General features: G+C 33.3%; 17 protein-coding genes and 1 long non-coding RNA gene across 32 annotated transcripts in view; 12 read left to right on the top strand and 6 right to left on the bottom strand.

The window, feature by feature from the left end:
* Nucleotides 1-197, top strand: part of LOC128036228 (uncharacterized) — a 567-nt gene extending 370 nt beyond the window's left edge. Inside the window, exon 1 of the mRNA XM_052627154.1 lies at nucleotides 1-197. This exon is cut by the window's left edge and continues 370 nt beyond it. Within this exon, the coding sequence (XP_052483114.1) occupies nucleotides 1-197 (197 nt within the window).
* A 17,918-nt stretch (nucleotides 198-18,115) lies between these two features.
* On the top strand, nucleotides 18,116-21,375 carry LOC105784477 (IQ domain-containing protein IQM1). 7 transcript variants are annotated; one of them, XM_012610363.2, is made up of 9 exons: nucleotides 18,477-18,619; nucleotides 19,048-19,112; nucleotides 19,194-19,687; nucleotides 19,769-19,834; nucleotides 20,007-20,095; nucleotides 20,204-20,291; nucleotides 20,386-20,616; nucleotides 20,715-20,816; nucleotides 20,903-21,375. In XM_012610363.2, exons 3-9 carry the CDS (start codon nucleotides 19,241-19,243, stop codon nucleotides 21,248-21,250), a joined length of 1,371 nt encoding a protein of 456 aa, XP_012465817.1. In that variant the 5' UTR covers nucleotides 18,477-18,619; nucleotides 19,048-19,112; nucleotides 19,194-19,240; the 3' UTR covers nucleotides 21,251-21,375. The 7 variants fall into 7 exon arrangements, with proteins under 7 accessions (XP_012465824.1, XP_012465822.1, XP_052482229.1 ...); XM_012610370.2 differs by lacking the exons at nucleotides 18,477-18,619; nucleotides 19,048-19,112 and adding an exon at nucleotides 18,116-18,264; XM_012610368.2 differs by lacking the exons at nucleotides 18,477-18,619; nucleotides 19,048-19,112 and adding an exon at nucleotides 18,312-18,458.
* Nucleotides 21,376-25,069: 3,694 nt separating this feature from the next.
* Nucleotides 25,070-30,995, top strand: LOC105783248 (casein kinase 1-like protein 1). Its single transcript, XM_012608587.2, has 14 exons — nucleotides 25,070-25,666; nucleotides 25,750-25,790; nucleotides 27,207-27,276; nucleotides 27,425-27,573; nucleotides 27,659-27,754; nucleotides 27,864-27,931; nucleotides 28,695-28,756; nucleotides 28,851-28,914; nucleotides 29,003-29,087; nucleotides 29,225-29,351; nucleotides 29,458-29,540; nucleotides 29,619-29,682; nucleotides 29,927-30,066; nucleotides 30,274-30,995. The coding sequence occupies exons 1-14, from the start codon at nucleotides 25,591-25,593 to the stop codon at nucleotides 30,544-30,546; spliced, it is 1,398 nt and encodes a 465-aa protein (XP_012464041.1). The 5' UTR covers nucleotides 25,070-25,590; the 3' UTR covers nucleotides 30,547-30,995.
* A 1,344-nt stretch (nucleotides 30,996-32,339) lies between these two features.
* Nucleotides 32,340-34,249, top strand: LOC105783809 (glycylpeptide N-tetradecanoyltransferase 1). Of its 2 annotated transcripts, none has more exons than XM_052626769.1 (2): nucleotides 32,340-32,587; nucleotides 32,834-34,249. In XM_052626769.1, the coding sequence occupies exon 2, from the start codon at nucleotides 32,946-32,948 to the stop codon at nucleotides 34,125-34,127; it is 1,182 nt and encodes a 393-aa protein (XP_052482729.1). In that variant the 5' UTR covers nucleotides 32,340-32,587; nucleotides 32,834-32,945; the 3' UTR covers nucleotides 34,128-34,249. The 2 variants fall into 2 exon arrangements, with proteins under 2 accessions (XP_052482729.1, XP_012464918.1); XM_012609464.2 differs by having other exon boundaries at nucleotides 32,781-34,249.
* Nucleotides 34,250-36,755: 2,506 nt separating this feature from the next.
* LOC105783345 (protein ALP1-like) lies at nucleotides 36,756-38,408 on the top strand. The gene has a single exon (XM_012608751.2). It carries the CDS (start codon nucleotides 36,825-36,827, stop codon nucleotides 38,298-38,300), a length of 1,476 nt encoding a protein of 491 aa, XP_012464205.1. The 5' UTR covers nucleotides 36,756-36,824; the 3' UTR covers nucleotides 38,301-38,408.
* A 10,380-nt stretch (nucleotides 38,409-48,788) lies between these two features.
* On the top strand, nucleotides 48,789-49,433 carry LOC128036083 (uncharacterized). Its single transcript, XR_008192946.1, has 2 exons — nucleotides 48,789-49,031; nucleotides 49,147-49,433. It is a non-coding gene; the product is annotated as an uncharacterized LOC128036083 (long non-coding RNA).
* Nucleotides 49,434-58,965: 9,532 nt separating this feature from the next.
* LOC105781720 (protein MAINTENANCE OF MERISTEMS-like) lies at nucleotides 58,966-59,970 on the bottom strand. Its single transcript, XM_012606231.2, has 3 exons — nucleotides 59,946-59,970; nucleotides 59,720-59,781; nucleotides 58,966-59,613 (listed from the first exon to the last, which is right to left on the bottom strand). Exons 1-3 carry the CDS (start codon nucleotides 59,968-59,970, stop codon nucleotides 58,966-58,968), a joined length of 735 nt encoding a protein of 244 aa, XP_012461685.2.
* A 2,616-nt stretch (nucleotides 59,971-62,586) lies between these two features.
* Nucleotides 62,587-76,269, top strand: LOC105783509 (myosin-17). Its single transcript, XM_012609009.2, has 39 exons — nucleotides 62,587-62,863; nucleotides 64,191-64,319; nucleotides 64,677-64,820; nucleotides 64,953-65,098; nucleotides 65,171-65,327; nucleotides 65,447-65,505; nucleotides 65,777-65,936; nucleotides 66,059-66,208; nucleotides 66,287-66,423; nucleotides 66,529-66,675; nucleotides 66,753-66,854; nucleotides 66,939-66,996; nucleotides 67,087-67,188; nucleotides 67,351-67,388; nucleotides 67,594-67,720; nucleotides 67,809-67,979; nucleotides 68,802-68,933; nucleotides 69,043-69,152; nucleotides 69,826-69,886; nucleotides 70,698-70,875; nucleotides 71,046-71,251; nucleotides 71,404-71,523; nucleotides 71,621-71,719; nucleotides 71,843-72,064; nucleotides 72,278-72,417; nucleotides 72,724-72,841; nucleotides 72,938-72,988; nucleotides 73,088-73,168; nucleotides 73,306-73,476; nucleotides 73,637-73,792; nucleotides 73,893-74,099; nucleotides 74,180-74,317; nucleotides 74,403-74,473; nucleotides 74,599-74,698; nucleotides 74,786-74,842; nucleotides 74,937-74,993; nucleotides 75,091-75,171; nucleotides 75,277-75,359; nucleotides 75,442-76,269. The coding sequence occupies exons 1-39, from the start codon at nucleotides 62,861-62,863 to the stop codon at nucleotides 75,563-75,565; spliced, it is 4,593 nt and encodes a 1,530-aa protein (XP_012464463.1). The 5' UTR covers nucleotides 62,587-62,860; the 3' UTR covers nucleotides 75,566-76,269.
* Nucleotides 76,270-76,815: 546 nt separating this feature from the next.
* Nucleotides 76,816-79,818, bottom strand: LOC105783740 (glycerophosphocholine acyltransferase 1). The gene is made up of 8 exons (XM_012609363.2): nucleotides 79,635-79,818; nucleotides 79,397-79,516; nucleotides 79,124-79,181; nucleotides 78,908-79,008; nucleotides 78,709-78,804; nucleotides 78,524-78,617; nucleotides 77,452-77,689; nucleotides 76,816-77,372 (listed from the first exon to the last, which is right to left on the bottom strand). Exons 1-8 carry the CDS (start codon nucleotides 79,722-79,724, stop codon nucleotides 77,006-77,008), a joined length of 1,164 nt encoding a protein of 387 aa, XP_012464817.1. The 5' UTR covers nucleotides 79,725-79,818; the 3' UTR covers nucleotides 76,816-77,005.
* Nucleotides 79,819-91,369: 11,551 nt separating this feature from the next.
* On the top strand, nucleotides 91,370-95,806 carry LOC105782745 (protein PLASTID MOVEMENT IMPAIRED 1-RELATED 1). The gene is made up of 4 exons (XM_012607696.2): nucleotides 91,370-91,510; nucleotides 91,647-91,714; nucleotides 91,851-94,372; nucleotides 94,475-95,806. The coding sequence occupies exons 3-4, from the start codon at nucleotides 91,851-91,853 to the stop codon at nucleotides 95,622-95,624; spliced, it is 3,672 nt and encodes a 1,223-aa protein (XP_012463150.1). The 5' UTR covers nucleotides 91,370-91,510; nucleotides 91,647-91,714; the 3' UTR covers nucleotides 95,625-95,806.
* Nucleotides 95,807-96,765: 959 nt separating this feature from the next.
* Nucleotides 96,766-99,552, bottom strand: LOC105783807 (PHD finger protein ALFIN-LIKE 4). Its single transcript, XM_012609463.2, has 5 exons — nucleotides 99,255-99,552; nucleotides 99,086-99,118; nucleotides 98,278-98,506; nucleotides 97,696-97,831; nucleotides 96,766-97,213 (listed from the first exon to the last, which is right to left on the bottom strand). Exons 1-5 carry the CDS (start codon nucleotides 99,349-99,351, stop codon nucleotides 96,950-96,952), a joined length of 759 nt encoding a protein of 252 aa, XP_012464917.1. The 5' UTR covers nucleotides 99,352-99,552; the 3' UTR covers nucleotides 96,766-96,949.
* Nucleotides 99,553-101,157: 1,605 nt separating this feature from the next.
* On the bottom strand, nucleotides 101,158-105,554 carry LOC105783417 (alpha/beta hydrolase domain-containing protein WAV2). Its single transcript, XM_012608858.2, has 8 exons — nucleotides 105,205-105,554; nucleotides 104,375-104,410; nucleotides 104,166-104,244; nucleotides 103,979-104,033; nucleotides 103,767-103,883; nucleotides 102,863-103,027; nucleotides 102,257-102,482; nucleotides 101,158-101,698 (listed from the first exon to the last, which is right to left on the bottom strand). Exons 1-8 carry the CDS (start codon nucleotides 105,440-105,442, stop codon nucleotides 101,676-101,678), a joined length of 939 nt encoding a protein of 312 aa, XP_012464312.1. The 5' UTR covers nucleotides 105,443-105,554; the 3' UTR covers nucleotides 101,158-101,675.
* A 4,202-nt stretch (nucleotides 105,555-109,756) lies between these two features.
* Nucleotides 109,757-113,279, bottom strand: LOC105783980 (nuclear transcription factor Y subunit A-4). 7 transcript variants are annotated; one of them, XM_012609709.2, is made up of 6 exons: nucleotides 113,136-113,279; nucleotides 111,710-112,030; nucleotides 111,365-111,477; nucleotides 111,217-111,288; nucleotides 110,571-110,738; nucleotides 109,757-110,355 (listed from the first exon to the last, which is right to left on the bottom strand). In XM_012609709.2, the coding sequence occupies exons 2-6, from the start codon at nucleotides 112,011-112,013 to the stop codon at nucleotides 110,044-110,046; spliced, it is 969 nt and encodes a 322-aa protein (XP_012465163.1). In that variant the 5' UTR covers nucleotides 112,014-112,030; nucleotides 113,136-113,279; the 3' UTR covers nucleotides 109,757-110,043. The 7 variants fall into 7 exon arrangements, with proteins under 7 accessions (XP_012465163.1, XP_012465162.1, XP_052481929.1 ...); XM_012609708.2 differs by having other exon boundaries at nucleotides 111,710-112,025; nucleotides 113,136-113,271; XM_052625969.1 differs by lacking the exon at nucleotides 113,136-113,279 and adding an exon at nucleotides 112,865-113,018 and having other exon boundaries at nucleotides 111,710-112,025.
* A 6,784-nt stretch (nucleotides 113,280-120,063) lies between these two features.
* LOC105783715 (protein Brevis radix-like 4) lies at nucleotides 120,064-126,374 on the top strand. Of its 2 annotated transcripts, none has more exons than XM_012609317.2 (6): nucleotides 120,064-120,190; nucleotides 120,266-120,453; nucleotides 120,565-120,944; nucleotides 123,716-123,851; nucleotides 124,106-124,503; nucleotides 125,852-126,374. In XM_012609317.2, exons 2-6 carry the CDS (start codon nucleotides 120,328-120,330, stop codon nucleotides 125,928-125,930), a joined length of 1,119 nt encoding a protein of 372 aa, XP_012464771.1. In that variant the 5' UTR covers nucleotides 120,064-120,190; nucleotides 120,266-120,327; the 3' UTR covers nucleotides 125,931-126,374. The 2 variants fall into 2 exon arrangements, with proteins under 2 accessions (XP_012464771.1, XP_012464772.1); XM_012609318.2 differs by having other exon boundaries at nucleotides 120,084-120,190; nucleotides 120,274-120,453.
* Nucleotides 126,375-126,770: 396 nt separating this feature from the next.
* On the top strand, nucleotides 126,771-127,319 carry LOC105783716 (uncharacterized). Its single transcript, XM_012609320.2, has one exon. The coding sequence runs from the start codon at nucleotides 126,840-126,842 to the stop codon at nucleotides 127,212-127,214; it is 375 nt and encodes a 124-aa protein (XP_012464774.1). The 5' UTR covers nucleotides 126,771-126,839; the 3' UTR covers nucleotides 127,215-127,319.
* Nucleotides 127,320-131,096: 3,777 nt separating this feature from the next.
* On the top strand, nucleotides 131,097-131,805 carry LOC105784113 (uncharacterized). Its single transcript, XM_012609909.2, has one exon. It carries the CDS (start codon nucleotides 131,203-131,205, stop codon nucleotides 131,575-131,577), a length of 375 nt encoding a protein of 124 aa, XP_012465363.1. The 5' UTR covers nucleotides 131,097-131,202; the 3' UTR covers nucleotides 131,578-131,805.
* Nucleotides 131,806-134,694: 2,889 nt separating this feature from the next.
* On the top strand, nucleotides 134,695-135,262 carry LOC105783039 (uncharacterized). Its single transcript, XM_012608208.2, has one exon. It carries the CDS (start codon nucleotides 134,792-134,794, stop codon nucleotides 135,164-135,166), a length of 375 nt encoding a protein of 124 aa, XP_012463662.1. The 5' UTR covers nucleotides 134,695-134,791; the 3' UTR covers nucleotides 135,167-135,262.
* An 886-nt stretch (nucleotides 135,263-136,148) lies between these two features.
* LOC105783038 (replication protein A 70 kDa DNA-binding subunit A) lies at nucleotides 136,149-139,264 on the bottom strand. The gene is made up of 2 exons (XM_012608205.2): nucleotides 138,671-139,264; nucleotides 136,149-138,083 (listed from the first exon to the last, which is right to left on the bottom strand). The coding sequence occupies exons 1-2, from the start codon at nucleotides 138,928-138,930 to the stop codon at nucleotides 136,454-136,456; spliced, it is 1,890 nt and encodes a 629-aa protein (XP_012463659.1). The 5' UTR covers nucleotides 138,931-139,264; the 3' UTR covers nucleotides 136,149-136,453.
* Nucleotides 139,265-141,026: the final 1,762 nt, after the last annotated feature.

The raw sequence follows: 141,026 nt of genomic DNA, 5'->3' as shown, positions 1-141,026 counted from the left end.
TGGGACTCCGTGCAGCTATTATGAGGAAAATTGAAATTTTACAGGTACATGGGGACTCAGCATTAGTCATTTATCAAATTCGTGGAGATTGGGAAGTGAGAGATCCAAAATTAGTTAGGTATCACGATCTCGTGGCGAAATTGGTCAAAGAATTCAAAGAAGTGACTTTTAAGTACTTTCCACGAGAGGAGAACTAATTGGCTGCTGCCCTAGCCACCTTGGCTTCGATGTTCAAAGCAAACAGAGAAATTGAGATAATGCCTATCCAAATGAGTATATGTGAGACCCCCGTACACTATTTTAGTATTGAGAAGGAATCAGATGGACGACCATGGTTCCATGATATCTTGGAGTATATCAAGATCAAAGGTACCCCGAGCAGGCAAACGAGAATGACAAAAGAACAATCAGAAGAATGGTTATTGGATTTGTTCTTGACGGGGATATTCTATACAAAAGGGGAAAAGATCAAGTGCTCCTGAGGTGCGTGGACGCTGTTGAAGCTAGAAAGATACTTGAGGAGGTTCATGAAGGAATTTGTGGAGCACATGATAGTGGTTTCACCATGGCCAGGCAGATTATGAGACTTGGTTATTATTGGCTGATGATGGAAAGGGATTGCATTGGCTATGCACGAAAGTGCTACAAATGTCAAATTTATGGCGATAAAATTCATGCAGCTCCGTCGCCCCTTCATGTCATGACTTCTCCGTGGCCTTTTTCTATGTGGGGCATGGATGTTATAGGGCCAATTTTCCCGAAAGCTTCCAATGGACATCGATTCATCTTTGTGGTTATAGACTACTTCACAAAATGGGTAGAAGTCACTTCGTTTGCTACTGTAACAAAGGCTGCAGTCTGTAGGTTCTTAAAAAAAGGAGATCATATGTCGATATGGTCTGCCTGAAAGAATAATTTCAAATAATGCTTTAAATTTGAACAACAAGATGATGAAAGAAGTATGTGAGCAATTTTAGATAAAGCATCATAATTCTTCGCCCTATCGCCCGAAGATGAACGGAGCAGTAGAAGCGGCTAATGAGAACAGTAAGAGGATTATTGGGAAGATGACTGAGATATATAAAGATTGGTACGAGAAGCTACCATTCGCTTTGTACGCATATCGCACCTCTGTACGGACGTCTACGGGGGCAACTCATTTTTCTCTGGTTTACAGGATGGAAGCCGTTCTGCCTATCGAAGTAGAGATCTCATCCATGCGCGTCTTGATGGAGACAGAGTTAGAAGAATCAGAGTGGGTTCGAGCTCGACATGATCAGCTAAACCTTATTGAAGGGAAACGATTGAAGGCAATTTGTCATGGACAGATGTACCAGAAGAGAATGATCACGGCCCATAATAAAAAAGTGCGGCCAAGAGAATTTCACGAAGGGGAGCTCGTTTTAAGAAAGATCCTTCCGATACAAAAAGACTTTCGAGGAAAATGGTCACCAAATTGGGAAGGGCCATACGTTGTAAAAAAGATATTCTCAGTAGGGGCTCTGATTCTCACTGAGATGGACGGGAAAGAATTACCTAATCCAGTGAACTCAGATGCTGTGAAGAAATATTATGTCTAAAAAAATAGACAAAAAAACAAAAAAAGACAAAAACAAAACAAAAACAAAAAAAACAAAGAAAAGAAAAAGAAAAATCAAGATGAAAACCCGAAAAGGGCGTCTTGATAAACAAAAAGGATTAGGATGAAAACCCAAAAGGGCGTCCTAATAAGGTGGGCTCGGGCTTAAAGGAGCAAAGTGACTTGAATGGGGAGTTGAATGACGAAGTCGCAATATTTGAAGCATTCTCAGAAGCTCGAAATCTTCTACACAAGAAGCCGTGCTCGAAAAGATCTAGGATGAAGAAATGCAGAGAAGCTCATGCATTGGATATCTAGAGCATTTCTGGCCATTGAATTCGCTTTCTTTTCTTTATGACGATTCATTTGTTGAACTTTCCTTGTCAATTTTTTGTTTGTTGCTTTTGAACAAAAATGATGAATGTGAGGTCTTTCTTTCATGCCTACTTTGCCATTTTTCATTCATCTCGTGTTTGATTCATTTAAATAATAAATAGTAAGATGACATACTCTAAACAAAATGAATGTTGAGCATTACCTAGATGAGAATTTGATAAATACAAGGACTCTGAAGCAAGAACAAAGTTCAACAATGGGGCAGGAAGGTGGTATACGAAAATGTGGGTTACTCACAGAACTTGAGGATGAGTACAAAACTGGAGAGAAAAGTCAAGAATTGAGGAAATGAATGCGGACCCTCATGAAAATAAAAAAATGTGGCACGTGACAAACAACCCAGAGTGCATGGCATGATCATGTAGGCATAAAAGCATTTAGGACAAACACGTGCATATCATGATAACATCATACATGACATATACAAGTATCCCAATAGAGCAAGGAATTTTGGGAGAAAACTGCACAGAATCAATGAAAATGAGGTTTTTAGTTTTACCTGATGTTTCTTTGAAACCCTGTTTCCTTCAGGAATTATTTTTCAAATTCTATTTTTGCAAAAATCAACTCATTGCGAGAGGTGAGTTGAGCCTCGGGACACATGCCGAGGTATTTCTTTTAAATTTCTGTTTTTCAAAAATCAACTCATATTGCGAGAGGTGAGTTAAGCCTCGGGTCACACGCCGAGGTATTTTTTTAAATTTCTATTTTTCAAAAATCAACTCATATTGCGAGAGGTGAGTTGAGCCTCGGACACATGTCGAGGTATTTCTTTTAAATTTTTGTTTTTCAAAAAAATCAACTATATTGCGAGAGGTGAGTTGAGCCTCGGGTCATGCTGAGGTATTTTTCAATTTTTGTTTTTCAAAAATCAACTCATATTGCGAGAGGTGAGTTGAGCCTCGGCTCACATGCCGAGGTACTTTTCAATTTCTGTTTTTTTCAAAAATCAACTCATATTGCGAGAGATGAGTTGAGCCTCGGGTCACATACCGAGGTATTTTTTTTTAAATTCCTATTTTTCAAAATCAACTCATATTGCGAGAGGTGAGTTGAGCCTCAGACCACATCCCGAGGTACTTTTAAATTTCCGTTTTTTTTTTAAAATCAACTCATATTGCGAGAGGTGAGTTGAGCCTCGGACACATGTCGAGGTATTTCTTTTAAATTTCTGTTTTTTAAAATCAACTCATAATACGAGAGGTGAGTTGAGCCTCGGGTCACGCTGAGGTATTTTCAATTTCTGTTTTTTTTTAAAATCAACTCATATTACAAGAGGTGAGTTGAGCCTCGGACATATGCCGAGGTATTTCTTTTTAATTTCTGTTTTTTCAAAAATTAACTCATATTGCGAGAGGTGAGTTGAGCCTCGGACACATGCCGAGGTATTTCTTTTAAATTTCTGTTTTTTAGAAATCAACTCATATTGCGAGAAGTGAGTTTAGCCTCGGGCCACACGCCGAGGTATTTTTTAATTTCTATTTTTTTCAACTCATATTGCGATAGGTGAGTTGAGCCTCAGGTCACACGCCGAAGTATTTTTTTCAAAAAAATTAACTTATATTGCGAGAGGTGAGTTGAGCCTCGGGTCACGCTGAGGTATTTTCAATTTCTGTTTTTTTAAAATCAACTCATATTGCGAGAGGTGAGTTGAGCCTCGGACACATGCCGAGGTATTTCTTTTTAATTTCTGTTTTTTTTTTAAATCAGCTCATGTTGCGAGAGGTTAGTTGAGCCTCCGACACATGCCGAAGTATTTCTTTTAAATTTCTGTTTTTCAAAAATCAACTCATTACGAGAGGTGAGTTGAGCCTCGGGTCGCATGTTGAGGTATTTTAAATTCCTATTTTTGCAAAAATCAACTCATATTGCAAGAGGTGAGCTGAGCCTCGAGTCAAGTCGAGGTATTTTTCAATTTTACTTCTCAAAAAAAAATCAAATCAACTCATATTGCGAGAGGTGAGTTGAGCCTCAGGTCACACGCCGAGGTATTTATTTTAAATTTCTATTTTTTAAAATCAACTCATAATGCGAGAGGTGAGTTGAGCCTCGGGTCACTCTGAGGTATTTTCAATTTCTGTTTTTTTTTAAATCAACTCATATTGCGAGAAGTGAGTTGAGCCTTGGACACATGCCGAGGTATTTCTTTTATATTTCTGTTTTTCAAAAAAAAATCAACTCTTAATGCTAGAGGTGAGTTGAGCCTCGGGCCACACGGCGAGGTATTTTCAATTTCTGTTTTTTAAATAAAAAGAAAAATTTTAGATAGTCGAACAAAATTCAGTGCTTTTAAGTCTTTGCTCTATCCCTGTTTCACAGCGATGATCAAAGAGGGGCAGCTGTAATCACTGAATTTTGTCCGGCTCAATTTTTTTAAATTATATTTTTACCCCTAAACTTTTTGAAATTACATTTTAATCCCTAAAATTTTTTAAAATCATATTTTTACCCCTAAACTTTTTGAAATTACATTTTGACCCCTAAACTTTCTCAAAATTACATTTTGACCCCTAAAATTTATCAAAATTATGTTTCAGCCCCAAGACTTTTGCTACGTCTACATTTTGGTCCTTCTGGCAGCAACTTGCACACCTACCCCGTGATTTTCGGCCACTGGCCTAAGGCATGGCCTCCCTCTCCCCTAGCCACCTAATCCCTATAAAAAGGACAAGAAAATTAGCTATAAATTGGGCTTAAAACCCTAAAAATTGGAACCCCCAATCATCAAAAAAATTTCAAAAAAAAAGAGAGAAAAAGAGAGCTTTGAAAAAGAAAAAATAAAAAAAAGAGAGCTTTTTTTTTCAAAAAAGAGGAGGAGAAGAGGAGAGCTTCATCGTCCGACGCTGTCAACCACCGCACTAGGCCGGGGGAAGCGCCGTCGGGGGCTGAACGAAGGAGAAGAAAAAGAGAGAAAGAAAGAAGAAAGAAAGAAGAAAAGGGGAAAAAAGAAGAAAAGAATTTTTTTTTAACAGTGGGGTCGAACCGACCCGTGACACGACCCGACAACACCAGCAGGCCACAGCAGCAGCCCAGCAACTTAGCAGGCCAGAGAGCAGCCCAAAAACAAAACAAAAAAAAAGAAAAAGAAACAAAAACAAGGCCCAAAGCGAAAAAGGGCCCAACGCAAAAAAAAGGGCAGCCAACAATGAGACAAATTGACAAGCCAAAGAGCCCGCCAAGACGCGACCAAATTTCAAAGAGTAGCCCAACTGGTGCCCAAAGAGAAAAAAAAGAAGAAAAAAGAGAAGGAAAAAAGAAAAAAGGGGTTCAATTTGTGTAAACCGTTCGGCCAAGCTCGTGTTTTGGAAAAAAGGAAAAAGCGTGCGTTTAACGAGATACCAATTTTGGGCGTCGCGAGGGTGCTAATACCTTCTTCGCGCGTAACCGACTCCCGAACTCTAATTTTCTCTGGATTTTCACGTATACCTAAAATTACCTCTTTTTTAGAAAAATTTAAAAATAAATTTTTCTTCAAAAAAAGAGAATTTATTAGGTGTCCGATCACACCTAGAAAAAAGATCGGTGGCGACTCCTTTTTTTTCAAATAAAATCGAGACACTGTTTTCAAATTTTCAATAATTACTTCGACTAGCGCCCGTGCCCAAATTTTTAGGTCGCTACATTTGAATCTAACATATGAGCATTTTTCATAACACATTATTTGTTTTTTCCTTTTTAAAGAGCGCCGTATATCAATTTTGACTCGAATTCTCATATAATTTCTACTTTCTTTTCCCAAGCTTGAACCATCGTATTCCATGAATTCTCCTATAAAATTCCCCAATTGGGACATCATGTACTTGGACCCACAAAGGTGAATAGATTAAAGGGATCTGCAACGGATTCTCCCCCTTCTCAACTTATGGAGGATTAATAAGTGATTATTAAAAGTCCAAGGTGAACCTTTTATAACCCTTTCAAGATCCATTAAATGAAAGAATTGGAATAAATACCTTTTTTCCCCAGATCTGTAATTTGAACTCCCCGTGCAGGATGCCACAAGTTTGCCATTGTACTTCTCATTGCTGGAAAATGGACTATACTTGCAGTTAAAAAACATCCCACCAATTGTAAAAACTCCCCATCACCATTCGTTCTCTCTTTAGTTTGGATCTGAAGAAATTCATCTTCTTCCTCCTCCTGCTAGATCTGCCTCCATGCAAACTTCAAAACCGTAATAAAAGTAAAAAAAATAAATTGAATTGGTAGATGCCGTCACTATTTTATCAAAAACAAAGCCAAAACCTAAAACTGCTAGAAAAGCAGATAGAGACGTGCTAACCTAGCAGACTCATGGTATAATGGTTAAACAATATAATTTTACTTGATCGAGATTTTTTTGGGCTTAATGCAATATTTTTTTGGTTTTAGTGTAAAATGCCTTTATTTTTTTAAAAAAAAGTAATTAAATTATTTTTTGTACATACTTGAAATTTTTAAATACATCAAAAAAGCCTTTAATTTTAAAAAATAATTAAATATCTGTTTTTTCAAAATACATGTGGCAAAAAATGATAAAAATAAATAAAAATTATAAAAAATTCTTTTAGTAATATGATTTTTATAATTTTTTACTGATTTTATAATTCTTTACTTTTTTTATAATTTTCTTACGACTTTATAAAATTTTATAATTTTTCTATTTTTATTAATATTTAATAATTTTTATAATTTTATAAATTTTATTTTTATCATATGTCACACCGTGATTGTGACATGTGGTGGTTTTAACTAAAAAAAAGTAGGGGTGTTAGATACTACACTAATTCAGTTGAACAAAGAAATAATTGTAGGCTCGACTGCCCACCTGAAATATGGGAGGGTTTGGGTGAAAATATAGGCCCGAAATATGGGTTTGGGCAAAAAAACAAGGCCCGTTTAGAAAACGGGCCAGGCCTCGGGCACCACTTTTTTGTCTCGTGCCCGGCCCGAATATAATAAATATATATTTTTTATTTTTATTTTTTAATTTTTAATTTTTAATTTTAAAATATTTTTAAAATACTTTTTGTATTTTTTTATTTTTAAAATACTTTTTTTGGTGTTTATTAAAAAAATGGGTCGGGCCGGGCCAGGCTCGGGCTTAGATTTTTTTCCCGGGCCAGGCCTGGACAAAATTTTAGGCTCATATTTCGGGCCGAGCCGGGCCCGGCCTAAGAGGTGGGCCGAAATTTTTTCTGGGCCCAGCCCATGGACAAAAGTAAACTTCACCAACAATAAGCTGGTTTAGTGAGAATATTTGTTTGAATATTTGTGAGACGGACAAAAGTAGAGACAGACAATGGTTTAGTGAGAATATTTGTGACCTGGTCATAGGCTGGCACTTCACCAACAATAAGGGAGCCACCAGCTACCTTCTCACAAACAAAAAATAAGTCAAGTTCGACATGTTTGAATTTGGAGTGTAAGATCGGATTAGCTGCAACAACAACTGCGTTGGAATTGTCACACCAAACAATAGGAGGAGCAGCAGAACTAATATTTAATTCTGTTAGCAGAGAATTTAACCAAGCAATATCACTGGTAGCTGCAGTTAAGCTCCGATATTCAGCCTCTGTCGTGGAACGAGAAACAACTTGTTGTTTCTTGGAACACCATGAGACAAGTGTATGACCAAAGTAGACACAATAGTCTGTCGTAGAACAGCGGTCATCAAAATCGAGACTCCAGTTGGCATCAGCATAACCAACTAAAGATAGTTTGTCAGAGCGATGTAAAATCAGCCCATGATTAATAGTGCCATGTAAATACCTCAAGATACGTTTTAATGCTACCAGATGGACTGTAGTAGGGGCATGCATGAACTGACACACACGATTTACCGCATACGCAATATCCGACCGAGTTAATACCACATATTGAAGAGCACCAGCAAGACTCATGTATTCAGTAGGATCAGTAAGCCGATCGCCCTCATCTTTATACAAAGTAGATGAACTAACCATCGGCGTATGAACACTCTTTGCATTAGCCAGAGAACACCTGCCAAGGAGGTCTCGAATGTACTTGCGTTGCCATAAGTGGAGACTTCCAGTAGATGACCAACTGACTTCAATACCTAAAAAATAATGGAGGTCGTCCATATCCTTTAGAGAAAATTCGTTATGTAGCTACTGAACAAAATAGTTTATTTCGTCAGTCGAACTTTCAGTGATAATAATATCATCCATATAGACCAAAACATAGACGATGAACTTGGTTGTAACTTTAACAAACAAGGAAGCATCATATTTTGATAAGACAAAACCAGTAGAAACAAGGAACTGTTTTAATTGTCAAACTAGGCACGAGGAGCTTGCCGTAATCCGTACAATGCCATTGTCAGGCGACATACCAAAGGCTCACCATTTGCTTCATATTGAACATAGCTTGGAGGTTGCTTCATAAACATTTCATCAGTAAGATCTCTATTTAAGAAGGCATTGTTGACATCGACTTGACGGAGTTTCCACTCATTTGATACAACAGCAGATAATATGGTTCGGATAGTAGCAGGTTTGACCACCGGATAAAAGTTTTTTTTGAAGTCACATCCAGGTACCTGTGAACATCCTTTTGCTACCAATTGTGCCTTTTGTCGATCAACCGACCCATCAGGATTCTTTTTTATTTTGAAAAGCCATTTGCACCCAATTACTTTTCAACCAGGAGGTAGAAGAACAAGTTCCCAGGTAAAGTTAGCCATTAAAGCATCAAATTTAGTTTGAACTGCTAATTTCCACTCATTATGAGCAAGAGCTTCCTCAACAGAGCGTAGCTCAAAATCTACAACTTCTATTGACAAAGCCTTGGGTTTAAAATTTCCTGCATTAGACCGAGTAACCATAGTGTGAGTATTTTCCGGAGGAAGAAAATGAATATTTGAAGACACACAGGTTTAACCGAACGGACTAGCTTCTGCAGAAGGAATTGGAAAATGATGCTCCCTATGATCAGGTCTTAATTTAGCTGACGAACCAATTGAAACGGGTTGTCTTGGAATACACGTGGCTGGTAACCCAATCGAAATAGACTGCACAGGATTGCAACTTGAAGCAGGAGGTAAAGGGACAGCAGGTGGCGAGATAGTGGCCAGAGTAGGCAAAGGAAACAAGAATCAACGTTCATCAAAAACAACATGGAGAGAAACAATAACCTTACCGTCTGGTGTGAGACAACGATAGCACTTATGTTGAAAGCTATATTCCAGAAATGTACATACCTGTGAAATAAAATCTAGCCTGTGTTGCATAAAAGGACACAAATACAGAAAGCAACAACAACTAAACACCCTTAAGTGATTATATTTAGGTTTACGACTATGAAGAGTCTGATACGGAGACTGACCTTTCAAGATAAGAGTGGACAGATGATTGATAAGGTGAAGAGCACTGCAGAATGCATATCCCCAGTAATCTATAGGTAAATTAGCCTAGGCCAAAAGTATAAGGTCGATTTCCACAATGTGCCTGTGTTTACGCTCAACAACCCCATTCTGTTCTAAAGTATATAGGGAGGAAAGACAATGAAGAATCCATGACTGGTCAGAACCGATGTAAAAGCTTGAAACTCACCGCCCCAATCACATTGAAATTTTTAAATATTCTTCCCAAACTGAGTGACGACCATCTTCTAAAACTGAAGAAAACATTCATCTGCTTGAGATTTACGTTTAAGCAGATAAACCTAAGTAAACCAACTACACATGTTTACAAACGAAACATAATACATATTACCCTCACAGGCAACAGGAGCCGATTCCTACAAATAAAAAACAACCAATTCAAACAATTCCATATATTCAGTAATAGAATGTAAAAAGGGCAATTTATGTTATTTCTCTTTCTGACAGGCAATATAAACATTATCAAGACATTTTTTATTGGAAACAATTCGACACTTATTAAGAACAAGTTTAACAACTGCAGTAGAAGTGTGACCAAGTCTTTTATGCCACAACGTAAAAACATCATCATCTGAAGGGAAATCTTAGATCCCGGTGTTATGAATAGAAGGGACTGCATCAGATAGAACAGTCAGACAGACCAAAAATTGATAGAGACCATCACGAACTTAGCCCTGTAGCAAAATTTCCTGTGTCTAGATGTCCTTAATAACACAATAAGATTGGTGAAATTCAAAAAATACATTATTGTCATTAGCAAATTAAAAGACAGACATAAGATTTTTCGGATGCTCGGCACGCACAAGACATTAGAGAGATGTAATAACTTCTTCTGTGCAGGTAGAATAGCGTTTCCAATAGACTAAATTTTAGTAGGGGGTCTATTCCCCATTAAAAGAGAAAAAAATACCTGAGTATAGAGTGGACTTGTTTAAACCAGAAGCATTCTGGTAGACATGATGAGTAGCTCTGGAATCTGGATACCATAACGTGGTCCCTACTGGCACAGGAACATACGAATCAGTATTATCAAAGTTGGACCCGTACTGAGTGGCAGTCGAAAAATCAGACACATGAAAATTAAGGATTCAGGATAATCCAACACACTATGAGAAGTCAAAGTTAAACACACGTACTTGTGGTTTAGTTCACCACGGGACTTCGGGAACATTATTTTGCATAGAGCCTTCAAGGTCAACATAATTAGCATTAGGCCTAAGGAAATTTAGTCTAAATTTTGGGCTAGCATTGGTCTTCTCTCTAGGACCATTCGGCCCAAGGTATTGGCCTACAGCATTCGGCCTATAACAGATAGCCCAACACGACGCTGGCCCAAATTGCGCCCCAATTCATGCCCCAAGTCACACCCTATGTGTGGTCTATCATATGGACCATAAGACACATGCGGGCCTCTAGCAAACCTAGACAAAGTATCAAATGGTCCACCAACAAGCCCAACCCCGTGACCAACTTCATTAGGGGTAATATATGCAAAGGGATTAACCCTAAATTGTGACAGATGATACCCAATTGGTAGTGTAGCCATCCTCCCCACGAAGTACCACCAGAAAAATACTTTAGAATAGTGTCTGCATGCAGCCCGAAACCATCGAGACTGGCAGATCAGTTAAAGAAGTCACCATCATGCACCCTTGTCCATCATGAGCAGAGAAAAATTACACTGTGGTTGGAACGTTCGGGCTGTCGTAGTCGCGATTGACACGGTAGAAGTAGCTCTATGCCAAATAACCGTATTGGCCACAAATCTGACACTGTGTTCGAGGATAAAAACTACACCCACGCAAACCAATCGTGGAACGCTCACCACGTACATCACGCAAATCGGATTCGGTCACCGCTGTAACCAAAGGGGTTTTAACCATGTGGGTATGCATCGGGACATCTCCACACGCCGCTCGTGTCTGACGACTTTCAAACTCCATTAGAATGTCGACTAGTTTTTGAAAAAGAAGAGTCACCGACGAGAACGAAGCCAAAGTCAACATCGCGTCAAAGTCTGACGAGAGACCAGTAAGAATGACCTCCATCTTTTTGGCCTCAAAAACAGCAGATCCAGAATCCACAAGTAATGCACATATGTTCTATATTTTGGCAATATATTCTTTTATAGTTAATTCACTTTTTTTGATATCTTGGCACTAGTGGAAGCAGCGAAAAGATGATTCGCAGTGCTCTAGACTTCGCATGCAGATTTAGCAGTTGTAAAACAAGATAACAAAGCTGTACTAATCGTAGAAATGAACCAAGAGGCCAATAACTTATCTTGTTGAGTGAATAAAGATGCATCTGGATTCGAAGTAAGAACACCATCTGAAGACGCTACAAATTTAGGCGAAGCAAGTAACGTGCCTTCCAAAAACCCTTGCAACTCATATCCTTCCGTGATTAAATGAATATGTTACTGCCATTGGACAAAATTACTTTCATCTAATTTTATTGTGTCATGACGAAGGAATGACTGAATCAAACGAGAGTTGAAAAACGAGAGATTAATATGATCAGCCGAAGTAGAATCTGTGGAATTAGCCATGGCTCGGTAGCGGAAGCAAGCACCAAGAACTAGGCAACTGACACCATGTTAGATACTACACTAATTCACTTGAACAGAGAATAAATTGAGGTAGAAAAAATTGAGAGAGATGAATTTACTGAGAAAATTGCTTAGTATCTTTATCTGCTTGAATTAATACACTGTTAATATTTATATACTTGTATGTGAGTAACTGCTCCTAACCAACTACATACTAGACTAATTAACTGAATGATAACAGACTAAAAGTCTCAATCTCTATACTCTATCAATGGGCAATTAACTTTAAAGGTCAACTGTTAAAGTTAACAGTCAAAGGGTCTTTTTGATGCATTTTGGCAGTTCAAGTACCTAATTGAGTAAAAAAAAAGGTAATAGCTTAATTGCATTTTCTAAAAAAGTTTGAAGACTTTTTACATCTTAAGCCTATTTTTTTTAGTGTAATGGTAAGGAAAGTTGTATTCTTAAAAAGAGATCTCATATTCAAACTCTGAAAATAATAATATTTTCTGATACAACCATGAACCGTAAAAGAATTAATCTTGAATAATATTTTGATAAAAAAATACTTTAAAGTTTACCTTTTTTTATTGAAAGGGAGAGCAACAAAGTATTACAGCAGGGATCTTTGAAAAGCAGCACACTCGGCTGCATATACATCAGTAACAGAAAAAGGAGCAAGATCAAAAGATTGTCTCTCTGGTGGAAGCTTCACTGTTAATCTTTCCATGCCATCCGCTACTAAATTCCGACTCCTCGCAACATGCGACACCTTAACCTCCCATTCTCTTTGGATTTTACTTTTCAGTACTAATCAAATTAGTCTTGGAACCTCCTAATTTAACAAGGCAATGATTCAAATATTTAATGTTAGATAACTTTAATGGTGAAATTGAAAAACTTTTAAAGTTAATTACTAAAATAAAAATAAGTTAATACTTGGGTGACCAATGATGTAATTCACCCTAAAGTAATAATATTTTTTTACCAAAAATAGATGACTTAATTGAGGAAATTGATGTTTGACCAATATTATTTTTTTGGGTGGAAAAGTAGAATATAAAATTCTAATTACATAAGTTAGATCAGTCCCTCCAATGAGGAGGTCTCAAACAAGCAGAAATGTTTAGATCCATGCTGGACCAGTTTGACCAAATGATCAGCTTCTTGATTTTTCTCTATAGAAATGTGTTTAATGCACCACTATTTGAAATGCGACAACATCTGAGGAATTCTTCTAACCAAAGCAGAATTGGATATTTCTAGAGACCTCTCCTGAATAGCTATAACCGCCTTAAGGCAATCCGATCGAATTAACACACTATCATATCCCCTATTAGATAAAATAATCAACCAATCCAAAATACCCTACGACTCAGTATAGAAAATAGATCAATCTCCCAAATGTATATTAAAACCAATAATCCATGCTCTGTCTCGATCACGCACTATTCCCCCTGCCGCCGCAAAACCGACTTCTTTCTGGACAGACCCATTTGTACTCAAAATGACTGAATCGTTAGATAAACATGAAGATGAAAACTTACCTCGTATCTCAGTCATTTTGCCCTTAGTAGAAGAGACGAATTGCTTTGCCCAACTGTAAGACACCTTAATAGATTAATTAACACCCCAATAATCACATTGAAAAATGAGAAGATTACGATTCTTCCAAATACGTCATGCGGTGATCCCAAATATACAACGCAGTCTACATCTCCTAAACACCAGTTATGCTAATTTTGCAAGTTTAACATAAGTAGTCATACAAATTTACTGCATAAAACCTAGTATGCCATTCAGTTGGAATTAAATGATCCCAGACATTCCTCATTGCAGAACAATCCCTAATTGCATGAAGTGCATCCTCAAAACCATGACCACAAACCCCACATGTTGAATCATGACCTAGTCTTCGCCTTGCTAGTTCCACCTTGGTAAGCAGACGCTGATTGAAAGCCAACCAAATAAAATACCTTGTAACAGTCCAATTTTCAGTAGTGTCAGAATAGTGATTTGAGATCACTAAATCTGATGAAAACGTTAGAAAAATTTATTAATTAATAATTATAAGTTCAGTGTGATTTTAGAAATATTTTTAAATTAGTGAATTTTGTGATTTAAAAGAAATTATTAGGCAAATTGGGTCAAAAACGAGGTATCGAGACCTCGATACTATAAACTGAGTTGTAAATATTTTTATAAATATTTACGGAGTGTCATTAGGGTAGTATTAAAGTTTCGTTAAGTATTTTAATGTTCCGATGGTTAATTGATTAAAAAGGACTAAATTGCAACAAGGGTAAAAGTTTAATTATAGATTAAAGAAAAGTTAAAAGGACTAAATAGGTAAATATGCCAAGTCCCATAAATGAGGCGGCATATGCATGATAAAATCTGAGATTTTTTTTGAAGTATATTATTATTTATTATATTGTAAATTATATTAATTATATTATATTATTATATTTCAAATAAATAAAATTGTTGACAAATGCATGGTGTATATGATGACATGTGGAAGAATGAAATACATACATATTAGTAATGATTACGTATTTACTTATTATTTAAATAAGAAATATTATATTATTATTTTATTGTTATTATATTAAACTAATTTAATAAAAGAAATAAAAGATAGAAAAAAGAGAAATGGAAACAGAACAGGCAAACGAAAACAGGGGAAGAAAAAGGGAAAGAAAATAAAAAGGGGAAATTGAGATTTTAAAGCTTCAAGTTAATTGGTAAGCTAAATTTAGCCCTTTTCTCTTCATTTTGATGTTTTAGAAGCTTTAAAACAAAGTTTTGTTAAAGTTAAGTGGAGGTTATGGAAGTTCATAGGTTTTTGAACATGATTCATTTTGAACAAGTTGTTAAATTAGGGGTGTAGTTGATAAAATTTCTAGTTAGAATAGATAAAAGAATGATTTGTAAACTAAGTTGTAAGTTTTACATAGTTGGGATTAAGTTACAAAAAGCCTTAAATTAGGGTTTATGTTGAATAAATGATGGAATTGAGGGTTTATTTGAAAGAGTTTCTAGTTAGAGTTGATACAAGGATTAAATTGTGAAGTAAGCTACAAGTTTTAAATTTTAGGGATTAAATTGGGGAAAATTCGAAATTAGTGAAAATGCTGAAAAATTTGTAGATAAAATTTAGTTTAGAAGAAATTTGAATAGAAATAGAGTGTGAATTAAATTAGAAAAGTAGATAAATTTAGTTAGGATTAAATTGGAATCAAAGTATAAATTAGATAGAAATTTTATTATTATTAATTTATGTTGTAATTAATGGTGTAAATTATTATTATTTTCGTAGCTAACAAGGAACTCAAGCATCGGCACACAAAGGAAAGGAGAAGGTTATTGAGGAATAATCGAGTAAATTGTGTTTGTATTACTATAATTCAAATTATTTAATATTAAATGTTAAATTTTAATTAATGTGTTTAGTAAATGAAATGTGAGGTAAGTATTAATATTAGTATTAGTATTAGTATTATCATTATTATTATTATTATTATTATTATTATTATTATGAGTGGGAATTAAATTGAATAGTTGATGTGAATTAATATTTGAATTGTTTGTTTATTGAAAGCGGGAAATGAATTTGAATCGAATTGTGAATGGTATTAAATTGTATGGAAATGTATTGAGTTGTGAAAATGTGTGAAATTGTGGATTAATTATTGATTGAATGGTGGAAAAATGATTGAATTGAAAATGTGAGAAATTGTGATTGAATTGAGATTATATGTGATTTAAATACCCTATTAACTAGTCGGGCTGAGTCGGATATAGTTGGCATGCCATAGGATTGGAAGAGTTCAGGGATACTTCGACCTCGAGTCGATGAGACACTGGGTGTCACTATATTTCTTCGGATAGTTTCGATGAGGTATCTGGTACCAACTTTCTTGGCTTGGCCGATGAGACACTGGGTGTCAACTATTGCTTCGAACTATCCGATGAGGCACTGGGTGCCATATTGGTGTGTTTGGTTGGATCCGTGTATCCACTAAAGTCCGAGTTTTGTTAATAGGGTAATTAATGAAATGATAAACCGAATGAGTTGATCGAACGAGCTCTTGAAATGAAATGAAAAAGTTGAATTGTGAATTGAAATGTGATATGAGATTGAGAAATGAACCTAAGGTTCATGATATGTTCAAATTCAAATTGTGAATATATAATATTGAATGATGGATTGCTATTGTTGAGATATTGAATTTAAATTGTATATACGATTTATGCATTACATGTTTATTATTATTATAATTTGAATTATGGTAATACCACTTGAGTATGAAATACTCAACAGTCAGATTGTTTCGTCTGCAGCAGTCGATAGAAGTCAAAGGTCCCGTTCAAAGATCCGATCAATCCCGACTTCAAATAATTTTGGTGATGTATATTTCTTTTGGTAATGTGGCATGTACATAGGATGTGTATAAAGATTGTTATGTTTTAATATAAATGGTAAAAAAAATGTTAGTATTAAAAGTTTATGAATTATTATGAAAGAAGTTTATCTATTTTGATTTATTTATTATCTTGTTAAATTTTAAATTAAGATTATGTTGATTGAGTTTGATTAGAAGTAATTAGAATAGAAAATGTGAATGTGGAATGAATTGGTTGATTTGGTTATATTTGGAAAAGATATGGTTTTAATTGCAGGGGGTTCTATGTAAAAATAAGCAGAAATGCTGCCGAAATTTTTATAAAATTTATAATAATAATAAAAAGAGAGAGATGAAGTCAATTGGTAAACAAACATATGAATTTATGATTTTATTTCAATATGTTTGTTAGTTATTTAAGAATTTTTGTAAACTGTCTGATATGTCCGGTAATGCCTCATAACCCTGTTCTGGCGATGGTTCGGGGTTAGGGGGTGTTACATACCTAGCCTGTTGGGGTCTTTGGAATTTTCAAGGGATTCGCCAAATCTGTTCTTTCAGATTCCACGACCCTTCCTGAAGCTTCTTATAAGCATTTTTAAGGGAAAAGGAACCTGTCAAGGTACCTCCCCAAATGATCCTGTCAGACCTGACAATGCTTTCATTTTTGTAGGGTAAACTATCTAGTTGCTCACTCAACTTTTTCAATGCTTTCATTTTTGTCACCTCTATTAGAGAAATTTTTTCATTTTAGCCACCCAATTTTGACTTTTTTTTTACTGTGATGGAGGGTAAAAAATAGTAAAAAATGATGACATAACATGCACAACAAACCACCATTAGGGATTTAACGTTTGGCTGACTAAAATAAAAAATTTCTCGAATAACAATGACCAAATTACAAGTAATTTTATTTGGGTGATCGAAATAAAAACATCTAAAAAATTGGGTCAACAACTAGTTACTTTATTCAAAGAAAAATTCAAGTTTCCAATTTTGACTCATTACAAATTATTTACAAATTACAAGTTTCCAATTGGGTCTTAAATTATAAATTATTTACCGTATACTTTTGAAGGAAATTAGAAACTAATTTTGAGTGACGTGAGATGTAAAGAAAATTGGGTTTTTTTATTATTATAAAAATGACTTTAAAATTTTGATTAATTATGAAAATGACCTACTTTTTTTATTATATACGTAAATGACTTGAAATGAACCGTAAAAGTTGGTGGAGCCAAAGAGAATGACACCACCAAAACGCCACGTCAGCCACCTAAATAAAAAATTATTTTTTATGGTGCACAACCTATATAAATATTAAGAAAATGCTATTATTTCTCAATAATTAGGGACTTTAAAGAAATTTATTTTTTGGTAGAGCTATTAAGAATGGCGCCACCATCTTTTTATGTGTCAAAGGATATTTTCTTTTTCTTTTTAATTTTTAAAATTTTAAAAAATATATATTATTTTATTGAATTTTTTATTCATGTATTGACGTATTATGTTGGTGGCGCCATTCGCTTAATCTCCACCAACTTTTACAATTAATTCCGGTTATTTATATATATAATTAGAAAATTAAGTCATTTTCGTAATTAATCAAAATTTTAAATTATTTTATAAAAAAAAAGCCAGAAAAGTCGTAGGAAAAAGATTTGAATGCAGGATGATAGCGGCAACAATGGACAACAAGAACAGAACAAAATCCTAACAGTAATTTTCAAGAAAAAAGGTTTTATAAAAATGGCATTTGCATGATCAATCCCATGACCGAACACTCGTCGACTGTTAAAAATAATTACACGACAACAACATCCCAGTGTCTGAAAGATTTTTAAAGCATTTTCTTGCGTTTATTTCCATGGAAGCTCTGTTTAAAAAGCTTACGTTCTTTGAAAAAATTCAAGGTTCCAAGAAAGGAAGGGGTTGACCCAAAAATGTAAGCCCTTCAAAGTTTTCCATTAAGAAATCCCAATATTTCAAGCTTTGAATTCATCAAACCGCTCGTGGTCTCCAACCACGAGGCTCGAAAACTGTTGAATTTGACCCATATTTTTAATCCCATTTTTATCAGTCAAAGCCCTATGTGGTGTTAGGTACACGATTTCAATGACTTTCCATTGCCTGTTTTTGGTAGGTTTGGTGTATACATATTTTTAAGGCTTAGTGGATTCCATAGCTTTTTTTTTTTGCTTGTATTATATAAGAGAGAGCGAGTTGTCAGATTCTGAAACAACGTTTTGATCGATTCGAAGAGGATTTTCATAGAGAATGTATTCAGTATATATATTCAGGTAGATATATGTACGGCAGTCAATATTCTTTGCCAAAACTTGGTTTGATTTTGCATGTAGCATCCTAGATGAAAAGGGTTTAATCCTTTACATAGAGTCTGTCTGTTTGTATTGAATTCATAACTTGATTCTTCTTATATGAACATTATGATATGGGACAATCTGTAAAGTATCTGATATAATCTTCAGTATATATACGAGTAGATATGCCAAAAAGTTGTTTGCGTTTGCATATAAGGTGCTTGATGAAATGGGTTTAATCCTTTACATGGAATCTGTGTGTTGATATTGAATTCATGTTGCTCTGATTAGAATTTAGTGTCTGAAATGATTTGATTTGATTCTTCTTATATATGAACTTTATGATATAGAATAATTTGTATCCTGTAATATATCGTATATATCTTATGCATTCAGTATATATGCAGGTAGATATGCCAATTGAATTCAGTATATATGAACTTGAAGAAAAGGGTTTAATCTTTTACATAGAGTGAGTGTGTTGGTATATTGAATTCATATTGGTTCTGGTTTTCGATTCGGCTTACAACGTCAGTCTTTGTTCGAATGACAGAAGTGATACCGAGGGTAAATAGTTTGAAGGGAACAGATTCAGAATCCATGACTAACTCGGTTGAATCAGATGAATTTCAAAGAAAAGATTCAAGAACATTGAGAGATGGCACACATGATCATGAAGTGGTACTCGAGAAAACTTTTTCTTTCAAGGATCTAGTTATAGATAAAGGGAAGTTTGGTTTGAATGTATCGAATTCAAATGGACTCTTGCACGAGCCGATTCCCGCGCTTTCTCTACCAGAACCGACAATTTTGTTTTCACCAAGACCAGTTAGTGAGCTCGATGCGGCTGCTGTTAAGCTTCAGAAGGTGTACAAGGGCTACCGGACTCGAAGAAACCTTGCCGATTGTGCAGTGGTAGTTGAGGAGCTATGGTGGAAAGTATTAGACCTTGCAGAGCTCAAGCTAAGTTCTGTGTCGTTCTTCGATGTCGAAAAACCAGAATCCATGGTTTCGCGATGGGCAAGAGCGAAAACAAGAGCAGCAAAGGTATGAATCCTTACAGCTAGCACATTCAAATACTTCTCCATTTAACTATATTAATGGTGTTTTTTCCTTATTAAATTGCAGGTAGGAAAGGGATTGTCCAAAGATGAAAAAGCTCAAAAACTAGCCCTTCAACACTGGCTTGAAGCCGTAAGTAACTTTGAAACATTAACAATTAGCTGCAACTCCATGTCCCAAATCATCGGAGGCTAGTACTCAAGACGGGGACTTTTCCCTCTTTGTAGATTATACACACACATATATATACATGTATACATAATCTTAACTGTATGGCTTTGCCATTACATCATCTTCATTGCAGATTGATCCACGACATAGATATGGACATAACTTAAACCTGTACTATTATGTTTGGTTCTCAAGTGAAAGCACTCAGCCATTCTTCTACTGGTACAAAACAGTAACAAATCAGCCCTTCATCACATCCCTATAAACTCAAAATAAATCATCTCATAACATAGTAAAGACATTGTCTTGTCTTTTGATGTTTTGAAACAGGTTGGATATTGGAGATGGGAAAGAAGTAAATCTCGGCAAATGTCCAAGGAAAAAACTACTGCAGCAATGCATCACATATCTTGGACCAGTATGTTCTAAAGCAAGATTAGCTTGAAAATGTATATGATTCAACAATGGCTGCCTCAATTTAATAAATCATTTTTCAATGACTATATTTGCAGAAAGAAAGGGAAGAATATGAGGTAATAATTGAGAATGGGAGACTTGTTTTTAAGCAAAGTGGGTTACAGGTGGATACAACAGGGGGATTCAAATGGATATTTGTTCTTAGCACAACTAGAGCCTTGTATGTCGGTCGAAAAGAAAAGGGTAAATTTCAACATTCTAGTTTTCTAGCCGGTGGTGCCACCACCGCTGCCGGAAGATTAGTTGCTCGTGATGGAGTTCTTGAGGTACATTTCACTTTCGTCCAGCCTTCACCGCTCGACTTAACCGTATTGGTGTAATTTATGTGCTTAACTCTTTGTCACTTTTTGACATTGCTTTTTAGGCTATATGGCCATACAGTGGTCACTATCATCCCACAGAAGAGCATTTCATGGAATTCATCAACTTCCTTGGGGAAAACCATGTAAATCTCACTAATGTTAAGGTAAAAAAATCTCTATTCAGCTCGACATCGTATATAATGATTTCGGAGATCGAATTCTAACATCTATGACCCTTTTTTGTTTACAGAGATGTGCCACTGATGATGACTATTACGGACAAGCCCCGGCTAATGAACCCAAACCAGAAGAACTAATGGAGGGTGCCGAGTTGGAACCACCAATGTTCAATCCGGGCAACAGATTGTCTTGTAAGTGGACCACAGGGGTCGGACCACGTATCAGTTGTGTCCGGGACTACCCAACTGAGCTCCAGTTCAAAGCCCTGGAACAAGTTAACCTGTCACCAAGGGTGGCTCCTGGTGTGGTGAACCATGGACCAATCCCCTCACCAAGGCCTAGTCCAAAGATCCATCTTTCCCCACGGATTGCAACCATGGGTCTGCCAAGTCCAAGATCCATATCAACATCTAACTAAAAGCCAGTTCAATAGCCGAAAATGTTAATTCATTAGTATTTTTTGTATTCATTGCTCATTTTGTTTTGTATGTAGTCAATCATTATTAAGTCAATCAAATTTTCTATAGCATTACAACGAAAGAATGGTTCCACTGTGGCCTAAATCCTAAAAGGGAGAAGAATACATACAGCACTAGAGACCTTAAGCTTAACCCCAGCTCGTAATGCCTAAAACCCATACAATGAACCTTAAGAGATCTAAGCTGGACTGGAAGTGAAGTTGTCGCATACCATCGTCGAAGAGAATGGCATGCAGCACCTGACCGAAGATCACGCCATATCGGAAACAACACTTGATCTTAAAAAACGAGAAAAAGAAGAAGAAAGAACACTAGTAAATTACAAACAAGTTGAAAGCAAACCCATCATTGGGCTTCAACCCCTGTAAGCACTATGAACTAGGGCATTGTTTTCGATGCTGATGTCTATAATGTTTTTAGTGGATCTCAGTGTAGCATACCTGGCACATCGGAGGCTTGTCTGAAAAGTAGAATGATTTGGGTAAAAATATAGGTTTGAAAAATAAATTTAGTAAAGAAATAAAGCTCGTATTAAAAAACATGTGGGTCTTGTGTAAAACTTTTTCGGCCTGAGCTCAATGAATTTGCAAAAAAAATATTTTTTGTTGTTATTTTCTCACTGTTATACTACAATTTCACTATTATGTTGCTACTATTTTATTGTTATTGCCTGAATATTGTATAACTCTTATTTTGTTGTTAATTTTCCTACTACTATAGAGGTATTTGCTTGTTAAGTTGTATATATTTTAGTATTATTTAAGTATAAAGAGTATTTTAAAATTTTATTTTTAATTTGTTGGGAAACATTTATTTTAATATTTTTTATATTTTTAATGCATTATATTTATTTTAAAAAATAATAATATGAAATTTTTATTACGGATTGGGCTCAGATTTTAGCATTTTTATTCAAGTTGAGCTTAGACAAATTTATGTCTATTTTTCGGATCAAGTTAGATTTGATCCTATCAAATGGCCTAAAATTTTGTCAAGATTCGGCCGAAACCGCCTGGCACACGGATAAATCTAGCATAGCCTCAATAAAAATAAAAATAAAAATAAAAAAGCTTTTCAGATCAATTGCAGAGAAAACACAAAGCAACAAACTCGAGAACGTGAGCCTCTAGTGGTTGGAGAAAAAACGACCTTCCAGGCTCGAGTCGTAAGAGGCTTAGCACAGGCCCCACAATGGAGAAGCCCACGAAAGATGTAAGTCGAAGCCATTATTTTGCTTAAAAATAGGAGATGAATGGGGCAGACGGTGAAGGAAATGAGGAGGTCAAAAGACAAAGGGAATGAGGTCATGCCGACAACGAAAGAAGGCAAGAAAGGTGGCAAAGGAGGGAAAAGGAATGAAAAGACGAGAGAGATGAGGTAAGGAGAGAAGGGAGGGGAAAAGGGTAGTAGCCAGCGATTGGCCATTAGCTTGAAACCTAATACCACTTCTGAAGGCTAAAAAAGGGAAGTACCATTCTCATTAAAGAAACCATGTATGAAATTGTCTTTGCACATGACATGATTAATGTAATTCATCAACCATTGAGTTCCATTATTTGCATTATCGCCTAAAAGAAATTTCATTTAAGTTGATCAAACGTTGTATTCATACTAAAGTTTAGGGTAAACTTTTCATTAGTATCATTCTCGCTTTCAACGTATAAATCAATTTATATATCACCATAATATTATTTGTATTTTGTCTCGATATAAATGCACTTTGATTTTCGCTAGTGTAGTATAGGAGAATCAACTTCAATTTGTTCATAACAAAGTAAGAAACAAATTTATGTATATTACACATGCTCATGGAGAGTCGAAAGTTTCCACATTTTGGCTTATATTCATGATTTTTGAATCGAGTTCAAGAGGTCGAGAGTTACAATACTAACAGTATGTGAAGAAATGAAGGCTAGAATCGAGCTCAAGAGGTCGAGAGCTACGATTTAAAGCCAAACAGAGGCCGAGCAATTTGTTATTAGGTGTCATTTAAAGTAAATTATGTAGAGAATAGATGGCAATTAGACCCTAGCCCATATTATATATTTGTTAAAAGAAGTAACAATAATTAACGGGTGGGTGATCAAAATGTTAGAACTTGATACTATGGGTGACTAATAGTAACTTTTAATCGTTTGATGGAAAAATAATTAATTACATTAGACATCTCTAAACTATGATTCTCATTCTAAGTGGTCTCTAAACTTTAATATATTCTAATTATATCCCTAAACAATCATTATTTTGTCAATTAAATCCTTTCATTACTAAAATTGTTAATTTAACTATTAAATGAGATGCCAAATAAGATTTGGCATGATTTAGAATGAAAATTTTAAATGTTATGTGACAACATTTACTTTTCTTTTTCGGTTTTACCTTATTTTTAGTTTTGACTTTTAAAAGTTATCTAACAACATTTCATTTTAATGAAGCCGCATAAGATATTATGGCTAGTTTAACGGTTAAATTAATGATTTTAACAAAAAAAACCTTATTGATATAACCTCAATAGTTTTAGAATGTAATTAGAATGTTTTCAAGTTTAGGGACTAATTTAGAATGATATAATAATTTGGGGATGCATGGGTAATTAAACAAAAACATAGTTTATTCACCGCATGTGGAATTTGTTATTAGTTTAGGGTAAACTCCTAGTTGGTCACCCAACTTTTAGGGCGCTTTCATTTTGGTCACCTAAAATGAAATCCTTGCAAATTGATCACCCAACTTTTAGGGCGCTACGCCAGTTAACTGGATACGCTACATCATGTTTACACTTTCATTTTAGTTACCCAACTTTTAGGTTACTTTCATTTTAGTCACTTAATTTTTTTTAACCATGATTGGGGTAAAAAAATCAAGGATTAAAGTGAAAAAACGATAAAAACTAAAACAATACACAAAATTGTCAAATTGTACTTGTTTATCCCATTTTCGAAATCCTAATTTTTTTAACATTAAAATTTTAAATTTCAAAACATCAAAATAAATGGAATAAATTGTTGAAGATTTTTATTCTTTGATAATTTCAACTAATTTCTTACTATGACATTAAAATTAATTAATTGTTTGTTATTCGTTTGGGGTAAAAAATGATGAAAATTATGAGTTTTTGTTGGGAATGGAAGATAAAATTAATTAATTGTAAGGATTTTTCATTGCTTTTAGTTTAGCACGCAAAATTCAAGATCATATAATAAAAAAAATTGGGTTTCATAGGTGAACTATTAAAGACAATTGTTTTCATTGATAAATTTTAAAATAATTTCAAAACATTAAATTAAATTAAATAAATTGTTGAAAATTTTGTATGGAGTGATAATGTCAATCGATTTGCTACTATATTTTAGAATCTTAATATTTAAAATTTTATATTTCAAAACCCAAATTTAGAATTTTCAACAGTAGGATAAACAAGTATAATTTGAAAATTTTTTGTGTATTATTTTAATTTCTACCTCTTTTTCACTTTAATCTTTGATTTTTTTATTCCAATCTATACTTAAAAAAGATATTTTTTTTGATGACTAAAATGAAAGCAGCCTAAAAATTAAATGACCAAAATGAAAGCGAAAACATGACGAGGCGCGCACAATTAACCGGAGATTTAACACTCCAAAATGAAAGTCTTCTAAACGTTATGTGACCAACTAGTAGTTTACCTTAATATTTTTACAGCTTAAAAACACATTGAAAATATTTAAACAATGGGGTCAATTTATTAGTACATAAGAAGGGGGGTTAAAAAAAAACCCAAATTAGTGAGGAGAAAATCATGTGAATCAGACATTTCCATTGTCGCATTGATCACTAAAATCCAATCCACGGAGCCCATCGAATTTCCCTATCAATTATCAAGCCACCCTTTTTGGAGATAGAAAATAATACTAATTATCTGTTTTTAGCGTTTCATAGAAACAGAATTATGATATCTTAGCTACTCTTCTTTTTCTTTTTTTTTCCCCTTACGATTAAGCTAGCTTAACCCTAGCTTTTCTGTTAATTTTAATTTGTTTTTTTGGCCTAAAACCAAGATGGGATTCTAGATCTTTTTCTTTTTATTTCCTTTTGATTTGTTTTAATTCTATTACGTGATCGAAAATTATGATGTATATGAATTGTTGGAGCGGTTGATTTGGTGTTCAGTGTCTCAAAATGATTTCCTCGTTTTTTTATTTGTTTTAAATTTGTGGGAGTTTTCTGAATTAGGGTTTCAGGTTATAGTTAGGGCTTCAATTATTTTTCTTCCTTTTTTTACTTCTTTTAAGTTGAATTGATGGAGCCTCGTGTCGGTAATAAGTTTCGACTTGGTCGTAAGATCGGTAGCGGCTCTTTTGGAGAGATCTATTTGGGTTTGTTGCATATTTTTATTTTTTTCCTTTTTTTTTTGGGTATGATTTTGAATATAGGTTGGTAATTTCTTTTCCTTTTGCAGGAACGAACATTCAGACAAACGAAGAGGTTGCCATTAAGCTTGTAAGTAGCCTTGCAAATAAGCTTGCCATTAAACGAAGAGGTTTAATTTTGTATGATTTTCTTGTCTGTAACTTTAGTTTATTGCGTACTGATCTATAAAATGGCAATGTTGTTGATATTCTGGTTAGGTTTTTATTAGAGCTAATGTTCATTTGATTTCTTGCTTTAACAAGATCGTTTATAACTTAGTGCTGTGCTTTAGTCGTAGGATATGCAGAAGCAATTAACTGTAGAAATATATAATTCTTTAGGTAATCAGATTCTAGCAAACGGGCATGGGAAGGAAAATAATTTGATTCTAATTTTTCAAGGTGGTTAAGATGCACCTTGCCTGATAGAATTGTAATGTTCTGGGAAAGCTTGACAACGATGCAGATGTTTGGAGCCCTTGACACATTGGTTTATGTTTATGATACGGTTGGAATTTGAAGAAAGAAAGTAACCAGAAAGGAGAAGGAAGAAGAGAGAAGAGAGCACAAGAGAAATGAGGAAGAGAGAGTGAGAAAACTGATTTCCAATTACATAACTGCCTCCCTTGCCTGATTGGTGGCTAAATAGAGAAATAACGGCTTGAATAGAGCTGTTAACTAAACAGCTTAATACGCACTGTTTCATTAAACGGTTCCTTAGTCCAAAACGCCCTGTTTTGGACAATACTCATTCCCCCCCTCCTCCCACCAAAACGCACCAGATCATTAAAATTAACCAATACACAACGTTTACAATTAAACAAAAGATTAACTGAAATAAACAGAAATTCAAATGAAGTGACCGTTGTTTGACTTTCCCGTTTGTTCCATAGTAGTTACAATTTTTACTTGGTGTTGTTTTTGTTATAGTTTTAGGGTTGCGTTAAATTAATGATAATCATAGTTCGTGGACTCCCTTGGCGATAAAGAGAGAGAAACAGAGAAGAAAACTATTAATCATGATTTAACTTGGTAGGAACATCACAATTATCAAAAGGAGGATTGAATTTGTTCATAAGTAAAAATTTCTTATTTTCTGATTGCTGGCTGGCATAGTAGACAAGAAGAATATACTTTGGGTGGTTATCACCTGAAATAAATAAGGTTAAATGGGATGACTTACTTTGTATGTTGATTACCAATTTACTGTTGTATATGCATTATTCTCATTATATTCTTGAGATTTGATTTGAAGTCTTTTAATTAATCAATGATACTTGATAAGCTTTTTAAGGCGCACTTTCAATTTGACTGACATTATTATTAAACTAATTTTCTGCTTGAATTATTAATTTGATTTGATCAGTTAAAGTTTTGACATTCTGTAAAACAATAGCTTGCTTATGTTAAATTTGATAATAATTTTCTCTTTTGTTGTTGTTGTTTTAACCATATTTAATTCTTTATGGTACATAAGGGAATTAATTACCTTTTCTTTAATGAACAGGAAAATGTGAAGACAAAGCATCCTCAGTTGTTATATGAATCAAAGTTATACAGGATCCTGCAGGGAGGAAGTAATGATACTTCTAGTTTCATTTTTTTTAAGAACATAAAGCTCTTGTTTCAACCTTTGGTTGTTTTTTCAAATTTCATATTTACTTATCCTTTTGTTTCTTATGCCTGCAAATATTGACTTTCCCTATCTTATCTTTTTCTTGTCAGCTGGGATTCCAAATGTTAGATGGTTTGGAGTTGAGGGAGACTATAATGTTATGGTTATGGATTTACTTGGACCTAGTCTTGAAGATCTATTTAATTTCTGCAGTAGGAAACTCTCATTGAAGTCAGTTCTCATGCTTGCTGATCAAATGGTAGCTTTTTAGAATTCCATAGATTGGTTACTTCAGTTCCTCTTCCTTTACTTTCTTTTCACTTAATTCTATTTTTTTTTCTCAGATCAATCGTGTCGAATTTGTTCATTCAAAATCATTTCTACATCGGGATATCAAGCCAGACAATTTTATTATGGGCTTGGGAAGGCGTGCAAATCAGGTTTCTGCTTTCTGCTCAAAATATTATTATGTTATATGTGTTCTTTTTCTTCCTTCTTTTATATGTTGCAGGAAAATCTAACGTGCCATTGCTTTTCATTTTCACATAGGTCTATATGATCGACTTTGGTCTTGCTAAGAAATATAGAGACAGTTCACATCAACACATTCCTTACAGGTGAGAGAGCTTCGCATAATGTGATGTATTGTATTATACGTGCAGGTTAAAAATCCTGGTTTGTTCCCAATCCCCCCCCCCCTTTTTAAAAATGAAAAGAAAAAACTAATACTGTTAGTGTAATCTGAGCTGAATCTACTTTGAGATTCCCATGATTTTTCATCATTGACTGGTTATTATAGTGAAGGTGCATCCTCATTTAGAAGATGTGATTTTGATGGATTCCATATTTCTTTTGTGATTTTGATAAATGGCATGTGCAACTTACTATAATGTTTTGACATGAAAATATTGATAGAGAAATGATATTAAACTCAATTAAGGGAGAGTTTTTGCTGATAAATTTAAATTTATCAAGCTTTTATCTGAGGCATTTACCTGATTTACTTTTCAATTTTGGTCCATATTCTGTCTCAAAATTAGTTGATACATGTCCTGTTCTCTGGTCTGTTTTGTCTTCTGAGTTATGAAATTTCCCCGGCTTGGTTAAAACATTTTAACTTATGGCTATAATCTTTTAGTATGGCTTGTATTGGAGTTTCCAAAATAAAGAATTTTGATGAATTGTCATGAGGGTAATTGTTATTACCTGTGGTGGCAATGTTGATGCATCATACATACATATATATATTTTACTTGGTCACGTCTATTTCAGGGAGAATAAGAGTCTATCTTTCAATTTTCATTTTACTGATTTATTTCTTCATAGTTTGTGGTGCACGTGTGAAACCATATATATATTACTTGGTCATGTCCATTTCAGGGAGAATAAGAATCTGACTGGAACTGCAAGATATGCAAGCATGAACACACACTTGGGCATCGGTATGTGTGGTCAAATTTTATTGTGATGTATTTTCTTTAATGTCTGGATCTTTCAAGCCTTCTCAGTTTTGATTATCTGTCCTATTCCATATAGAGCAAAGCCGTAGGGATGATTTGGAGTCTCTTGGATACGTGCTTATGTACTTCCTAAGAGGAAGGTGAATTCTTGTTACCTATATTACTTTCCTTTTTGTCTTGTGTGTATTTCATAATAGTTATCATTTTTGGTGTCTCCTCTTTTAACAGTCTTCCTTGGCAAGGTCTGAAAGCTGGAACAAAGAAACAGAAGTATGAGAAAATTAGTGAGAAGAAGGTTTCTACTTCAATTGAGGTAAGGATGTCTGTAAATCTTGCAGTTGCATTAGGTTTCTGTACAGGGAATGAGATATTCGAAAGATGTTCATGTGTCTTGGAGCTTCTGATTTTGTGTTAAAAAAAATTACGACTAAAGATAGATGCGCTTTTCAGGCCTTATGTCGAGGTTATCCAACAGAATTTGCATCATACTTCCATTATTGCCGTTCACTAAGATTTGATGATAAGCCAGACTATTCTTATCTCAAAAGAATCTTTCGTGATCTCTTTATTCGTGAAGGTTTGAATTTGCGTTTTTAACAATCCATACTGTCAACTTGTATTATTTCCATGGATCACAGTAGTGTCACATCTCTTCTTTGTTCTTCATGATCCTTACTAAACAGGCTTCCAGTTCGATTATGTCTTTGATTGGACCATTTTGAAGTATCAGCAATCACAGCTGACCACTCCGCCAGCTCGAGCCCTTGTGAGTACTTAGTAGGATGTTTTGCTCCTGTTATTAAACTGTATGGAATGTATCTTTTCTAATGCTTGTCTCTGGTAGGGCCCCGGTGCTGGAACAAGTGCTGCCATGCCCCCTGCTTTTGCCAATGCTGACCGACAAGCAGGTAACTGTTGTTCCTTTCATACAATTGAGTATTTTAAATAGCAGTGCTTACGATGTTTTGAATTTTATAACCTTAGTGTTTGTTTCTGACACCCTTCCGTATTCCAATTTTTAAAAACTTTATTTGATATTTAATACAAAAATGCATTTAGTGTGCAAGTATAAGACTTGTCTTGAACCATTTCTTTTAAGTTGAAATGTCAAGTTATGTTTTTAGTTATATCATTTGTATCTCTTGGCTGCAGCCGGTGATAACCTGCGAGCAGCTGGTTTGTCATCTATGAATTCATCTCGGCGGAAAACTTCAGGACCCTTGAATTCCGGAAGTCACGCAAAGCAGAAAGGTCCAGTTGCAAATGATCCTGCAATTACTAAAGACACTATGGTATTTTTATTTTATGATTATATGCACTTGTATTAGTAGTGTAGATTCTAGTTACTGTCTGTCTTGCTTTTCATTTAGGATGTATCTGCAGATACATGGGATGATCAAATATTAATCTAAAAGCTTATATATATGTAGGCATTTATATATGTATATTATATTTCATTCTTATCTTTTGCTGCTAATTTGAATTTTACTGGCAACAAGTATATGGGGCAATCCGGTGGATCCTCTTCAAGGCACATTGCTGGTAGCCGTGAAGCTTTTGCTGGTAGCGAGGCCGACCCCCAACGTTCTCGTACAACCGATGCTAGCCATGGAGGTTTGCACAGAAACTCAAGCCGACAAAGCCCTGTTGAATCTTCTGAACCTAAGCGGGCCTCGTCCATGAGAAACACCTCTCATGCCAAGAACTACGAAGCTGCCCTCAAAGGTATGGAGGGCCTGCAGTTTGAAAGCGACGAGAGAATCCATTATTAAACTGTTTTTGAACCCGGAAACGGAGTAGGTATCCTTGGGGGAGTTGAGTTTTCAAGAAACTTGTGACTTGGATCTCCTGATTTGGTTGGACATGGTGGCACCCAAAGCATTAAAATTTCTCCATTGATGAAAAAAAAGGGCCTGTGAAGAAGGGTAGAAGAGTTGTATGGCTTATTTTCCAAACTCGCTGTTTTCTTTTTCATCTTTTATAAGATTATGGTTTTCCCGGTCATCTGGTACACTTTTCTTGACGTTTTGAAACTTTTTATGGCATTGTAAATTGCTTTACTTACTGTATTCGTGTCACTTTGTTCATACTTTCCTTTTTTCTTTTTCATTTTTAGGAAATTTATATTCTTTTGTTTCACTTTCCCTTAAACAGTGTGAGCTATTTTATAGTATCTATTTTTAACTAATAAATTGTTGAGCTTAAGCTCCAACTTCTAGGATTCTAGCCCTTTTGTTTTTGAATTTTATATTATTTTATGTGAATTAAATATCTTAGTGCGTGTCAATTTTTAAATGTTTAAAATTTAATTAAAATATAAAATTACTAAATATTAAAAAGCATTTTAAGAAAATTTAAAATTCTAGATGAATTTAAATATATTTGGGTTAATTATTTATAAATAAGAGTGAATTTAAGAAAAATTTGAGATTTATTTTAGATGAACTTTTGTTACTTTGCCGTTAAGATTTGTCATCTTCTAAATAACAGTTCAACTGATAGTTAAAATAGGTTTTAAATATCAACGTGGATGTTTAATTAAGATGATAAAAGTTATCTTTTTTTTATGAAAATAAAATATAAAATTTTGTCAAGTTGAGTTTTTCTTTTGTTAAGAAGAGAAGAAAAGAATAAAACGATAAAGAAAATAAAAAGATCCAAATCATTCTCATTTTCTTGTACTCTCACAACAATTGAAAATAAATACACCCATAATCCCTAAACGTAACCTTAATTCAACCTCTAAACTCTACATACTCAATGCAATACAAGAAACACAACTATTACAACAATCTAAATCATTCTCTCCTTCCTTTTCGCCCTCTCCAAGTTTCTCACTTTCCTTCCTTAACAGTCCAACAAGCGCCACCTTTGCATGAGGTCATATAGGTGGATCAAATCAGTAGAAAAACGGCAACAATGCCTTCTTCCATTCCTAGAAAAATTTCCTACCTGGATTTTCATTCGATCATGAAGTTCTCAATATAGCTGGGCAACCACAATAGCAAGCAGTTATAGAGGTTGGTGTGTCCATTTTTTCTTCTTTTTCATTTTACTCTTCTCTTATCCGATAGTAAAAACAAAAAAAAAAACCCCTCAATTGGGTAAAATTTTATATTCTATTTTAATAAAAAATTAACTTTTCTCATCCCAATTAGACATCCGCGTTGACATTTAAAACTCATTTTAATTGCCACGTCGGACTGCCGTTTGGGAGGTAACAGATATTAACGGCAGAGTAATCATTTCGTAACAAAACGATAACGTAAGTAACTAAAATGTAACATTTCAAACATAAGTGAGTAAAATGTAACATGAGACAAATAAAAGTGACTATTTTAGTAATTTATCTAAATCTATTTTCAAGGAGAATATATATTTCACCGAGACATGATGAGGCAAAATAATGATTACTGTATCTATTATATTATATTTTTTTCTCGTATTTATATCGTTTTAATTTATTTCTTAACCACACCTGGAGCCCAAGATTCCTTTGGGCCGATTTGGGCTCACACCGGAGCTTTAAAAGAGAAAAGAGAAAGCCGTCATTTTGTTTGGATAACAAGAAAACAAATATACTGTTTTATTTCACTGTCACCATTTCACTAAAGACCAAAGTGAGTTTCGCTGTTTCGGCATCTTCAATGCCGCTCTCTTGAATAAAACCCTAGAAATCGTCTCCCTTTTACCTTAAATAAAACAACTCAACACAAATAAAGAGTCCATCGCTTCGGCTTCGAAGATCATCCCCCAAAATCTGTCTTAATAAATTAGTCAACATTCAGCAGAGTCCTGAATCTGCTAATCTCAGTAAGTTACTCTATTTCTACTAATATTTTCAGCTCAATCATGCAGATCCATTAGCTCATTAATCATCTAGTGGAAAAGAAAACGATGTCATTTTGATTTATTTGATAGGAGCTAAAATAAAATTTAGAGATTGTTATATTCTTGTTTTGATTTTTGAAGTGGATATAATATAATATGATTTCGATTGATTCAGGTTTATTTTGAGAAAATAGCTGAAATTAATTGATTGCTTGAAATGACTGATAGTAATCCACCACCCGGATCACCGAAAGAAAACCCGGATCCGAATCCTGAGGCAAACCCATTTTCCAATGATGATAGCTCATTAGAATCCATAGTTCGAAGGTTTCAGGATTCAATGTCCTCAGTAAAGAGACATAAGTTTTGGGAAACTCAGCCTGTTGGTCAATTTAAGGATGTGGGGGACACTAGTTTACCCGACGGATCTATCGAGCTGCCAACCCCTTTGTCCGAAGTCAAACAGGAACCTTATAACCTCCCGAGTCCGTATGAATGGACCACATGCGATATGGACTCGGAGGAGACTTGTACCGAGGTTTACATTCTTTTGAAGAACAACTATGTTGAGGATGATGAGAATTTGTTTAGGTTCAATTATTCCAAGGAGTTTCTTAGGTGGGCTTTACGTCCTCCTGGCTATTACAAGAGCTGGCACATTGGTGTCCGAGCTAAGGCTTCGAAGAAGCTTGTTGCTTTCATTACTGGTGTCCCTGCTAGGATAAGGGTGCGTAATGAGATTGTGAAGATGGCTGAGATCAATTTCTTATGTGTTCATAAGAAGCTGAGATCGAAGAGACTTGCACCGGTGATGATTAAGGAGGTTACTAGGAGAGTTCATTTGGAGAATATTTGGCAGGCAGCTTATACTGCTGGAGTTGTTCTTCCGACACCGATTACTACTTGCCAGTACTGGCATAGGTCATTGAACCCCAAGAAGCTGATTGAAGTTGGCTTTTCGAGGCTCGGGGCTCGGATGACTATGAGTCGAACTATTAAACTTTATAAGTTGCCTGATTCTCCTGTCACCCCTGGATTCAGAAAAATGGAGCTTCGTGATGTCTCGGCTGTAACTAGGTTGCTCAGAAACTACTTGAGTCAGTTCGTTGTTTCTCCAGATTTTGATGAGAATGATGTGCAACACTGGCTTCTTCCTACGGAAGATGTCGTGGACAGTTACTTAGTAGAGAGCCCAGAGACACATGACATAACTGACTTCTGCAGTTTCTACACACTTCCATCATCAATACTCGGCAACCAAAACTATTCGATTTTGAAAGCTGCCTACTCTTACTATAATGTCTCCACAAAGACTCCTCTGCTTCAGTTGATGAATGATGCACTTATCGTTGCTAAGCGAAAGGATTTTGACGTTTTCAACGCGCTGGATGTCATGCACAATGAATCTTTCCTCAAAGAACTAAAATTCGGACCAGGTGATGGGCAACTTCACTACTACTTGTATAATTATCGGATACGAAATGCTTTGAGACCATCGGAGCTCGGTCTTGTACTCCTATAGGTACGAATGTTTCAGCTTTTGATGCTGAGATTTTAATTGCTTAGTCAAAATACAATGTTACTGTTGACAATGCATATTGTTCTATGGACTCCATTAATGTTTAAGATTTTTCTTGTGGTTTACTTCGGTATGGATGTAGCTCTCTCGGTTTTTCATTGTTTAGAACACGACACATGATAATAACACAAACATGATACGGTTACATGAGCATATCAAAAGTTGTATGAATTTCTCTGGAAATCTAGGCTTTGATTGCTAGAGAATCTTAGGCCTTGTGTGAAATTCTAGTGCATTTGCATCGGGCTCTCGTGTAAAGATCGCTGGTCTCCCCGATTGACTGTGTAGGGAATACCTGCAATATGGAACAGTGTTGCAATAAGATAACATGCAAATAAACATACATTGAGATATTGCTTGGCAAAGATGCCCATGGAAATAGGGAGAAAAATAAGGAATTTACCAGCTCTTTCAAGGATTGCTTGCAGCTCAGATAGTTCCGGATTGCGATATGAGCATGATGGTCTTGGCCTCCTTGTTGCGGCCTTGGCCTCAGCCTCAGCCTCCATTGATTTGGAAGTTCTATCAAATGAATGGTCTCGGAACCCACACACAACCAAACATGAGTGGCTTTTGAACCGATTAGATGCGGAATCGGTATGGATGGGTTAAATTTAATTTTTAAATTAAAAAAAAACTTTTTAATTGGACCAACGATGAATCGATGACTTAATTGGTTCAATTTAAAAAACATTAAACCTTATTTCATTTATTTCAAGTGAATGAATTATAATAGTTTTAAAATATTTTTAATTATTTCGTTTAATTTTAATTATAGAAGTATGAAAAGATTTTAAACGTTAAAATAGGCTGTTGACTCACTTGATATAAACTAGACTTAGGACTTGTTGTAATTAGTGTAAAAATAGCAAGAGTCACAACATGATGTTATAAGCTAAAAGTATAATGGAGGTTTACATTTTGTCTCTTCTATTAAAAATAATAAATTAATACCTATACATTAGATTAAAGAGTAAATTGGTCTTTTTTATTAAAAATCTCATCCGTTTGTAAAGTTAAAAATTGACATGGTTGATGGAATAACTAAATAGTGACATGTGACGTGCAACATGTACCTTTTACTGACATATAGCTATAGGGATCAATTTTTAACAATAGAAATAGATTAAAACTTTCAACAGAAAGACCAATTTATCATTTTTGTAATGGAGAAGATAAAATGTGATTGAGCTTTAAACATATAGGCTTTCATAACATTTTTAATCATGTTATGAAAATGTCATGTGCCGAAATTTTAATTCTATTATACATAACTTTAAGCTTTCACGTAGAGCTTGATTTAAGGATGGTAACTGATAGATCAATTTCGGATATTTATTGATATTTAATTTTATTTTCTTAAATTTGGGTACGAGAGATTCAAATAATATTAGAACTATTATGTGCAACATATTTGGGAAGCATGCAAATATAAACTCTCATATAATTACTATTTGAATTTGCTTTCTATTTTATATGTCTATTATTTAAATTTGTTTTACTTTTTATTAATAATGGATAATGAATTATATCTGAATTTATTATCCATTTTATTTTAATATTTTTAGAATTTACGAATTTGAATGTTGGATGAATATATTTATCAATTTTTATTTGGAATAATAATATTAAATTTTGATAAATTTCACAACAATTGCAAATATTTAACTTATTGCAAAATAATAATAAAAATAAATTGTACTGATTTATATTTTGGTTACTCAATTTTAAAAGTTATAAAATGATCATTGAATTATTCAAAAGTTTTCATTTAAGTTATAAAGCGTTGTTGTATAGCTTTTTCTGTTTGCATTATTTGTACCAATTGAAAGCTCTCATCCCCTTTCTTTTATACAATTTTAATTTTTTTCTTTCATAAAACATATTTGAATGTTAGAAATTTAAAAACCAAAATCTAAACAACTTTATTTTTCAATATTTGACATTGACCATCAGATAAATTTGGATTTAAAATATGTTTTTCTACTAGTCGATGGGTACAAGTCATCGTGCTAATTATCGAATCGTCGCTTAAAACTCGCTAGCCAGGCTTTTAAAAAAAACTTATCATTCCAGTGACTTAAATAGAAATTTTTAAATAATTCAATGACCATATTTATAGCATTTTAAAGTTAAGTGATCAAAATATAAACATACCGATAATTTAGTGATAATAGGTCTAGATTATCCAATTAAAAAAATAAAACAAATACTAAAAGGGGAGGAAGGAATTAAAAAGAAAAGGAAGTAAACTCAAATACGTAATATTTTTTTTAACAATCTCATTATAATTTCTGATCATATCTGATTATTTTGACATATAAAGAGAATAATATTTATAAAACTCGAGTTTAAACTCAAATAACTGTAGCTGAAAACCGTTAACAAAAAAGGGCAATCCACGTAAAGAAGAAAAGTCAAAGTCACAATCAATGTGACACTCTCCCGCGTTTCACACCATCGTTCCCCACGCGCTTCCTTAGCGCCACCCTTATCCCTAACCGCGTAAAGCCATCGATACGTATATAAACAAAAACGAAACCTCCCACCGTTCCCACCTTCATATTTATATATATTTTCAACTCATCTTTGCTTTCACATTTCGTCAATCAAGCCATTTATTATAATATTTTTGTTTGAATGGAAATGGGTTCTTTCACATTCCTTTCTCAACAAGAATTTTCTTATAATAATAGCAGCTTCGATTTCTCTGAGGAAATGGAAAATGGGTTCAATGGGAACAACAAAAAAATGAGTAGAAAAGTTAGTGATGACTCTTTGGTCAATGAAGAAAACAATGGGTTTAAAGACTTATTGAGTTTGTTATTAGACGAGGGAGCAAAGCAAGAGCAAGAACAGCATCAATGGCTGACTGGCTTTGAAACTTTCTTTGAAGCTGAAGCAAAGATTGAAGAAATTAATGGTTTTGAAATGGAAGAAGAGTTGGGTAATTCCAGAAAGAAGCGAGCTCGTAAATCAGGTTCGATCGCCGGTACTTCTTCGACGGTTTCAGCTACTTCCGATAACGCCGGCGGTGGTTCGGGACATCAACGGAGGTTATGGGTGAAATCACGATCTAAAGATTGGTGGGAGAAGTGTAATCATCCGGATTTTCCCGATGAGAAATTCAAACGTGCGTTCCGAATGAGTAAACACACGTTCGATATGGTTTGCGAGGAGCTTGAACCGGCGGTGATGAAAAAAAACACCATGCTCCGTGACGCTATCCCGGTTCGTCAACGCGTTGCGGTTTGTATTTGGCGGTTGGCCACCGGTGAACCGCTTCGAATGGTGTCGAAACAGTTCGGGTTAGGGATCTCAACCTGCCATAAGCTTGTTCTGGAGGTTTGTGCCGCCATTAAAACGGTTCTAATGCCGAAATACATTCAATGGCCCGATGAAAACAAAATAAAACAACTCAAACACGAATTCGAGTCCATCGCCGGAATCCCAAACGTATGCGGTTCAATGTACACAACCCATATTCCGATCATCTCTCCGAAGACCAACGTCGCCGCCTATTTCAACAAGAAACACACCGAAAGATCCCAAAAAACATCGTATTCAATCACTCTCCAAGGCATCATCGATTCAACCGGCGTTTTCACGGACGTTTGCATCGGTTGGCCAGGTTCAATGTCCGATGAACAAGTCCTTTCCAATTCAGCGTTTCATCAAAGAGCCACGATGGGACAATTGAAAGATCTTTGGGTAGTTGGTGGCAAAATGTATCCATTAATGGATTGGGTTTTAGTTCCTTACACACATCAAAATCTAACTTGGGCTCAACACGCTTTCAATGAAAAGATTTATGAGATTGAAAAACTGGGAAAAGAAGCGTTTGGAAGATTGAAAGGGAGATGGGCGATTTTGCAGAAGAGAATGGATATTAAACTTCAAGAATTACCGGCGGTGCTCGGAGCTTGTTGCGTTTTGCATAATATTTGTGAGATGAGGCAGGAAGAAATGGAGGGGGAGTTGAAATTTGAGGTATTTGATGATGAAGTAATAGCTGAGAATAATTTGAGATCCATGGCTACTGCACAAGCTAGGGATAGTATTGCTCATAATTTGTTGCACCATGGTGTTGGTGGTGCTCCTGGTTTTTTATTATAGTATTATTACTGATTTTTTTTTGGGTAAGAAAATAGTGTATTATTCATTTAGATATTTTTTTGATCAATTCTTTTTTGCTATTGCAATAAAAGATCATTTTTAGATTTATTTATTTATTTATTATAATTAGTTTCACATCAGTTCATTAATATTAAATAAAATATATATTATTAAAAATTTATAAACATATTCAAACTGTTTTATCATTTTTTTATCTCCGCTATTCGAATGATTTAATAAAAATTGATTCAATCTTAATAAGATATATCGATCAATTTTAGTTAAATCGATTTAATTGATTAATCCAATTTGAACCCAATAATACATGTGGTATCTAAGTGGGAGGGACTGGTAGAACAAATGGGCTTCGAGTGCATTAAGGTTAAATTTTGTTTATTAGTCATTGTACTAAGTGTAAGGTACATATTTGAGTTATGTATTTTAATTTATATTTTTCAAGTTTTGAAAGTTTAGTCTTAACGAAATGGTATTCGTTAAATTAAGTTATGCTATTTTTAAAATTTTAATGGTAAACATGATTATATATGTTATATTAACTTGTTGTTTTCACGTAATACTCACAAAAAATCATGTTATTTTAGTTAATGGATTTAATGACTACCGTTTTAAGTTAGGACTGAAACTTCAAATTTGAAAAGTATAGGGATTAAAATAATCAAATTACAACTTATGCATATTGCAATACTTATAGCAAAGTTTGATATAACAAAATTAATTCGTTGAACTTGAATATTTAGAGAAAGAAGGGCTAAAGGTGTAAAAGGTAGAAAACAAATTAAATGTTAAAATATGTTCCAAGTCCCTATACCCTTCATATATTTGAAATTTAGTTCTCTAATTTATTTTTAGTAGATTAGTCTGTCTACTTTTGGGATTTAAAAATATAAGTTTTGTCGAAACCATTTTTTTGAAAACAAAAATTTTAGTTATCGACTTTAAAAAACATAAATTGGAGTCGCCACCGATCATTTATTGAGGTGTGATCGGCCCACCTTAAAAATTATTCTGGTCTACGAAATTTGAGAAAACGAGTTCGGGAGTCAGTTACATACGAAGAAGGGTTAGCACCCTCGTAACGCCCAAAAATCGGTACCAAATTGATTATTTAATGTCTTAGCCCAAAAAAGCCCAAAAGAAGAGACCCTTCATCACCCTTTTTAACCCGATTCTGGCGACGAAAGGGGGCTTCCGGCGCCGAGGCCGCGGGATCCTTTAGGTGAGTCCCTCTTCCTTTTTTATTCTATTATTTAGTATGTAAAAGAAAAAATGAAAATAAAATAGAAAAAAAATGAAAAAAGATTCAACACAAGAAAATAAAATCCTCTCAAATATGCTCTGTTTTTGTTTTTTTATTGAATGTTCGTAAAAAAAAGGGGCAAAACAAGGCTGAGATCCAGGCTTTTATAGCCAATTACAATACATTTTTTTTATTTTTTCTACTATTTTTGCCCTGTTTTTGCTTCTGCTTTTCTACTATTTGTGTTGTTGTTGCGTGTTTCATTTTATTTTGCAGGTGGAGCAGTGGTTAAGGCAGATGGCGACAGGACAAGGCGAATGGCGGTGGCAGGTGGTGGCAGAGTACGGCGCACATGGGAGCAACAAGGGATGGCTAGGGTTTGCTATGAATTTTTAGTTTGTGGGCTGTTGCTGTTGGGCTTAGGGTTTTTTTATTTTTACCATTGGGCCTAATTTGGGTAATGGGTTTGATTGTTAATTGATTTGGGTTGTAGTGTTTGGGTTTTGTAATTGGGCTAAATGGACTATTTTTATTTTTTGTATGGTTTGGTTCATTTGTTGCGGGCCCGGGCAAATTTGGGCTTCTACAGCTGCCCCTCTTTGTTCGTTGTCATGTAACGAGAACAGAACAAAGACTAAGAAAGACCAAATTTGCCCGGTCTTGCCGAGTCTTGACTTCTCTTGACGCTTCTCTTCAAGTAGCTTTATCCCAGTCCACTGTGTCTTGTTGCTTCAATCCACTCCACTGCACTTCAAAAAGATCTGACTTGTAGCTTCAATCTCCTTCGCAGCAACTTCAGAGGGACGATGTTTGTGGTTCTAGTCTGCTCCACTGCAATGTCAGGGAGATGTATGTATGTATGTATGTATGTATGTATGTATGTATGTATGTATGTATACGAAATTTATAAAATATAAAATATAAAAAAAATATAAGTAGGTATGTAATAGTATCGTATAAAAATATTATTGATTTTAAAAATGTAGAAGTATATATAAGTAAAATTTTTAAACAATGTATTTATAAAATAAAATCATTTAAAATATATAGACAATATTGAATTAGTATAAAAAACATAAACTAATATATTATGAAATTAGACATGATATATAATAAAAGAATTAAAATAATAATCCATAGTAAGATAAAATAATATGTAAAAAGGGTAAATAAATATACGAACTAATACAATAATAATCATAATAATAATAATAATAATAATAATAATAATAATAATAATAATAATAATAATAATAATAATAATAATAATAATAATAATAATAATCTAAGTTTTGATAGTACATAAAAAGAAAAATAACAATAAATAACAATAATAAGAGCGAAAACAATAATAATAAGACAAGCCAAATAATTAAGAAAAGAAAAACAAAGAGAACAAAGAAATTGAATAAATAAATAGCTAAACTGATTTAGGGACTTAATCGTGATTTAAATCAAAGTTAAATGACAAATTAAAATAAAGTAAACAAATAAAAGACCAAAATGAAAGACGCGACAACTAACGAGGACCAAATGAGAATAAAACCCAAATTCAGACACGTGTCCATCGTTTCAGCGCATCAGTGAGCCAGGGACGAGATAAAAAAACAAACAAAATTTCGGGGCTAAATTGAAAGGAAACAAAAATAAACAAAAATGAGTAGATTTAAAAGAAAATAAACGTGAAAGGACCAGAGTCTCAAATAGACCCCTGGTCCAAAAACATGCGGATCTTGGAGTACCAATGGGTCGGATCTCGGGTCGCTTCAAAACGACGCTTTTTTGGGGCGTTTGGGGCTTGGGTGAAACGACGTCATTTCACCGCTACTATTTAAGTTAAATTTTTTTAAAAAAATTTCATTTCTGCCTCATTCAAGGAAAAAAACTCTTCCCCTCTCTTTTTTTTTTTCTGTGAAGCACACCCTTGCTCTGGCCATGGATCCGGCCATCGTCCACCACACCGGCAGCCGATTGCTGGTGCCGGGGCCGTTGTGTACGGCGGTCGGTGAAACCAAAAAGCACCTTTTTTAAGCGCCTTTTCACGAGGAGTTCCGTTTTGGGGCTAGAAACGTTGAAATCTCGACAAATTGGTACGAAAGTGAGAAAAACCTTTCGGTTCTTTCTCTTTACCGCCACCAAAATAGGTAAAACATCCCCTCTTCGTATTTTTTATATTTTTGTTAAAAATATATGTAAAACATCAAAAATAAATAAATAAATAGAACGAAGAAAATGTAACAAATAGAATACCTTTCAAAAAATTTCTTTCTCTGTTTTTTTAAATTTTTCATCCCCCTTTAAAGATTTTTTGATGGCTTTTTATAGCCAAATAACAGGAAAATAACATTAAAAAAAATATTCTACTTTCCTATTATTTGCTATCATTGTTGCTGATATTTCGTTTTTTGCTGCTTGTTTCTTTTTTTGTGTTGTTTGCAAGTCAATTAGTGAAGACTCCGGCGGTAGCGGCGCAGGTGTGCGTGAGGAGTGCGAGGCGACCATGCAGCGCGCCCTAGGGTTCCTTCTTTTCTGCTCACAAAACTTTGTTGGACTAGGGTTAAGTTTAATTTGGGCTAGGGCTTTGGGCTTACTGATGTAATTTATTAATTGGGTTTGTAAAAGAACTAGACTTTTATTTTGGGTTATTTGTTTATTATGGGCCGGGTAAAAAATTGGGCATTACAGATACCTTCATCAAAACTTGAATTTTTGGAGTTCCAAAATGCTATTTTGGTATCGATTTTGTGGAGTGGCATAGATACCTTTTGTTTAAGTATCGATACTTTGCCCCTGTTTTGAGTAAAAACAAATTTTAAATCATTTCCAAACGCAAACAAACATCCATTAATAACCCCAGATGTTTATTTTAATAATTTTGGGGTTAAATAAGTTAATACATTATGTATGAATGATTGAATTATACAACGTCTAGCCAAAACCGCTTTGACACCAAATGTAATAGTCTTATACCGGACCCATACAGTAGGTCCGGGTATAGGGTTGTTACACTAAACATGAGATTAATATACTTTATGTTTGCCTAAGCTCAGCCCAACTCAAAATATGAACCTAAAATTTTGCTCAAACCTACCCATATTTGCAAAAGACTAACCCAAGCTCATTTTAGGCCTGCCCATATTATTTTTAATTTTTTTAAATATATATTTATATTATTTTAATTTAATATTAAATAATTCTATTTTTTATTTATTGAAATATTTATATAGTCATCTTAATATTATTTTAATATTTACATTAGAGTAGTGTTATATATTTAATATACGTTTATTTTTTTAGTGTAATTACTAATACTTTTATTAAAATAAAAAGAAACCCACCCAATCAATAACTGATGGCAGATAAACTGAGAAAACAACCTAGAAAAAGGCAAAAACAATGGATAGTTTCCAAAGAAAACCAACTATCAACAAAAGTTATTCTTTGGAGAAAAAGAAGAGGCCTTAAAGTACTAAGAATAACAAGCAGCAAAAGACCGTTCAATCCCACCAAAAGACGGCTACCGGAGTAACGTTCGCGTGAGGACCACCTAATCAAGTTTATTTTTTTAATATGTTATAAATTATATAAATTATAAATATAATATAATATAATATATTATAAACTTAAAAATGAATCTAGTCAGGCCGGGCCAAGTTCAGGTCTTAAATGTTTAAATTCGAGCTCGATCCATATTTTTAAACGAGCTTAATTTTTTTTGCTCAAGCTTATTTTTCGGGATTAATACTTCTACCCAAATCCTCTCAAATTTCGAGCAGATTTTTAAACTTGAACGGATAACTCGACCCATAAATAAATCTATTATATAATCCGTATTCATATAATAAAAGCATACGAAGGGCTTTAAACTTAAAATATGCATCAATAATAAGTAGCCAAATTTCTCTTTAATAACATAATAATAACATTCAACACATATCATTATAATTGATAAAGAACATCATCATGTTCATTGCTACACAAACATATATATAATATAGTCTTTGCAAAGCACATGCAAAAACTACATCACCATCATAAGCCCCGAAACCTTTATTCTATAATAATGTCTTTTGGGACGAAACTTAAACATATATAAAAAAAAACATATTAGATGATTAAAAGTGAAAAAGAAAAAGAAATTAAGCTTATAAATTAGCTAATCAAATTAATTGCCCGTAACCCTTATTGTAAGCATAGTTGATAAGGGCGTTAAGCTCGGTTTCATCCTTGACGTTAATGTTATAGGTTTTGCCGACGACACGGAGGGCTTCTTCGGCTTGATGGTACGACATGGCAGAACCTAGATGTAGAAAAGCTTCTTTCAGCCTTTCCTTGTCTAGCAGCCCATTAGCAGCATAGCTCTTGAACACTTCGGACAATTTGTCTTTACGGTCATCCTTTCGTTCCTTTGATTTATGTCCCATGAACCCAACTCTTGAAGCCATTCTTCAATTTGAAATTTTTTTGTTGTAAGCAAATGCCAGCGGAGAAATGGTTTGGCTTGGAGATGTTTTTTTTAAACTCTTTGTTGTGGTTTTTTGTTTTTGCAATTTAGTCTGTTTATATAAGACTAAAAAAAGCTCGAATAAGAATCTATTTTAAAAAAGTGTGTTCTGAGGGGGAAAACTTTTTTCTTGGGGGGGAAGTATTGATGATGGTCGGATTGGGAATAATACTTAAATTTGAGTTTGATCCCTCTAGGTTTTAAAATTTGGGATTTAATCCTTTAGTTATTCCCTCTACTTTTATAACGGGAGTACTTGGTTGAATGATCTCATTTTTACATGGATATTTTTGAATAACTTGATCGTAGGTTTAAATCTTGGAAATAATATTGTTAAGAGAGATAATCATAAACTTCGAACATAAATCGTAAAACAAACATAGAAGATAAAAAGAAAAGAAAAAACCGTTTCAACATTTACCCATCGTTAACACTGAAAAGATTAACCAAAGAATTGACACTATTTAAACCAATTAAGCACATTAACAAAATAGAAGGGCCACAAATTATAATAAAAGGATTAAATCACAAATTGGTGTAAAGTAAAGGGACCAAATCTAGATTTTGACCATTTTGATTGGCATTTTTCATCATCGCACGTCGTAGGATCTGTTCGATGAGAAAGGCAAAGCGTGTAAGGCGTTATCACTCAAATTGATGAAAACGCTTCCTGGCTTGCTTAGCTATGATTATTCCAAGAGGATTACTAAGAATAAGAAAATCAATGTTTATTTCTGATTTTTCTTTCGTTTACTTTCGGATATAAACCACATAGAACCGAATAAAAATTATGCTTTAATGATAGTAACTTCCTCTATCTCTTGCCCACTTGTTCATCTCCTCCACAATATTCTTTTTCGGTCCCTAATTTTAATCTACTTGCTTTGTGCAATTATTTTTTAAAATAACAGTCTTCAAATTTCAGCAAGGGTGAATATAAAAAAGGTGGGTAGGGCCCCCAAAAATGAAGATTTGTAATTTTGCCAATTATAAATTTATGTGACAAAATTGTATTTTGGTTTAGATTTGTTCATGGGCCGGGCCCTAACAAAATTCTAGGCTTGTTTCATAGGCTCAAGCTTGATCTGAAAAATGAGTCTAAATTTTTTACCAAGCCCAACCCGGATTATAGATGCTAAACCTGAGCTCAGCCCGTATAAAAAAATATTTTATTTTTTATATAAAAAATTAAAAAATTAATACATCAAAAATACTAAAAACATTAAAATAAATATTTCCGAACAAATTGAAAATAAATTTAAATTTTTTTATATTTAATTAACTAGGTGTAACTTAACAATTAAATGCCTCTAAAATAGTAGCAAAATTAACAATAAAATAAAAGTTATACAATATCCAAACAATAACAACAAAAATAGTAGCAATTTAATAGTGAAACGGCAGCAAAATAGTGGGAAAACGAATTTATTTTTTTGCAAATTTAGGTCGGGCCAGGCCCAGTCCAAAAAACTCTTACCTGAGGCCTAACCCATTTTCTAAACAGGCCTTATTTTTCTAATCTAGTCCTTTACTTATATAGTTCATTTTAGGCCCGTCCATATTATTTTTTATTTTAAAAAAACATTTATATTATATTATTTTAATATTTAATAATTTGATACATTTTTATTTATTGAAATTTCCTATATAGTATTGTGGTAATTACTCACATTATTATTTAATCATGTAATCGGAGTTTAATTCTTGCATATAAAACTGAAATACATTTTATAATTAATTGTTTAATTTTTCGAAACATAGGTGAATACTTTTGTTTCGAAAAAAAAGAAAGTTAACATTTTGTTCGTGAAATTTAACCACTATGTTCTGACTCACGTAGAATCAATAATAATAGTTGCGCGTAAGATATGCTATATAAAGTTTCAATTGATGGAATCTTCTTCTTTTTTGCTTTCCAATTTTTATTTTGCCCTTCATTTTTGGCTGCTTTGTTTCGATATTCCATTTATATGATGATTGACTTTTTTATTTTAAGGTTTATACACACGTAATCCCTCCCAATTGTTAAACAGGAGGATAAATACGTTTTAACGAATTCGAACTTATATCTTATTGAATTAATAATAATATCAATACCAACCGAACTAAAATACTTAATTGACAATCCTTATTATGAGAAGATTGAAAAACTGGGCTCAACATGCTTTCAATGAAAAGATTTATGAGATTGAAAAACTGGGAAAAGAAGCGTTTGGAAGATTGAAAGGGAGATGGGCGATTTTGCAGAAGAGAATGGATATTAAACTTCAAGAATTACCGGCGGTGCTCGGAGCTTCTTGCGTTTTGCATAATATTTGTGAGATGAGGCAGGAAGAAATGGAGGGGGAGTTGAAATTTGAGGTATTTGAGATCCATGGCTACTGCACAAGCTAGGGATAGTATTGCTCATAATTTGTTGCACCATGGTGTTGGTGGTGCTCCTGGTTTTTTATTATAGTATTATTACTGATTTTTTTTTGGGTAAGAAAATAGTGTATTATTCATTTAGATATTTTGTTGATCAATTATTTTTCGCTATTGCAATAAAAGATCATTTTTAGATTTATTTATTTATTTATCTATTTATTATAATTAGTTTCACATCAGTTCATGAATATTAAATAAAAATATATTATTAAAATTTATAAACATATTCAAACTGTTTAATCATTTTTTTATCTCCGCTATTCGAATGATTTAATAAAAATTGATTCAATCTTAATAAGATATATCGATCAATTTTTAGTTAAATCGGTTTAATTGATTAATCCAATTTGAACCCAATAATACATGTGGTATCTAAGTGGGAGGACTGGTAGAACAAATGGGCTTGAGTGGATTAAGGTTAAATTTTTTTGTTAGTCATTGTACTAAGTGTAAGGTACATATTTGAGTTATGTATTTTAATTTGTATTTTTCAAGTTTTGAAAGTTTAGTCTTAACGAAATGGTATTCGTTAAATTAAGTTATGCTATTTTTAAAATTTTAATGGTAAACATGATTATATATGTTATATTAACTTGTTATTTTTACGTAATACTCACAAAAATCATGTTATTTTAGTTAATGGATTTAATGACTACCGTTTTGAGTTAGGATTGAAACTTCAAATTTGAAAAAGTATAGGGATTAAAATAATCAAATTACAACTTATGCATATTGCAATACTAATAGCAAAGTTTGATATAACAAAATTAATTCATTGAACTTGAATATTTAGAGAAAGAAGGGCTAAAGGTAGAAAACAAATTAAATGTTAAAATATGTTCCAAGTCCCTATACCCTTCATATATTTGAAATTTAGTTCTCTAATTTATTTTAGTAGATTAGTCTGTCTACTTTTGGGATTTAAAATATAAGTTTAATTGTTAACATCGTTAAAATTATCCTATTAAATTTAAGTTTATTACAATTTTTTTGTGTGTTACATGACTACCAAGTGAACTTTATTTTTTTATTTCAAAATATCACACTAGTGACTTCAATGAATAATTTTAACGATGTTAAAATTGAATTTGAATTTTTAAATTTGAAAAGAAAAGAGACTAAATTTCAAATATACAAATAATATAATATTATAGATAAGTTGGTCATGAACTCAACCGACCTATAAATCTCTTGGTCTCGTAAGTATAGATTATCATATCAGGTTAGCAAATAAATGTGGCGTACAAGTGATAGATATTTTATTCATGTGGTCCTCATTATGTATGTTCTCAATATTGATGGCTGGTTAAGTCTTGACATCTTTAGTTTGCAAGGTGATTCGTGGTTTGTAGTACTATCTTACAAGATTAATAAGACATAAAGTAAACTCGCGAAACGCAATGATAATGAACATAAACATGCATACAACTCACAATATTTTAATTTAAGCAAATTATATAATTGACCTTTAACATCATATGCAATGGCAAAGACAAGGGAGCTGACAGGGGCCTCAACCCTTAAAATGGATTTTTTTTTTATTTAGGCTCATTTATAATTTATAAAATTTTAATTAGGAATAATAAAATTGCACTTTGACCCCCTAAAAACAATAAAAAAAATATAAAGATATAAGCTATTAAAATGGTGAAATTGCATTTTTACTATTGTAAAAATATACAATTTAATTCTGCCCCAATTTTTTTTAGCTTCGCTCTTGATCGTATAAGTAAATATATTAGCATAGGAACATATATATATATATGGTAGAAATTCTCATGGGCCAGGCCGAATCGGATTCTGGTCGGTCCTAAATGTAACGACCATATTTTGACTTGGAGTTAGGTACAGTGATGGATTGGGCCAGTAAATAATGGAGAATTTTTGAAACAGACTAAATAGGGATTTTTAGTATTAAAGTAGGAAGTATTTAGACTCGATAGGAGATTAAAAAATATTTCCGAGATAGAAAAGATTTAAATAGAAGCTTAGACTAAATTGAAAGAGTATAAAAATTGTTGTGGTAGAAGTAGGAATTTAGAAAGTTAGGAGATACATAGTGGTAGTAGAAAGAAAGGAAAGATTAAGAAGAAATTTAACCAAGGTGAAGTATGAGGCATCCTAGGAATTATAAAAGATGAGTTGGGATAAAATAGTAAACAACCAAGTAGATATTTTAAGGTGTAATGATATGGGTAAAGTGTAAATATGGATGGCTTGAGGACTTATTAACAAATTGACCATTTAATAAAAAAGTGAGTTATTTTTAGAGGAAATGTGTAGAAAAGTGGAGAAAATATGAAAGATCTCATCATTTTCCAAACACCAAATCATCAATCACCACCCCGCAAACCCATCAAACTTTTCTTTTATTTCCTTTCATGTCCTTCCTCCATTGTTGAACCATCCAAGCTTCAAACATTTCTTTCGTAAAAGCTAAAAAGAAGAATAGTGAGTAACTTTATTTCATGAGGAAACTTCCATAGATGGGTTAAAAGAGAGAAAGACAAGAGTTAGGGTTTTGGGTTTTCAAAGAGTTAAGGTAAGAATGATGGAAACTCTTATAACATACATGTTTATTTTTATAATCTAACATGGAAAAGTTATTTGATTTTAGTTTGAACTTATAAATGTTTTATGTTGTTATGAAATTGAAGAAAAAACAGAAGAAGTTTGAGGACAAAAGTGAAAGGAAAGGAAAAGAAGTGGCCAAGGAGTAGAAGAGAAGAAAAACTCATCATCCAAATTTTGGTTGTAAGTACCTCAAGTAGTAATTTTGTTTAAGTTATGTTAATTAAGTAGTTTAATTACTAAATTAATGATATCATAATAAGTATTTAGTATGGGTAAATAATGTAAATGTTATGAATTTTGACTTTGGTGTACCATTATATGGCGTATTACGGTGATAATGAAAAGGATTAAATTGAAAGAAATTAAAATATGTTATGATATTATGAAATGTGGAAAGTGAGTTTAAATGAAGTGATGTAAAAATTATAGTGTTGTATGTGGTAAAAGTGAAGAGAATTTACAAGTTTTAGTGTAATTATTGTGATAAGGACTAAATCGTGAAAAATACAAAGTTGTATTATTTTCTATCAAGTGAATGAATGAAAATATTTAATAATAAGAAAAGCTTTTGTAGACGAGTCCCAAACTATTGGGATATTGATGGCATGTCATTAAGGAAAATTAGTGCGCTTATCGTATTATTTTGCACTTTGGTGCTTATCGTTGTAAAAATTTGCACTTTGGTGCTTATCGTTATTATTTTGCACTTCGGTGGTTATTGTTATTTGCACTTTGTGTTTAGTGATATATGATATGCATTAACAATGCATTATCGATTTATTTCCGTATATCCTAAATGTACAGCTAGTCTACATTGGGCTATAGTGTCGTAAATCAACTATTATCAATTAATGGGTTACGGTAAGTAATGATAAGCACGATTTTAGAAAAATGTTGAACTCTAGGGGCTAATTTGATATGATTTATGTAACACCCCAAACCTAAATCCGTCACCAAAATAGGGTTACAGAGCATTACCAAAATTTACAAATTAATTTTCAGACATTTCATTTCATCTAGCATTCATATTTGAAACCAACAAAAATCAAAACATTAATGAGCCAACATTGGCTAAATTAACTTATACATGCCATTATAACTAGAATCAAATCATCCAAAATTACCGATAAAACCAATGGATAGTGTGATATATCTCCGACAAGTTTCCAACCCAATCGAGCTTCAGATAATCTGTAAGGTAAATAAAAAAACAAATACGTAAGCAATGAATGCTTAGAAAGCTCGTGTAGTTTTTAATCGTATTAGTTCTTTTAAAATATGAAATCTATACATATCGAGGATAACCCAATATTATACCACAATACCCATGAAGCTATATTCATCAACTAACAAGGTGAATAAATCCACAGTATCACTTAAACATATTATCCCAAGCTTAGTTAGATGAGAAAGGCAAAGCGTGTAAGGCGTTATCACTCAAATTGATGAAAACGCTTCCTGGCTTGCTTAGCTATGATTATTCCAAGAGGATTACTAAGAATAAGAAAATCAATGTTTATTTCTGATTTTTCTTTCGTTTACTTTCGGATATAAACCACATAGAACCGAATAAAAATTATGCTTTAATGATAGTAACTTCCTCTATCTCTTGCCCACTTGTTCATCTCCTCCACAATATTCTTTTTCGGTCCCTAATTTTAATCTACTTGCTTTGTGCAATTATTTTTTAAAATAACAGTCTTCAAATTTCAGCAAGGGTGAATATAAAAAAGGTGGGTAGGGCCCCCAAAAATGAAGATTTGTAATTTTGCCAATTATAAATTTATGTGACAAAATTGCATTTTGGTTTAGATTTGTTCATGGGCCGGGCCCTAACAAAATTCTAGGCTTGTTTCATAGGCTCAAGCTTGATCTGAAAAATGAGTCTAAATTTTTTACCAAGCCCAACCCGGATTATAGATGCTAAACCTGAGCTCAGCCCGTATAAAAATATTTTATTTTATTTTTTATATAAAAAAATTAAAAAATATAATACATCAAAAATACTAAAAATATTAAAATAAATATTTTCGAACAAATTAAAAATAAATTTAAAAAAGTTTTTTATATTTAATTAACTAGGTGTAACTTAATAATCAAATACCTCTAAAATAGTAGCAAAATTAACAATAAAATAAGAGTTATACAATATCCAAACAATAACAACAAAAATAGTAGCAATTTAATAGTGAAAACGGCTTTTTTTGTTGTTGCAAATTTAGGTCGAGCCAGGCCCAGTCCAAAAAACTCTTACTCGAGGCCTTATTTTTCTAATCTAGCCCTTTGCTTATATAGTCCATTTTAGGCCCATCCATATTATTTTTTATTTTAAAAAAATATTTATATTATATTATTTTAATATTTAATAATTTTATACATTTTTTATTTATTAAAATTTCTTATATAGTCCTCTTAACATTATTTTAATGTTTACATTAAAGTATTATTATATATTTAATATAGGTTTTTTTTAAATGTGTTGTAAATTACATAATATATAAAAAAAATAACATAATTAAAGTATTACAAACTTAAAAACGGGTAGGGCTCGGGCCTTAAATGTTCGAGCCTGACCCATATTTTATACGGACCTAATTTTCTTGTCCATGCCCATTTTTTGGGCTTAATATTTTTATCCAAACCCTTCCAAATTTCAGGCAAACCTTCGGATCTGGACGAATAGTTCGACCCACGAGCAGATCTGTTAAAAAAATCCACATTGCCCAGCACCATTCCGCTCCGCATTCATTTTTCAAAAAAGAAAAAAGTCTACTCTATTCAGAGCGGAACGGTTCAAACTTCCTTGGACTTAGGCTTTGCCATTCTTGTGTCTAATCAATGACAACATTTGTGTATAAGAGATGATGTTTACAAATCATAAAAAGTATTGTGATAATTACTCACATTATTATTTAATCATGTAATCAGAGTTTAATTCCTGCATATAAAACTGAAACACATTTTATAATTAATCGTTTAATTTTTCGAAACATAGGTGAATATTTTTATTTCAAAAAAAAAAAAAAGAAGTTAGCATTTTGTTCGTGAAATTTAACCATGATGTTCTAACAATAGTTGCGTGTAAGATATGCTATATAAAGTTTAAATTGATGGAATCTTCTTCTTTTTTGCTTTCCAATTTTGATTTTGGCTGCTGTGTTTCGATATTCCATTTATATGATGATTGACTTTTTTTTTTAAGGTTTATATACTCGTAATCCCTCCCAACCGTTAAGCAGAAGGATAAATACGTTTTAACAAATCCGAATTTATATCTTATTGAATTAATAATAATATCAATACCAACCGAACTAAAAGACTTAATTGACAATCCTTTCCTATTTCAATTGTTGGCTTTATATAATTTGCTACAAAATAGACCTTATTCATCATTACAAAATGGTTTGATGGTCCCTTATTAAAATTTTATTTCATAACATACATACATGATACGGTATTATTGTACAACACTTACGGATTACAACATGGATAGAAAAATTATGTAATAAATATATTTATTAAAAATTTGTTAAATGAATGTTTATATAAAATTAATTAAAATAGTAAATTTAAATATTTATAATTTATTGTATTGTGGTTTAAGAGATTTTATTGATTTTATAAAAGAATATTTTAATAAGCTTTTTCGTAAAAGATTTTACAAGCAAACAAATGGAACTTAAAATTCTTTTATAACAAATGTTTAGAGGCATTATACATGTAAAATTCTCTTCTCCTTCTTCTTTTTTTATTATAAAAGAATCTTAAAATGTATTAAAACAGTTGTTGCAATAATAATAATACCAAATGAATTAATTCTTAATCAATGCTTTTAATACATTTCTTAATAACATGTTTTTTAAAATATATTTATCGTATTTCCCGTGTCAATAAATATATTTTATTTGAATTTTTCTTCAATGTATTTGCATCAGATAAGTTCTCACTAGAAGGGTTCATGGGCTGAGCCGAGTTTGGGCTAGGCTCATATAAGATATCTAGATCAATTTTTTAAGTTCTGGCTCGGTTTAGCCTAAAAATAGATTTGTTGTTTGCCCAAGCCCAACCCAATTTAAGAAAGTAAGCATGGGCCCGGCATGCCTATATTTGTTTTTTAAATTAGTTTTAATTTAAAAATAATTTTGTTATATATAATACACTAAATCCACTAAAAACGCTAAAATAATAATTTTTAACACATTAAAAAGTATTTATATTAAAAAAAACTACCATAAATATAATAAATATTTTATTGTATTTAATATAAATTTTAAATTTTTTTATTTTGAATTGGGTTATTTAGTTAGTTAAGTTTTTTTTAGATTTTCGGTAATGAGTTTAATTATTTTTGGATTAGTGATTTAATATAAATATAAATATATAATTATTATTTAACATATATATTTAATATAATATTTTTTATAACATAATAGATTTGGGTCGGGCCAGGCTTGGGTAAAAACTTACCCAATGCCCAATCCATATAGAAAACATGTCTTAAATTTTACTCAAGCCCATTTTTCTAATATCGTATTTTTATCTAAATTCTCTCATCTTTCGAGCGAGCCTTCGGACCTGAACAGATAACTTGACCCATTAATAGATTTAATTTTCACTTCAAAAATCAAATAAAAAAAACAATATATATATATATTCTTAATTGTATTAAATATATAAATATAAATCCCAGCGTGGAGCACGAGTATCACACTCGTATATATAAAATCAGTATAAGCATATTTAAATTGAGGAACTGTTTGAACCGTGGATTAAAATGCTCTTATTCAAAGCAAATCCTTTTATTTTTCAAAGACGGAAAGTTGTTTTTCTAATCAAAACTGCTCGCGTTTTAAATAAATCATAGCAATGGCTTATCTTCTTTTTTTCCCTTTAAATATAGGGATAAGAAATGGTCTGTCAGGTTTCCTTCAAAGTTTTCGCCCACGATCCGATTTAAATCAAGACTAATTATTTTATTTTGTTTTTGAAAAACATTAGTTAAATATATATTAACTAAATCAATATTCAATATTTCGGATACAATTTAAAATAAACAAAGTATATCAACAAAAGTGTATAAATAAAATGAATTTAGATAACAAATAATATCAGAACCAACATAAAATATATTTAAATATTAAATATAAATATAGTTGGAGAAATTATTTTATGGATCTTTCCCACCACATCGTCCATGCTCTATTTTCAATTATTTAATGATATTTCAGTAATTTTTTCTATGTCACTGGCACATATATTTTGATAATTTACACTGAATCCCGAAACCAGGACCTTGAATCCTGACCATAATATTAAATCTTAAATCTCAAATCCTAAACTTGAACTTTTGTTTGAAGTCGTGTTACCCAAATTCCTGTTAAAAATAAAATACAAGTGACAAGATAGAGGGATCTACGAGAGCGAAGGCCGGTTAGAATAAGGTGTTTTAACCTTATTGCATTACTTCTATTTAACTTTGATTAGAATATAGTTTTACAAACCTATAAATAGATGTAGTCTATACTCCTCTTGTATCATTCAAATTCGACATGGTGAATTTTCTTCTCCTTTACCTGTAGTTTTTTCCCGAAAGGGTTATCACATAAAATTGTGTTTCTATTTTCTCTCTTTCTTTGCGATTCCTTGTCATTATTGACATTCAATTTTTACAACTTTGAATCTTGAATCTTGAAACTAGGGTTCAGGGTTCGGGTTTAAAAAATACTAAAATTATTTGTTAGTGATATGAAAAAATTGTTGAAATTTCATTAAATAATTAGAAATGGACCATAAATGATGTGATAGGAAGGATCCATAAAATAATTTCTCTTAAGGTTACTGACACATAATTTTGATAATTTACCCTAAACTCTGAAACCAAAACCTTATTGACCCTAAATTCTAAACTCTGAACCCAAACTCGAATCCCAAATTCTGAACTTAAACCTTGAACCTAGGGTTTGGGGTTCAACTGAGATTCGAGGATAAAAAAGTATCAACATTATTTGTTAATAACATGAAAAAATTATTGAAATGTCATTAAATAATTAAAAATGGATCATGGATGATGTGGTGTGAAGAATCATAAAATAATTTCTCATATAATTGATTCAATTAAATTTTCACTCAATTTTTCATTATTATTATTATTATTATTATTTTCGAAACTGTTTTAACTTAAAATATATAATTTAAATTTTTCTCCATAGTTTCAATAAAATGAATCATCACAAGTATTAAATTAAAAATAATTTAATTAAGATGAATAAATATGGTGGACTCTAGAATGTGGTTTAAATTGATAAAATATAGGTATAATAAGTAGAGTTTATTTTTAGTAGATTTTCATATTTTGATAATAATGTTGACCTTGAATTCAACTTCTACGTTAAACATTAGGGTTCTCATTTTTTAAAAGACAGCGCCTCCATTTTGGTAGGCAGCCGCCCAGTCTAGAAATCCATAGTCCATACCGTTTGGGCGGTTACTTTTGCCTACCAATACTTAAACAATAGCGCTGGTTTTTTTTTTTTTGCCTTGTGTTATTTAGCTTTGTTTAAAAATAAATAACGTGGAATCAAAGGAAAAAATATATATTTCTATTTTAATATAATCAAAATATTAATTTAATTACTGAAATTATTTTAAACCTAAATTGATTTCAAAATAATAAAATAAATTTTAAAACTGTTTAATATTTTTAATTTTATTAAATAACTAACCACTAAAAATAGTTTGCATAAATTCAAAAGAAAATTATTTCATACTTTTTAATGAAAACCTTTGAGACATAATTTGATAATTAGCAATGTAGCTAATAATTTTTATCATTTTTTGTCACTTTGGTCTTCAATTTTTTTCTTTTTTGGATTATGTTATTTTTAATATTTAAAATTTAATCAAATTAATTCTTTTAGATGAGGATGTTGTTTGACTGTTAAATTTCAACGTCACTAATATAGTAGTCCAAATGTACTTCATAGAAATTTTAAAAAAATTTAAAAAATTCAACAAAATTTTAGAAAAACAAAATTTTAAAATTCTCACATTTTTTAAGTATCCGCAGTCATAACTTTTGTGATCAAAATAATTTCTGTCGTGTGTGAATGTAGAAGGATGATTTGGTCATTTTCTAATGTACTTTGTCGGGTTCTTACAAGTTTTGGTTCATAACATTACCTTTTCCCAACATGTGCGGAACCTCTCTAATATTCTCTGTTGCCTGGGGCTCTTCTTTAACAAAATCCCATAAGACTTATTCAATCAGATGCAACTCAATCCACGCAGCTGTTACCACGTGTCATACTTTCGTTGGCTTTCTCCCACCCTGAAGTTGGGACCCACCGAAATCATCAACCATTCAACGTTATGTAATTAGATCGGGCGGCTGATAGTAAGCCATTCGTACCGTAAAATAATCTCAGTAATTCACGCAACAAATCTCATCCCCAAAAATCAAAATAATAGCTAAAATATGTAGGCGCCAGCGAATGGTGAGCGGATATCTTAGTGTAATGTTTCCCAATCCCGAAGCAGTTTTTATTTTCATTGGTGGGAAAGTGTTTTTTAACTTTTGCCTCTATGTTTTTACAAAATACCCTTTCCATTTTAGAACATATTATATATATGTGAAGGCATTAAAAACGAGTTTTTTACAAAAATAATATAAAAAAATAAAAAATTACCAAAATGTTATACATTTTTTTTATTTACCAAAATATATATAATTTTTTTATTTACCAAAATATATCAAAAAAAACAAAAAAAAAAACCTGGACTGATTTGACAGTTCCCTGGGTCAAGGGAACACTGTTGGCGGCACCAAACAAGGGAACCTTGTTGGCGGCACCAAACAAGGGAACCTTGTTGGCGGCACCAAACAAGGGAACCTTGTTGGCGGCACCAAACAAGGATTCCTTGTTGGCGGCACCAAACAAGGGTTCTCTGTTGGCGGCACCACTCGTGTTATAAACACGAACTCTGTCCAGCTGAAACAAGAAAAATCAGAAGAAAAAGAAAAGAAAGAAGAGGTGTCATGGAAAAAAAGAAAAGAGAGAAAGAGAAGAAAAAATCAGTATTTTTTAAAAATAATTGATTATGTTATTGTTATTGTTTTGTATAATTTATTTATTTTTGTTTTAGTTTAGTTATTAAGATTAAAATCAATAAAACTCAAATTAATAGTTTTAGTTAGGGTTTTATTATCAAAATATTACAAAAAAATAAAAATTTTATAGTATTATTATTATTATTATTATTATTATTATTATTATTATTATTAAGATGTTAGTTAGTATTATTGTTAGTAAAAATTAGTATTATTTTTGTAGTTAGTTATTAATAATTTTAGTTAGTATTATTTTGTATATAAAATTATTAATATTATTATTGTGTTAGTTATTAGGATTAGTGGTTAAATGGCTTTCATGTACAAAATTGAATATTGAAACATTAGTTTTTTATTTAAGTTATTTATTATCCATGCAAGATGTTTTACGAGATTTTGTTTATTTTTTGACAGATTAAATATTGAAGATGGATGCTAAGTTTTTTGTATGCGTTTATTTCGACGGAGTCATCTTAACAACAAGCATTAATATAATGCAACTTTAAAATAATTAAATTGGTAAAAAGAAATTGAACAATAACCACAATAACTGAAAGTAGAATAATTAAATTAGAATAATTAAATTGATACAAAAAAGTACAAACGTGTTAATGTACAAACATGTGCCATACACCCCTAAAATTGATGGTTCGATGGTGTAGTCCTAGGGGTATACCTATTCGGAGGTCGACGGTCACGTTTTGGGTGCCTGCAACGACCGACATTATCATTTGGCGCAGGTGGTGGTGTAGTAAAAACAGGTCCCTCGTTCGGCAGCGACGAACTTGATGCACCTGAGGGAGTCCCATAATGCTTTGCGGATATGGGCGGGCGAGTAGGATCCGAATAGTTCAAAGTCGTATGCATATTCGCCCCGAAGCTCGGCAAATTGTCGATGCTCGCAATTCGGATGATAGCTATCTGAACCGAACAAACCCAGTTGTTCGGATCTGGGGGGCTCTGCTCGCTCGGTGGTTCCGGAGAATAATATGCCATGGGATCGCATCACGCTCGGCATTGTGGGCGATCCCCATGTCGCCGCATGTGCGGGGATTACAACCGACCGCCTCCGTGATAAATATGGCTTCCCGCAACTAATGTACCATTGCATATACTCTTCTGATGGTTGCGAGTCGGTAGCCATAACCATCTGAGGTCTTCGATGAAATCTATCATTCCACAGCGCCACAAATTTCCGGTGCTTAATTCCCCAATCTATTACCGATTTTCCTCTCTTATTCTTGTCGTGCACTTCTCCCACCTCACACGGCGGATCCGGGATAGGTTGGATTACACCAAACTGCCGTAGCACTCGATCCCCGTTATACCACTCGACCATGTTAAAATTTATAATTGGTGCGTTAGTGCACCATATGTACGAATGCACGTACGCAGACGAGGGTACCACGGCGGTAATTTCTGGCGTTCGGTACGGCGTCCATATAAACTGCATGATTAATAACATGGTTATAATTACCCATAACGTGTGCGTAAGATATAGAAAGTAAGATGTCATGAATATGACTATAGCATGAATATTAGAATAGCATCTTACCCCATTCCGGGTATACTGTTCAATCATGAGGCGGTATAGCGGGACATTGTACGACTACCCGATACCCGGACGACCACTCCACCTACAAAAAACAAATATAGTGTTTAGAGTTGGTTGGTAACATTAGTCAATATATTATGACTACAAATAACGAGAAGTTATATTTTATCACCTGCTCAGCAGTGGATAAACATACGATTGGTGTCTAACCGATGCCAAAAATGGCATCCGATACAGCGCCTAGGACTGCAGCAGTGAGAGGCATCCGCCAATGTAGCGAACTTTCGGATCTGTCGCCCGACAAAGCTCTCGATACAAGACTGCTAGCACAGCTGAGCCCCAGCTATAGGAGCTAACACTGGACAAGTCAGCTAACAGGGGCAAGTACATCAAATGCACCTTGTCGTTGCTTGCATCAGGTATCAGTTCTCCCCCTATGATATGCATGATGTACGCTCGAGCAGCGCACATCAACTCGCCTTCAGTGGCTGTCGCTGATAATTGTCCATACTTGGCTTTCAGCCATGTAAATGATAGGCCCGAAAAATATGACTCACCGTCCCCTGGTGAGTCTCCTAGAAGCTGATAGCAAAGTGCATCCGGATCGGTAAATGTAGATATTCCCGTTACGGGACTCCCGTCAATTGGGAGCCCAAGCTGCAACGCTACATCTTCCAAGGTCACCGTGCACTCCCCGCACGGAAAATGAAAAGTGTGGGTCTCCGGGCGCCACCGCTCCACTAGCGCAAATATTAAATGAAAGCGCAATACGGTGTACTGGATCTGTGCTACGGACCCAAATCCGGCTAGCTCTAAGTATGGCATCAACCGTGCATCCGGAGTATTCTTCAAAACACTCACACGGCCCCTTAAAACTCGGTACGAGTCCTGATAGTGTTAAATTACAGAAAAATTTTTACGATAACATTATTTCTTTGTACGTCTATCCTTTTTAAATAAATAGAACCCGTGATTAATAAATAATAACTCATACCGCGTTATTAACCGCATCAGATATGTGGCTTTTTTTGCTAATCAATGAAGCCATTGCGATGCCTGCAAGTTGAAAAAAAAAGTTAGTAAAAAACTCTTACTTCGACCATTTGTTCGTATTTTTTCTCCGCATTTTATTACTTTAAAAAATATCTTCATTTCTAATTTTATAATTTTACATAATGTTTTAAATTTATTAATTTAGTGTGTTTTTAAAATTAATTTACTGTAAAAAAACCATATCCCTGCCATTTACTCGGGGTTTTTTACAAAAATATTATAAAAAAAAAATTTACCAAAATATTACAACTTTTTTTTATTTACCAAAATATTACAACTTTTTTTAGTGTATTTAGTGTAAAATTAATTTATAAATTTAGTGTTTTTTCCTTTTTTATTCTTTTTTGTTTTTACTTTTTTATTATATTTTGGTAAATAATAAAATTATATATATTTTGGTCAATAAAAAAGTTATAATATTTTGGTAATTTTTATTTTTTTATATTATTTTTTTATAAAACCCATAATAAAACATTACAAAATAATAAAATATTTAAAAATACCAAAATATTATATATATTTTTATTTACCAAAATAAAAAGTTACTAAAACCGGTTTTTATTTGGTGTAAGAAAAAATTCTTATCCCCGCCATTTGCTCAGTATTTTTTCCCGATTTTATTTTCAATAAAATATTTTTATTTTTATTTTATTACTTTATATTATTTCATTACATTTTTTAAAATATTTGTATTAACTATTTCTCAAATTTTTAAAAGTTAGTAATACACTATTATTTTGGCCATTTGTTCGTATTTTTCTCTCCGCATTTTATTATTTTAAAAAATCGTCATTTTAAATTTTATAATTTTATACTTTGTCGAGTGCATTATGTTTACAATTTATTAAAGATATAATTTTTTCGCATTTTCTTACTTTCGGTGAATATATAATTATCGTTTTTCTTTTCGTATTTTATGTTTTCTTAAATATATTTCTTTATCATTTTACTTTTAATGTTATTTTACTAACAAAACTAATTTCAACATCCTAAGTCAATTTCATAAAAAAATTCCTAATCAACATATAATGTACATATCATTAATTTTTTCATGCTAAATATATCTCAAAATTATATATCCTAAATAAATTAATAAAATACGTAAAATGTACTTAAAATTATTTTTAACACACAAATATTACAAAAATCTTAAATTAATAATAAAATTACCTTATTTTCTTTTTTTCCTTCCTTCCTTCCTTCCCTCTTCTTCTTCTTTCTTTTTTTTTTCTCTTCTCCTTTCCTTTTCTTTCCTTATTTTTCTTTCTTTCCTCCCCTTTCCTTTTCTTTCCTTCTTTTTCTTTCTTTCCTCTCCTTTCCTTTTCCTTCTTTTTCTTTCTTCCTTTCTTTCTTCTTCTTCCCCTCTCCTTTTTCCCCCCACCAACCGACCACCCTTAATATTTAAGGTGGTGCCGCCAACAAGGAATCCTTGTTTGGTGCCGCCAACAAGGTTCCCTTGTTTAGTGCCACCAACAGTGTTCCCTTGACCCAGGGAACTGTCAAATCGGTCCAGGTTTTTTTTTTGTTTTTTTGGTTTTTTTGATATATTTTGGTAAATAAAAAAAATATATATTTTGGTAAATAAAAAAATGTATAACATTTTGGTAATTTTTTATTTTTTATATTATTTTTGTAAAAAACCCCATTAAAAACATATTAAAATGTTTTATTTTATAAATACATTTAATGATAAATGGAAAAATATCATGTTATATTTTAATTAGCAAAACAAATTACCTAAATAATTTATAAGATGAATTTATTATTTAATGCATGAGAGATTTTTTAGTGTTTATTTTAAATTGTATTTATATTGATAAATATTTTATATTTAAAATTTTAATCTTATATATAATTTTTAAATATCAATAAATCTAAAAATAATATACTAAAACATAATTGTATTCATGCATACAATACCAATAGAAAATGATAATATCCTATTGTATTCATGCTTTCAAATATAAAATCTATAGAAGAGATATTCATGCATTCAAAATCGAAATTATTGAATTTCTCAAATTCACTTGTGCTAAGGTTGGGTTAATCTAAATAATTTAGTTTAATATTTTAAAGGGTGAGTATTCGTAAACCGATAATATTTTTTATTCCACAAGTAATTTTAAAATTTGTCATTCTTGACTCTGTTTGTAAAATCTAAAAATTCCGTTGACAATGTACTAAATATGTTCCATATTTTAAAGTAATAAAATATTCTAAAATTATTTTTATATTAATATTTTATATTTGTGTAATTAAATTTAAACACTATTATTTCTAATATTAAAATAATAACTCAGCCAAAATTAAATATGAACAAGCCAATTTAAACAGGGTGGATCATTAGACCGAAGCTTTGAATAAGTTTTAATTAATAGCATTGACAATTTTAATTTTTCGTTAATTATTATTTTATTGATTAATATTGCTATTATTATTATTCTGAAAATGACTAGCCACCTTTGATTGCTTAGTTGGACTTAACTTTATGGCAAATCCCGTAAATAAAAACAAATTGATGCCTTAAAACACCGACCAAAATCGAGAAAAACGCACGGTTTTAGTCTAAAAACTTCCACAAAACGTCGTCGGTTTTAGTTTTAGAGCACGAAAATTCCACTGTTTGTTGCCACCACCAAATGTCCAACTAGACCTTCTTCGTCACCCTCCCCTGCTTTTGGACCCCAGCTGACCAGAAACAATAATAAAAAAAAAATTTTAACGCACACAAGCACACACACACACAAAAAAAAAAACTTTTAAACTCTTCGCTTTTGTATATAAATCGCATTGCCATTTCCATTTTGCTTCCGTTTTTCTTTTTCATTTGATGAGTTAAATAAAAAAGGGAAAAATCGTCAGAAGAAAGCTTTGTTTTCTTATTGTTTATCGTGAATTCGGAATTCAACCGTCATAATTTTGTGTTTTTAGTTTCTTCAATTCAAAAGTTTTCTCGTTACAGCTATTGAGTTTCCAGTTCAGTTGTTTTTGGTTCCGATCTGACTCGTCGAGTCAGACTTTCATCGACTCGGTTGTGGCTCGGATGAGTTAGTACAGAGAAGATCGTTTGCATATACTCGTCATGGTAATCCATTGCTTTAACGGTTTTTAATTGCGGTTGAGTTGAATCGGTTGAACATGGCATCTTGTTTTTTGATTCTTTACTTTAATTTTCTTTGTTAGATATTTTATAGCTTTAGCAAGCTTAAATTATACAGGAAATTCTTTGATGGATTCGATGTGATCTGTTTTTTGTTTCAGTTTGTATTGAAAGATGATGAACGGTTTTTTTTTTTTTTTTTGAAAAATTTTATATGAAAAGCATTCAAGTATATCAGCTTTTAAGATTAGAAAATTTGAATGCTTATATTACTTGACTAAGAAATCGGAATGCAAATCCAGATGTAGAGCAACATTTGATCGGTGTTATAAACACTTTGTTTGTATCTTTACAAGCGGATTTCATGTAAATGAAGACAGAGTTAGGATTGATGTACGGATAAGTTTTAGGTGAAAGATACCAACCGATGACAATCATGACTTGGAATGACTGTTTTTTAATGCTATTTATAGTTTTTATTTGTTTAGGATAATAAGATTGTTTTCTTCCTGTAAAATTGTTAGCTCTTGCTGAATGTCTAACTATTAATAAAATAGTAGAGAAATTAGTTCAACTTAAAAATGGATTAGTTATTTTGTTCTTTCATGCCATATATATATCATCTGAAAATGAGTAACTCTCTAGTCCTGGGTTTTGGATGGTAAAGAATTCTTGGTAGTTATTAATACTATAATTAGACTTGCATGAAAGTTGAAATGAGGGTTAAGGATGCCATAGTGAGGCGACACTACTATGGTGGTGAGTAAGATGAGAGCCACTGGCTGACAATTTCTTATTTCCTTTGGATGCTCAACACATATGACATGCTGCAAAATTGTTTCTTGCCAATGATTTATTTTATGTTCTTATGAACAAAGTTCGGCTCTGATCTTTGATGCAGTTTTATGTCATTATCATGAAATTTAGGCAGAACCTAAGAACTATTTCTTTGTTTATGAGGCTACTTTGTTAGTGGCTTGGCAATGATCTTTTCTGGCTGTGTATTATTCAACCATATATTTGTACACTTTCTGTACTTTATTTACAAAAATAGCAGTATTTTACTCCTCGGTAAACACTTCAGTTCCATTCTTGTTCATCTTAAAACAGTATGCAACGTTAATGATGTGGACTGTCCACTAATTTGGCATATTACCCGTTACTTAAATGATTGGAATTGAAGAATTCATCCTAACAATCTTCTTTCCATGAAATATTCTTTTTTGCGTTCCTCTTCAGACAGTCTCGACTTTTTTCTGTTTACAAACTTTGTTTCTTTCTTTGGATGGCTAATAATTTCATATATTTGTAGGCTGCTCCTGTTAATATTATTGTAGGTTCTCATGTATGGGTTGAAGACCCCACACTTGCATGGATTGATGGTGAAGTTTTTAAAATCAGTGGTGAAGACGTTCATGTCCAAACAACAAATGGAAAAACTGTGAGTATGTTTTAGCCTTTTGTTGGTTTGTCTGTCTGTAACAAGCGCTACTTATTAATGTGAATAAAATTTTGTATTAGATGCCAACATGTTTGTGATTGACTAGTACAACTATTGCAATTCTACTTCATAATTTACAAGTACTAAGGCAGACAAGACCTTATCAAACAATTTCTAGCTTAGCAATTAGTACAATCTATCAGTATATAGCGTGAAGTGTGCATCCAAAGTTCATTTACCTATTTCAAATGGAAACTTGGATGTTTACTTTGACTAGATTCTCTGCTACTTATTTTCTAAGTTTTCGTGGAATAGATTTTATTCTAATATTCTTACTGACCAAAGAACTAATTGCAGGCTGTGGCAAATATCTCAAAGGTCTTTCCAAAAGATACTGAAGCACCTCCTGGAGGTGTTGATGACATGACAAAACTCTCGTATTTGCATGAACCTGGAGTTCTACATAACTTGGCTATGAGATATGAACTTAACGAAATCTATGTAAGATATTTTCTCTTCTCTCTTTCACTGTTCCCATGCTGAAGTAGGTGTTGAGCAAAGGACTTGTAGATTTCATTACAAAGACATCTTAATCTTGCAAGCTGAGGTGCTGTTCTTTGCTACTTTCCTCAGACATACACTGGAAACATACTGATTGCTATAAATCCATTCCAAAGGTTACCACACTTGTATGATACTCACATGATGGAGCAATATAAGGGGGCAGGATTTGGAGAGCTGAGTCCTCATGTTTTTGCAGTTGCAGATGTTGCCTATAGGTAAATAACCTCTGTTCTATTGGACATCAGATGTTTTCTAGAGATGCCGTTGCTGATTTATCATGTAAACAGGGCAATGATAAATGAGGGAAAAAGCAACTCCATTCTAGTTAGTGGAGAAAGTGGTGCTGGTAAAACGGAGACTACAAAGATGCTAATGCGATACCTTGCATACCTTGGTGGTCGATCTGGAGTTGAAGGGCGTACAGTTGAACAACAAGTTCTAGAAGTAAGATGAATCATATATAATCATATATAGTTTCTACATGGTTATCTTTGATCCGATAAATTGAAAAGAATCAGAGCATTTTCCTGATTTTGTACTTCTTAATGTTTGACTTCTTCCAGTCAAATCCAGTTCTTGAAGCCTTTGGTAATGCAAAAACTGTTAGGAACAATAATTCAAGGTGAGCATATTTTTGCTATTAGGATTTGAAAAATTACAACTTTCTTCATATTTGATAGCTTATTCCACTCCTGATATGTACTATCAAATGTTGGATTTAAAGACGTTTTGAAAAGATGGATCAAGGGTCAGTTCATGTTTCAGTCATTGCTGCTGGTCGGTCTAATTTAATGTAGAAACAATGGTTTCTCTAATCAATTGTTTGAATTTGTTATTTCCTTGAATTCGTTTATGTGTTTCTCTGAGTTTTCTTGCTTCTTGGTACTATATAGTCGTTTTGGTAAATTTGTTGAGCTCCAATTTGACAAGAATGGGAGGATATCTGGAGCGGCTGTTCGTACATATTTGCTGGAACGGTCTCGTGTTTGCCAAATTTCAAATCCTGAAAGAAATTATCACTGTTTTTACCTTCTTTGTGCAGCACCGCCCGAGGTATTAATGCTTTGATTTTATAATGGGATATTTCTTTTTTGAATCAATTTGCACGTGCATGTAGACTTGCCTATGCTGCTAGTAATAGGCAATGATTGATAATGTTCTCTGGAAATTTTCAGGTTAGGGAAAAGTTTAAGTTGGGAGATCCTAAATCTTTCCATTACCTCAATCAGTCAAGCTGCTATGCATTGGATGGGGTAGATGATGCTCAGGAGTACCTTGCAACTATAAGGGCCATGGATGTAGTTGGAATCAGTGAGGAAGAGCAGGTCAGTCTTCTCTTCCATTAATTTCAGAAAATAGTGTACTTATGATTTCATCGCTAACTTTCGTTATGATTGATTCAGGAGGCAATTTTTAGTGTTGTGGCTGCCATTTTACATCTTGGAAATATTGACTTTTCAAAGGGAGCTGAGGTTGACTCCTCCATTATCAAGGATGAGAAATCTAGGTTCCATCTTAATACGACCGCTGAACTGCTCCAGTATGATTTATTCATCCTTTCTTGAATATATTTTTGAGTTCTTGTCTTGCATGTATTCTTTCTTTAATCAATGTGTGATAAACTGATAAACCGTATATACAATAGGTGTGATGTTAAGAGCTTGGAAAACGCATTAATAAAGCGTGTAATGGTTACTCCAGAAGAAATTATTACAAGAGCTCTAGATCCTGTTGCTGCAGTTGGTAGCAGGGATGCATTAGCTAAAACCATCTATTCTCGCTTGTTCGATTGGTAAAAAAACTTTATCTCTATTTTGTATTCAACCACAGTGGATGAATTTCTAAAACATATTTCTTTGTTCCTATAAGGCTTGTGGATAAGATCAACATTTCAATTGGACAAGATCCAAACTCAAAGCAATTGATTGGAGTCCTTGATATTTATGGTTTTGAGAGCTTTAAGTTTAATAGGTAATACATTTCCCTTTAAATACAATAAATGGAATTTTTACTATTTTAGCTAATAAGATTTTGTCCATTCTCTTGTTTCTATAGTTTTGAGCAGTTTTGCATCAATTTTACAAATGAAAAACTGCAGCAACATTTCAATCAGGTTTGTAACTTTTACATAGCTCTTTTCTTCTACTTTAGATGCTATCTTGGCCACGCTTATTCTGAATATATGGCAATTTTGTCTTTGCAGCATGTTTTTAAAATGGAACAGGAGGAATACACAAAAGAAGAAATTAATTGGAGCTACATAGAATTTGTTGATAACCAGGATGTGTTGGATTTGATAGAGAAGGTTGAACATTGTTGCTTAACTTGTTTCTTGTTATTTCATATGAGCTAATCTTTCCAAGAATATAATATTTTTATTTATTTATTTATTAGTTTAAATATTCTTCAGTGTCCTTCTCATGCATCCTGTTTCATAATTACAATTACTTGCTCATTCTTTCTGCAGAAACCAGGAGGAATTATTGCACTTCTCGATGAAGCTTGGTATGTAGATTGTATCTTGCTGCATTGGATAGATTATTTTTTGAAGTTTTAGGGAACCTAAGTTACTATAATTGCCTCTACTAGTGCTACCATGCACGTGCATATGGTGCTCAACATATTTAATGAAGAAACTATATGCTGTGTCTGTCATTTCCTATTCTACATTGTTGCTTTTTGTTGATTTCATCTTTACTGCTTCATGCAGTATGTTTCCTAGGTCCACACACGAGACATTTGCTCAGAAGTTGTTTCAGACATTCAAAAACAACAAGCGCTTTATAAAGCCGAAGCTATCTCGTACTAGTTTTACTATTTCTCACTATGCTGGAGAGGTAGCTTGTTTTGCCTTGCATACATACAAACAAAGTTTCTCTAACTACGATGATTACACAACGGTATCTTTTGTTGTCTTCTCCCCAGGTGACTTATCTGGCTGATTTGTTCCTTGACAAGAACAAAGATTATGTAGTGGCTGAACATCAGGATCTGTTGACAGCCTCAAAGTGCCCCTTTGTAGCTTCTTTGTTTCCTCCTCCTGCTGAGGAATCTTCAAAATCATCCAAATTTTCATCCATCGGATCACGCTTTAAGGTATTAGTGATTCATTAATCAACCTGTTTATCAGATGAACTGTACTTCTCATCCGTGTTAGATATGAAACCCATTGATTGAGCATTGATCCCATTGCCAAGTGTTACAAAGTGCACACTAACGGTCATTGGGAAAGTGAAGCATTCAAAATGTTTCCAACCTACTTAAATAAAGGGGTTAAAAGCTATTTGACCTCTAATTCCAAACATGACCCTATAACTCAGGTATTGGGCATCATCATAGTGTATCTGTTCCTGTTCACAAAACAATTCAGAAATTACAGGGAAAAGGAAAATAGAACCTTGTGAAATAAAATGCTAAGTTCACAAGTACAGTTTATATCGAAGTTTTTTGACCTAGTGCTTCTTTTCTTTTCCCGCTTATGTCAAAACAGTAATTAATGGTTGCAATTTCTAACAAGATGGTAGTTTGTCTCTTATATTATCACGAAAAAGTTCATGATATATTCCATGTCATCAAAACCATGAAGGCTTTGTTTTCTATGAACTTAATTATAGCACGTGGAAGAAGGAAACTGCAATGGATCCAGAATTAAGTAGCCTGCTGTAGTTTAGCATACCCAAAATAAAATTAAGGAAGCTCATAAATATTACTGTGCTTATACAAACCATAAATCCTGCAATTCTGAAACCATAAATAATTGTGCACTAATTTCGGTACTGTGCATGAATGATTTTAGAGACGGGTAACATGGTTGATAGATCCTTTTCTTTCATTTGCAATTGAAACTACTGACTTCTTAACATTGGAATTTTTATATAATTTCTCTCTGATAAGCAAAAAATGTTTTAAAAATTGCAGCTGCAACTTCAATCTTTAATGGAGACATTGAATTCAACAGAACCTCACTATATCAGATGTGTGAAGCCAAACAATGTCCTCAAACCTGCAATTTTTGAGAATGCCAATATAATTCAGCAATTAAGATGTGGTGTGAGTATGATTTTGAAAAAAATGATAATCTCTATTTGTTTTGCTCCAATCTATTGAAACTGGTCCTTTTGATGGGTATGATGAAATTATGTACTTTTCTCTCTTATAGGGTGTTCTTGAGGCAATCAGGATCAGCTGTGCTGGATATCCGACGAGAAGAACTTTTTATGAGTTTATTCACCGTTTTGGTGTCCTTGCTCCAGAAATTTTGGAGGGGAAGTAAGTTGTGAATCCTATCATTTTGTAGTTGTAATAAGTTTAGGTGTAGAAATGGACATATTCATTCAATGGATGCTTACCTTGATAATGTATAAGTTCAAAAAGAAAAAAAAAAGCATCACGGTCTTTTGCTAATCTAAGGTTATAGTTAAGTAGTGTTATCCTATCTGCCTAGTCTTGAGTTTCACTCCGCCTACTAGTTACTAGTAATTTGTTTTAGGTTGTATGCTTAACATGGTATCAGAGTCAAAGTGTGTTATGTTCTTCCTACTTGCCACCCCTTGTGGAGCTACATGTGAGGGGAGTATTAAGTGATGTATCCTATATTTGTTAAATCTTGAGTTTATTGCAGACAAGTTGGGCCTCTCCGCTTACTACCAATTGATTTTTTGGTTGGATATTTAACATTATGAGATAGGTGATCCAAATAAGATCATTATTTTCAATATTTTATCATACATTGCCTGGTACAGAACATTAATGTTTCTGAGATTTTTTTAGCCAAAGACTTGAACTATTGCACTATGTAACTGCTTCTCACAGTATATTGGTTGATGCTGCAATTTATATAATCATCTTTTGTCACTTCCCTAGTTTTTTATTTTCGTTACTATTGCATATGACTTTGCTTAAGGATTTTATCATTTTCCGTTTTGTGTTTTTGTACGTGCAGTCATGATGACAAGGTTGCATGTCAAATGATCCTGGATAAGATGGGATTGAAAGGTTACCAGGTAATTGAAACACGACCTTAAAGTTTTTAATTTTGGTAATGGTATTTAGGAAGTACGATAGGATTAGAGGATTCAGGGGAGGTCCTCTGTATCATGGAAATATAATTTCACTTTCCTCTCCTAGCTCCATTCACAATGGCATGGTGTACTGAGATCTTAGCAAAACTGGTGAATAGCTGAAGGATTGCTTGATTTTTGAATATTTTATAACTCCTTGAGTGTATCACCAATTGATAAGCTAGACACTTTATGCCAGTAAGCATGGGCTATTAGCACTATTGGATTTATGGCAGTACGGGTAAGGAAGTGATTTATAATGAAAATTTCTGCTAATAGCTTTAAATCTTTAAAAAAAGAAAAACATGACAAGGGTTCGGTAATGACTGGTTTATTCCTTAACATGTTCAATGTAGAGCATGGTTAGGAAATGTGAAAACCATGACTAATAGCATTGTTATCCAAGTAGGATGACCACAAGAACAAACTTCATGGTAGACCTGATTCTTTTGGGGTTAAAGACCACCTTTACCAGTTGTTAGCCTGTCATATCTGTCACAGAAGTACCCAATTTGGTTGGACAGATAACTGTTTCTTTTCATTTCCCTGATTTACTTTAAATGTCCTTGATGAATCAATGTACCCTTGATGAGTTGATGTTAACTGCTATTTAGAAGTTATATCTATGTCAAAGGCGATACTGGAAATAGCCATCTGTTTCTAATATCCACCATGATTACAAATATTGTGTGATCATCTATACGCAGTAATCAACTTGTGTATTCCACTCTATTTAACATGACTGGCATTGCAGATAGGTAAGACCAAAGTTTTCCTTAGAGCTGGTCAGATGGCTGAGTTAGATGCCAGAAGGGCAGAAGTGCTTGGAAATGCAGCCAGGACCATTCAAAGACTAATCCGGACATATATTGCAAGGAAGGAGTTCATGGCACTACGTAAATCTGCAATCATGTTGCAATCTCATTGGCGAGGTATCTTTTTATTTTCATTAAAAGTTCAAAAGCAATTGTTTGAAGCTGATGATTTTCAGAAGTATTTTCTTGAACTGCAGTTGTAATTCTCTGATGCTTTTCGTTTTGCCTTTGAGCACACTAAAATTTATCCGGTTTATGACTGTCTCTTCCTTTTTCACTTGGATTAGGTTTATTAGCCTGCAAACTGTATGAGCAGTTGAGAAGGGAAGCAGCTGCATTGAAGATTCAAAAGAACTTTAGGCGGCACATTGCCAGGGAATCTTATTTAACAGTGAGGTTAGCCGCAATTACATTGCAGACTGGCCTAAGGGCAATGACTGCTCGGAATGAATTCAGATTCAAAAAGCAAACCAAGGCTGCAATTATCGTTCAGGTCCTACTACAACTACTTGATTATCTTCTCTTAATCTTTACAAAATTAATGTGATTTTGGATGAAAGACGCACATCATTACTGAAGCAATGAAGTTAATGAAATTCAGTACAGAGAACTGAATATTGAGTGAATACTTTTCTGAACATTCAGGCTGCTTTGCGTTGCCATCTTGCTTACTCTTATTATAAGAGTCTCCAGAAAGCAGCACTAACTACTCAATGTGGTTGGAGGGGAAGGGTTGCTAGGAGAGAGCTCAGAAAGCTGAAGATGGTTTGATCTTATTCTTTAGTGCAACTTTGCTTACAAGAGCTTTAATGCACTTTACATTTTAAACTCACGTTATAACCATTACTCTAAATCTTTTTAGGCCGCCCGAGAAACAGGGGCTCTGAAAGAAGCAAAAGACAAACTGGAAAAGCGCGTAGAGGAACTCACATGGCGTTTGCAGCTTGAGAAACGTTTGAGGGTAGCTTATGCCATTTTTTATTCTAACATATATAAATGTTTACTATTGCTGCAATCTTCTGTAAAACGTCATCATTATCTGTTTTGACCTGTAAAACCTTTACCCTTTAAATCAATACAACAGACTGATTTAGAAGGGGAAAAGGCGCAAGAACTTGCCAAGTTACAGGATGCTTTGCATGCTATGCAAGTACAAGTCGAGGAAGCAAATACTAGAGTCATAAAAGAGCAAGAGGCTGCTCGAAAAGCTATTGAGGAAGCTCCTCCAGTTATTAAGGAGACTCCTGTTATAGTTCAGGACACAGAAAAGGTTAACTCCTTAGCTGCTGAGGTAGAGAGTTTGAAGGTAATCATGTCTATTTCCCTCCTATGATTTTCTATCAAGTAATTTGATTTGGATACATTTTCCGTGTGTATCATCATCGGATGAATGATGTGGATCGACTTCCAATTGCAAGATATTGCAATTAGCTTGACGTTGTTGGCTTTTTATTAATTATCTTGGAGTCGGAAACTTCGATGATAACAACAGGGACTAAATGTTCATTTGTAACCGCAGGCATCATTGCTATCAGAAAGAAAAGCAGCTGAGGAGGCCCGTAATGCTTGTACAGGTGCGGAGGCCAGAAGTGCAGAGCTGCAAAAGAAACTCGAAGATTCAGAGAGAAAAGTGGATCAACTTCAGGAATCTATGCAGAGGTCTGTTTGGAAAAGATAGTTGTTTGAATACAAACTAGCAGTACTTCATAACAAAATATTGAAAGAGAGAGAAGAAAAAAGGGATTCATTCATCTCAAAGTTGATAAGTGACAAGATTAGTTCTCCCTTTTCCTATCCATTTTGGTTGTCAGTTGTCACTAAACTCAAGCATATCCAACACATGAATGCTTCACTTGATGCTTCTGTTTGCATGCACCCTTTCCTTGCTTTCCTTTTTCTTTATGCGGCTCTTTGTGCCCCATGTTTGATTGAAACTTTTTTATTTAATATCATTCTACGCTTCAGGTTGGAAGAGAAGCTTGCCAATTCAGAATCTGAGATTCAAGTACTTCGTCAGCAGGCACTAGCAATATCACCAACTGGAAAATCTTTGACTACAAGACAAAGAACTATGATTATTCCGGTATAAATTAGATATTATTAGTTCATTACACATCCTCATATTGTATAGTACAAGCTTAGAGAAATATAGACTGAGCATTTGTTAATTAATTTGCAGAGGACACCAGAGAATGGAAATGTTACAAACGGAGAAACAAAGGTTTCACCGGTAGGAACATCATTGATTGTGATAATGGAATCTAGAAGTTCATAAGATATGAGATTTTTTTTAGTGTATTATATTGCTCACTGCTCATTATCTTCTCAGGACACTACTCTTGCCATATCAAATGTACGTGAGCCCGAATCAGAGGAAAAACCTCAGAAATCCCTCAATGAAAAGCAGCAGGTTAGTGACCAATGGAATGCATTATACTTTTATGGAACTCATTCTGATATTCTATCTCATACTTTGAGTAGTAGATTCTTATTCATATGGATGTACAGTCCCGATTAATTGCTTCTAATCCATGTTTTGTGTTTCAGGAGAACCAGGACATATTGATCAAGTGTATTTCAGAAAATTTGGGATTCTCTGGGAGCAAACCAATTGCTGCTTGTGTCATATACAAATGTCTTCTTCAATGGAGGTCATTTGAAGTTGAACGAACAACTATCTTCGACCGCATCATTCAAACAATAGCTTCTTCCATTGAGGTAAGCGATAGTTTGGCTTTTTAACCATTATCTGCATCATTAGCCAATAAAAATCATCATCTCCCAAAAGCCTTTGCACATAGAGGCTAATAGAAGTAGATCAAGACTTTTCAGGATTAAAAAAATATCATTAATGTAAGCAATGTCTACCTTACTGAAGATCCAGGATAATAACGATGTCTTAGCCTATTGGTTATCGAATTCATCAACATTATTACTGCTGCTCCAACGCACACTTAAAGCAACTGGAGCTGGAAGTTTGACACCACAAAGGCGAAGAGCAACATCAGCTTCACTCTTTGGGAGGATGTCCCAAGTAAGAAGCTACTATTTATCTTAAGAAAAATTTTTTCCTGTCCTATCTATATATTTAAATTTCTTTTCCTGACCTTATTTTGTTCTGATATGATTTTTAGGGACTACGGGCCTCTCCACAAAGCGGTGGACTTTCGTTTCTTAATGGTCGTGGACTTAGTAGACTAGATGACTTACGGCAAGTTGAGGCCAAATATCCTGCATTACTGTTTAAGCAACAGCTTACTGCCTTCCTTGAGAAGATATATGGAACGATCAGAGACAATCTAAAGAAAGAGATCTCTCCACTGCTTGGATTGTGCATTCAGGTTATTGCTAAGTTATTTCTTTTTCCAAGCTATCTATTTTGTTCCTTTTCCAGTTCTGAAATATTTTCAATATAATGCAGGCTCCAAGGACATCACGTGCAAGTTTGGTGAAGGGACGTTCTCAAGCGAATGCTGCTGCTCAGCAAGCTTTAATTGCTCATTGGCAAAGCATTGTGAAAAGCTTGAACCGTTATTTGGATATAATGAAAGCAAATCATGTAAATTCTTAAACTTCGCTTGAAAACAAAAACATGTAACCTTTCTTTGAGGGATTTTATGGATCTCATTTTTCTGGTTATGCAGGTACCCCCATTCTTAGTCCGTAAAGTGTTCACTCAAATATTCTCATTCATCAACGTTCAGCTATTCAACAGGTATCAATTTGTGTGTCAGTATGTGAACTTTTATGCGCATTTATTACTTGATTCTATTACAAAAGTAGAAGGTTATGGTAGATTCCGTGATAACTGTGCGGCATTTGTCTAACTCATATATGTAGTCTTCTATTGCGACGAGAGTGTTGCTCATTCAGTAATGGAGAGTTCGTGAAAGCTGGTCTTGCTGAATTAGAACAGTGGTGCTACAACGCAACTGAGGAAGTAAGCTCTCTAAGCAATCATTTGCAACTGTTATATCCTGCCTTCCTTTTTTTCTGGTTCCTTTACCCAAATGCTTCGTGTCAACAGTACGCAGGCCCAGCATGGGAAGAACTGAAGCACATAAGACAGGCTGTAGGATTCCTGGTTAGATTCAACTTATAGCATTTCATGTTCAATAACGGTTTCTAATCAATGATCTCATATGACTCACTGATCGGTACGTTTCTCTGTAACTCAGGTTATTCATCAGAAACCAAAAAAGACCTTGAATGAGATAACTAAAGAACTTTGCCCGGTAAATACCTTTCACTTTCAAGCTTCATCGCCTCATAAAGTTTTATCTTTTTTTTTTAAGTCTTCATCTTATTTCTTTTTATTGCTTGCTTCTTCAGGTTCTCAGCATACAACAGTTATACAGAATTAGCACCATGTACTGGGATGACAAATACGGCACACATAGTGTGTCATCAGATGTAAGTTCGAAATCCAAATTACTTACCGTGAGAAAGCTATACCTGTTCGTTCCGGCACCTGGAATTTTGAAATACCTGTTTTTCTAAGATTGCAAATTTTTACAGGTCATTGCAAACATGAGAGTTATGATGACTGAGGATTCCAACAATGCTGTTAGTAGTTCTTTCCTGTTAGACGACGACTCAAGGTTAGTTTGTTCCGTCTTTTAGCTTCATTTCGAAAAGTACTTCACTCCATATTCTCAACATCTACAATTGATGTCGATGCAGTATTCCGTTCACGGTGGAGGACATCTCCAAGTCCCTGCAAAAAGTAGACATATCTGACGTCGATCCTCCATCAATAATTCGTGAAAATTCTGGTTTCGGGTTCTTACTTCCACGTTCGGACTAATTAAATCACGGTTGCAATCATCCAACTCACGTAAAAGAGTTTGATATTTCACGACTCATATGCCAATGCAGCATTCCATTTGTGGTGTACACATCTCCAAGTCTCTGCAACAAGTAGAGACATATCTGATGTTGATCCTCTATCCATGGTTTCAGGTTTTTACATCTGCACTCGGACTGATAATAGTGGTTGCAGCCTCGAGTACATATATCGGTACTCTTGAAGCACTGCACTAGGCATGTTCATATAGTTTTATAATCTCCAAACATCTCATGTGCATAATAACTTTTCTCTTTCTTTTCTTCATAATTTTCACATCCTCCCAGGCTGTTGGTTTTTAATGTCTGGGGTGGTTATATATGATTCTTTTCCCCATGTTCCAAGGAAAAGAAACATGGGAATGTTTCTCAAAAAGCCATATCACAAATTCACAAGCATTGATGTGATAATGTGCAATTGAGGTATAGGTTTTGGTCTTCACAGCCTACAACGGGCGTTTTATTCTTTCTTTTTTGTAATTTTTCTAAATTTCGTTTGGGAGCAAAGGGGCTCCTTTTGCAGGCTTTCCTCGATGATTTTTGGGTGTAAATTTAACTAAAAACAGATTGCATTTTATAGGGATCTTGATTTGTTGTTGTCTGAGTTCATTGTGTAAATCCCAATTTTTCCTTTAGTATTGAATGAGGAACAACAGTGTTATAGTATTCCTTATTTTATTTTCAATTCAGGTTAAATTGTGCATTGAATTGGACAGGCACTTAAATTGGGTTTTTGTCAAAATTTAAACTCGAGTAAATTCTACGGAGTAAACATCCCTGATCAAATGTCATTGACAGAAAGTCTTCAATTTAAACTTGAAAATTATTAGTGTTAATCTCTATATATTATGTGCAATACGAAAGTCCTTTTATGTTTTGTGAATCAATAATTGGTCATTACATAATTAGTAAAATTTTAAAAAACAAAAAGTTTCTTTAAAACAAGGTATTATGTTAATAAAATTATATGAATGAAAATAATTTATCCCCAAATCATGTATTAAGATAGAAAAGAAGAAGCATAAAACCATCAACATTAGTAGTTCTGCCCTTACCAATAAAGTACTAGAATTAGAAAAGGTTTTTTTTCTTTAGCTTCGTTTTATTGTCATGAAGACTTGCACCTCACTTTAAAAATACAACTACCCTTATTATTTAATGACAAATCGTATATATTTATGTGATATATCAGACCCTTTCATAGGCCCCGAGTTTGACAAAACGATTCTTACTATATTTACAATAGTTTTTAATTTAATTCTACAAGGTTTTAAGTTTTGAGGGTAAAAAGTTGATAAAATTATTACAGATTCACAATTAAAACTACATGTTAGGACTGTCATAAAAAAGCCAACCTGCAACACAACACACCCCATCCATGTTTTGCCCAAGGTTTTTACAACTATTCAGACTGGTGGGTCACGGAGGATCCATTCGCCTGCATTGCATTTTCGGTTAAATCTGAGTGCTGATCTTGTTGTTGGCACGGCACCTGATTCCCGGATTTCTTTTTCTCCTTCACAATCACTTGTCTCGGCATCACTTCCAACAGAAAGCTTCCTCCATTCCATACAGATGCAGAAACCTTGAGTATTTGGAAAATTGCATGGAATTCGTATGATAGGAAGATAGGGACCGTGAGTGCCATGGTCGCGACCGTAAAAGCGGCTTGAAGTAAAATGTACATCAACAAACGGTTTTGATCCCCGAGCAACCCACTTAAACGCCACCATATGTTGTTTGCTTTCTGTGCTTTTTTAGAAAGTTCCCTATTAAAAAAAGAAATCATCTGAATGAAAATATTCATGGTGAACTGACATAGAGATAATATAGAAAGAGAGAGCAAACCTGTAAGAAGTCATGACTTCGGGATCTCTTAGCAGCCTCTGGCGACGTAGCACGTTGACAATGAGGAAATAAAGAACTTGCCAAAGAGTATAAGCAGCTAAGGGAACCCCGAACAGCCAAGTCCATAGGTAAGATTTGTCTTCTACGTAAGGCCATGAAAATCTGTGAGTAGTACCTTCGGGATGCATGGCTTCAAAGGTTGCGGGATTCCACCATCGAATTGTGAAAAAAACGATCCCTGAAAGCAATTGAGAAACGTTTGGACATTTTAGAAATAAATTTAAGCTTGGCCTCTCCTTCAAAAGAGCCTTGACCACTAACTTCTATCGGTGTTCTTCTGCAACACCTACCTGCCATATACCAAATTCAAAGAATATACTACTCGCATAGTCATCTAAGGTACAAAGTTTCAACAATTTTCACAGGCAAGGAATAATAAGACAGTTACTCGGGTTTGTAGTTTCACAATCTAACATGAAACTAAACTCATGGAATGGCTTTCAAGCAGCTCCATTTTGTATGTGATTTTGTTTCAAAGTGTTTTATGTTTACATTTGTAGAGGACAGTAGTCTTAGCAAATTATCAAACGAGGCACAAGCAAAATACAAATTACAAAAAGCTGCTACATCCTTCACTCCTTGTTAAACAAAACATTACCAAAAATTTACCCACAGGGCATTTCTTACGAACGGGAAAATTTGGCTACTTGACATCTTGTCTTTCTTAAACCTTCTTTGAAGGCCGGCATATTGATGCCATAGAGGCAGTTCCCTCTATTTAGAATCAGAAGATCGAACTTATACATAAAAATAGGAACTTTCCATTGAGATCATACATGAACCCTATCAGATGGAAAGTTTAAGCAGCTTTTTATGAGCATGGTAAGTTTATATAACATGTCTGCAATAAACCATAGCTAATGGTATCTTCCACACACAATGTCGAAGGCACAAGTTCAGAAATCAGAACATTTAACAGCCTTGAAATTCAGTTCACCCCTCCCCCTTCCCTTTTGAAAATACCGAAAATTGCTTTATAAAGATTGCAAGTGCAAATAAGGATTGAACATACCCGGTAAAAGATGTATAAGGACGCTTATAATTTTGTCCACGGAACTAAAAACCAAGCTACAACGCCAAACAATGAGCGCCCACGCTAGCGGTCCCTAAAGTAGCATCCGGAAAGAACAAACAAGTTAAAACAATTCATTCACCAATCGAGATATATGTAAGAAACCGAGTACCCCGAATCTTTACCTCGGCAAATGAGAAACAAATCATGAAAAGTTTTTCATTCTTCGGATACAGAAGAAGGTCAACCAAGAAGATTGTGTTGGCATAATAGCAGAAATCCTAACATACACAGAAATGAATCTTTTTTTGATCAATTTTCGATGCTACCTTCCTATAAATTACTAGAAAAAAAAAGTCGAAACCGAACCGGCATAGAACTTACCAGAAGATAATAATGCCATTTCTTAAAACGGTAGTATATCCATCTAAGAGGAACAAAGGTAACATAGAACACACAATATACATAAGGAATATCTTGTGGTCCTGAATCAAAAAATCAAAATCAAAGACAGAAAAAAGAACAAAAAGTAATTAATGGATTCAAGAGCCAATACTTTCAGTAATCAATTTTCAAGAATTCAAGGCCGAGTAAACTCACTTGCTCCCAATAGAAAGCAAAACCCTCCAAATCCAAGAACCCCCAAAAGATGAGTCACCTAAGAATCAAAAACCCATGAACAAAACAAGAAAAAAACCCGAAAATTTATAACTTCAGATCCATTTTCTTAAATTATAAACATGAAACCCACAGTTTAAATACCTACAATAAACATGAATGTAAAGTAAATAAATTATAAACATGAAACCCACAGTTTAAATACCTACAATAAACATGAATGTAAAGTAAAAAAAAAAAAGTAGAAAAGATTACCTTATTGATAAAGCGCTCATGTTCTTCAGCTTGTTTAGCGATCTTAACAGCTTGTTTCGACAACATTTCCTTCGTTTGAACCGCTTGTTTGGACAAAATCTCCTTCGTTTTCGCCACTTGCTGCATCAAAAAACAAAAACCCAAATCGATCAACTTAAAAGTAAAACAAATAAAAGCAAATGATAAAACACAAATATTGATTAAAAAATGAATGATTTTGGGTTTGGAACAATCATACCTCGGCTCGATCTTTGAACCTCCGGTTCACCGTCCCATATGAATCCCCATTCCCATTCATGTCATCCATGAATTCATCGCTGCTCGACATTTTTCTTCCCTTTTGTTTACTGTAAACCCAGGTCAAATTAAAGAACAAAAGAACTTAAAAGAAGGAAAGAGCGAAAGACAGAGACAAAAGGTGGTAGCTTACCGCCTGATTATATATACATATAATTATAAATAAATAAATAAATTGCTAAAGTGGACTATGTAATATTAATGTATTTTTTAGATTTTATATGAAAAATAAATATTTTTCATTTCGTAAAAAAATAAATTTGTATTAATTTTTCAATTGAGTAAAGATGGATTAATAAGTGACACCAACTTGAACAAATTAACTAACACAAATGAGTTATTTGAAATTTTTAGAGATATAGATTTGATTTGAATTTTATTTTAGTCTATTTATGTATTAATGATTTAATTAAATTATAATTATTTGAAAATTATTATTCATAATTATATTTTTACTTGTAATTTTTTAAAGATATGTTTAATAATTTATTTTGAATTTTATACAGTAAAAATAATATGTGAATTACATTTGACTTGTGAATAAGTTCAAGGCATATAATCTCTCCTAAGCTTGGATCTTTTGTTTGAGGGAGGTCGAAATTAAATTATATATTTTTACGATAATAAAATATAATTATCATTTTAATAATATATATTTATCATTTTAAAGGCTTAAATTAAATTTTTATCATTTTAGAAGTTTAAAATATAACTTTATTATTATTAATTTAAAATTTTATAAATTATAAAAACTAAATTAAAAGTTTACCATTTTAAATGAGTCCATATTCCTTAAATTTACACTAAGCTCGCCACTTGTTATGAGAAATTTATAAATTTTTTTGTTGATTCGGTTTATTATTTAGTAGTAATTAATTTTTTATTTTTTTATTCTTAGGTTTTTACTATCATCACCTTATTTCGGGATTAAATAATTTAATTTAACTTAAAACCCATAGATACCTTACCTACTCTAGTAAATGATTAATTAATTTTTCATTTTCTTTTTCTAATTCCTAGGAGAAGACTCCTAATTACGTGTGTAATGTAATTGTTTCAATGGTGACGTGGAGTTTTTGTTGGTTATTGAACGAATGGGTGACAAGTGTCAGGAAACCATTGGGTAAATGGTACATAACTCCCACATGTCTATTGTAGAAAGTTCTAGGGAAGATAAATCTTGCCAGCTGTCGAACTATGGCTTAGCCTTATCTTTGCAAATAGTAAATTGCCACGTGGACTAAATAATTTTCCCCTTTTTTTTTCCTCAATTTGATCTTTCCTGCGTGGCTTATGGTGATTTTTAATTCGAGAGACAAAACGTAATATAGTCCCCGATGTAGAGGAATATTCTCCTTCCCGCGCTTCAATGAGCATGGGCCCGGCCGACTGCATTTAAAAAACTTCACGGTTAAGACTAAGATTTGATGTTATCTTCGTTTCTTTTTTTTTTCTAAATTTGAAGGTCACACTTTCCAATCTTGCTATTGAAAAGGCCTTTTCATGAATATGAATAAAAGGTATACTTTTGGTTAATTAGATAAATATGTCGTTTTTTAAAATTAATTAGGGATTTAGGTTTTTTTTAAATTTAAAGAAATAAGTCGATTTTAGAGAGAAATACAAAATGCGTTCTACAGGAAGCATTTTTTCACTTCCAAATTTTTTTTTGTTGGGTGTTGGAAATTTGAAAAGAAAAAATTATTTGTGTTTGTATTTGAGGGAGACATTGTGATTGTTTTAAAGCATGTTTAAGTTTACGGTGATGCGATAGCTCTCGATGACCCACGCATTTCATCTGTCGTGTGGGGATGGAATCATCACCTTAGAAGATACTGCATTGCAACTTGGGATCCCAATTCATGGTGGATACAGTCACGAGTTGAAATATAACTAAGGCTCCCAATTGATAGTGGCTATGCAGTCACAAGTTCAAGTATAACTCGGGCTCCAGTTGATTATTATTATGCAGTCACGAGTTCAAGTTTCATACCACTAGAGGATGATGCTTTATAAACCTTATTAAGTATGACTCCTATTTTCAGTCAAATTTGAGAAATAATCTTTTAGTTAAACTATGTTTATTTGTTTCAGTCAAACACTGATTAGTTTAAATTATTTTATTATTATTTGACATATGAATTTAGCCTATAAATAGGCTCTTTTACAACCTTAGTAAAAACACCCATTAGATTAGAACTCATAACACATTCAGAGAATTTTGTGTTTACGTTTTGAGGGTTCTTTGTTTTTCGGGTTTTCGGGGTTTAGTTTTATCTCCATCTTTTGTACTCTTCGTTCTTTTGCCATTATAGTAAAATTATCTTTGCCCGTAGTTTTTTATCCTCTTTGGAGGGGTTTTTCCACGTTAAATTTGTGTGTTCAATTTCTCAATTTATTCCACTATTTTTGTTACTTGTTGCTTAATCGAGACGATCCCTAACAAGTGGTATCAGAGCTAGTTCAAAGATCAGCCTATTCAGATATGGCAACAACAAGGTTTGAAATTGAGAAGTTCGATGGTGAGACAAATTTCAATCTGTGGCAAGTTCGGATGATGGCAATTCTAGTTCAATCCGGTTTGAAAAAGGTTGTTACCGAGAAAAAGCCTGAGAATCTAAATAAAACAGAATGGGAAAAGCTTGATGAAAAGGCCTTGTCTGTAATCCAGTTGTGCCTCGCGAATACGGTATTGCAGGAGGTATTAATGGAGAAGACCTCATCCACCTTGTGGAAAAGGTTAGAAACTTTTTATGCGACTAAGTCTTTGGCTAACCGTTTAGTGTTGAAACAACGTCTATTTACGTTTCGCATGAGCGAATGTGAGCTTCTTAGAGATCACATCAGTCAATTCATTACTCTTTTAAATGATTTAAAGAACGTTGAGGTTCATATTGATGATGAAGATCAAGCTATGCTATTATTGTGCTCTTTACCCCCTTCATACAAGTCTTTCAGGGAGACCCTGATTTATGGCAGAGATAAAATCTCGTTCGAAGATGTGAAAGGTCATTTGTTGAGTAGAGACAAACTCGACAATGAGCTTCATTTGGATAGCAAGGCAGATAGGCAAGCTTCCGTTTTGGTAGTATCAAAGAAACGAGACAAAAGGTGTCGCTATTGTAAAAAGTTAGGTCACGTCAAAGCAGATTGTTATAAACTGCGAAATAAAAGAGCTACTAAGAGTAACGATGAAGATGTAGCTGGTGCTAATTTGGCCGATGAAAGCGGTGATGATTTCTTGTTAGTGTCAACGAGCGATAACTCCAAGCTCACGTCCGAGTGGATCCTAGATTCGGGATGTTCTTTCCATATGTGTCCCAATAGAGAATGGTTCTCCACATATAGTTCAGTTGAATGTGGAGTTGTGCGTATGGGAAACGATTCATCTAGTAAGGTAATTGGTATTGGTACTGTTAAAATTAGGATACACGATGGGACGATTAGGACACTCTCAGATGTCAGGTATGTACCTGATTTACGAAAGAATCTCATCTCCTTGAGTATTTCAGACTTGAAAAGATGCAGAATCAATATCGAGTCAAGCGGCATTAAAGTATCTCGTGGAGCTATCGTTTTGTTAAAAGGCAAAAGTACAGGCAGTCTTTATATTCTGGAAGGTTCTACAGTGACCGGTGAAATTGGACGTCCCTCGTCTGTTACAGAGTCGAAGTCAACTCGTTTGGAGTGGAGGCAACTTGGTCATAGGAGGGAAAAATGTATGACCGTTTCGTTGAAGAGAGGTTCTCTTTTGGATGCAGATTTTGAAAAGTTAGGGCACTGTGTTCGTGAAAATCAGACCCAGGTTAGTTTTGATTTGGCAGTGTACAAGTCGAAGGCTAGAAGTCTTCCAGTTTCTAAGCACAGATTCGACTCAGTTAATTCCCTGCATAGTTCAAGATAGGCTCATGGCGGGCTTTGGTAAAGATGGCGTTGTGGAAATATGAGTCAAGGTGGAGATTTATTAAGTATGACTCCTATTTTCAGTCAAATTTGAGAAATAATCTTTTAGTTAAACTCTGTTTATTTGTTTCAATCAAACACTAATTAGTTTAGATTATTTTATTATTATTTGACATATGAATTTAGCCTATAAATAGGCTCTTTTACAACGTTAGTAAAAACACCCATTAGATTGGAACTCATAACACATTTAGAGAATTTTGTGTTTACGTTTTGAGGGTTCTTTGTTTTTCGGGTTTTCGGGGTTTAGTTTTATCTCCATCTTTTGTACTCTTCGTTCTTTTGCCATTATAGTAAAATTATCTTTTCCCGTGGTTTTTTATCCTCTTTGGAGGGGTTTTTCCACGTTAAATTTGTGTGTTCAATTTCTCAATTTATTCCGCTTTTTTTTTACTTGTTGCTTAATCGGGACGATCCCTAACAAACCTCATACATAAGTTTGAGAACTTAATCATAGGGGGAAAGGGTTTTTTAGTATAATTAACTTATTCTTTATCTCCATCTCCATCAAAGTAGTATCATTAATCTCATTGCCTGAAACTTGTAACGGAGTTGAGAGCAAAAAGACTTTTAGGAATGAGTAACTGTGACGGTAGAGAAAAAGCTGAAACTCGAGTAAGGACAATAGTGGTCATAGTTATTAATGAGTTTATTAATCACAATAATTGTTATCACCTCGAGTCGCATTTCAATTTTCTCCATTGTCACAATCACTCCTCCACTTGAAAGTCTTGTTACCCCCAACTTTGTCATAGGTTATTGACAATGAGGTTAAGGATACTACCTTGTTGAAGACGAAGAAAAAGAATAAGTTGATTATACTGGAAAGTCTCTTTATTTTCTCTGTGATTATGATCTTAAACTTATGTATGGAGTTTATAAAGCATCCTCTTTTGGTGGCATGAAACTTGAACTCATAACCGCATGACCACTATCAACTGGAGGCCTGAGTTATGCTTAAACCCATAACCTCATAACCACCATCAACTGGAGTCTTAGTTATTCTTCAACTTGTGATTGTATAATCACCGTGAACTGGGAGCCCGAGTTGTAACATGACATCTACTAACGTGATGGTTTCATCCTCACATGAGAGATGAAATGTGTGTGTCTCCGAGCGTCATCACATCACCGTGAACTCAAACATACCTTAAAACTATCACAATGTCTCTCTCAAACAGAAACACAAAATAGATCTTTCCCCAAAAAATATTCAACAAAAAAAACAATTTCAAGCTTGAATTTTTTTCTAAAGGACATTGGGTGAGAGAGCTGATGGAGTAGGGGGAGCAAAACCCCCTTTATATAAGCAACTGATGGGGAAATTTAAAAAAAAATTATGTGGGAGCCCATGACTGTCCGGGATTTTAGGGATGGGATGTTTGAAAATCATCATCTCGAGATTCTCGAGTTCTAAATTTTTTTCATGGGATTCTCTGTTAGGGATAAGGTTGAAAATGTGTGGGAAGAAAATGTGTAGGAGGCGTTTTCTTCCTTCACATTTTCACCCCCTAAACCCTAACCCTAAACCTGAGATTCTCGGGCTCGAGAATTCTGAATAAAATTTAAACATCACATCCCAAATTTTTTGAAAAACGTTTCTAATAAGAAGCGTATTTTAAAAACTATTCAGACTTTTCAAAAAAATGCTTCTTGTTAGAAATGTTTTTTGGACATGTAATGTCCAATATTTTCCAACATTTTGAAGTTATGTTTGATATCCAATGGTAGTATTTCCTATAATATGAATACATTTTGTTAGCGGTTCCATATTAAAATTTCGAGCAGATTATTTTTATAATGAATTTGCATAAGAGGAAGATTGTTTATGTTAAAAATTTGAATTTCAAAGTCGACCTAACAAAGTAAATTAGTTCAAGTAAGTGTCATTGTTTGAATTTGGATAAAGTGCACTCATTTTTCTATATAATGTTTTGGTTTTAAACATGTGAAACAAGTTCTTTTTTTGAAGATGAGTACATGAATTAGAGTCGTTAAATTTGTGACACTGAAATTGGTGTCGTTTTTGTATTAGTCTAATCTATAGAATTGATTTTCAATCGGAGCATAAAATTGCTCGAGCTTTAGTAAAAAATTAGAAGCAAAGTGGCAACTTCAAGCCGGAGAAGAATTTCGAGATTGAAATATAAATATCTAATATCACTGAACCCGTTAGATATAATATATTTGAGCTAATAGGCGACATGGAGGTCGAGGACTCGAGGTAATGCTTGATTCGCATTGTTCTAGTGAAAATGTTATACTAGAGTTATATGTCCAATTTGTCGATGTTGATGAAGGTGTTCCGAGTTCGACAATAGTTATAGTTGATGCCTATTGGGAGCAAGAAGCAGAAAGTCCAACCACACGAGTATGCGATAAGTTGACAACATTGTTACAAAGCTCCTATCAGGAAATGCCGATGTAATAGCCCGATTTTAGGCTTAGTCGGAACAGTGGTTTCGGGACCACAAATCCGACGAAAAAAAAATGTAATGGCTTGAATTTTCAGAGGTGTCGGAACGGTGATTCGAGATCACTAAATTCGACAAATGGGTAGAAAATATTATTAATTTAGTAAGTATAAGTTAAATATGAAGTTAGGAAAATTTTTGAAATAGTGAATAGTGCACTAGAAATAAATATTAAAATAATTAGAATCGAAATGAGGTATCAAGACCTCGGGGATTTTAAACTGAGCCATAAATATTTTTATAAATATTTATGGAGTGTTAAAAGTTAGTATTAAAGTTTAGTTAAGAAATTTTAAAGTTCGATAATTAATTGAACAAAAGGACTAAATTGTAACAAATGCAAAATTTTGGGAAATGATTAAATAGCTTAAATGATAAAAGGAAGAGGGCTTAAAAGACAAATAGACCCAAGGTCTATTTGGGCTGGACAACAGAGGCATGAAATCAGCAAGAAAGTAAGGAGAATTAAGGGCAAAATTGGAAAATTGCAAAATTTGCTTAATAAAGTTAGGACCCAAGTGGAATTATCTAGATTTCTCTTCATTTTCTGAATTCTCATCAGCTAAAACACCATGGAAGGGCTTCTTCAAGCTGGTTCTTCATATTTTTATTACAAGTAAGTTCAATTCTTGACTATTTCTTGAAATTTTTGTATTTTATGACTTTTACAACTAGGCCCACTTGTTAAATTCATTAGTTTTGATTTTATGAAAGAAGTTGAAAGTTGATATGAATATGTGCTGGAATTATATGATGATTTAGCATGAAATTAGAGCTTTAAATTGTTCATATGCTGATTTTATTGAAAGAATTGAATAGAAAGTGAATGTTTGGGACCTAATAGTAAAAGAGTTTGAAGATAGAGTTATATGTGGAAATTCTGAATTTCAATAGTTGTGTAACAACTTATAATGTCTAGTAAAGTACTAATTGAGAAAATTAGATTAATTGAGGGTTAATTGAGAAAGGACCGAATTGTATAAACTGTGAAATTTGGGGCAAAATGGAAATCAACATTTTGCACTAAAGCAGTTTTGGACAGCAGCAGTAGTGTAACTTTGAAAAATCACCAAAAATTGTAGAGATTGAATTAGAGGATGAATAAAATATGAAACTAAAGCTTATTGAGTCTAGTTTCTTATAAAAGAAATGATGTGAGCAATGGAATTGTAAATCATGAGATATAATAGATTTTGTGAGACAAGGTCAGAATGAATTCAGGTTCCCTGTTCTGACTTTGGAAAATCATTAAAATTGTAAAAAATGATTATGAGTTATAGTTTATATGGTTAGAATCCTTAATGAGTCTATTTTAGAAGAAACAAGCTAAAACATCATCCGAATTCTGTACAATGAGATAATTAATTTTTAGTGAAGAGTGGTCGGAACTGTCAGACAGCGAAACAGGGAAACTTTAAAGAATAAACTGTACTATTTGGCTGAACCAAAATTATGAAAATTTTATGGTATGAAGATATGTGAGTCTAATTTCAGGAAAATTAACGGATCTTAATTTGGAGCTCTGTAGCTCCGGATAAAAATAATTTAGTGACTCTGACTCGGATAAACAGCTTTGAATATACATGTTAGTGAATATTGAAATTATGGTTAATGTTGTTTAAGTGTGTTATACACATTAAGGATGTGGAATGGAGAGGAGGAGGAGGAAAATTGGGAAATATATGAATGATTCGTGTATAAATGGTCATATGTTTGATTATAACTCATAAACGATGAAATATGAATGATGCTTATTTTTGTGCATTATTGGTCATGGTTTAAGCTCATGTGTGAAAATAAAGTTTCATAGTATGTGTGTATGGTATATTCAGATATGATTTGGCATGAAATAATACCATGAATGGTTTATGAATTAACACATGTTGGTAAGCCCGATATATGAATAAATGATCAAATTGAGCGAACGCGGATTTGAGTACTTCGATCAAGTGACAAAGTGATAAGTGATAGCTTCAGCTACACTTATCTGATCAAGTGACAAGTGGAAAGTGGAAAGTGATAAGTGATAGCTTCGGCTACACTTATCTGATCAAGTGACAAGTGAAAAGTGATAAGTGATAGCTTCGGCTATACTTATCTAATCAAGAGACAAAGTGATAAGTAATAGCTTTAGCTACACTTATCTGATCAAGAGACAAAGTGATAAGTGGCTACACTTATCTGATCAAGAAACAAAGTGATAAGTGGTTACACTTATCTGATCAAGAGACAAAGTGATAAGTGGCTACACTTATCTGATCAAGAAACAAAGTGATAGGTGGCTACACTTATCTGATCAGGGACAAGTGATAAGTGATCATACGTAAGACCATAGTTATACTATGGCAAAGTGAAAGTGAAGTACTCAATTTTCCGTGACCGTTCCCTAATTTGATTAAGGATGGTAAGTGACAAATGGGCCGAAAGAATTAAAGTAAATGGATAAGTGGTAGTGTATTTATATCGAGACGATGTTGTTATTCAAACTAAAGTGATATTTTCATTGCTAAATTGAGAATTTCATAAATGTGTTATTGAATGGTATAATCAATAAACATTGAGTTAAATGGTAAATACGTATTAGTTTTGAATTTGATGTCATTGAATTGTACGTGAATTAAATGGAAATTGCTAGTGATATGATTTAAATTATGAGCATGAGAAATTGCGAATTGAATGAAATGGAAATGAAGCATTAAATTGCATGAGTATGTATCGGGTCTCGCAGGCCCTAATTATTATGATTATAATATTTTGAGGATATATTGTGAAAAGTTATAGAAACATGTTAATTATTTTGAAAGTTTTAATTTTGATGAAATTTTATAACTCGGTTAAATACGTTTACAAGTGTATGTGTTTTGGTAATGCCTCGTACCCTATTCCGGTGTTGGATACGGTTAAGGGGTGTTACAGCCGAAATCGTCAATGGGAATGCATTCATATGTTTCAGCTTTTGATTTCAACTTTGACGTATAGTTTGTCCAATAGTTGGGGTTAGTTGGTAACCTAAACTTTGACACCTTAGCACAACATTCTGTAAGTGCTTTTGATTTCAACTTTCGAACACCGATGTTCTATGCTGGAAACACTTATATGAGTATGCCATCAAGTTACACCAGTGGGCAATTCAAAAGTGATTTTGGTTATAACGTAAGGTTTACAAGAACAAGTGATGTACTCCTTACAACTTACACCGACAAAGGGACATCCAACCCTAGATGTATAATTAGGGTTGATAACGAAGAGGGATTTGAAATCGATAATGATCCAATCTGAGAGTTCAGGCTAGATGATTCAAAAATTGTATTATTTTCTGAATCAGAAGAAAGTGATTTTGACGATGAAAGTCCAGACAATGCTAGAGGAACCCATCCGGATTTCACAATAAATGCAGCTCCAGCCCACATGCTTAATGTCAACCTTGATGCCGAAGATAAGTTAAATTTTATAAAACTTATCTGCAAATTTCTACTTACAAAAGCATTGGATTCCACTTCACTAACAAAAACTTTGTCAAACTTCTTTAGAACCTTCCATTATTTTCCAAACAAATTAAAATACAATTTACTTAAATATATTTACCAAAATTCCACTGAAGTGAAATAGTTTATTTTTAAAACATTGTAGCTTGTAATATTATTACAAATTTTCTTTTGGTGCATAAACTTCAATTACTAAAATCATTACTGAATTTGATATAAATAAATAACATTTTTTAAAACATTTAGAAAATTAATTAGTATGTTATTTGTAGTAATAATAAGATATTTAATAAATAATTTGACAATTTTATTAATTAATTTAACGTATTAAATGAATATATAATTATAAATAATATTTTTTTGAATAATTTTATTATAGATTTTGATCGTATCTATTTTTTTATTCAATGCCTAGAACTATTCATAGGCCCTTCTCAATCCATAAATAAGAGGATAATACTTTTTAACGCGTTCGAACCCACATCCTCCTACATTGACAACAATACCCACGCTAATCGAATTAAAATTCAATCCACCTATAAATAATATTTCTAAAAAAGTGATATAGAAGTAAAATCTTAAAATAAATTCAAATTTTGCTTTTGCTTTTGCTTCTCTTGGAGGGTTTTCTAAAACTTTCTCAATTCTCATGTGCATTGGAAAGGAAAGTAAATATTCCAAAATTAGGTAACGCGGGAATAAAAGCTACCAAAATTATCATAAATTAAATATATTGTATATTTAAAATAAATTAATTATGTAAAATATAAGTTTTAAAGTAATGCTTTTCTTTTCTTTAAGGTATCTGTTTTTTAAAATAATATAAAAATTAAGATATATAAATATTCATTATTTTAATTAAAAAAACTACCAATTGAATATGCTCTCTCAACATTTAAAAAAAAGGATATGCTCTCTCCATATTTAACTCCTTCTGTAAAGTTAGCTTCTCAATAATAACGTCACGTTATTTCCATGCAACGCAAGTAAAGTAAAGTATTTTGATAATTCAATAAGTAAATTAGACCAAAAAAAATTTGGTTTAATTTTTTAAAATTTATCTTTTTTTAGTTTTTATGTGTCAACATTGATGCACACGCTGCATGTCATATGTCAGTGTCTATTTATTTCGTCAATCATACCAATTTTTACAATATAAATGGATGAAATTTTTAACAGAAATGATCAATTTGCTTTTTGATATAACGCAAGGGCGAAGCTAGAAATTTTTTTTAAAGGGGCCGAAATTAAACTGTAATTTTTACGATATTAAAATTGTAATTTCGCCATTTTAATAACCTATATTTTTATAATTTTTAAAGGATTAAATCGAATTTTTATTATTCTTAAGAGACCAAAGTGCAATTTTACCTTCACTAATTTAAAAATTTTAAGGATCTAAATGAAAATGTTCTATTTTAGGGAGACTGAGACCCTAACAATCTCCCCTAGCTACGCCCCTTATATAATGTATAAAGATTAATTTGTCTATTTTAATAAAAAATAAAATGCAATCTAATTTTTACATGATAAAATGTGATAAAATCCAAAATTAAATGGATTAAATCGTAAAAAATAAAACTCTTTCAATTATTCTATTCGATTTAATAAACGAAAAAATATGTAATTTTAAAGAAACCAAGTATTTTTTTAATTAAAATTTGCGGAATACAATTAATTCATATATTTTTAAGAGAATTGTTTTAAAAAATATTTAAAATTGGACCAAAAAAGTAGAACATAATATAAACCGCATAATATAACGCCTTTTCATAGCTTGGTTTCAAAATGTTGGTTCGAGTAAAAGGCAGCGGCAATTCAAGGCCCAAAGTGGGGCAGCGAACCGCGGAGACAATCCCGGTTCATTAGTCTCAGCCGCCATTAATTTGCTTACTGTAAGTTTTCGATATCTCCGTCTGATTCTCTTCAGCTCCTATGCTTATTGCGGTTTTTTTGGGGGTTTTTTTTGCTAGATTTTTATATATGATTTTTTTTTGAATCGGAACTTTTTTTTCCTGAATTTTTTGATAGCCAAACGGCGAAGGGAGACTATATATTGAACTAGTTGGGAAATTCCAGTCTCTGGGGAGCTCAATTTGGTAATTTAATTTACGTAATTTTGAATCTTTTGTTAGATTTCGATTTCGATTTGTTCAATGAATTTTCAGTAAGGGTTTTTATTTTAACTTCTATAGATTAATCTGATTATTATTATTTATTTTACGTATGAAAAAGATGATGTTGTCGAAAGCTGAAGCTAGGAAGAAGAATGGTGGGAATTCGAGTAATGGGAAGTTATTGAATGAAATCGAAACTATGAGCAAAGCTTTGTATTTAGACAAGAACCGTTCAAGCAATTCATTTTCTGCTTTTAATTCTCGGTCTAAACCAACCCGGAAAACCAATTTGCCGGAACCGAAATCGACAGTGAAAAATAGTAATGAGGACCCTTTGCTTAAAGAGAAGAAATCTGTTTGGAATTGGAAGCCTTTGAAAGTGTTTTCCAATGTTCGGAACCGGAGGTTTAATTGTTGTTTCTCACTTGAAGTACACTCCATTGAGTGTTTACCAGTAAGTTTTAATGATCTTAGTCTATTTGTGCATTGGAAGAGGCGGGATGGGGATCTAACAACTCGTCCTTCTAAAGTTTTTAATGGAACTGCGGAATTCGGAGAGAAGTTGACGTATACGTGTTCCATATATGGTGTTCGAAGTGGCCTTTCGGCCAAGTATGAGGCTAAGCATTGCATGCTTTTTGCATCTGTGTTGGGAACACCCGACTTTGATTTGGGGAAGCATCGAGTTGACCTTACGCGGTTACTTCCACTTACATTGGAAGAATTAGAGGAAGAGAAGAGTACGGGGAAGTGGACAACAAGTTTTAAGTTATCAGGGAAGGCCAAAGGTGCTACCATGAATGTTAGTTTTGGTTATATGGTTGTCGGGGATAATTCTGTGCTGCTCAAAAGTAATCAGCATCGTGCTGAGTTGTCACATATAAAGCAGAATAATCAGAGTACAGGAAAAGCAGTTGCTGGATTTGATCACCTTGACCTGGACACAACAAGGTGTGTTGAGAGTCTTCCCAGTTTAGTTAACACCAGGCCTTTTGGCTCATCTCCCGTTGTGGAAGAGATAAAAGATCTTCATGAAGTTTTGTCTGTGCCAAAGCCACAGCTCGATGTTAAAAATACAGTAGACCAGAAACTTGATGAAGAAAAGCCCAATGCTTCTGCTGCTTCCAAGCCTGAACCTGATGTGTTAAATGAACATTTTGAGCCCATCAGACCTCTGACTTCTCTTGCATCTGAATCAATTAACGAATATATTGAAAAAGAAACTGAAGATAATGACTTCTCTGTTGACGAAAAAGGGATAGGGTTGTCTTCAGAAGAACAAGCTAGGTCGGAGGCAGTTACCTTCGTGGCTACTTTATCAACCATAGAAAACCCTGAAGTTGTTGAAATTAATCCTGGCATGGGAGTAAATTTTGAAGAATGTTCTCAGCTTCATCCCTCTAATCAAGGAGAGGCTAGGTCGGAGGAAGGTACCCTCGTGGCTACTTTATCAACAGTAGAAAACCCTCAAGTTGTTGAAATTAATCCTGGCGTGGGAGAAAATTTTGAAGAACGTTCTCAGCTTCATCCCTCCAATCAAGGAGAGGCTAGGTCGGAGGAAGTTTCCCTTGCGGCTACTTTATCAACCGTAGAAACCCCACAAGTTGATGAAATTAATCCTGGCATGGGAGAAAATTTTGAAGAATGTTCTCAGCTTCATCCCTCTAATCAAGGAGATATGCTCGTGGTGCAAGATCGCAGTTCCGAAGAGGATGAACAGTGCTCAAATGAATCGCTGATGAGAGAATTGGATTTAGCTTTAGATGGTATTACAAATTTGGGGGAAGCATTAGCTTCTTCTCCTGGCCTTGAAGATCCGGAGGACTACATGGATAATAAAGGTGATTATAAGGCGGAATCACTTGGCTTGGATGAAGCTACTGAATCTATCGCCACTGATTTCTTGAACATGCTCGGTATTGATCATAGTCTACTCGGCTTGAGTTCTGAGAGTGAACCCGAGTCTCCAAGAGAGCGTTTATTAAGGCAATTTGAGAAGGATACCCTAGCCAGCGGTTGCTCATTATTTGATTTTGACATGGCTGATGAGGAGGAACTAGAATCTGGTTTTGACACCTCAACTGCATCTGGTTGGGGGAGCTTGACTGAGAGTTTTGATTTATCATCTTTTATCCAAGATGCTGAGCAAGAATATCAGAAGGAAACTGGTGGGAGGAATAAAACGAGAGCTAAAGTATTGGAAGGCTTGGAGACTGAAGCGTTAATGCGTGAGTGGGGATTGAATGAGAAGGCTTTTCAGCAATCTCCATCTGGGTCTTCTGGTGGGTTTGGGAGTCCAGTAGATTTGCCTCCTGAAGATCCACTTGAACTGCCTCCTCTTGGAGATGGTTTAGGTCCATTTCTTCAGACAAAGAACGGAGGATTTTTGCGATCTATGAATCCCTCACTTTTCCAGGATGCTAAAAGTGGTGGGAACCTGATCATGCAGGTGTCTAATCCAGTTGTAGTACCTGCAGAAATGGGTTCTGGTATAATGGATATACTTCAGCAACTGGCCTCTGTTGGGATTGAGAAGCTCTCTATGCAGGCAAATAAGTTGATGCCTTTGGAGGATATTACCGGTAAAACTATGGAACAAGTTGCATGGGAAGCTGCTCCTGCTCTGGAGGGACTGCAGAGGTTCGTGATTCATTTTTCTTTGGTTTCTCAACATATACTTCTTTCATAAACACTGTTTGCGAAATTGTACTGATATTATATGTCATTGCTTCTTCTAAGCAGGCAATGTTCGTTGCAGCATGACTTTGAAGTTGGGGAAGATATGTCTAGCAGGCAAAAGAAAGTTAAAAGAAGATCACCTCGACCCAGCTGTAGCGATATTAATTCAACCTCTGTCAATGAGATGGGGTCAGATTATGTAGCCCTTGAAGATCTTGCTCCATTGGCAATGGATAAGATTGAAGCTCTCTCAATGGAAGGGTTGAGAATTCAGTCAGGCATGTCAGATGAGGATGCACCTTCAAACATCAGTGCGCAGTCTATTGGGGAAATTTCAGCCCTTCAAGGCAAGGGGTTCGGTATTAGTGGGTCCCTTGGTCTGGATGGAACTGCCGGGTTGCAATTGTTGGATATAAAAGACAGCGGTGATAATGTCGATGGATTAATGGGTCTGTCACTAACTCTTGATGAATGGATGAGACTTGATTCCGGGGATATTGACGATGAAGATCAAATAAGCGAGCGAACTTCTAAAATCCTTGCTGCTCATCATGCTACATCATTGGACTCGATTCTCAGAGGGTCAAAGGGAGAGAAAAAACGGGGTAAAAAGTGTGGGTTGTTAGGGAATAACTTCACAGTGGCATTGATGGTGCAACTTCGCGATCCCATGAGAAACTACGAGCCAGTCGGTGCACCCATGCTTGCTCTTATTCAAGTGGAGAGAGTGTTTGTCCCATCAAAACCAAAGATATATGCTACTGTTTCGGCTTTGAGCAACGACAATCAAGATGGTGATGACTCCGAGGCCGCCACAAAAGAAAAGGTGAAACCTGCGGAGATGAAAGAAGAAAAAGCTTCCCAAGAGGAAGGTATTCCTCAATACAGAATCACCGATGTTCATGTTGCAGGTTTGAAGACCGAGCCCGGCAAGAAAAAACTTTGGGGTAGCACGACCCAACAACAATCCGGTTCTCGATGGTTGCTTGCCAATGGAATGGGAAAGAGCAATAAGCATCCATTATTGAAATCCAAGCCTGGTTTTAAATCTTCAACCCCCTCAACAACAAAGGTTCAACCAGGTGACACTTTGTGGAGCATCTCGTCTGGTATTCACGGTACCGGGGCTAAATGGAAAGAATTGGCAGCCCTTAATCCTCATATTCGAAACCCTAACGTTATATTACCCAATGAAACTATCAGATATCGATAAGTAGTATATGCATTGGAATCTGCTTTGAGATTATTAGACAGTGTTGATGAGTTCTGCTTGCAGAGATTTTTCGTGCATTTTGTTTGAATGCATCCATTCATGCAACTCAAAAAGTCAAAAACAAAGCAAAGGTAAGCTTTACATTTTCCTCTCTCTTTTCTAAATATAGTCTCTTTTGAAAATCCTACATGAGCATGGACTACATTGAGCCACCGTTAGGGTAGTGCCTTGGAATTTATATTTAATAACAATAATATTCTTATTTAATTTAATTATAAAATATTATTATTTTTTATTTGAGAGTAATTAAACATGCTTAAATGTACTTAAGTACTAATATCTAGAGGTGTTCATGGGTCAAGTCGGGTCGGTCCTAAGCATAATATTAACATACTTTATGCTTATCCAAATTTGGTCCAACCCAAAATATAGACCTAAAATTTTGCCTAAACCTACCTATTTTTGTAAAAGATTAACCCAAGTTCATTTTAGGCCTATCCATATTACTTTTTAATTTTTTTAAAAGAATATTTATTTTATTTTGTTTTAATATTTAATAATTTTATATATTTTTATTTATTAAAATTTTTATATAGTCATCTTAACATTATTTTAATGTTTACATTATAATAGTATTTTTTAATGTATTTGGTATAGATTTATTTTTTAATGTATTTTAAATTATATAATATATAAAAATAACATAATATAAAATATTATAAACTTAAAAATAGGCTAAATCAGGCCATGCTCGGGCCTTAAAGATTCAAGCTTAAACTTGACTCATACTCATATTTTAAATTAGTCAAATTTTTTCCAAGTTCATTTTCTGGAATACTTTTGCCATATTTCAGTCGAACTTTTGAGCCAAAACAGGTAATCTAACCTATGAATAGGTATATTGAGCATTGTATAACATTTTATTGTCCTTTTGGAACAACCATCTAAAAGCAAACTCAGGACTCAAGACACGAATTTTGCCTTCATTCAGTTCTTTGTTACTAGACACGGGTGACATTGTCAAATATGAATGTATGTCTGATAAGGGTTTATCAAAAACATCTAAACCAGATCCTCCCAAAATGAGAAAATTCTATGCTACACATAGCCTAACAAAAAGAAAACGATTAACCCATCGAGATGCAAATGAACTAGCACGGTCTTTACTTTATCTGGCAACGAGTTTTCCTGCGAGTGAAAGTTATATATCCGAAATCTGGAATCAAGAGTACATGTTCAGCACCGGGAAACTACTAATACTTTACATCCAACTGAAAGTCCCTGATAAAGATTACAACCTGATTGAACTGGCATTTTCCTTGGGGTCAAGGTCGTGCTCTCTTGTTGCTGCAAGAGGGACACTTGTACTGCTTAATATGCTCGGCCCTGGCGGGGGTGATCTTTACGCATTTGCCATGGAACCACTTTTCACATATGTCGCAGCAAATCCAGAACTCATCCGAAGCATAGTTCTCTCCGCATGCGCCGCACAAGGTGTCCCCGTGCTCCTCTTCCTCTTCCTCGTCCAAACCCTCTTCCTCATCCTTGAGTTGCACGCTCTTTGAGTATTTAGCAGATTCAGACCCTCTCTGTGAAAAAGGAAATAGCCGTGTATAACGTGGGGCAGAAATGAAAATGAACGTAATAAACACTGAATCAATTGAAAGAGTTCCACATAAAATTGATACTAAATAGATAGAAGTACGCTTGGCTGAGTTCATTACATGTATTTAACTGAAAATGTCAGTAACTTGTCATAGCTGGGGGTTGGAATCCAGCTTCAGGAATCATAATGTGATAAAACAGCCTTGACAGACTGGATAAGTCCGCATTATGGATAATTTGCAGAATAAGATGACATAATTAGCTTTGAAATTAAATGTTTTGGTTTTCAAGAATGTTCAACTAAGTTTGGCCCAAATAAGGAACAAAAGGTTTGGCTACCAATATAACAGAACTATGAAGTTTAAGATATCCCACACATTGCCATTATTCTTTTCCATTACTATTAACTGATAATCATATTTTACTTAAGCCATCGGAAAACTTTAATAAAAAATGTTCCACTTACAGCTTTTCCACTGGACTTGGATTTATTGCTGCTATGATTTGAAACTGATGACTTCTCCTTTGTCTGTTTCTTGGCACTTCCAGAGACGATTTCAAATATTGTAGGGAGATCATTTATCATAGTGAAGAGACGTTTCCTGCATCAAATTAACTCACAAATTAATATCTACAACAAAAATGGCAGCATTCTTCCTTAATTAAAAATTCCAGTCAATCTTTTCAAACTTCTCTATAAAAAAAAATTGTATGCAATAAATTTCACTTAATTTATGGATATCTGTTTCCAAGCTTCATGTGCATGTCCAGCATTAACTCACATGTCCTTAACCATTCATCTAAAGGATATGACCTATCAGAACCCGAGGTGAAAAATGATGTGCACAACATGCTTAAATGCACTTATATCCAGTGAAACATTTAAATACTTGATCCCCCACATGACATGATGACTCAACAAGAAGGATGAGACATAATGGCTACATGAAAAGCTTACAGTTAAAATAAAGTTGATTAAGCATACAGTCCACCAAGCATTATTAATTTCTCCCTGGAGTTATGCAGCAGAGAAGGGGGGAAATTATACCTGTCAGCTTTATCAAAACCAAACCTAGCACCAAAATAGTGAGCCACTGCTAGTAACCACGCATCACTATGAACAGCAACAAGTGCCAACCAGTCCTTTTCTTGCATCCCGTCTCTAGCAAAGTTAATACCCAATGCGGGCTCCGGAAGCTCGGGAGGCACTTCCTCAGCAGGTAAAGTAACTTCCCACTGTTCAGTAGGAAGTCCATACAAGCAAAGATTCTCCTTCTCTGAAAAACACAATGTCGGTCGAACGAAATCCCAAGTAGACATAATAGAGAAACAGGGTAATCACATCCATTCTTAAGTAAGTTTGGCAAATCACTAACAACGTAATACTAAACAGAAAACAACCATCAAGAACGGACGAAATCAACCATTAACGTACTCATATATAATCAAATTACTGAAAGTCATATTACCAAGAGAAACAAATAAAACTATTGGTTTGGAGATTGAGAGGTTATACATTTCAAATCCATGTTTCAAAACAAACGATAGAGCATAAAGGAAGTTGTATAAAATGCTGGACAAGGAAATGAATTAAGTTGTTTCAATCAAATCTAAGTTCCGATCACAGGATTTAAACTTAAACAACCACAAATAAGTGATCTATTTGCTTCATTAACTAGACAAATTACATCTAGATTTAGCAAAATTCAGGGATACTACAACACCTCATTAGGAAAATAAATAAATTGATTTGAGGTACATGCTAATTTAATCATTACGTCCAACAATCATAACGTAACAAACATAAATTTTGAATGTGCAACTTTCAAGCAAGTAAAAAAAAAAAAAAAACTAACCAGGATCGCACTGTTCAAAAAATTCTCCAACATCTGCGACCGAAAACAAAATAGAAAAAAAAAACACAGAAGATTAGACTGCGTTAACATAAAACAAGCTATAAATAAAATAAACATAGAAAAAAAAGTAACCCTAAAAAGAACTCAGAGGAGGAGAAGACGAAGAGACCGGCGGTTAAGGCTTTGATGATTCCTGCACGGCGGCCTTTGAAATCCTTAAAGACTTCCTCTACTGTTCTGAGGCTATGCAGTGTTCCTCCGTCCATTCTCCGTACACTTTTTTGAGTAAAAAAAAGAGAAGGAAACAAAGGAGTGAGTTTTAACGAGAAAAAAAACAAAAGGAGAGAGACGAAATAATAAAAAAAAAACGAAAATCTCTACACAGTGTTGTTGTGATTCAAATTTTGAAAACAACAAAAAACCATATCAGAAGACAGGAAGGTAACACTGAAAATAAATAGTATTTTAGCAGAGAGCAGTTGGATAAAAAAAAACAAAAAAATTAGTTTATTTAGTATAATTTTTCTTTTTAATTAATAATTGTTTATTATAATTAAAGGTCAGATAGATTTTGTGGGTTTCAATTTTGTTTTGCTCTTTTGAGATAAGGGGGGAATGCCTAGAACTCTGACATGGATGAAAAGGACCTTTTGTAGTACACGTGGCGTAAGTTGTTTGGTTGAACCCTTGCCACGTTTAAGGATCTAGTGGGTATGCATGTTTATACAATAATATTTGCGGAGTCGTTTGAATGTTTTTTTTTGAATGATGTAATTATAGGTTTTACATGTCGAATTAATATTCAATTGAGAGATTCGTTTAAATTTTAAATTTTAAAATAAATTAAAATTTGGAGATAACTTAGGTTAAATTGAATTTAATTCATTTAAGTTTTGTTTCGTTTAATGTATTTCGTTTTCATTTAATTATTTATACTTTACTAAATTTCAAATAATTAAGAATTAAAATACTCGAATTTAATTCTCAACAAGTTAAATTTAAACTTTATCAACAATAATTGAATTAAATTTGATTTTTTTAATAGAATAGTTTAATAATAATTTGCTTACAAGATGAGACCCTAATCCATTAATACTTTTCTTTTTGTTGTTTCAATCTAAGGTCTCATGGTAAAAAAAGTCAATTCTGCACCAATACCGCTCATATGACCAAAATGTCTTATTCCGATAATAATCGAAACATTAAATTTTTATTTTTATTTCAATGTAAATTTCTATAAGTTTTAAGGCTAATTTTTCGTTGCTTTTGAAAAGTGCTGTGAAAAAGTGATTTTGAGAGGTGCTTTTGAAAAGTTTGGCTTAAAATTTGAGTGTTTAGCATTGCTATCAAAAAGTGCTTTTGAGAAATAAAGTGTCCATTTTAGACATGTTATTATCAAGTACCAAATATGCATTTAAATAATATTTAAATTAGTTAATATTATTATATTTTAGTAATAATATAAAAAAATTATTATAACTTCTTGTTAATATTTTAATATATAAAATATAAATTGTAAATATTTTAAGCAATAAATATTAATTATTTATAAAATTTAATTAGAATATATAAACTATATTTTAAATATTTAAATATTTGTAATTAGTATTTTAAAAATATTTTTTATTTTTTATTAATGATTTTAACACAATTGTAATTAAACACCAAGAAAAAAAAAGAAAAATATTATGTTATTGAAAGGGTGAAAAAGTAATTAAGCACTAAAAGTGCTTTTGGGAGAAAAAAAGTTAAAATTTTTAGCTCTCATTTTCAAAATTACTTTTAAAAAGTATTTCTGAAAAGCTAAAAATTTCAACCAAAAGCAACTTACTCTTCACAGCTTTTCTTTCAAAAGTACTTTTAAAGTCAAAAATATTTTTTTTAAACAATGAAAAACTGGCCCTTAATCATCTCGGTGCGTTTTAATTCGCTTTGATCTATAGATCTATACCAATGCATACCGACTTGTACTGATTGGCATAAGATTTTAACTGTGCTTCATTTTCATAGTTGGAAGCATCTTTTTTGATTGTCTCGCAAAAAGTGAAAGAGATTTGGAGTTGCCACAACAGTTTCATATAAACTAACAGTTCAAAATTACCATTGAAGACAAACAGAAAAAGAGAAAAAAGTTCACATAAACAACCTAAATTGTCAAAACAAATGCTGAAACACCTAAAAGACCAAATTGCCCCATACAAAAAAAAAACAGAGATGCAAATAGATCAAACATATCAGCACCAACCATACATCTGCAACCCTTTTTTTTTTTTCCTTATAATAGTTTTCTTATTTCATACAAAAGGAACCAGCAGAATCGGGATGGTATTACACGATTGTTCCTCAAAGTCAGTCATACGGTATACTAAACGGGAATTCGCGTTCTTTCTCTTTATCGCTTTTAATCAGCTTATGTTTCGTATGCCAGTAAAAGAAGAAAAAAAATCGTGGAGACAATGAAAGACGACAACAGCGGGGTGTATGTTTATAGAGTGCTTCTACCAGCTGCAGCTTCAAAAGAAAAGGGACAAAAGTTTGAGATCCAGGGTGTGTGAGCCAAATAATAAAATCCCAAAAGATTGCACGCCTGCTAGTCACCTCTCCTCTGGGAATCTGAAAGCAACATCAGGCACCAATCAAAAAGATAAAAAAAAGACGGGCGAGGGGGAAGGGGTCGCATAGAAAGGAAAGTAACGAGTAGTTAACATTCTATTGGCAGTTCCGGCTACTCCATATATAAGCAAAAAAAAAAAAAAAAAGATAAGCAAAAGAGGAAGAGAACAGTGAAAATGAAGCACAGTTATATAGGTGTGTTGTTTTGTTTCTAATTTCTATATTCAGATTTGCCCTCCAAATGTACCAGAAAGAAGGCATTTAAAGATCTGATGTGGAAATGTTCACCGTTGAATATAATATTAAACAATGTAGCCTTAGTGTCATGACATTAAGAAATGCTTCCAACGGTAGTATATTTTTACAAGACAATCAACAAGATGCAGAAACTAGGTTGTTCACAAGGTGCTGCTAGGCTCGGAGGCAAATTCGAGCTTAAGCAGACAAATTTATAATGCAAGAGATAGAGGAGGAAAAATAAATATCATCTAGAGGCAAAAAGGTTAATCCTGTCAAATATCATCCAGCGATAGTTACATTGGGAAAAAGGTTAATTACCAATATCATATCCAGTTTTCGGCACATGTTTTTCGAAAAACTGCTGAATTGTTCTCCAGTAGTGATCACCGCCAGATAACCAAGTGTCCATGTGCATGCCAGTAGGGAATTCTACAAAAATGCATTGCCTGTTACGAGCAGCTGCTTTAGCATACAGCATTTGCATATGGGATGGTGGAACCATTTCGTCTTGCAATCCAGAAAGAAAAAGGATAGGCTGCTTGACCTACAGATGTAATGTTCAAAATGACAAAAGATGTATCAACTAATGAGGTGATCGAGTGCCATACACAAACAAGGTAGAACAAGCATCATCTCCCTGTTTCCCTAGTTACAGATACATTTGGAAAATTCAAATATGTCAAAAATGCCAACTGTAGGTACAAAATTATCTTGAACCTAAACTTATTTTACTCCCTAGCATCTAATAGACAGATAAGCATAAGGATAAATGTCTAAACAGTTTCTTTCAAACTAAGGAACTATCTCCTTCACAGTTGACTCAGATAGGCTACATATATGTAATAGGAGATTTTTCATCATATATATGCCACTAATAGTCTTAAAGATTCAGGAAGTGAAGTCAAATTTCCAATCAACGTGTACCTGCCCAATGATGTCAATGGTACTCCATGGCGAACGGACAAGAAAATTAAGAATTTTGGGACCTTTGGTACCCGGGCCTCCAATAACCCACTTCAGGAAAGGCAATAAAACTCCAGCCATGTCAAGAATAGATGTGAAAGTGTTTTCTAATATCAATGCAGCAACCTGGAATGTAAAGGCAAACCAAGAAATGACATACTTAATATAACCTAAAACAGATAATATATATTAGGAGCAGAAATAATAAAATATTTGTAGCTGAGTCTAGCAAACAAATGCACAAATTGATTGTAGAAATGCCTTCTACCATGAAAGATGAACCGTAGAAATTAGAGCAACATGATCACATGAGTGGAAGAAATCCACACCACGCAGCATGAAACAAATAAACAATAGTAATCAACTTGGGAATATAACAGTCCAAATAGATGAAAATTAAATGCTAATTTAGTGAACTAAAATATCTGTAACGCATCTGCACAGCCCAGAAAAACAGTAGTCTCATTCAATGCGTTACACAACTGCATTTTTCCAGTTCTCTCATCATCCTTTGAAACTAACTCTACACTACATCATCTTTCTCCGGCTCGTGAACATTGATACAAATCTATGTGTAAGCCGCAAGTGATTCAACATCTCCAGTCAGACCACAAGTTTTACAAGTATATGTGCCAAATGTAATAAAATTTTGCCATTCTATTGATACAGTCATGTCATGTGAAAGCAGACAAATCTGAAGTTTAACCAGGCAATTTTCCAACAAGCAAAACAGATGAAAACAGTATGTTGATCATCTTTCCAGCATGAGTTTGAACTACTGTATCACAATAGTGTAGTTTCTGATTCTAATCTCTTTACTCTCAGGAAGGAAGAAAACTAAATGAAATAATTACAAGAGAAATACCTTATCAGGATTGTTTTTGGTGAGTACTGATCCAACAGCACCCCCAAGTGATCTTCCAAAGACCACTATTCTATCTGTGTCAATATCAGTCCGCTGGGAGAGATGATCCAGAGCAGCCTAAATGAAAAAAAATAAAGAAACAGTTAAGATTGCTAGTTTGGTAAGGTAGTGGCTTTATGAATCTAGTATAGAAGAACTGACAGAGTCACAACCTGAGCATCGTTAATAATTCCATGCTGAGAAGGATAACCATCACTTGCTCCATAACTGTTTGATCAATTGGGTGTTAAACTTCATTAAGTAGATAAGTCATATACTAGGAGTAATCAAGGTCGTGGTGCCAAAAACACAAGAAAGCATAAACAGAGAAGCGTCAATTTAGATGTTTAGAACACGCACCCTCGATATGATAGCATGAAGACATTGCACTGTAACCTCTGCAGCATTATGCGTACCATTTCCAGACGGTGAGCAATGTCTGCAGATCAGTGGTCAAGGTTGCCCAAGGACCTTGTATTTCAGAAGAGAAAAATATTTTTCCAATTTGAATACACTAAAATGAGAAATGAAAATTATAATGCAGACATTAAAGCTGATGAAAAGGATACTTCCAGCATTCTCTTGAAAAAACAGGATGGTTGGGCCTGCAAAACCAAAAGAACTACTTTCTAAGAAATGAGATGGTATTGCGATCTGAATCACAGAACACCAACATACCACAATATGTTACAAGACAACATCTTAGCATATGATTGTGAATGCTCGGTTACGTTTTCATTTTCATTTTCTCACAAGATCTGACAAACTTTTACCAAAACTTTCAGATACATGTAATAGCCAAATCAAGTGTCTAGCCCAAAACAAATAGAAACACATCAGTTATGACATTCATATCTGACTCTTACCAATTGGACTAAAAACAGATACACTATTCATAATCACAATCATCACACTACATCAATCAAACAATTCGCATGTCTCCCACAAATTTTCACCTACTTTTAAAAAAAAGTTCATACTCTTAATCTCAAGAATTACTTCAGCTCTCACTTAATTCAACTAAACCCTATTTGTTTCAATCATCCTATTTTCATTATTCAAAGTTCAAAATAGAGCAGAAACAAGGATAAAAGCGCAAAATAGACAGTCTAATAGTCAAGAGAACATAACCTTTCAAACAAAAAACAAATCAAACAATAAAATTCTTATCCAAAAAATGAAAAATCTTAACCAAAAATCAGCATTCAACTAAACAGTCTTAAACCAGCAAAAAAACACTAGCTCCAAAAATTCAAACCGAAAACCAAATCCTAATCCCTAATCTCCTTAAAGACAACTAAAACCAGCAGAATTACTATAATTCAATTAAAAAAAACGTAACAAAAAAAATAAAAACGCTAAAAAGAAGGCGGATCGGGAGTAAGACAGTGAGAGTGACCTCGACACTCAGGGAAGAGCTTGATGAACCAAGAATGGAGTCGGATTCCGTCCGAGGATCTGAGCCAAACGTCCTCGTAGACGAGCCGGAGTCGGGCCGGCGTTATCGGGTAAGACTTAGTTAGACCCGGCAAAACCGGAACGTAAACGAGCTTCTCTTGAAACGCTACCAGCAACGCCATCCCGGCCACCACTATCCCTCCCACTCCGTACAACAACACGCTTACGTAAGACACCATTTTTTCCCCTTTCTTCTTTTTTCCTTCTTTCTCTTCGTCGTCGCCTAGGATTTGGTTTTTTGGATTTCTGTTTCTTCAGAGGAGTGTTCTTTATGTGATATTTTCTGATTGGTCGTTTTTCTTTTTTTATTATTTTAAATTTAGTTTTTTTTCTTAAGAAAAAAATCGATTTGAATTTCCAGATAATTTTGTTTTGATTCAAAGGGTGGTGGGTCCCATTTCGGCATGACCCTCCCTTCACAAGGACATTCGGCATTTGGGTTTAGGTCAGTTACCCTAAAGACCTTCTAATAAAAATTATGGTTAAAATGCCATAAGTCCCTGTACCTTATAAAAATTTAGAATTTAGTCTATATACTTTTCAGATTTTAAAATTTAGGTGTAACATTTTGAAATTAAAAAAAAATACTCTCTTGGTAGCCTTTTAATTAAAAAATGACATTGCAATTAATCTGAATTCAACAAAATGAAATTTAATAGTGTTAACAGTTGGACTTGAATTTTAAATAAGAAAAGTAAAATATTAAATTCCTAAAATAAAAATGTAAGGACTAAATTTCAATTTTTCAAGAATAGATGGATTTATGGCATATTTTATCCTATATTTTTGTAAAATAAAATGTAGTACGATATGATATAAATATTGGAACGTTCAAATATTGAAAAATATATTTATTGAGACTGTTTTACCTTTTAACTCGTTCGAATTTGATAATGAAAAGGGTAATAGGTGTGTGTCCAACAAACGGACCTAAAACTTCATTTCAACGAAAGTCTTTTATTATTATCACAAACTCGATTGAATATTTAAATCTAAAATGTTTTAAACATAATAATATTTTAATAAAATATACAGATACGAATAGGTACACGGATTGTAATATTTAATAATAATATTTTATTTCATTATTAACATTCTATTTGGTCATTCAACTTCCAATTTATTCACCAATTTTATGAAAATGTTTTTAAATTCAAATTTCAGTAATCCCATTGCAATATGTAAATCCTTAATCCTAATATATATGTCTACCATGAATGATTTTCGTTCTGACTATTTCTTGGTTCTTTTGTGTATTATGCTTTTGACTGAATTAATTATAGTTATCATGAAAAGTACTATGAGGATCTTTGTACTAAAAATTAGATTGTATTTTGCTCCATATGTTATCGTTTGATTATTCCGTCATCCAAATCAGTTTTTAACAATACAAATATATAAAAATTTTAACAAAAGATTCAAATTGCTATTTAATTTGACATATATGAAACTATTTTACTATTTTTAGTAGAGAGAAAATTTTAATTTAATTTAATTTTGTATAAAGTTAGTTGGGAAAATATATAATAAATACCGATAGATATTTAATTGCCTGTCGCTTTAGAGAAGAGTTTTGTTAAGTTTGCCTTTTGACCTGTCCAATTAGTTGTTCATTTATGATTAATGATTGGTAGTATTTAATTAAAAAAAAAACACGATCAATATATATATTGGTAAACTAAAAAAACAATCACTTTGTTTGCCTCAGATTATATTTTAGTCATTTATGTTTAAAATGTTACGTTTTAGTCATTTACGTTATCATTTTGTTACGAAAGTGGTCACTCTACTGTTAAACTCCGTTACCTCCCTAACGACAGCCCTACGCGGCGGTCTAAATAGGTTTTAAATGCCAACTTGGATATCCAGTTGGGATAAAATATATTTTTAATTAAATAAATTTAATTTGGATTGCCGCATAGGACATCCAAGTTGGCATTTAAAATTCATTTGGAAACGGAGCTTAATGGTAGAGTGACTACTTTGTAACAAAACGATAACGTAAGCGATTAAAACGTAACATTTCAAATATAAGTGACTAAAATGTAATCTAATACAAACAAAAGTGACTATTTTTGTAGATTACCTTATATATATATTACTCTTTAAAATTTTAATAAAGAATATATTAAATATTTTAATTAAATTTTATCAATGCTCATAAATATCCATTAACCAACAGAAAGCGTATATTAACAAAACCCCAATTGAATGATTCAAAATTAAATTATAACCCCAATTATAATAATAATAATAATATGAAATAAGATTATTAATAACATTACCTGCACTAAAATGAATTTTTTATTTAGTTCTCTTTATAATTTATAAAATTTTAAATAATAATAGTAAAATTACACATTGGTCTCAAAAAATCGTAAAATTTTGATTTAATTCTTTAAAATTATAAAGATATAAGCTATTAAATGATAAAATTATATTTTTACTATCCTAAAATATACAATTTAATTTCGACACTCTCAAAAAATTTCGACTTACCCTGTAATAATATAAAGTGCTTAGGAATATTACCCTTTCATCAACAGGATGAAAAAAGTTTTATTAATCTTTATTCATAAACAAAATATAAATAATCAAACAAGACCAAAGGAGACAACACGAAGTTTTAGCTGAAAAGCTACATTAATCAATAAATTGTTTATTTATTTTATGGCAAAAAGTTTTTTGGTTAATATAATATTTAGTACCTAAGTTTTTTGTTGTCCAGATTTGGTACTTGAGTTTTCTGAATTTGATATTTGAGTGTGTGCTTTTTGTCTCACTTTAGTATTTAAGTTTGACTTTAATTAATGTTCAAGTTGGTACTTAAATTTTCTTTTGTTCCAATTAAGTACCTATATTTTTTACTAAAGCACACATGTCAAATATTTATTGGACCATATAATACCATTTGGTTTGGGTATCTAATTGAACAATTAAACAAAATTTAGATACTAAATTAAATATAATACCATATATTTTTAAATTTTTTATGGAAAAAATTAACTTGAAACTCTCAAAACAAGTGCGTGCATCCACGGGGTCCAAAATGCAACGAATATATAATATTTATTTGTAACCAAAATTAAACATGTATTCATTTTTGATCATATTAATGTATAAAACAAATATTATTTAATTAGTGGCCAAAACTGCTGAATTCGAAAAATCTATTTCATTATTCAAGTTTAATCTTATATTTATATCAATAAATTAAATCTAACAGGAGCTAAAAAAATTTAGAGGTCGAATTAAATTATATATTTTTACGATAGTAAAATGTAATTTCATCATTTTAATAGTCTATATCTTTATAATTTTTAAAGAATTAGATCAAATTTTTATTACTTTTTAAAGGAGCTAAAGTGTAATTTTACTATTTCCAATTTAAAATTTTATGAACTATAAAGGATCTAAATAGAAAATTTTCCATTTTAGGGGAGGTCGGGTCCTTGTCAACCCACCCTTGGCTCCGCCACTGGCCCAGGTTTAACTGTTTAAGGATGTTAAAATTTTTTTACTTAATCGAATTGGACTGGAATCAGATAATTTCTATCTTGGCCCGGTTGATTCTAAATTTGATTTAAATAATAAAAAATATTTTTAAATTTAATTATAAAAATATTTAAATATTAATATAAAATAATTTTATTAATAATTTGAAGAGTAAAATTGATTGAGTTTTAGCTTGATTGGCATCAATATTGTTGTTAACGCAATAAAACATTGGTCGAGCTAGGGGTGTTTAAATTTCGGTTAAAACTGAATTAACTGACTGAACCAGTCTAATTCGGTTAATCGATCTAATTCGGTCGGAGGTCAGTTAATGGTTTTTTGGAAGTTCAATTATCGGTTAATTCAAATTGAAATCAGGTAATTAAACGAACTTAATAATTAATAATACAATTTATATGTAGTTTTAATTCGGTTAATTAGAATAATTCGGTCAAATAAACATTATCATTTTTTTTGAAATGTTTTATACTTTCTTTAACAAAATAAATAAATAAATTTCGGTTAACTGACCAAATTGACCGAAATATTTCAGTTCGGTTAATTTTTTTTTTTTAAAAATTAGTTTGGTTAACGGTTAAAGGATTAAAAAGTTTAGTTAATTCAATTAATACTAGTTCGGTTCGGTTAACCTTTTGAACACACATAGGTCGAGCGCACTAAAATGCGTTTATCTTTCTATTTAGGGGTTGAAAAGAGATTATGAATTATTTCAAAATAATATTTTGTATTTTAAACAGTAGAACGAGTATGAATCGAGCCGAGCCGAGCCCCCAAAGGAGGCCGAAACCCCAAAGCAGGCTTCGGCCTGGATTTCATTTTTAGAAACCGAGTCGCGACTGTGGCTTGACCATGAACTACTCTAGGTTTGAGTGTTGAAGTTGTAATAAAATTAAGGTTGAAGTAAAAATCAAGTAGCATAAACATTTAGTCGAAATCAAATACGGTAAGAAAACCGTAATCCTATAATTGGACATGTCTAATCAAATTATATATTTGCTTTAAATTTATTAAAATTACAAAAATATCTTACATAATTGATGAAATAACACCTCATAATAACAAAGAACCACAAATGAAGTATCATTGTAATAAAATTCCAAGCCAAACTCTTTTCAGTAACACCCTTATTCCTGGATCAGCTGTGTAAAATAAGAAAATACAGTAAACATGGAAAAAGATTACATTTTTACACAACATGCATGAAACATAATTGAAGTGGTATTGGTAAAGCCAAGGATGAGTTGCCGGTCTGCGCCGCCCCTTCTCACGGGATAACCGAAGCACCGTGCCGTATTCCATCGCCTGTACTGCCTGCACGAGATATATCGGCGAATCCATGTTCCAGCCACTGCAAATTGCCGTCATTGTCGGAAACGCTCGAGATGTTCATGCAGCTTGTATTCGGACCGCCATATCCGGCCATGCGAGAACAATGACTCTCAAGTTCTGATCTACTATTCGTTCGATTAGTGCAGTTGTCATTGGGCTGTTGGAGTGTCTTTTTGCTAAGGAAACGTCCGCCCGATCCCCTAACCCTATTCAGTGCATGACGATGTCGAGATTCATGAAGGTATGGCTGCGTTTAATTCAAACTAAAGCAGATCAGTGGCCAATGATTTTTATCATCATTGATCAAATATGAGAAACATGGTAACATTACCGACACAGTCGGATAGCAAATAACTTACTATATTCGATACATAATTCAACTGCCGATGCCACACCTAACCTTTTAGACATTGCAACATCTAGGTCATTGTTCAAACAAATGTCGAACAGAAATCAATGTACCTTTCGAGATTTGACGAGTTTGTTTTGTGCCTCAAGCTTTGCACGGTATTGCCTCCTCCGGAGAATACCATGATATTGTTTCGGATTGACATAAATGGGCTCATCTTCTGCAAGATCGAGAGGCAGTGGAATTCGAGTTGGAGCATTTCCTCCCAACTGGGCCTGAATCTGGTCAAATTTCAACCATGGTTACATAATAAGAAGAGAAGCGATCACAACAAAGATAAAATAAGGTTAAACAAGATGAAACCTATACCAAACCTAGACTGATGCTAGAGTGGCTCGGTCTAAGTACATACCTATCCACCACCCAAATTGAAGGCTCTGATCATAGAATTGAACCGTGGGATTGACTTTTGACCGATTTTAAGATGAACAATGTATATTTATATATAAACATAATATATACCTTGCAAGATTAGAACTCTTAAATTTCAAAAGTTCTTTCAATATTTATGAAATTTAGTTATGTGATTGTAGTCTAGGGTCGTTTCAAAACCGCATTAGTTGATCATTGAGTCAATCCATGGTCCAAAACCTTTAGAATCGACTCTGGGTGGTTCATGGTTATAGTTTCAGGACCCCTAACCTAGTAACCCAGACCATGCTCAGCCCTATCTGTGTTGAATAAAAAGTGCCTACTTACAATAGCCTGTGGCCCATATGGAGTAAACATCCCATTGAAGTAAGCATTGGCATATGGATATTGAGTCCAAGCCTGAAACGGGATGAGAAATATTAAATTTAAAACGAAGACAGCAAAACAAGCTTACTCCTAATTGTTAAACACATACCATTGAATGGTTATAATTCTCATGAGAGGGGCTGAATAAAGTGTTTGGATTGTTAACCAAGAAAACCGGTTTCACCTGACCCTCGGTATCCTTCTCACAACTTTCATCTGGACCTGATGCACGCAAACACGATCACGATATCAGATGAAAATCGTTAACCTGTTAAGCTTGACAACAACCTTCGGTCTTCAATAAACCGTGTTAGCAATCCGTTTCAGTTCGTTCAAAAACTAAAGCAAAACCAATTAACACATCAAGAATAATGGGAGAAATAAATTTCTCAAATTAATAAACAGAACATGTTATGAGACTCCTAATAAATCACACTTCCAGAAGAATCAATACCGGATTCTGATGGATCACATTGAGAACTGGTCGCTCCAATGGCACCAACTTCACAATGAGTTCGACCAATTGCTTGAACCGTTGTCAATTCCTGGTCAGGTAGTTGAAGATCTAAATGCTTCGTTTGATGATAGAGTTGAGACGGAGTTTCCACTTTCAAGCTTACGTTGTGTGGTAAAGGCTCTTCAATTTGCTGCTCGTTCAAACTCCACCACGGTGTGCAACTGACAGATAAATGGGATAGGGAACGAACAGAGCTTTCGTCAAATGTTTTCTTTGGAAAATTTTGGACCCGAACAGCCATCTAATTCATCAACTGTCCTGATGCAAAAACACAGAGAATCCTTATAAGAAACAATATTTGTAATCATCAAACAGAACAAAGACATTGCACAAGCAACAACAGAATGCAACACTTCGAACTCAAGATCAGGACATCCAAGCTGAGCTAACGAGAAAGCCAAAAGAACTACTAAAATTAAATCTTGCTAGTAAAAGCAAACCGAGACTCCGAATAGCACGAGCCATCGGAAAGATGAAAGGTCCCCAAAATCAAACATACAATGCATAACCAAGACTTCAATTAAACAAACTCTATAACCTTACCATATACCATACAACATAAACCAAAATCACAAGCGAGATTTTCAATATTCGATCACTTGAATTAACATTCAATCGAAACACGTACACGAACAACAATAACAATGCAACAGATGGTTGATGTTCCTTACAAAATTTGGAGGTGAAAATGAATGGACTTATACATATTGTAGATCTAATGGCAATTCAAACATGTCTAAACAGCAAATGCAGATCAAAAGTTTTACAGTCTAAAAACTTAATGCTTATACTGCAAATCCACCAAAGAACCCATAAAGTGTTGATGATAGTTTTCCATGAATTACAGATGAAAATAAGAAGAGGCGGCGCGGGGGGAGCTGACCAATAATTATCACAGTCTAAAAGAGGAAGATAAAATGGCTGGGAGATATATAAAAACTAAATCTGTACGGACAAGTCAACAACTGTACGGGATGGTTAAAGGACATGAAATCCGCCCACCACAGTATATAATAAATAGTAAAAACATAATCCACCCCAAAAATAAGCCAAAACAGGAACAACATAAACAACAGTGGCGAATCACTGTACCAAGAACAACAAGTACTTGATAATCAATCATCAACATCAGCATCACCGACATGCATTTCAAGGAAAACAAAACGAAACCCAATTAATAGACAAATAATTAAAGGGGATTTAGAAAAAGAAAGAAAGTAAAAAAGGAAAAGAATCAAAAGAAAAAGAAGATGGATTGAGGTAAAGCAAACAAATGAATAAAAAAGTAGTAATTGGATAAGTTTGAATCAAACTAAACAACGAAAAAAAAATAGATAGTGGAAGAAAGAAGAGAATTTTAAACCTATGGGATCTGATGAAAGCATGAAGAAGAAGCAAAGACTTGTTCTTTTGCTGGGAAAAACTTAGGCATGTCCCCTCTCTTGCAACTCTCCAATCCAAATGTTTTCCTCCCTCTTTAATTACGAGTGAGAATTACATACATCGGTCAATTTTTTAAAATTTTCTTTTCAATATTTATTATAATTTAGTTTTGGACTTATTTTAATTAATAAAAACTTTTAGAAATATTTTTAAAATAATTTAAATAATAAAAACAACCAATAACGTATTTTTTTAAAAATATTTTATATAAAATTTTAAATTATTATAAGATATTTTATATGATAAACATTAAATAAACAACAAATTTTAACTTATTAAAAAATATTTGTTTTCTCCGAACTCATTTTTTCCTCATCGAAGGTGATTCAATTATTAGTAAATCTACATTTTGATTATTCGATATCAAAAAGTTACAAGTTAATCATTGAACTATATAAAATGTTACAAGTTGGTTACTAACCTGTTAACTTGGTAATAAGTGTCGGATGTGGCCGTTAACTCACTATTCATTATAGAATAAACTACATATAATGTCACTCTACTATTTGTAAATTTACGCTTTAACCAATCAGCTTTTTTAATGTTAAAAGTTGATTATTGAACTATTCGATAGTTTTAGAGTTTTAAGGATCTCATTCGCAATTCAATTCCAATAATATTGCCATCATCCAGCCTCCTACTCAAAGAGACACATTGAACAAAGTTTTTCCTTTTCTCTTTCAACTATATGGTTTAACTTTCCTTAAAATCCAGCTAATTTAAACTCGAAGTCATAACAAATAAGCTCTTCGCGTCATCGTATGGCTGCCTAACTCCGATATGTTCCTCTTCGTAGCAAGACTTTCTCTTTGACCTTTAGAATTCAGCCTCCATCACATGTAATCTTAACTGAATTTGGTACATTTGAGTTTCCTTTTTATATTTTTATTCTCTTTCCTCTTATTCTATTTTGCTTCTTTACTTTTGCATGTCCTGCTTGAGGCTTGTTGAAAAGGACACTTTTGTTTTCTCTCTCTCTCTTTATGTACTTTTGTTTGATTTGATTGTGGTTGTGGTGATATTTAGTGGTTGATTTCGAACAAATATATTAAATAGTTTGATTGTGGGTTTTCTTGAGTTATGATTTCGGCCAATTGGGAACAATGGATGAGCTAAAAATAAAAGATTGTTGAGTGGTTGAGTTGGTCGAGTTAGAGGTGAGGCATGAGGTTGACTATAACTTTGCTAGGATTTAGGGTTTGAGTTGTTATTGATACTATTTGAATTATTGAGTTACGAAATGACAGTGCAAAGATTAAATAACCAAAGCGTAAACTTATTAATAATTCGGTGACCAATTTATAATCTTTGAAATCGAGTCATCAATTGTAAATTTACTTGGCCTCACATCTTAAGCCCATTACCAAGTTAACAAGCAGTGACCAAATCTTAATCTTTTAAAATTAAATCATCAAAATATAAAGTTACATTTTTACTTTTTGTTCATAAATTGTACGTGTCTTATCTCTTTGTGTGGACCACACTTCTCACTCCTTTGTTTTTATTTGGCTTTATTTATTTTATTACAGCTTCCCGCCGCCCTTCACTGTGTATGTTTCAAGCCCACATGCTAAAAAAGGATATGTTGTTTTAAATTGGTTCGTGCTATTCACGCTCCGGATGCGAGCGTAAAAGTTGATAATATATATTTCCCTTTTTTATAATCCATAATAATGGATTTATTTTCTAAAGGCCCTTCCGCGGTGGAAAATATTGAACATCAAACAAGAGATGTTGAAGTTCAAGCTCAATTCATAAAGCCAGCCTAAATGATGCGTTATTCATTCAAGTATTAGGTTGGTGGTGATCGAAAATCGCATATGCAAGTATACATATTATTTCAAGTGATATAAAATATCGATTTCACAGATAACTATTACTAATCGAAACATTAATCACCAAATATTATTTTAAAATTTATCTAAGTTAACTGATAATAATTTTTTAACTAATTTAAAAGTAAATAAAAATAAGTAATGCAAATTAAATCAAATAAACAGTCAACAGTAAAACCCTAGGATTACAATTTCATCTAATGCATTAGCCAATCGATCCGTCTCCACTCAGTTTATCTTAATAGAGTTGATTATTAATCTGAGGAACTAAAATCCCCTTAATTCCTATGCCAATAATGTAAACTAAGTTGATTAATAACTGCCCTGATATTTATGGCTTTCCAAGTTAATCAAGTATATTCCTATATTAATTACGAATCATAGATTGACTTATCTTATTAATATCAAGAGTTACTTATTTTAGACCTAAAACGAAAAATCATCTTCTGATTTCTTTATGTTTTGTCAAACTAATAGGTGGCCAGACTATTATGAAAGTATAACAAGAATAAATAAAAAATTCAAACCTTATCAACAATAAAAAGAGATAACATTCAATAAACCTTATCAACAATAAAAAGAGATAACATTCAATAAGCATGAAATTCATTATAACCCTAGAAAAGAGATTTAGTTAAGCCCATTTTTCTGCTATATTGAGCCTCCAAGCGACCCATCAATTTGCTCCAATAGGCCATCTCAAATAACCCAAAGCCCCAAAAAGGAAAGAAAATATATTAATATAATAATTTGTCTATATCTATTTATATCTATATTATGTATAATACTTTTAATTAAGTTTATATCACTTAGTATTTTAATTCTGTTGTAAATTTACCCAAAACCCATTTATTTTATAAAGCAATAAATATTATTTCGATGGTAATTTATTTCTTTTTATATTTTCATAAAAAAAATTATATGCATATGTTGAGATTTGAATTCAAAACACCTTAATATTCATTTTCTCAATGTTACCGTTTCAACCAAAATCATGTTTAATTTTTATGTTAATTTTAAATTATATAATTATTTTCATCAAGGTTGTTTGAACTGGACCGACCGCTCGATCCAAGGTATCGTTCCAGAAAAGGACATTGAAACAATTGACTTGGGAAACAATATAGATTGGGTGAACTAAATTTTTAATATTTTTTTAATTGAACTGGACCGACCACTCTAGCCGAGGTACTATTCCAAAAAAGGGCATTGAAACAATTGACTTGGGAAGCAATATAGATTGGGTGAACTAAATTTTTAATATTTTTTAATCGAATTGGATGGATCGGTTGAACCAATTAGATTGACGAATTGATGACTTGACTGGTTCAACTACCGGATTCTGAAGATCTTTATTTTTATTCACACAACAATAGATGTGCCATAATCTAGTTTTTATTAGATTACGAGTGAAAATTTTATATATAAAATATATTTATTAAACATTAAATGAAATAGGATCGAAATAGTAAAATTGACAATTTAATATTTATGCAACAAATATATAATTTAAAATATAATTTTTCCATCTATAATTTTTATTAATTTATAAAATATAAAATAAAATAAAATACCCTCATACTGTTATAAATTACTTAATAAAATATATATTTTAGTTTTTTCAACTATTGATTTATGATATTAATTTTATTGAAGGTTTTAAGTATAGTGTAGATATTATTATCGAATTTAAAAATTACATGAATGAAGTGTAAGTTTGATAAGTTTGGTAAGTTTCATATAAATGAAGTGTTAACCCGCTTTTTTTCATTCCCACCAACTTTTTCTTTTTCTTGTTATTCCCTCAATGCATTTTTTTCTCTTTTTAGTTTGTATATCTATTTTATAGGCATCTTTATTATTTTTATAGGCTGTAATGAATAGATGTTGGCGTCTAGATCATTAAACCTTCATCAGCCACCAACAATTTATCTTGAAAAGTGGATTGATTATAGATACTTGAATGGTGACTTATCATTGGCTTCTTGATATGTTTTTTTTAGAGTTTTTCGAAATAATAAATAATTTAATGAGTCGTTTGGACCTCTGTTATTTAAGTTTTATGTGTTTTTTTATTTGTTTCACATTGTTTAATAAGTCTTCCTTTTTTTAGGAAAATGGTTAAAGGTTTTTTTGTCTTGTAGTCATGTTTTTGCAAGTGCTTTTAGGAATGTATTTACTGCCCTCCTCTCCAGTTTGATCGATGCTTGATTCTTTTGTTGATTATTTCTATTGCTTTTGACCTTTTGGGACTAGTTCCCCTATCATGATAAGCTATTTGCAATCACCCCATATAAGTAATGCTTTAGTCGTAACAAAATCGATTATCAATAAGATGTAATGTTTTATTATTGATGAGGTTGAAGTCTTTGTAGTATCGGTTGGTCTTGCCCTTTATCACTAATGATGGGCTTTAATTTATTTATTTTCAGATTATATGATCAAATTCATGGAAGGAATTGATTACATTATTTCAATAAAAATAAAATGAAAGCTGAACTAAGCTAAAAAGAGAAAATGCATAAAAGAAAAAGAAAATTGAAACAATAAACTTTTTAGAACCAAAATGCATATTTTTTTTTTGCCAGACCAAAATGCAGGGCAATTTACTAAAAAAAGCCTATTTTTTTTAATTATCGAAATGGGCCCGGTATTTTATTATTTACCGAAATGGGCCTTTTCCGGCAAATCGCGTCCACGTCAGCGCGCTTTGCTGACGTGCCGCAACTTGCCCAACGCGTGAACAGTGCAACTAATGAAAATTCATGTATATAGTTGCACTAAATTATTTAAATTATTTATAATACCTAAATTATCCCTATTTATTTGCTATATTACATAAAATACTCCTTTGAAAATACAAAACATTATGATAGCTAATTTAAAATTTATTCTCCACAACTAATGAAAATCATTTAAAATACTAAAACTAGATCTGTCTGAACAAACTATAAGAAAATCCCTGGAATGCTGTGATTTCTTCGTCTTCAACGAAAGATCTCGACAAAGATCACGGTGAGGAAAGCTTGTGCTTAATGAGGAAGCAAAATTGGACACTCGGAATCATCTAACAATTATGCGAGCAATGCGACCGCCTTTCTTCACAAATTGAAACATCATCCCGAGAGCCGACATTGATGGTTTGTCCCTTGGGCAATGTTGTTTAATCATTCCCTCCTTCGAGTGCTTTTCGACTGATCACATGATGTATTTGAGTTAGTACTTCAGTGAATGCATACTCAACATTTGTAGATTTAAGGGCAGATGTTTCCATAAAGAAGCGCGTACACGTGGGCGCGACTTATCTGTTTACTTTTTTTCTCCAAAACCCTAAAAATCTTAAAAACCCTAAAACCCTAAACCCTAAAATCCAAAAACCTACAAGTCAGGAAATCGCGGCCACGTCAGCGCACTTTGCTGACGTGGCAACAAATCGCATCCACGAGAGGGCGATTTGTTGCCACATCAGCAAAGCGCTCTGACGTGGCCGCGATTTCCTGGCACGTCCCCTGATATCGCGCTGACGTGGACGCGATTTGCCGAAAAATAGCTCACTAGAGGTGCTCATGGTCAGGCGGCCTGCCTACTGACGGCCCGCCCAAATATGGGAGGGTTTGGGTAAAAATATAGGCCCAAATATGGGCTTGGGAAAAAACGAGGCCCAATTAAAAAGCGGGCAGACCTCGGGCACAACTTTTTTGCCTGCCCACCCACCAATATAATAAATATTTTTATTATTTATTATTTTTTTTAATTTTAAAATACTTTTAAAATACTTTTTTTAAATTTTTTAAATTTTAAATTTTTTTAAAATACTTTTTTAATTTTTTTAATTTTAAAATACTTTTTTTAATTTTTGTTTTAATTTTTAAAATAAATTTTTGGTATTTATTTAAAAAACGGGCCGGGCCGGGCCCGGGCTTATGAATGTTTTCCCGGGCCGGGCTTGGGAAAAATTCTAGGCCCATATTTCGGCCGGGTCGGGCCGGGGCCGAAATTTTTTATGGGCCCAACCCGAACCCGGCCCGGCCCATGAGCACCTCTATAGCTCATTCCGGTAAATAATAAAATGCCGGGCTCATTTATGTAAATTTATAAAAAATTAAGGTTTTATTGGTAAATCAGCCCAAAATGCAAACTTTAGTTACTAATGAAAATACATGAAAAGAGAGAGAAGAAGCGATTATAGAGAGATTGATTTATAGAGAGAGCCATAAAATTCATATTTTATTTATATAAATTATTCATGACATGTTCATCATGACCGGATTTAAGTATGATATTAATATATTTTATGTTTGTCCAAATTTAGCTCGACTTAAAATACGGGCCTAAAATTTATCCAAACTCGCTCATATTTATAAAAATTAACCTAAACCCATTTTAGATCCGCCCATATTATATTTTAATTTTTAAAAAGATATTTTTATTATTTTATTTTAATATTAAATAATTTTATACCTTTTATTTATTAATTGAATTTTTTATATAGTCATCTTAACATTATTTTAATTTTTACATTAGAATAGTATTATATATTTAGGATATATTTATTTTTAATGTGTTCTAAATTACATAATATATAAAGATAACATAATATAAAGTATTATAAACTTAAAAATGGGTCGGATCAGGACATTAAATGTTTAAACTCGAGCCTGACTCATATATTAAATAGACTTAATTTTTTTGTTCAGACCTAATTTTTAAGCTTAATATTTTTATTTAAATTCTCTTAAATTTTAAACGAGTTTTGAAACCTGAGGCATGAAAGTAAACCTTATAAATAACAAAGGTGGTATTATTTTGTGATATTACGTAATGCTCATGGGATTCGCAGTGTATTATTTAATACCAATGGCATCAGCAGCACTACGGTATGTAACATCTTACAGCACTGCAATAAGTAAACCCGCTAATTCCATGTCCGTGCAAAAAAATGCCGGTAAATCCATCCGGTTGCAGGTTAATAACAAAAATAAAGCAAAAAGGTTTAAAAAGCTTTTCACACATCACCATTCCCCAAACAGCAATCAGAACTCTCTCATTACAGCGATTCGCTCTCAAGCAAAAAGAAAAAAAAAAGAAGCAAATGCAGCTTCTTACTGTCTCTAATCTCCTCCGAAGAGAGAACAGAGAGGTGATACTTTTTTATAAATATGTTTTTATTTTGTTTGTTGTAAAGAACCTCTGATCATTTTGATTTTAATGGTAGGATTGAAGAATTCTTGAACGATTCGTTGAAACTGCAAAAGAAAACTGAATTCCAGAAGAATAATGCTGACGTGTATAGCTCGTTCTAAACAACCCGGTGATGACTCACCGAGTCAACTCGAGGAAACTGACTCTTCCGCTACTTCTAGCGCTAAGCAGAACCAGGCCATCAAGTCCCTCACTTCTCAGGTAATTTAACTCTGTGAAGTTTACGAAGTCAATGATTTTGAATTCCTTGATCTGTGTTTTCCTTTTAACGATAGTTTTTTTTGTGTGTGTGTGTGTGTGTGTGTGATTTAGTTGAAGGACATGGCGCTAAAGGCGTCGGGGGTGTATAGGCATTGCAACCCTTGCACGGCACAGAGCCGGTTGAGAAACTCCGGCGAATCAGACGCTGAGTCGGACAGGTCCAAGTGGTCGTATCGCAGGACGGGGAGTTGGAGCTCGACGACGCCGAGGGCGTGGGGAAAGGAGATGGAAGCAAGGTTGAAAGGGATATCTATATCGAGTTCGAGCGAAGAAGCGACGCCGAAATCGGCGAGTGGACGCCGAATCCAATCGGTCGTGTTCGTCGAAGAAAGTGAGCCTAAAGAATGGGAGGCTCAGGTGGAGCCCGGCGTGCTTATTACCTTCGTTTCGCTCCCTCACGGCGGCAACGATCTCAAGCGGATACGGTTCAGGTGCGCTCCCTACTTCATCTTTTCTTTCTGTTTTTGCAGAATTCGACTTCCATTTTCGGAGACTAGCAAAAATATTTGAATTTAAAAAATTTAATTATTATAAATTTGGAAAGTACGTGAATATTAATTTTAGATATTTATTATTCAAATTTGTTATATTCATTAATCTAAATTTGTTTTATTTTTATAATGACAAATTTAGCTGAATGTTTTAATCTTTAATTTTTTAAAATTAAATATTAATTTTAACTTATAAAAAAAGTGAAATTGTTTTTTAGCAAAAATAATTACTAAAATATTAATTTTTAGCGTGCTATTGACGTGACAACTCGTATGACAGTTTATATATATGCATTATGTTAACATAACATTATTATGTCAACAGAGGCAATTCTAGGGGTTGGCATGAGCTCTGGCCCTCCTAAAATAAAAAATTGTCATTTAGGTTTTCTAATTTTTTTTAAATTTTAAATTAGTAAAGGTAAAATTATACTTTAGCCCCCTAAAATTATAAAAATTTGATTTAATCCTTTAAAAATTATAAAAATATAGACTATAAAAATTAAAATTTCATTCGGTCCCCTAAAAAATTGTTCTGCCTTCGCTCCTGCATGTCAACAAATAATTCAAAAATTATAGAGATAAAAATCAAAATAAATCAAAGTTAAAATTAAGAAATATAAAAAGTTCATAATTTTTTAAAAAATTAGCGTGGAGTATATGTGAATTGTCATGCGGGCTATTGTGTTTAAAATTTTAACATTTTAGTTAGTATTCTCATTAAAAAAATCATATGGACTCTTTTTCAAAATATTGATGGTCAAATTTAACTAAAAAGGATCAAATTAATTAAAAATGTAAACGTTAAGTGTTAAATTTGATATTATCCCTTTTATAAATAATAATTTTGAATATAAAATCTCAAATTCAAATTATAAATTTTAATATTTAATATTTAATAAATTTGAATATCGCTTATAAAAAATAAATTCAAATGTTGGTTTACCTAAAATGTTAATTTCATCGCATTTTATTCTAAAATAAGAGTCAATGAAAACGTGATACGTAGCACGTTTATTTAGAAGTTGTCAAAAAAAAAAGAAAGAGATGAAATTAGTAATTTAAATAAAATTATAAATATTTAAATAAAAACATAAAAATTAGAGGTCAATTTTGTAATTAAATCTTTTTATTTGACATTATTTCTTTTCTATAGCAGGATTTTTAGGCGTACGGTTATAGTTATTTTAGAAATTTCATATACTGTTTGGAAAATCACTTTAGAGAATGGATGGGCACGTCATCAGTCAGGTTTATATGTTTATTATTATTATTATTTTCAAAGAAAAATTCTTTTGTTTTATTTATTAATTTTTCCAACCATTTTATATTATTAATTGAGGCGATAGAAGTATGACTTAGAGGTTGTTTGGAAGTCAATTTTGGATGCCTACTGTTTTATTTTATTAGAGTTAATTGACACAATCTTTTATAAAGTGATCGATTTTTAAAAGGAAAAGAAAAAAACTTTTCTTTTGTAAAGAGAAATTTTATTTGCTTGATCATTGGCAGCCAATTTAAATAAAAATTAAATTTTATCGCTAAAATTTATAAAATTAATTACCATTTTGTAAGACAAATTTATACATGATTTTTTAGTCATGATATTTATAGAAATTAGGGTAAAGTAAAATCTGGATACTAATTCATTGTAAGTTTCAGTTAGGAATTTTCATGTAAATTTAGTCTTAGATTTTAAATTAATTTATATAATAATTTGAATAATATTTATTATATTTTCAATGAAATCTAAAAAATAAACTTATGAAATAATTACTCTTATTTTATTTTCCCTGACCTTTATCTGCCATTTTTCTTGTAATGTGTCATTGAGCCAAACATAGCCTTAAGCAGCATTTTGTATAGAAAATGAAAGAAAATTTTAGGTGAGGGCCCCTCTTGTGTAACAGTAGGTAGGTTGGCTTCACGCCTAATGAAAAGCAATACAGAAAAAGTCCAAAAGAATAACTCATTGTGGGACATGATTGATTGTGTTCAAAGCTTTTTCACTGAGGCTTTGTCTTCGTGTCGGATAAGCCTCTGCCTCTGTCTCTGCCTCTGCCCTTTCTTTTCATTTCAAACAAAACCAGGAAAAAGAAAATTCCCATTTACGCCTGATTCTCCGTCGCCTTGTCTTCTCCCGACCCATGTTTTGTCATTTTCTTTTTCTTTAATTAATTAGGGAAATTTAAAAAGATATTTATTTATATTTTTACATATGATCTTTTTGGGACCTTTTTATATATGATTTAAAATATTGCATATATAAATTTTAATATATTAATAATTTGGGTTATAACACATTCCCTGTAATCATTTGATGATTGCAATGTTTATTATATTGCTCATTGTTAGGTTTTCAAATCATTAAACATAGTATTATCATTGTCAAATTAGGACTTCATTTCCAAGGACATGAATTATTATTATTATTTTTTATAGTTTTGATCTATGTTTTTTTGGTTCTTTATCTTTTATGAAGTATTCGTGTTCGACATATATTTGAAAGGTATATGATTCTTCAAAAGACTGTCTAAATATGTGAACCTTCTTGAAAAAATTGAACCTACTCATGTCAGACTTGCATCCGGATCTGACACTCACACTCACGCTTTTAGCACAGAACGTGAACCACTAATTTCTGATTTCTGGTATTCTAATCTCGAGAACATCAGGAGTGTGCTGAAATATAGTTTATTTTCTTTGACTAGTCGGGAAATGTTTAACAAATGGCAAGCTCAAAGATGGTGGGCTGAGAACTATGACAGGGTCATGGAACTTTACAATGTTCAGAGGCTTCACCGCCAGGCATTTCCACTACCAACACCCCCAAGGTCTGAAGATGAGGCAAGTTTTTAGCCTGTTACCAGCTTAAACATAATGAACTGCATCTACTTCATAGTACTTCATGCCCTTCGCTAATACTGTCATGAACTGAAGTTAGTATGTTGCGTGTATCTCAAGACGTCTGGTAATTCATGTATTACAGTCCTGTTCTTATGTTTTTCCATGCCATAATCATGTTTAAGACACCTAGCCATGTCATATAATTGTGTTGTATCCAGCATTGACGGGTATTGTGTTTTTTCAATTCCTTACAGAGCTCGAAAATGGAATCGGCAGAAGAAAGCCCTGTAACACCACCATTGACCAAAGAACGCTTACCTCGTAATTTATATCGTCCAGCAGGGATGGGGATGGGCTACTCATCCTCAGATTCACTTGATCAGCACCCAATGCAGGCCAGGCATTATTGTGACCCTGGTCTTACTTCAACCCCAAAAGTTTCTAGCATTAGTGGTGCCAAGACAGAGATATCATCAATGGATGCCTCTATGAGGAGTAGCTCATCGAGAGAGGCTGATCAGTCCGGGGAGCTATCTATCAGTAACGCCAGTGATCTCGAGACTGAGTGGGTTGAACAAGATGAACCAGGCGTTTACATTACAATCAGAGCCTTGCCAGGAGGCAAAAGGGAGCTTAGGCGAGTTAGATTCAGGTATGGTTTAATGAACAAACCTTTAACTTCAGTTTGTTTGCCAAAAAACAATTAATATATACCAGACCATTATTACTGATCGAGAAATGTGTTCTTTGCACCTAATCTTAGGAAACTTGCAATATCTCAAAGTGGTAGAAGTACACTGTTTCGCACTCTTCGTATTTGTAATTCAACACTCATGTTTAATGCACATCCGGACATGGATATAGGAATATGACCCACCATATACATCTAAAAATGTCAAGTAACATAGGGAGAAGTATCATGTTGTAGATAAATCCTTGCAGTCGCTGCAAATGCATCTTACAAGCTGCAACTATCTAAAATTAAATTTAGATTAGTTCATATGCCTCAAACTTGTCACCCCTAGGTTCAATAGCAATCATTGTTAGCTGAAATCCAGGTTTTAACTTGCCCTCTCCTTTTCAGTGCCTAGCATACAGTCTATAGTTTTCATTAGCACTGCTGTAATGATTGTTTCATATCAAATTATAAGGCCTTAAATCAGCTATCTATTGATGCTAATTATAGTGTTCTATTTTATGCATCGTCATCATGGGCAGTGTCTTTATGCTTTGGTTGAATTATATTAGAAATCTTTTCTTGTTTTGATGAGTTCAATATTCCCCATATCGGATACATTCTATTTTTAAAAAAAATTTATACATTTGAAGGTATATCTTCATAATCATATCTAGGCATATAGTATACAGGTACTTAATTACCGGTTTCTGTTAGGTTGAATAGTAAGGAGTTTGATGTTCTTTATGCAAAGTCTAATGTTCAAATCTTATGGACAGAGAACCAACAATGAAAGAACTTCCTCCCATCGAGGTCCGACTCAGCTCGACTCTAAATTTAGCCGAGACTCATTGTGACTATTGGACACCTGATCTAAAGAAAGATAAAATTTAGGATACATAAACATTAAAGGCTCACTACGAATGCTCCGAAAAGCCAATTGTCTCCTAGATTTGACTTCATTTTTAGGCTGATACATCCAAGTCAATGCTAAAATTAAGGTCCACCTTAGAAACAATTATCATTAGAATTACCAACCATCATAAACAGCTTCATTAGCCATACATCATTTGTTTTTAATTTTTTTGTTGACAGCATCATCACTGTGAATCGCTTTCTTATTTGACCAACTATTCCATTCCCATGCCAAGGCAACAAATCAACTTTAATTTCCATAAAAATTTATCTCATAATAATAGCTTGATCCCTCACTTTTACAACCTCTAATCATGCAGCCGAGAAAGTTTCTTTTTTGGGTAAAATCAAAATATTCTTCATGTCTATTCTACGGTTCATAAAAACTAATACTTTCGGGGTTGTGCAGCCGAGAAATATTTGGGGAAATGCATGCTAGACTGTGGTGGGAAGAGAACCGAACCAGGATACATGAACAATACTTGTAATTTGACCAAATCAAATGAGGTTAGCCACACCAGCGACTAGCTTTTTTTTGTTTGTTTGTCTAAAATTGTGGGGTGTGTGTAACTTTTTGTTCCTCGCATTTTCTACTTCTGCCATACTTGTTGAATCCCTTTCTACTCAGATATATAAGCAGGGGGATGCTGTGTTTTGGGCACTGGTTGGTTCCTATTAGGGCAACTAAGTTTTTTTTAATTTCTTTCTCTCTTCATTGTAGCTTAGAAGTAATGATGGTGGTGGGGGGGGGGTTGTATTAACATGTCTTGGTGGATAAAGGGCACCTACTATATGTGTTTGGATGATGGTAAAAGACATCCAATGTCAATGTAAGAATGTTATTTATTTATTTTTGTTACTCATTTGGATGGGTATATAAGATCTCAGTATGTGTTACAGATGAATATATTGTTTATAAAGTTATATGAAAATTATTAATTTTTCATTTATAGTTAAACTCCAAACAAATTATTTTATTTGCAATTTAAAAATATTTAACTAATTTAAACATGTTCCTATAGTAGAGGTACATACCAATTACCATGTACTTTCACTAATTGGATTTTAATGTTTTGGGCTCATCTAATGGGCCCAAAATCAGCCCAAATAGCTTAAGAAGCAATCATGTCGAAAGGAAATGAGGGTTTAGGCCATTAGCCAATCATAGAAGTTGTCACCCAAAATTTTAACCTTAATGGGGATTGGACCAATAAGATAACCTTATCCACCCATTCCAACTTGAGAAGCTGCCACGTAAGACATAGATAGAGCTGTGAATGCCACGTGGCACATAAAAATCTCAATTTCCCACCCCTCCTCTCTAAAACACACATTTGCCAAGAAAAGGAGAGGGGGGTTTAGAGTTGTAGGGTGAAGAGAGCAGAAAAAAAGAATCAATGGCTTCCAGTTCAGCTGCTTCAATGGCTCTGCCCTTAGCTGGAACTACTCAAAACAGGATGCCAAGTTCTGAGGCATTCTTTAAGCCGCTCCCGGTGAAGCCATGGAGATCAATGGGCACTGTTAAAAGACCCAACGGAAGGCTCCAAGTCAAGGCTGCTTCTTCTTCGTTCAAGGAAAAGGCGGTGACAGGGTTGACAGCAGCGGCGCTGACGACATCGATGATGATCCCAGAGGTGGCTCAAGCGGCTGATGGAGTCACCCCATCTCTCAAGAACTTCTTGCTCAGCATAGCGGCTGGTGGTGTGGTTCTGGTCGCCATTGTTGGAGCTGTAATTGGTGTGTCCAACTTCGACCCTGTCAAGCGGACCTGAGCTGAGCTCTTATAAGTCTCTCTCATGCTGTACATTTTTTCTTTGAATGTTATCTGTTTAAGAATGTTTTCCAGTTATAAACTGCCGTAGCTGTATTTTGGTTGAGATCCTTTCAGCTTCTGAAATTTCTTTCTAATTTACGCTAATTTGGACCTTGGGGGGGGGGGGGGTAAATGAGAAACTTAATTAAATCCTACTCAAGTTGGATTTAAAAAAACTCGAATCTAGTTCCATATTATCGAATCACTATCGAGTTTAATATATGATTGGAACAATTTGAGAGTGTAACCTGGGATCATATCTTCCTATTTACGTTCCATCGTGATTAAGGCATAATAATCTATTTTACTTTTCAATTTTATATAAAAATTATTTTAATTTTCGGTTTTAGCATTTCGATATTTTACTTATTTAGCCTATTCCATATTAGTAAATAAATAATTTTAAAATTAACAAATATTAAAAACATACTTTTAAATTTGTACTTTTTAATAATTTTTACAATTTTTTAAATTTTAAAATTTTAAAATTAATTAATTATTGACGTGGTATCTACGTAAATTGTCACTAAAATAACATATCAACAAAGTTAATTAACAAAGTTAATTAAAGGAGATGAAAAATTAAATGAAAAATTTAATTATTTTTATAAAGTTAGAGGGCTATGCGGTTTTCTAATACTCATTCGAATGAGAATAAAGTTTTGGTATGATTATATTTTATTTTTCATTATACTATATTAAAAATTAAAATTAATTTTTAAAATAGAGTATTTATTCGTTTAAAACATATAATTGAGTTGAAATTGGATCCAGTAGATTAAGAATAAGTAATATTATTTAATTATTAATAACAAATAAAATCATATTAATCATATTTTTGTATAGTAATTTTTATTCGTTTTAACTATATAATTAAAAATATTAATTATTTATTAATAACATGTATTATTTTAGATTAATTGTGGCTTAATAAATGTTGCAATATAAGAATTAAAATAAGCATCACTACTCAAATTTCAAGTTTATGCTTTTAATACATTTTATAACAATACTATCATCTAATTCATTAAAAATGCATAATTTTGATATAATTATATATTTTATTGATGACCGAAATTGTAACATAAGTGAATGTGTTGATCAAGTAATAAAGTGATAAAAAGATATCATTCTCACGAAGGTCAAATTTTAAGTTGTGGAGTACTAACAAATGGGTTTTATCTAATCCATATAAATAAAAACAAATTATCGTTTCTACTAAAATTAAACTAAGCAAACTATAAAGATTTTACTAAACTAAAGCAATGAAAACTTTCGAAGTTTCTCAACAAATTTTATGGACTTGGAACTTTAACTTCACCTAATCCGGTTAATCAATTATCCCTTCTTCAATTGTTTAAACTATGTAATTACTAATCTAGGATTCAATGACAATAACTAAACTTTTCTAGTATCTAGCTAAGTTAAACACTCTTCCCCACTAGCTGTATTGATTAGGGCATTAGGTATATTCCTACCCAAATTGCAAATTAACTTGTTCGTCGGTATTACTTAAGTTAATCCTAATCTATTCAGATTAGATCTCAACTCTAACTTTTTCTTTAAAAATAAATCAAGGTTATCAAAATTAATACAACTTGTTGATTGGGCAAGCAGATTAAATAAGCACAAGGTTGAATAAATATAGTTCAAGGATCCAAACATTGAAGTGAAAATAAATTAGTTAACTAAGAAATAGGATCCATCATATTGAGTTGAGAAAATAACAAAAAGATATCCACGACGAACTTAGATCAATAAAAAAATAGTGGGGATAAGTAAGGGCCTTGGGCCCCCTTGGATAAAATGGACATATTGCAGTTTAAGTTCACTTACTATTTAGTATTACAAATTAATTTTTTTTGTATAAAAACTTTAAGTTTGGCCCTCAACAATTTATATTTTTATCCTTGCTTGCCGAACCAAAATTTCATGGCTTTGACCCTAATAAAAAGTAAAAAGAAAATAATCTAGAGAAAAAATGGTTAAAAAATTTATGCTGAGCTCTTTGGATTGTTTTTTTCTTATCAATGCAAGTTTGAAATTTCCCTTGATGTGAGAGAGCATTTCTTTAGCTCCCATGTGATTTATTCCTCTTTTCCTCCTCTTTCGTTCTTCTTAAATTTTATAATCTCTATTTTTAGGTGTCATGCTCGCATCACTCCATTGCAGGCAGAAGTTGCGGTGGAGCGAACTACTTGCTATCAAAATTTCTAAATTGAAGAGCTTACTCCACTGCACTGAATTAAATATGGTAGAGCAGAAGACTTCTCTTTACCACTTTTTTCTCTATGCTCCAAGTCTTCACTTCTTCATTTGATGCCTATAATTGAGAAAAAAAATAGCAAGTAAACTCAAACCACCTTTAAAAATGATCAAAATTGAACAAAATTCAAATAAAATATAATGTAAACTAACATAAATGCTAAAATTACCTCCTAAAATACTATGAAAACTATATTAAAATAACTCTAAATATGAGAGTTATCATTTATTCATCATTCTTCAATTGACTTATTGTGTTTTGTTTGTCGCGCGTATTAAAAAGTTTTATTAGATACTTATGGAACACACATGGCTAAACATGCCAAAATTATATATACAAATCTATGACAAAAAAACTTAAACCTTAAACCGAAACTATCAAAATCTTATTTATCATAACCAACTGGATTTGTACATGTTCATTAGTACCCACATATTCTGCAAGGTAACCAAACCAAACTTAGGGAATGAGAATTCATATGGACAACACATTTCTTTCATTATTGAATCAAAAGCAATTTGGAGAACTAAAAGTTCACAGAATAAAAAAAATCCCTATTAAATCCATTGTCAAAATTGGATCTCCATGGTAAATTTTTTTAGGTTGTAATTAGGGTATTCACCATTGACAGAAGTGATTAATCTCCTTGATGTATGTGCTCTCTAAAGAGAGAAATAGCTGGTCATAAAATATGATCTATTACTATGAACAAGGATTGAACCCCCACCACATGATTAAAGGATGTGGTGAGCAATCACCACACCACACCTCATGGTTATTGCATGGTACATAATTTGGTAAAGTGCAAATGTTAATATAATATTTTAAGAAAATGAATAGTAGGATTTGATTAGATTTGGTGAAAATAACAAGTAAGCCCTTTTACTATAGGGATCGATTCAAATTGGTCCTTCTACTATTAATCGAAAAAATTTAAATAATGTTTTGATAAAAAAAGTTAGATTTAAATAAAGTTAACATTTATTGTTTAAAGAATTACATGAAAATCATTTTTCCATTTGCAGTTCAACTCCAAAAAACATTTTATTTGCAGAATCATAAATGCTTTAAAGATATTTACTTTGTTAAATAATAAATGTTAACTTTATTAAATAGAGGAGAAAACTAATTTAAACTTATCCAAAAACCTCATTTCGTCTTCTAATTTTCTTTAGTACAATAATGATTCGAACTCAGATTATTTCCGAAAAATATCAACATGTAGATATTAGCATAACATGTCGTTTTCTCATATTAATGTTTTAAAGTCTAACATTAGCCTAATAAAATAGTATTTGATAAAGTTGCTATTGGGTCCAAAATGAACCCAAATAGCTTAAGAACCACACAAGTCAAGAAGAAATCAGTGTTTTGGCAATTTAGGGTGCCACTCAATGGCCATTAGCCAATCAATTATCCCACCCAAATTTCAACCTCAATGGAAGATAACCTTATCCACCAATTCTAACTTGAGAAGCTGCCACGTAAGACAGATAGATTTGTGAATGCCACGTGGCACCAGAAAATCTCAATTTCCCACCTCTCATTTCTTCTTCCCTTATCCCTCCTCTAAAAAACACACACATTTGCAGCAAAAACAAAAGGAGGAAGATTTTTTTGGGGGGTTTAGACTTACGGTGTGAAGACTGAAGAGAGCAAGGAAAAAAGAAAAAAGGAACCAATGGCTTCCACTTCAGCTGCTTCAATGGCTCTGCCCTTAGCTGGAGCTACCCAAAACAGGATGCCAAGCTCTGAGGCAGTCTTTAAGCCACTTCCGGTGAAGCCATGGAGGGCAATGGGCGGTGTTAAAAGACCCAACGGAAAGCTCCAAGTCAAGGCTGGTGCTTCTTCGTTCAAGGAAAAGGCGGTGACGGGGTTGACAGCAGCAGCGCTGACGACATCGATGATGATTCCAGAGGTGGCTCAAGCGGCTGATGGAGTTACCCCATCTCTCAAGAACTTCTTGCTCAGCATAGCGGCTGGGGGTGTGGTTCTGGTCGCCATTGTTGGAGCTGTGATTGGCGTGTCCAACTTCGACCCTGTCAAGCGGACCTGAGCTGAGCTCATATTGTTCTCTCAGATGCTGTACATCTTTTTTCTTATGTTATCTGTTTAATAATGTTTTTGCAGCTATAAACTACCGTAGCTGTACTTCGGCTGAGACCCTGTCAACTTGTGAAATTTCAATCTTTTTTATTCAGTAACTGTAAAATTGCCCAACACTTTGTTTTCAAGTGTAGGATAATACAGGAATGCATCAGATACAAATATTTGTATTTGTTTTTATCGAGCTTTTGCCTGTATTCCAAGGTAAAGGTTGCTGTCATATTCTTGTATCCATTTTTGGATATAATGGAGACATAGTTATACATTGAAGATATGTTTTATTTCAATTTTTTTGCATGTATATAGGAGGTCATTGGTCGCATCGTATCCTTATCTTTTGTGTTTAGATATCTTGAATATACATTGGATCCTGGAGTAGTGCAGCGCACAGCTCGCACGCCACGGCGCTACTGGGCGATGAAACCCGCATTGTGGCCTGCTGCCTCTACTCCGAAACGCCCTGACTTCTATTTTCATGCTCCTGCGGTTTTGTCTGGTTTATTATTATTATTATTATATAGTGTTTCTTAAAATCTAATCTTTTTATGATGTCGAAAACTATACCAAAAACATGCATACGATTAATAATGTTATTTTCTATCAATTGAATTACACGAGAGAGAAAACAATTTTGAAAATCAATTTATATGAACAGTGTAGCACATTCTGACTGATACCATTAATTGAAAAAAAATTGTACTATAAAATTTTAAATTTTTTCATAAAATCCAACCTTAGTTGTGATTTATATAGTAATAAATTTCATCAAATTTAATACATGTATTATTAAGTTAAGGAGATATGTCGAATCCTAGATCTAGTCCCAGGGTGCTAGCATTTTGGTTTAGTTCTTTTACCATGAGTTGATTGTAATTAATGGAGATCTATTATAGAGCCAAATTAGACTTAATCATGTGTCGGATCACCCGTTTAAGCTCGAAGGCCCGTCCGAAGAGTGGGAGGGCTTGAGCAAAAATATAGACTTGAAAAACGGATCAAGCTTCGGGTAAGAATATTTGCCCGAGTTTGGCCCGGCCCAATCCGAATTAGTTGTATTGTTATTGTTTTGTTGCTATTTTCTATTATATTGCTACTATTTTATTTTTATTGTTTAGATTAACTCTTTTTTTTTAAATGTAGTTTCAATTTGTTGAGAAACATTTATTTAAAATTCTTTTTAGTGTATTTAATATATTATATTTTTTAAATTTGTTTTTATATAAAAATAATAATCTAAAAAAATTAATACAGAGTCAAGCTCAGATTTAATATTTTTAACTTGGGTCGGGTTTAAACAAAATTTAAGCTCAATTTTTTGGGCCAACTCAAGCCTAAAAAATGAATCTAAAATTTTGTATCGAACCGAATCAGACATCATCAGTTCTAGGCCTAACGCATCAACTTGGACAATTTCTTTGCCTTTTGAAGAAGTTAGAGGAAGTACAGAAGCATTGTCAGTAGAATTTAACCACCCCCCAATAGAGATGGCAATGTCTACATCAATAATTTCCATTTCAAAAGAGCTACTTTAAACATATCCATGACCATATACACTATTCAAAGGCAAGGCTTCGTTTTGTGGCAGAAGAATAAGGCCTTTATCTTCTCTTTTTAATCATCTGGTAATCTGGCTTTCGGAAGTGCCATTTGCAACTAATGGAAAGCCATTGATTTGATTCTCTTCGAAATCAGCAGGACTTTATCTGAACCATAAGAAGAATTGCCAGGGAATTGCAGAATGGAATTGGGACTGAGAGATCTTATTTTGGGGGGGGCATCAAGAACAGGTTCTTCAAAATTAACATCTTGTAACACAAGAACTTAATTTATCATAACCAATTGAAACTATATAAAAATCTATGGCATAAAACTTTGGTATTGGACTGAAATTATCGAAATCTTGTTCATCATAACCAACTGGATTTATACTTGTTCATCAGTATCCAAGAATTCTTCAAGGCAACTAATCTTGGGGAATGAGAGTTCATAGGGACAAGAGTTCTTTCAATGTTGAATAAGATCAACTTGGAGGACTAAAAGTTTACACATAAAATTGTTATGAAATATCCAATCGTCAACTCGAAACCTGAACATAACTCAGACTATTGATTGCGACCCGAGTTTGGACCTCACCAGGTGGAGTCGTTGAGGGGCTCGTGGGGAGAGCTTGCGAGCTCAGTTCGCACATCCCTAGGTGTTCGTAAGCACATGGTACAAAGCCAAACGAATGAACCGACAAGCACCCGGACCAACAAACATGTGTTAAGTCTAGGATAGCTTATGTGTCGACATGCATGGAGTCTACCTAGAACGTCAATTTTATGAACAGTAAACATATCATATAAATAACCCAATTCTCCCCACTAAGAGAACACATCAGAAACACTCAACAAAAACAAATGGGGATCCCTGTTAAAATTATTGCCAAAATTAGATCTCTAATGTATCTATTGTAATTAGCAAGTCCCTTTATTACAGGAATTAATCCATTTACTATTAAATGAATTAATTTAGTTGAACTCCAACACTTTGACCTATTAGTCAAAGATGATCACCCCACACCAACATCATGAGATTGAGAGGCAGGGGACCGTGTGTTAGTGGTATTGTGTGTGGAAAATAAATTTCAGTAACGTGTGAGTAAAAATTATATAAAAAATAACTTTTATTCACATTTTAACTCTAAACAAAATATTTTATTTGCAAAATTATAAATGCTTAAAACAATAAACTTCATTTTAAATTGACTATTTTTGTAGAAGTGAATCTGATTCTAATGTTTTAAAGTCTATCATTAGCCCAATAAAGCTGCCATTCGCCAATCTAATGGGTCCAAAATCAGCCCAAATAGCTTAAGAACCACTTAAGTCACAAAGAAATCAGAGTTTCGGCTAATAAAAAAAAGTTCTCTCACCCAAATTTCAACCTCACTGGGAGATAACCTTATCCACCAATTCCAACTTGAGAGTCTGCCACGTAGGACATAGATAGATTTGTGGACGCCACGTGGCATCTGAAAATCTCAATTTCCCACCTCTCATTTCTTCTCCCCATACCCCCCACCTCTCAAAAACACACAATTGCGACCAAACAAAAAGAGGACAATTTCTTTTTTGGTTTTTAGACTTGCAGGGTGAAGAGAGCAAGCAAAAACGAAAGAATCAATGGCATCCACTTCAGCTGCTTCAATGGCTCTGCCCTTAGCTGTAGCTACCCAAAACAGGGTGCCAAGCTCTGAGGCATTCTTTAAGCCACTTCCGGTGAAGCCATGGAGGGCAATGGGCGGTGTTAAAAGACCCAACGGAAGGCTCCAAGTCAAGGCTGGTGCTTCTTCGTTCAAGGAAAAGGCGGTGACGGGGTTGACAGCGGCAGCACTGACGACATCGATGATGATGCCAGAGGTGGCTCAAGCGGCTGATGGAGTCAGCCCATCTCTCAAGAACTTCTTGCTCAGTATAGCGGCCGGGGGTGTGGTTCTGGTCGCCATTGTTGGAGCCGTAATTGGTGTGTCCAACTTCGATCCTGTCAAGCGGAGCTGAGCTCATATATTTCTCTCTCATGCTGTACATCTTTTTTCTCATCTTCCCTGTTTAATAATGTTTTCAGTAACGAACTTCTGGATGTATTTTGGCCGAGACCCTGTCAACTTCTGAAATTTCTACCTTTTTTATTTACGCTACTTTCGAGGAGATACCGACGCTGCAACAACTCGTGAAAAACTTTTCGACTAAAATTTGAACTTATGAATTTTATCAATCTTTTCATTTATATATATAATTATATTATTGCGTATATTATTAATCTTAACCTTAATCATTAGTCTGAGCTTGAATATATACAAATTTAATCGAGTTCAAATTTATTATAAAATTGATAAACGAGTTTAATTAAACTTGAGCTTAAATAACTCTATTCCAAGTTAAACTCGAACTTAAAGATAAATATTTAATCGAGCTCAACCAAGTAACAAGCTTCGAATTTCAAACTAAACTCAAAATCAAACTTGAAAGTATCAAGATTATACCTCTAAATGCACCCTAGTGCCAGACAAAAAAATTACTCTCACAAAAAACTCGAACGTGAATGTTGGATAATACAAATATGCATCCGACACAAAATTATGTTTTTTTTTTTCTAAAATTTTGCATGTATTCAAAAGGTTCCTTTTAAATTCACATATCCATCTTCGGATATCATGCTTACACGTTGTGAGTGTGAGATATAAGTATACAACAAAAACATACATCTTTTTGTCAATTTTTTTGCATGTATATGGAAGTTGCCAATACCATCATATCCTCTTAATCGTGTTTAGATATCATGAATATGCATGACTATATATGGTTGATCTTAGTATAAACTATCAACCTCCATATTGGCATAGCAAATTTATGCAATTTAACTACGCATACTATATTCACCTTAGCAACCATAAACAGTAAGTATAAACTTGCCTGCTAGTGTGTCAAATTGGGATATATATCTTACACGAGTATACTTAAATTTGAAACAGGAATCATATATCTTGAAGATTCTCTTTATGTTAATTCATCAGCAATGTAAACAAAAGACTGAATGGTGACAACTTGCAAATGTCACCATAGATAAGCTCGATGTATCAAACTAAGAATTCTGAAGCAGTAAACATGCACTAAAATGTTAATGCCAAAGATCAAGAATATGCAGAATTATAGCCGCAATACAATCTTGAAAGGTTTCTACCAATCTGAATCACTAAAAGCAATCATGTAAACTGATGATGCCTAAGAAATGTTAAAGAACTACGTTGAACCAAAGCTACAGCTCCTAAATTCACTACTTAAAGTTCAGAATTGTTTTCTATTCGGAAAATTCTTTGTAACCATATCGAGAAGGTACCTGCTTTCTGCAGAGTAGTTCACCTTGTCAACCTTCACCACAGTGATTTTTACCCTCTGTTCGTCACCATAGAGTTCCTCTTTTATTTTAAGCCTGAACAGATATTGGTGAAAGAGTCGGCTGCGAATTATTTCACCGAATCGGGTATCGTCCTGCAATTCATATTTCAACAAATACATTTCCTTTGCCGAGCATCCCAAGATTTCTTCGCCAGCTTCCTGGAAAGCTGTTACCCAAGTGAGTCCTGTATGGTCTTCAATCTGGACCTGGAGAAGATATCTGTAATCACATTCCTCGAATTCTTGGTTGCAACGGTCACAAAGCCATCTTTTATTACCTGATTGTGTTACTTTCTTATTGCATTGTCTATCTCCAACCATCAATGGGCAGGCTGTATAACAGAAATTATCTGTTTTAATGAAAACTACAGTCGCCTTGGCTGTGACCCAATCTGGCTTATCAGATCTTCCGAGACCTTCGTCCTTGATCTGAGTCAAGGTTTTACGTATCTCATTTTTGGATCCTCCAGGCATAAGTTCTTTAGAAATTGAGATAGAAGCTGTATTTCTCCCCCCACTTTCAAACCACGCTCTCAGGCCCTGTGCCTCTGGACAATCTGGATCTATAAAGAGCTGTGTGGAAGAAATAGTGCCAACGGACTTCCCATTGAAGTCATTGACCTTTCCAGCTTTAACCGCCAAAACTGGGAAAAGCCCAGAATCGACCATTTCTTGCAGCTTTTGACCTTCCTTGTTGCAGAAATCACCCCAAAGGGTTAGCTCAACACTCTTTCCAGATGCATCCTTTAAATTCAGAATCCTTCTCTGAGTTTCCATACCATTCTTCCTCAAAATAGGAACTGAAGGGTTAACAGATATCACAATACCGATAACATCAAGTAGAGAATTGTTTTCAGCACTCTCAATTTCAGTGATAGGTCTGAAGGAGAACTGTTGTCTTGGAATAGAGCCATCTTCATCAGGGCAAAGCTCCACGGTTGAATTTGATTCCAAGAATATCTCCCACTCATTCTTCAAATGGTTGAAATTCTTTTGCGCGGGTTTCAAGCTACCCTTTGAAATCAAGTAAACTTTACCAACTTCAATAACATTGTAGAAGCGATCAACAACAGCATTGAAGCAAGTCACCCGTATTTCCCCTCCATCAGAGTCAAGGAGGTCAAAGGAGAAGACCTTCCCATCTCCTCTAGCATTGTTGTAGCGACGAAGGTCCCCTTTTGCAGTCACTCGAGCCTTGATAGCCCAACGTCCTTGATAAGGATTTAGAGCAGCAATAGGAATAATGCGTGCTGGTGCTTCATTCTTCATTATTGGGCCCTGAATTTTGTAATTTGGAGGTGGCTGGTATGCAGGTTGAATAGTTGGCTGAAAACTCTGGGCCTTATTAGCAGGAGCTGGGGCGCTATATCTATTATTGGTGGACCTCGTAGAAGGCTCCAACAAATTGTTATTAGGCATTGACTTGTTAGCTTCTGGCTCAGAACCCGTAGGAAGTTTAGGATTCCCGATTATTTCGTACTCTGGAATTATAGTCTCCATATTCAGCACAACAATAATCCTACACAAAGAGAACAAAAAATAATATATACATCCAAGGCCTCTTAAATGAACATTATGCCAACTCCCAATCAAAATAGCTGAGACTCGAAAGCAACAAAGTTCTTCTAAGGTGTACCCAGTATAACATGAGAGGTAATAACTATTCAATGCCTAAAAAATATAAAGCTAATCTAATTTGCTGAAGCTGCGTAGCAAATTTGGTTTCAAATTATACACTTTGGACAATTAACTTTTACCTTACTTTATAACCAATACTTTGAAGTTGAATAATCTTCTTCATAAAGACCTTTTAACTTGTTACTTAGAAGGGGAAAAGATTAACAATAATTCATCTACTTAAAAGCTCCTCCAACTTTGCACACAGAGAACCAATCAAACTAATCGATAATAAATAAGAATTTGAATTTCTGTAACTAAGCAACAACAAAAATAAAAATAAAAATCAAGGCCAACTTCTCTTTGGTATTAAAATAAAACGGTCTAAACTAAAACAAGCAAAAAAAGCGTACATCAAGATTCAAAGCATTCGGCTAACTGAACAATTCGATAATCTAATGAAGGAATACAGAGGTAAGAAATTTGCACCTGCGATTTTGGACAGTGCTGCAAATGTAATCGATCAACTGGATGATAGATCCTTTCTTGACTCGTCCGGTCCTGACTTGTTCATTGAGCTGAGTGGCGAGCATTGCGTGCTGAGTTGATTCAGAATCGGATAACAAAAACCGGTACCTCTCCTGAGAGTTGCCAATCAGCTTAATATCCACCACCTGAACCAACGGCTTGGAGTTAACATCGCCGCTGTTCATCATGGCAATCGCGTTGCGCGTGAGATTCACCGGCATCTTCTTCGTCGGTTTAAAACAAAAGAACCCTAAACCACACAAAAAAATAGCAAAAATAAAAATAAAAAGAAAACACAAACAATGAAGGAGTTTTGAATGGATTAATAAAGAGTAAAAATGAATTCAGAGGAGATAGTGAGCTTTTGATTATGATAAAAAGGAAATTTTCCTTCGTATTTTTCCCTTGTTGGCGAGAGAGAAAATGAAAATTTGGATTCGACTTTGGAAACGAAAAATGGGCACCAAAATTCCTATTTGGAGGCAAATTTACACTTATATCCCCGTATTGCTGGCGCCTTCCGGATGATTCATTTTTTGAACTTATGGTTTAACTGAGCCTCGAGGTTTCAAACTAAACGCAGCTTTTGGGCTTTTCTTCTTTTATAGTACCCAAAAGAATAAAATACTATAATGACGTTAATCAATTTCATTTGGGAAAAATGAATGTTTAGGATAAACTACAAAAATAGTCACTTTTGTTTACCTCAAATTACATTTTAGTCACTTATGTTTGAAATGTTATGTTTTAGTCATTTACATTATCGTTTTATTACAAAGTAGTCACTCTACCTTTAAAATCTGTTACCTCCCTAACGACAGTCCTACGTGGTAGTCCAAATGGGTTTTAAATGTCATCCAATTCAGTTGCTGGGATAAAAATAGTTTTTTAATTAAATAAATTTAATTTGGACCATTGTTAGGGAGACAACAGAACTTAAGGGTAGAGTGATCGCTTCATAACAAAACAATAACGTAAGTGACTAAAACGTAACATTTCAAACATAAGTGACTAAAATGTAATTTGAGGTAAATAAAAATGACTATTTTTATAATTTACCCAAAAGTTTATGTTTTGATAATTAATAGTGATGGGGCAGTTTTCAGACCAAACGACATGACTTTCCATTGAAAATGCTTATTTGGAATACAGAACCCTGTCTTGGGCCTGTCTTCTGGATTTATTCCAAGTTGCCAAAAACCTGCTTTTAGATCAAACTTCGAGAAGATTTGGGCTTTCGCTAGGCTTGAAAACAGATAGTTTTTATTTGGTAGAGGAAACTTGTCATCTTGGAGGAAATCATTAAGAGGTTGGTAGTTTATTACCAATCTTAATTTTCCTCGTGTTTGCTCAGATCTCTTGTTAACATAAAATGCTTCACATGCCCATTGAGAATCTGATGCTTCAATCAAGCCTTCTTGCTGCAACTGTTGACATTCTTGTTCAGCAAGTTTTTGATGTTCTGGATTCATTCCTACATGACTGGCTTTTGTAGGATTGATATATTCATTCTTCTTGAAAGGCAATTTGATAAAAAAACTCAGAGTTTTGCCATAAAGGATGATTGCATTTCTGAAGAAACTCTGAATGAGATTCTGCACATGCCTTTTGTTTTAATTCTTCAACAATCTCTTGGATTTTTTCAGCACAAATCAAGAATAACCGAGGAATAGGTACATATGGTTTGAACATCTGTTTGTACCTTATTCCATCAGGTAAAATTCTTAATTGTTTGGCTTTGGTGTAAAGATCAAAACCAACAATCAGATCTTTTCCTGGGAGCTTGGACCCAAGGACTGTTGTTGTAATTGAACAAGTAGGGAAAAACCGGATTTTAATCGGTTTGCTTTTTAACTCTGTGGAAAAAATCTTTCCTGATGCAGAGCTAAAATGTCTCTTATGTGGTACCCACCATTCTGCTAGCAAAATATCTGGATTCATGATTGACTCAGCAGCTCCAGTATCAATAAAAGCAATTACTGTAATAGGCTTACTGTATTTGCTCAAGTAAATGGAGACTGGAATGTGTGGGGCTATGGTTTATCGAATTTAGACGACTGTACATATTCTTTGACATTTTTCCTACTAGTAGAAATAAGAGCTTTGATACTTCTAAGAGGAGAAAAAGAGGGTCTTTGATAAGTAGAATAGGGATTTACAAGAGGCAGATCCGTAGCTTGGACCTTTTCCTCTTCAGTGAAATACTCTATTTCATATAGAGAGGAAATCTTTTTTGCAGAGTAGGATCGTAAAGGAAAACTAGGTAAGGAAACTAGTGCTTTAGAAGTAGATAGTCTGGAACTTGAACTCATGATTT

Source organism: Gossypium raimondii, chromosome 13 (genome assembly GCF_025698545.1).
Source record: "Gossypium raimondii isolate GPD5lz chromosome 13, ASM2569854v1, whole genome shotgun sequence".
Taxonomy (NCBI): Eukaryota; Viridiplantae; Streptophyta; class Magnoliopsida; order Malvales; family Malvaceae; genus Gossypium; species Gossypium raimondii.
Note: the sequence above shows the minus strand (reverse complement) of the source record. Positions and strands in the feature narration are given on the sequence as shown.

Coding starts and splice junctions, on each gene's coding strand:
- LOC105783039 (XM_012608208.2), top strand. CDS start 134,792: ATGGCATCCACTTCAGCTGCTTCAATGGCTCTGCCCTTAGCTGTAGCT.
- LOC105783716 (XM_012609320.2), top strand. CDS start 126,840: ATGGCTTCCAGTTCAGCTGCTTCAATGGCTCTGCCCTTAGCTGGAACT.
- LOC105783248 (XM_012608587.2), top strand. CDS start 25,591: ATGGAGCCTCGTGTCGGTAATAAGTTTCGACTTGGTCGTAAGATCGGT. Junction 25,667..25,749: donor TTTTGGAGAGATCTATTTGG/GTTTGTTGCATA, acceptor TTCCTTTTGCAG/GAACGAACATTCAGACAAAC. Junction 27,574..27,658: donor TCATGCTTGCTGATCAAATG/GTAGCTTTTTAG, acceptor TTTTTTTCTCAG/ATCAATCGTGTCGAATTTGT.
- LOC105783807 (XM_012609463.2), bottom strand. CDS start 99,351: ATGGACGGAGGAACACTGCATAGCCTCAGAACAGTAGAGGAAGTCTTT. Junction 99,119..99,254: donor CATCAAAGCCTTAACCGCCG/GTCTCTTCGTCT, acceptor TTTCGGTCGCAG/ATGTTGGAGAATTTTTTGAA. Junction 97,214..97,695: donor CCAAGTCCAGTGGAAAAGCT/GTAAGTGGAACA, acceptor CCTTTTTCACAG/AGAGGGTCTGAATCTGCTAA.
- LOC105784113 (XM_012609909.2), top strand. CDS start 131,203: ATGGCTTCCACTTCAGCTGCTTCAATGGCTCTGCCCTTAGCTGGAGCT.
- LOC105783740 (XM_012609363.2), bottom strand. CDS start 79,724: ATGTCGAGCAGCGATGAATTCATGGATGACATGAATGGGAATGGGGAT. Junction 79,009..79,123: donor TTGCTTTCTATTGGGAGCAA/GTGAGTTTACTC, acceptor TTTTTGATTCAG/GACCACAAGATATTCCTTAT. Junction 78,805..78,907: donor AATGGCATTATTATCTTCTG/GTAAGTTCTATG, acceptor TGTGTATGTTAG/GATTTCTGCTATTATGCCAA.
- LOC105781720 (XM_012606231.2), bottom strand. CDS start 59,970: ATGGCAGGGATATGGTTTTTTTACA. Junction 59,782..59,945: donor AGGGATATGGTTTTTTTACA/GTAAATTAATTT, acceptor TTCAACTTGCAG/GCATCGCAATGGCTTCATTG. Junction 59,614..59,719: donor CTGATGCGGTTAATAACGCG/GTATGAGTTATT, acceptor TAACACTATCAG/GACTCGTACCGAGTTTTAAG.
- LOC105783809 (XM_012609464.2), top strand. CDS start 32,823: ATGACTGATAGTAATCCACCACCCGGATCACCGAAAGAAAACCCGGAT.
- LOC105782745 (XM_012607696.2), top strand. CDS start 91,851: ATGATGTTGTCGAAAGCTGAAGCTAGGAAGAAGAATGGTGGGAATTCG. Junction 94,373..94,474: donor GCTCTGGAGGGACTGCAGAG/GTTCGTGATTCA, acceptor TCTTCTAAGCAG/GCAATGTTCGTTGCAGCATG.
- LOC105783345 (XM_012608751.2), top strand. CDS start 36,825: ATGGAAATGGGTTCTTTCACATTCCTTTCTCAACAAGAATTTTCTTAT.
- LOC105784477 (XM_052626268.1), top strand. CDS start 19,187: ATGACAGAAGTGATACCGAGGGTAAATAGTTTGAAGGGAACAGATTCA. Junction 19,835..20,006: donor TTCAACACTGGCTTGAAGCC/GTAAGTAACTTT, acceptor TCTTCATTGCAG/ATTGATCCACGACATAGATA. Junction 20,617..20,714: donor CTCGTGATGGAGTTCTTGAG/GTACATTTCACT, acceptor ATTGCTTTTTAG/GCTATATGGCCATACAGTGG.
- LOC105783715 (XM_012609317.2), top strand. CDS start 120,328: ATGCTGACGTGTATAGCTCGTTCTAAACAACCCGGTGATGACTCACCG. Junction 120,454..120,564: donor TCAAGTCCCTCACTTCTCAG/GTAATTTAACTC, acceptor TGTGTGATTTAG/TTGAAGGACATGGCGCTAAA. Junction 120,945..123,715: donor CTCAAGCGGATACGGTTCAG/GTGCGCTCCCTA, acceptor TTCTTTGACTAG/TCGGGAAATGTTTAACAAAT.
- LOC105783980 (XM_012609709.2), bottom strand. CDS start 112,013: ATGGCTGTTCGGGTCCAAAATTTTCCAAAGAAAACATTTGACGAAAGC. Junction 110,739..111,216: donor CATATGGGCCACAGGCTATT/GTAAGTAGGCAC, acceptor AAATTTGACCAG/ATTCAGGCCCAGTTGGGAGG. Junction 110,356..110,570: donor AACTCGTCAAATCTCGAAAG/GTACATTGATTT, acceptor AATTAAACGCAG/CCATACCTTCATGAATCTCG.
- LOC105783038 (XM_012608205.2), bottom strand. CDS start 138,930: ATGCCGGTGAATCTCACGCGCAACGCGATTGCCATGATGAACAGCGGC. Junction 138,084..138,670: donor AGCACTGTCCAAAATCGCAG/GTGCAAATTTCT, acceptor CTCTTTGTGTAG/GATTATTGTTGTGCTGAATA.
- LOC105783417 (XM_012608858.2), bottom strand. CDS start 105,442: ATGGTGTCTTACGTAAGCGTGTTGTTGTACGGAGTGGGAGGGATAGTG. Junction 104,034..104,165: donor TTCATGCTATCATATCGAGG/GTGCGTGTTCTA, acceptor TTGATCAAACAG/TTATGGAGCAAGTGATGGTT. Junction 103,028..103,766: donor CCAAAAACAATCCTGATAAG/GTATTTCTCTTG, acceptor TTTACATTCCAG/GTTGCTGCATTGATATTAGA.
- LOC105783509 (XM_012609009.2), top strand. Junction 66,855..66,938: donor GAGAGCTTTAAGTTTAATAG/GTAATACATTTC, acceptor TTGTTTCTATAG/TTTTGAGCAGTTTTGCATCA. Junction 75,172..75,276: donor CACATAGTGTGTCATCAGAT/GTAAGTTCGAAA, acceptor AAATTTTTACAG/GTCATTGCAAACATGAGAGT.